General features: G+C 46.9%; 4 protein-coding genes and 1 pseudogene across 10 annotated transcripts in view; 3 read left to right on the forward strand and 2 right to left on the reverse strand.

Moving 5' to 3' along the window:
* RBP7 (retinol binding protein 7) overlaps window positions 1-8,303 on the reverse strand; it is a 17,675-nt gene extending 9,372 nt beyond the window's left edge. Inside the window, exon 1 of the mRNA XM_081218670.1 lies at window positions 8,176-8,303. Within this exon, the coding sequence (XP_081074796.1) occupies window positions 8,176-8,248 (73 nt within the window). The 5' untranslated portion in view covers window positions 8,249-8,303. The remainder of the gene's footprint in view (window positions 1-8,175) is intronic.
* A 7,358-nt stretch (window positions 8,304-15,661) lies between these two features.
* Window positions 15,662-42,095, reverse strand: NMNAT1 (nicotinamide nucleotide adenylyltransferase 1). 4 transcript variants are annotated; one of them, XM_081220906.1, is made up of 6 exons: window positions 42,015-42,062; window positions 41,267-41,395; window positions 23,175-23,345; window positions 20,928-21,111; window positions 19,499-19,644; window positions 15,662-18,774 (listed from the first exon to the last, which is right to left on the reverse strand). In XM_081220906.1, the coding sequence occupies exons 3-6, from the start codon at window positions 23,287-23,289 to the stop codon at window positions 18,374-18,376; spliced, it is 846 nt and encodes a 281-aa protein (XP_081077032.1). In that variant the 5' UTR covers window positions 23,290-23,345; window positions 41,267-41,395; window positions 42,015-42,062; the 3' UTR covers window positions 15,662-18,373. The 4 variants fall into 4 exon arrangements, with proteins under 4 accessions (XP_081077032.1, XP_081077033.1, XP_081077034.1 ...); XM_081220907.1 differs by having other exon boundaries at window positions 41,940-42,016; XM_081220908.1 differs by lacking the exon at window positions 41,267-41,395 and having other exon boundaries at window positions 42,015-42,095.
* On the forward strand, window positions 29,250-34,783 carry LOC308605649 (annotated as a pseudogene). The gene is made up of 6 exons: window positions 29,250-29,323; window positions 31,016-31,078; window positions 32,031-32,110; window positions 33,822-33,952; window positions 34,377-34,443; window positions 34,694-34,783. The product of its transcript is annotated as an uncharacterized misc_RNA (transcript).
* Window positions 42,096-42,829: 734 nt separating the features above from the next.
* LZIC (leucine zipper and CTNNBIP1 domain containing) lies at window positions 42,830-59,277 on the forward strand. The gene is made up of 7 exons (XM_081220943.1): window positions 42,830-42,959; window positions 46,758-46,866; window positions 47,938-48,073; window positions 48,642-48,740; window positions 50,401-50,496; window positions 50,671-50,752; window positions 51,250-59,277. Exons 2-7 carry the CDS (start codon window positions 46,766-46,768, stop codon window positions 51,306-51,308), a joined length of 573 nt encoding a protein of 190 aa, XP_081077069.1. The 5' UTR covers window positions 42,830-42,959; window positions 46,758-46,765; the 3' UTR covers window positions 51,309-59,277.
* An 8,787-nt stretch (window positions 59,278-68,064) lies between these two features.
* Window positions 68,065-121,159, forward strand: CTNNBIP1 (catenin beta interacting protein 1). 3 transcript variants are annotated; one of them, XM_081226074.1, is made up of 6 exons: window positions 68,065-68,222; window positions 69,484-69,576; window positions 91,594-91,678; window positions 102,113-102,231; window positions 102,799-102,907; window positions 118,696-121,159. In XM_081226074.1, exons 4-6 carry the CDS (start codon window positions 102,136-102,138, stop codon window positions 118,752-118,754), a joined length of 264 nt encoding a protein of 87 aa, XP_081082200.1. In that variant the 5' UTR covers window positions 68,065-68,222; window positions 69,484-69,576; window positions 91,594-91,678; window positions 102,113-102,135; the 3' UTR covers window positions 118,755-121,159. The 3 variants fall into 3 exon arrangements, with proteins under 3 accessions (XP_081082200.1, XP_081082199.1, XP_081082201.1); XM_081226073.1 differs by lacking the exon at window positions 69,484-69,576; XM_081226075.1 differs by lacking the exon at window positions 69,484-69,576 and having other exon boundaries at window positions 68,070-68,222; window positions 102,799-102,889.
* The last annotated feature ends 737 nt before the right edge of the window (window positions 121,160-121,896 follow it).

Consider the following 121,896-nt stretch of genomic DNA (forward strand, 5'->3'; position numbering starts at 1 on the left):
TATTTCAATAAAAACATTTTTTAAGTGTTTTTAACCTAGAACCCAAGTTTTTAGCATGAAATGCAAATGATCCAGTCTTTACTTGTTTTCAGCAATGTTTAAACATTGAGGCTAAACCCTTAAAATATTTATCTGATTATTAAAATGACCAATCCAAATTTAAAATAGGTATCACTGACTTTCCTTAAACCCTATTCTGTATGTGGAACAAAAACAAACAAGAGGGCTTCCCTGGTGGCACAGTGATTAGGAATCCTCCTGCCAATGCAGGGGACATGGGTTCGAGCCCTGGTCCGGGAAGATCCCCCATGCCGCAGAGCAACTAAGCCTGTGCGCCACAAGTACTGAGCCTGCGCTCTAGAGCCCGTGCTCCGCAACGAGAAGCCACTGCAATGAGAAGCCCGTGCACCTCAACAAAGAGTAGCCCCCACTCACTGCAACTAGAGAAAGCCTGTGTGCAGCAACGAAGATCCAACGCAGCCATAAATAAATAAATAAATAAATAAATTAATTAATTAATTAATTTAAAAAACCGGTGGACAGGGACTTCCCTGGTGGTCTAGTGGTTAAGAACCTGCCTTCCAATGCAGGGTACTCGGGTTTGATTCCTGGTTGGGGAAATAAGATCCCACATGCTGTGGGGCATCTAAGCCCCCCGCACCACAACCAGAGAGGAGCCCGCATGCCGCCACTAGAGAAGCCTGTGCCGCAACAAAAGATCCTGCATGCCGCAACTAAGACCCGACACAGCCAAATAAATAAATAAATAAACTTTAAAAAAGAAGAAATGGTGGACAAAAGAAGGCCTCCGTGCACAGGCCCCACTCGGTTTCACTACCACATTATAAGATTGTCACTTAACAGATATGCAGTTGCAAGGCTGGCCTTTTTAAAGATCAAAATTTAAATTAGCTTAAGTTCTGGTCATTTTCTGCCAGGTCTACACTTACCATGACCTCAGTGACCAAATGGCTTTAGTGCTCATAAGGCTTTTGTCCAGGTCAAACCATGCTTTTCCACACTATTAGATTTTTAAGTAGTAAATAAGACACTCCAGCAGGAGGAAGAAACAATCTAAACGATGCACATCCTATTACAAGGATGTGTGTGAGCATACACATTTTAGGGCAGGATCTCAAAGAGGCCAACACAAACATATACTTTTCTAAACCTCATCTATTCACATTAACCCTTCATCCCAAAGCCACTTCTAATCTTGAGGCAATGTGGGTCTTGGAGCCAAGAGATACCGGCTTTAAATCCAGTTTATGTGGTGACCTTGGACAAGCTGGTAACATCCCTGCCTTCTCATGTTCATGGGATTAAAGGGGAGTCCACACAAGATGGTCAAGCCCTTGCAGGCATTAGCACAGCATTCTTTCCTGCCTAGAGCTTCACACCTTGGGTCTTCCTTTGCTATTGTGGGGTCCACCAAGAACTCCCAAATCCAGAGCTAGCTCCTCCAGTCTTTAGAACCCAAACAAACTTTCTTCAATGTCCAAAGGACAAATTGCCTTTCTTCTCCCTGCAATTTGGCAGAAGCTAGGAAAGAGCAGTATCAGAGCCATGTTGGGGAGTTGCAGGATCAGCCCTAGTCAGAAAGGAGTAATTTTCCCCCTCAAAAGAGAGGCTGGGGGACTTCCCTGGTGGCGCAGTGGTTAAGAATCTGCCTGCCAATGCAGGGAACACGGGTTTGAGCCCTGGTCCGGGAAGATCCCACATGCCGCAGAGCAACTAAGCTCGTGTGCACCACAACTATTCATATCTAGAGTGAGCTTGCACTCTAGAGTTCTTGAGCCACAACTACTGAGCCCCCATGCCACAACCACTGAAGCCCGCGTGCCTAGAGCCCATGCTCCGCAACAAGAGAAGCCACTGCAATGAGAAGACTGCACACCACAACGAAGAGTAGCCTCCGCTCGCAGCAACTAGAGAAAGCCTGTGGGCAGCAACGAAGACCAAGTGCAGCCAAAAATAAATAAATAAATACATTTATAAAAGAAAAAAACATAAACATCTTTAAAGGGAGAATCATTTGGGGAGGGGGGTCAGAGTCTTTGCTATCTTCCACTGTGTGCAGGCTTTCAGGGTGGTGTTCTAGGAATCTTGTGCTCAGTCTGAAGTTACCATCCTCCACCTGGGTGGAGACCTTAGTTCCTTCATAAGAACTCAAAGGTATTGTTATGTATATTCCTTGAGGAGGAACAAGGACCCTGGCCCAAGGCTGCATTATTGTTTCTTGACTGCTCTTCCTTTGTTTCTGCATTCCCTACTTTCCCTGATAAGCAACTTGAATCTGATCTTTGGAACTCAGGGAAGGTCAAGGAAACTGAATGACTACTTCCTACAAATAAGAAAGGAGGGACACAGAAAGGATTTGTACCCATGAGGGCCCCACAGGATTCTACTCAGTTTCAGAATCACCTAAGAATCTGGTTGAATGCAGATTCTGATTCCATAGATCCAGGATCTGGGATGAGGCACAAGTGTCTGCATTCTAAGGAGTTCTGCTGTTCCTTGAGTAACAAGACCCTACAATCATCTGGATCTGAGCCCCTATTTTGCCCAGGAAAAATGCATTGGCCCTGGAGTCTATGTTTTTACATGTGGAAGGCAGAAGAGAGTGTTTGCCACACAAATAGCCATGTGTGCCAAATCATTTTCTTCCCAGGTTTTTGGCAACTGGCAATAGGTTTTAGGCTGATTTCAGCTATTGTATAAAATGCTAATGTAAGCAGATAGGTTAGGGGGTCCCCCAGAGAAAGAGAACCAGGCATGGCTTTCTCGACATAAGAGAAACCATTTTTGGCCTTGCCATTTTTATTTTTTTGGTGTCGCCTTTTATTTTTATTTTAGTTTAGTTTAGTTTAGTTTTTGGCCATGCTGTGTGGTATGTGGGGTCTTAGTTCCCCAGGGATTGAACCCACGCCCCCTGCATTGGAAGCACAGAGTCTTAATCACTGGACTGCCAGGGAAGTCCCATGGCCTAGGCATTTTGTGATCTAGGCCTAGCCATTTTGTGATCTAAGCCTGGCCATAATGAGTGCCCTTGAGCAGGTCTCAGTGATGCAGGAACAAAGGAAAAGTAGTCAAGAAAAAATACTTCAGCAATAAAACAGAGCCCTACTTCTGTAAGCAGCTTTTTTGCCCCTTTCCTGCTTGCCTATTTCTGTTCCCCTTAAACCTTAATTATGACAATGAGATCACTAGGTAACATTTAACCTAACTCCTGACTTATGTTCTACTAAATGTCCACAATGCCTTGCTTAACCTGTTGATTCTTTCCGTAGATTAAAAGAAGTAGGAATGAAGAATTAAGTAAAGAATGACTAGTTTTCTACCCCCAGCAACTCCCTGAGGAAATTTACAGGCAGACCACACAGGCAAAATAGCATCCAAAGGAAGATCAGGAGAAGTCAGCAGGTTTTCAAGCAATGGAAAAATGATGAAGAATTTGACCTCCTACCTTAATAATTAACCGAGATTCCCACCCCACCCCCTTTTTCCCTTTAAAAACTTTCATGGCTGAGCATAATCTTTGGAGTTGGTTTTGGGACATGAGTCCACCTTCTCCCCAGATTGCCAGCTTTTCTGATTAAAGCAACTTCCCTTTCTAACAACACTTGCCTCTTTAGTATTGGCTTTTGAGCAGGAGAAGCTAAACCTGAGTTTGGTAACAATTCCTCCTCAAGGAATATACAGAACAATCTGATACAGTCTTAGTTCCACAGGAACTAAGGCCCCCACCCAGGTGGAGGATATAATGATGGTGTTGACCCTCCTGAGTTGAATCAACTAAATCTTGGACTCTGCCCAATTCTATGCTGAATTCTCCTCTGCTCAAACCCCTTCACGAATATGCATATACCCTTGCTTAAAACTTCACCAATTTTGCTATTCAGGGAGACGCTGCTTTGGGAAAGATCCACAGTGTTGTCCTTACTTGCTGCAAGAAATAATAAATCCTTTCTTCTCCTGATCTTTGGCTTGGCTGTGTCTTTTGGCTGGACACCCACCAAGAGGTGAACCCAGATTTCAGGTAACACTAAGAGATCCCTTGGTTTGTATTTTAGACACTCTTTAGAATATCAAATCTGATCCAACCACCTCTAACAGATGGGGAATCTAAATGAACTCAGAGGTTATATGACTTTGATTCTATTACCAACAATCAACGGCTAGTTATCTGGGTTTCCAGCTTGGTGGTCTGTTATACTAACTAGCCTCTACTCCAGTATCCTTAGCACACTTATATTTCTTTTGGGAAACAGACTGCAAATAACAGTTCATGTGTTGTCTGGATCTAGTATCTTTCTAGAACCTGAACCAAATGTAAAAAAAGGAGTAGTGAGGCAGGATATTGACTCAATACTCTATGGCTTAATCCTTTGTGAAATGGGTTGGATGATAAATGAATATAGCTAATGTAAATAAATAGCCTCTGTTGGCCTCTAGGATCTAATATAGTGCCAGATAATTGATAAGCTTCTACTGAAATCACAAAAAAGAAAGTATCAAACAAGGGGTTATAGCAGAGTGTAAAGAAAAGCAAGACAGTATTGGGGACAGGTGAAGGATTCCATGAATACGCATTTGAAAAACACTAAATACAACACTCAGAAGGCTGCTCTGCGATACGTGACAGGCTTAACAACAGATGTCTTCGCACACTTGAAATGTTGACCCTGACTCCATTCCCTGTTTTCTTCTCTAAGAAATTTGCTCTAAAAGCCATGGAGGGCCTCCCCTGGTGGTCCAGGGGTAAAGAATCCACCTTCCAATGCTGGGGACATGGGTCATCCCTGGTCGGTGAACTAAGATCCCACGTGCCACAGGGCAACTAAGCCCACACGCTGCAACTACTGAGTTCGCGCGCCTCAGCGAGAGAGCCCCCCTGCTGCAAACTACAAAGCCCAGGCCCTCTGGAGCCTGTGCGCCACAACTAGAGAGAGAAAACCTGCAAGCCACAACTAGAGAGAAGCCTGTGTGCTGCAACGAAGAGCCCGCACCACAACAAAAGATCCCGCATGCTGCAACTGACCCAACACAGCCAAATAAATAAATAAATAAATGCCAGCCATGGAAATGGTTAAAGAGAAAGAGCATAGCAAGGCAAAATTCAAAGCCATCCCCTGATCTTTAGCACTTTATCCTCCATAAAGAAGCCAGATACTAGCCAGGAAAACCAGGGGAGAAAGCACTTATGGTCACATGTCGCCACTAATTTGGGGGTGAGGAGATAAGTACATTATCAGGATTTACTGCCTTTGGGAAAAGTCATCATTTATTCCTTCTTATGAATGGGAAAGAGAGGAAATGAGATTCAGGTGAAGGTAGAATATGCCACCCTCAAATGTGCCCCTTTGTCATACTGACTATTTTGAAATGAAGATGATTGGGAAGCAGATAGAAGAAAAGCTCTCTGCCCTTCCCCCAGAAGCAGGACATAATTGTGTAAATGTGTCTCCCCTCTCTCTGTACCAGGTCGGACAGAAGTTAGGGAGACAACACTAGATTCCTATCAGCCTAGAGATGGCATCAGAATTTACATAATAAACTTTACTAACTAGCTCTCATTTTCCATTAGTTCCTCCATGTATTTATCTTCCCACAATTTGCCACCCCTAGAAAGTCAAAGCCCTTTTCTTTGTCTTGCCACTTCTCTACGAAATTATTACTCTTTACTAAGATGCTACATAACCAAGTTCTAACCACTCTGAGATGCTCATCACTGAATGTTCCTGTGTGTATTCACCATGCATGTGCTAACAAACTTCTCTTTGTTCGTGTCTTGTTACTCTTTTTTAAAAAAATTAATTAATTTTTGGCTGCATTGGGTCTTCGTTGCAGTGCTCGTGCTTCTCATTGTGGTGGTTTCTCTTGTCGCAGAGCACGGGCTCTAGGCATTTGGGCTTCAGTAGTTGTGGCACCTGGGCTTCAGTAGTTGTGGCATGCGGGCTCTAGAGCGCAGGCTCAGTAGTTGTGGTGCACGGGGCTTAGCTGCTTCGCGGCTTGTGGGATCTTCCTGGACTAGGGCGCGCACCCATCTCCCCTGCAATGGCAGGCGGATTCTTAACCACTGGGCCACCAGGGAAGTCCCTACTCTGTCTTTTTTAGTCTAATTTACAGGGCTCCAGCCAATGAACCTAAGATGGGTAGAGAAAAAATACTTTTTCCTTGCCTATGAGGTTTTGTGTCAGTATGAATCAGATTTAGCTTGAGAAGTTCCAGACTTCCCTACTTAGTGTGAGAAAGGGAGGGGAGAATCTTACCACAGGCTGGGAGATCTTAAAAACACACGGGGGCTTCCCTGGTGGCGCAGTGGTTGAGAGTCCGCCTGCCGATGCAGGGGACACGGGTTCGTGCCCCGGTCTGGGAAGATCCCACATGCCGCAGAGCGGCTAGGCCCGTGAGCCATGGCTGCTGAGCCTGCGCATCCGGAGCCTGTGCTCTGCAAGGGGAGAGGCCACAACAGTGAGAGGCCCGCCTACCGCAAAAAAAAAAAAAAAAAAAAAAAAAACACACGGGAGGGGCTTCCCTGGTGGCGCAGTTGTTGAGAGTCCGCCTGCCGATGCAGGGGACACGGGTTCGTGCCCCGGTCCGGGAAGATCCCACATGCCACGGAGCGGCTGGGCCCGTGAGCCATGGCCACTGAGCCTGCGCATCCGGAGCCTGTGCTCCGCAACGGGAGAGGCCACAACAGTGAGAGGCCCGCGTACCGCAAAAAAACCCCAAAAAAACACAAGGGAGCCTCAGAACCGTACGTTTCAAAGTGGTTAAAATGGCCGATTTTATGTTATATTTATTTTAGCACAATTAAAAAAAAATGGACCCCGCTGCTCTCAGTTTACAGATGGAGAAACTGAGGCCCAGGTCAGATAATGAAGAGGCGGAGCCAGAGCAGCCCCCAGCCCCCTAGACTCCCAGCAACTCTGGCCCAACTGTCAATAGCGCCACTGATGGGTGTCATTTAGGCGAAAGTGCTTGGCACAGAGTAGGTGCTCAGAACCATCAAGTCTGAAGAATTAAACTAAGGGCAGGACGAACTAAGAATCGGCACGGAAGGGAGGCGTTCTACAGTCCCGGCAGGAAATAAACTCTTGAGGCCCTCTAGGAAGCAAGGCCATTGGACGGGGCCCCACCGCCCCCCTACGCACCCTGGAGGTCCCCGCGTTCCCTTCCCTCCGCGCCTAGAGCGCCGGAGCCCAAGCCGGGCAGGGGGCGGTGGAAGCGACCCCCCCCAGGCGGCCACCCACAGTCCTCCCGGCTGGAATTGGGCCCCGGGGTAGGGGGGGACGGGGTAGTGGCCTCTAAGGGGTCTGGGTTTCTTGACCCTCCTCAAGCCCTCGAGGGAAGGAGAAGCCAGAAAACTGAAGATTTCAAACGTAGCTCCCGAACTCCACCTGGCACCAGAGTCACCTGGGGGCGCGGGCGCGGCCGGAGACCGGCTGGGGAAGGTCCTCTGGGGCCCGGGAATCCGCGTCCCGGACCAGCTCCAGGCGATGCTGATGCGGCCGGCCGGGATCTCCCCGGGACGGCCACTGGGCGCGGGGAATCCCAGAGCCGCCGCCCGGAGCCTCGCGTTCAAGCGGCTGCGCAGCGAGGTTCTCCCGGGAGGGGCTTCGGGCCGGGGCGCCCCCTCACCCGGCTGGACCCCCATCGTGTCCCCGAGCCTCCCAGCGAGGTGGGCCCATGCCACCCGCGCCCCCGCCTGCTTGGAAGTCCGCGATAGGACAGGAGCCTCGGCCGCGGGGTAGAGACGCACGGGACACCGGCGGACACACGGAAGGACAGGCAGAGAGACTCGCGGACGGGGGAGAAAGAAGGACGGGGAACGGGTGGGCGGACGGGGGACAGGAGGAAGGACGGGAGGGACCGGGACATGGGCAGACGGGTGGCGGGGGAAGGGGATGGGGGAGACCGAAGGATGGGGGGACAGGCAGACCGACTGGAGGACTGGCAGACGGACGGGGGTGGGAGACCGACGGTCAGAAGGACGGACAGCGAGACGGAGGATGGACGGGGGTGGGGAAGCGGGGGGAACCGGCGGATCCTCAGGCAGACGGGGGGGACGGAAGGACGGACGGACGAGGGTGAGGGGAGACAGGGAGACTGACCCACAGGCCAGCCCGGCCGGAGCCCGAGGCCCCCGCACGCCCCCCACCCCGACCCTACCTAGGGCCAGCATGTAGCCCTCGAAGTTGTCGCTGCTGAGCAGGTTCCAGGTGCCGCTGAAGTCGGCGGGCATGGCGGGGCTCGGGGCGGCACTGGCGGTGGGCGGTGGGGACTCGGGAGGTAAATGTGCGGCCGGGGAGGCGGGACCGGGGCGGGACCGCGCCGGGAGGAGCTTTGCGGGGAGCACCGAGCACAGGCCTCCGGGAAGTCCTCCCCACTCGAAGCCTCCTTCGCCACGCGCTACTGGATTTCTGCTACCGCCCTTTTGGAGGTAGCTCAGTTTTCCTTCGGGCTTCCTCCTCTCTGCTTTAACTCCAAACCGTGATCACAGCCACCCTGTTTTCTCTGCCTACACGTTACTAACCAAGGGATCTCCTTCAAAGGCATGGCATTGATTACTGTGTCAGCTGCAAATAATATGCCAAAAAATCCAACTCTAGTGGTCTCAATAAATAGGGGGTTACTTTCCTTACCTGTCAAGCAGTCCTGGGATAAGCAGCTGCGGGTGATGATACGGCAGCTCCATTGTCACGGAAGTGGCACCTCTGATTCTCCTGGCTCTGTGATTCCTGCCGGTTACCTCACTGTGATGAGTTGGCTGCTGGGCTTCCAGCCGGAACATCCACATTCAAGGTGGGAAAGAAGGGGTAGGGCACCACCTGCCATTATCCCTTCATCAGATTTCTGTTTACCCTCATTGGCCCAAACTGTGTCTTATGCTAATTCTAACTACAAGGGAGCCTGGGGAATCTAGTATCTAGTCTTTAGCCTTGTCAGTACAGAAAGGCCAAAGCGTAAGGTGTTGGGAATGTGGGCTAACCTATAATAGCCTCAAACACCCTCTCTATAGGCTGGCTCCAAGACTTATCTGTCCATTTCTTTTCTTTTTTTTCTATTAAAAAATTTTTTTTTATTGGAGTATAGTTGATTTACAGTGTTGGGTTAGTTTCAGGTGTACAGCTTATCTGTCCATTTCTGATCTCTCCCGTGAGCTCCAGACTCAAGTATATTAATAGCCGACATTTATTGAGTGATTACTATGTGTATTATCATTTATCACAAAATCCTACCTCTCCAATAGTTACTTTAGTATCTCCATTTGACAGAGACAAAACCTGAGACACAGAGAGGTTAAGTAACTTGCCCATGTTCATACAGTTGGTGGAAGAGTCTGGATTCGATCTCAGGCAGACTGACTCCAGAGCTCATGTGTCACCTCTCACTGCTTAAGATGCCTCTCGGGACTTCCCTGGTGGCGCAGCGGTTAAGAATCTGCCTGCCAATGCAGGGGACACGGGTTCGATCCCTGGTCTGGGAAGATCCCACATGCCGCGGAGCAACTAAGCCCATGCACCACAACTACTGAGCCTGTGTTCCAGAGCCCGTGAGCCACAATTACTGAAGCCACACGCCTAGAGCCCGTGCTCCGCAATGAGAAGCCACCGCAATGAGAAGCCTGCATACCACAACGAAGAGTAGCCCCCGCTCTCTGCAACCAGAGAAAGCCCACGCAGCAACGAAGACCCAATGCAGGCAAAAATAAATAAATAAATAAATAAATTTATTTAAAAAAAAAGATGCCTCTCAATGTCTCCCCTTGGATGACTTAAAGGCATTCGAATGTAACATATACAAGGCAGAAAGCATAAAACAAAATTATTCCTTGGCTTTCCTCATCTCCATAAATTGTACCACTAGTCACCTGGTTGCTTAAGCCCAAAGCCCATTTAGACACTGGATTTCTCCCTTCTCTGCTCACCCATATCCAATCCATCAGCAAATCCTGTTGGTTCTTCCAACCTAACCCAAGCCACCATCCTGTCTTGCCTCTTCCTGGACTTGCTGCTTCAACTCCTGACCCCACCAAACCATTCTCCATCCTGCAGTCAGGCAAGCTTTTGAGAAATGTAATTCAGATCTTATCACTCTCAAGCTTAAAATGTTCAGTGTTCAGTGTTGTCCCATTTTTCGTAAGAGGAAACTGCACTCCCTCCCATGGTTCATAAAGCCATTTCTGATTTGGTTTCTGGAAACTTCTCCAACATCATTACACTCTGTCTCCCTTGACTCAGCAACTCCAATCATAACAGTTTTGTTGTGGTGGTGATTCTGTGCAGAGGTCAAACCCTTTCTTTCTTCACAGTCTTTGTACACAGTGTTCCCTCTTCCTGGGAGGTTCTTCCTCCTGGCTTTTGCATGGTTAGCTCCTCTGGCTTCCAGTTCAAAAGTCACCATTAGGGAAATAGTCATTTTTAACCATGCTCTTCATGGAGAAGAATTTTCCCTAAACACCGTGTTTTTTTTTTTTTTTCCAACCCTATTTCTTCCTCATGGAGGTGGAATGAGATACCTGGTTGGGGGAAACTAGGGTGACCACCCATTAAGGTTTCCCCAAGACTGAAGGAGTCCCAGGGCATGGAATTTTCATTACTAAAACTGGAAAAGTTCTAGGAAAACTGTAATGAGTTGCTTGCCCTACGGACAACAGCCATTGAAGAATTTTATCCACTAGGTAGGGTTAGTCTATCAAATATTGTAAACACAGGTATCTCAGTATTTTCTTCTCCCTTTTGACATGGACTTGAGGGTGTGTCTATTTTACAGACCTGAACTTTCTCTCAGATAGACTGCCTAGACTGGGGGAGTTAGTATATAATTTATTCTTGCCTCTCCCAACTCAATGGCTTAAAATAATACAAATCATTAACTGGCTCACAAATCTGCAATCTGGGGAGGGCTCACAGGACATGGCTCATCTCAGCTCCATGTGGCATTAGCTGGGGTAACTTGACTCCAGTTGGGAGGGCTAGAGAAGCCACTTCCCAAATGGATCCATCTCATGGCTATCTGTTGGCTGGGAGCCCAGCCAGGCCTGTGGGCTGGGGGCCAGGTTCCTTTCCATGTGGGCCTCTCCATGGGCTGCTTGGGCTCCCTCAAGCAGGGATAGCTGGGCTCTAAGAGGGAGCATCCCAAGAGAACCAGGAAGATGCTGTGCCATCTTGACCTAGTCTGAGAAGTCATATAACATCACTTCCACCAGAGTCCAAGGCCCACTCTGATTCAAAGGGAGGGAACATGGACCTTATCCCTCAATGTCACACTGTAAAAGGAGCACATGAGATGGGAGATTCTCATAATAGCCATCTTGGAAAACACCATCTGTCACAGTTACCAATCCCTCTTTTGACCCTCACACTAAGCTACAACTTCTAACCTGGACTTTATCAGTCATAAGGGTGCTATTTTGGGAATTCCCTGATGGTCCAGTGGTTAGGACTCAGCACTTTCACTGCCGGGGCCCTGGTTTGATCCCTGGTTGGGGAACTAAGATACCGCAAGCCTTGAGGTGTGGCAAAAAAAGGTGCTATTTTGGTTCTCCACTTATTGTTTCTTCTGTCTTATTTTTCCATTAGTTTAGAAGTTGAACAGAGAAATATTTGGATCTCTTCAAAAATCTGAGTCACCTTTTCAGAACAGCCTTCTGATAAACATTTACTCTGTATCACATCTCTACTTATATCCTTCATGATTATCATAATCCATAATTATCTTTTCTCGCTTTGTTTACTGACTACCTTTTTCATTAAAATGTCAAGGGCAGAGACCATGTTCATCTTATTTACCACCCCAGTGTCTAGTACAGTGCCTGGCAAGTGCTTAATAAATGTTTGTTGAATGAATGGCTATGACCTTTCCAAAGGAGAAATACCATTTTTATTGAGGAAACCATAGTGGCACTGCCTTGCCCAGATGAGGCTATTGATTCTCATAAGTATGAAACATTGATTCCTTTGGTGGAACATGACAGGATGATATCAAGTCCTGGGATTAAATATACTTTGCCACGTAAAGGGCACAGAACTAAGAACTCTGACCAGATTTCTGGAGCATGAAACCAGTTTAAATTCCAGATGACTAAAGGAACAGGACATGGAGAAATCACATTTCCTTCCTATCCTTAAAATCTGATTGTTCTAAATGTTGACGTGAAAATGAAAGTCACAGAAATAACTAATAATAGTTCTAGCAATTGTGCTGGTTGGTATGGCTTTTGGCCAGCTTGAGCAAGGGCCATCTATTAGGGAAAGGGTTGAATTTTAGTTGAAGTGGACATAGACTGGACTTGCCCATGGGAGGAGGAATCATTTTCTCCTCTGCAATTTCAAGATCTTTCTTCTAGACTAAGACCAAAGTTACCTCTCGAAAGGAAAGAGAAAGTTATCTGGCCAAATTTGAGCCCTTTCTTTCCTTCTATTTGATACTGGCAAAGTAAACCATAAAATTAGAGCCAAGATGAGGCCCTAATCCTGTGTACGAGCACCTCTTCTCCTAGACAGTAATGGGTGGGAATGATGAGGGAGACTTGATGGAGTCTGATACTGGTCCAGCGAAGAATGGTGTGGACAGTAGTAAACTTCACCCCATCCATCCCTCCCCTCCCTAACGCAAGGAGGCAACACCATCAGGGAGCTCGGTGCAGTTCCAGGGATAAGACCTGGATACACAGGGGTTCGTTATACTTTTATCACTAAACCTATGTTTGAAAATTTCCCTAATGTTTTAAAATGTAATTGTTGTCATGATACTCACTGGTTTGGAAAAACTTATCAGGCAGTTTAACTTGATTTGGGACACACTGTCTGCTGTATCATTCAGACTTGTAAGACGCTTGAGGCAGAGATGGATCAGAATCCCAGCACTGAAGTCCCCTCAGCAGGAGGAGGGCCATCGTCCTCAGGAGGAGCCACAACAGAGAATGGGAATCCCCACCACGTGCTGGCACCACTGCAGCAGGCCCGAAACCCTACCTGGACCCTTCCAAGCTCCCCTCCAATGAGCCGCCACATCCCACCCCACACGCCTGGCCTCGGTCAGGCTGGCTTCCTTGCTAAAAGCCCATGGTCACACGCCTGTTCTTCTCCATACCTCCTCTTAGGTCGTTCCTCCTGCCTAGTTGGAAAAAAAACAGACCAGAAACAGGACTCCTCAAATTTCAGATAAATGAGAAATAATTTGTAGTATAAGGAGTTCCACCTGGAACACCCTCTGTCCTGGTTTCCTGACTACAGGACCTCTGGGTACTCATTTTGAGGAAGCCTTCAGGAGCGGTTCTGCAGAGTTCCCTGCTGATGCTCCAAATGCAGCATTTCTCTGCCCGCCCTCCCTAACTGCAAGCAGCCTGGCAACAGAGGCTGGTGACAGGTGCTGAACGGTGCTCCCTTTAGCACCTCAAGTGATGAGTGTTCCAAGAACTACTTCCTGGTCATGCAGAAGGGTGGGGACAGGTGGCAGCTGAGAGTGGTGAGAAGCCAGTGTGAGTGGCAACTCTCCATCAGGGCTACAACATTTCAGAGCCGGAAGGGGCCTCAAAAATCATTGTTTTGGGGGCTTCCCTGGCGGTCCAGTGGTTAAGAATCCGTGCTTCCAATGCAGGGGACACAGGTTCGATCCCTGGTCCAGGAACTAGGATCCCAAAAGCCTTGCGGTGCGGCCAAAAAAACCCCAAAAACAAAAAACATCACTTTTGTTTACAGAAAGGGAATCTGAGAGACAAGTGACTGCCCCCATACGCTGACTGACATGCCTGGAGCTAGAAACCCGCCTCCCAGGCAGAAGCTTCTTCTGCTGACTCACAGGCAGCAGTGCTGCAGGGTGACGTTCTGGTACCAGCACGGGCAGCTGGGTGCCCTTCTTCCTCTTTTTGTTGGTTAAGAGTGAACTGCGGCTCATGCCCCTCCTTCCTCTGACTGGGCATTCACTGCCCCAGTTTCAAGGAAATGCTAACACTGGGCGAGTTCAACTTAGTCCATCTGTATGGACTGAACACATCAGACATCACCATCAGACTACCATACTGTTGAAAGATTTGTTTATTTTTATTTATCTACTTTGGGTGGATGCAAATTTCAAGATTTGGCTAAAACCTCATTCTTTGAAAAGTAATACATTACACAAGGAGTAAAGAGGTTAAGAGCACAGGTTCTGAAGACAAACTGCTCGTTCAAGCTTCAGTTTTGCCATTTACACCAGTCACCTAATTGTGCCCATTTCCCTTATCATATAAGGCACATGTTAGCACATGCCGGGCACAGTTATTAAGTGCTCAATAAGTGCTGACATTATTAAGTTCAAACAGCAGCACTGGTGAACTAGGTACAGATTTTAGAGATGGATACTGTCTATGCATTCTCATGGTTAGGTGGATGCTATGGTGAACATTTTAGATCAAGAGGCCTTTGGGAGCAACTATGAGAATGGTGGAGGAATGGATGTCCCGTGGCACCCAGAAATAAATGTCAAAGGAGCCCATTTCATAATACAGCAATTTCTGGGCTCCCAGAGAAGTGACTTGGAGAGGGTGGGGTAAGGACGACAGCAGCCCCACCACTGCTGTGCACGCTGACCCTGGGGGGATGCTTCCTTCCACCCTGTAGTGAGATACTCAAGGGGGCAGAAAACAAAAAGCATCGTTTGACGCAGGAGATGAAGCTAAATCACCCCCTTGGCTCAATCGCACTAGGCATTCAGTGCCCCAGTTCCAAGGAACTGCTAACAAGTGCTGTTCACACTTGTCCACTAACCAGGCAAACAACAACACAGATCTCCCCATATGCTGTATGCTCAACTGAATGAAGCTTCAGTAAAGGACTTCTACTGAACGTTCTTTTGCTGCTTCAAATTAGACAATGTAAGAGGTAAGGGAGTACAACACATAAAAAACACCAGCATCAAACAAAACACCAGCTCTACACATTTCCTAAACTCTTAAATTCACATTACAAGAGCCAAGTATGAAAAAGGTATGGTAGGGAACAAACAATGGCATTTTTTCCCTCTTCCTCAACAGAAGCCACAACAGTTACTGGTATTTATTCCCTTGTGAAATTCATTGTCTTATTTCATTATCCAAAGAGGAAGTTCTGTCCTTAAGGATACCCTAAACTACGTTATTACTTTGTGGCATTAGCGGCATCCTGGTACTGGGACAAAAAGGCCAGCAGCTCCTTCCATGTACAAAGTTGTTGATCCATAAATAGCACAACAACAGGATCATTTCACTGTTACCAGGTCTCCTGGGAGGGTCCCCAGTGGGCCCTGAGGTCAATATACTCACAGCTGAGCAGACTGTGGGCACTTCTAGGCAGGAAGGCAACAAAGTAGAAAAGAAGTTTCTAGCACTGGAAACTTCCTGCAGTTCACACGCAGTTCATATAAACTAAGTGTAGTTTTCCAGGAGAAGAAATCAAAGTTAAATTTTGAAAACTTCATCTGTTTCTAGATTGCTATTTTTCAGTACTGCTACAATTCTTAAACTCCAAAAAGCTGAGGAGCGGAAGAATGATCCTCATCTCTACAATCTGAGGTTATAACCTTTCATTCGTTCAGCAGATAAAAGACTGAAGCTGTTGGGTGCCAGGCTTTGCTCTCCTCCGTCTTTGAGAAGTCGGCCCGTTGACTTTAGAAGAATAAGCCACGAGCTGTAGAATTTACATTTGCCAAGTTTATTTAACATTTTCCTTTTTTAAGTGGTGGCTTCAGATCTGACTATCCAACTGCACAGGTATAAGTACTTTTTTTTCTTCTACAGAGGTATAAATCCTTTAGAGTGGTGTAGGTATGAAATGTAAATTATTAGATGTAGGTATGTAAAGGTAAATTATTCTACTTTCTTCTTTTAAAATTATTATTATTTTGGGGGGCTGTGTTGTGTCTTCGTTGCTATGCGCGGGCTTTCTCTAGTTGTGGCGAGTGGGGGCTACTCTTCACTGCTGTGCACGGGCTTCTCACTGTGGTGGCTTCTCTTGTTGCGGAGCACAGGCTCTAGGGCACACAGGCTTCAACAGTTGTGGCACGAGGGCTCAGTAGTTGTGGCGCACGGGCTTAGTTGCTCCACGGCATGTGGGATCTTCCCAGACCAGGGCTCGAACCCGTGTCCTCTGCACTGGCAGGCAGATTCTTAATCACTGTGCCACCAGGGAAGTCCTTATTCTATTTTCATTAGAAATTTAACTTTAGTCCTCTTTCTATCACAGAGTGATTTTCATGAACCATAAAACTATTCTAGAAAAAGCTATTTCTGGTCTTTTTGCTGTATTAATTGATAAAATTTCCACAAAATTTTAATCAGTAGCAAACCATATAACAAGTTTGTGTTTTTAACATAACGTTATGACTTCAATTATTATTTGGGTGTTCTACTTTGGGTAAAGTTCCTACAAACGGACAAGGAGAGAAAAAGTGTAAGAAAACAGACTCTTTTTCTGCTTAAATCCACAAATGGCAGGTTCACAGTGGGCTGGAATAGAAACAGCAGGGGTCTTCAGAAACTCGAGGGTTTTAGATTGAGATTTAGATTGAGTTTTAGATTGAGATTTCTTCCACAAGCCACTCATCAGGAACCAAAATTCTGAGCTAAAGGAACTGCTGGGGGGCTTTCCTGGTGGTGCAATGGTTGAGAATCTGCCTGCCAATGGAGGGTACATGGGTTTGAGCCCTGGTCCGGGAAGATCCTACATGCCACGGAGCAACTAAGCCCACGCAGCACAACTACTGAGCCGGTGCTCTAGAGCCTGTGTGCCGCAACTACTGAGCCTGCATGCCACAACTACTGAGCCCACGTACCACAACTACTGAAGCCTGAGTGGCTAGAGCCCGTGCTCCGCAACGAGAGAAGCCACCGCAGTGAGAAGCCCGCGCACCACAATGAAGAGTAGCCCCCGCTCGCTGCAACTACAGAAAGCCCGCGCACAGCAACGAAGACCCAATGCAGCCACAAAAAGAAAGAGGAACTGCTGGGCTGGTCCAGTGCGGCATTTCTCATGTCCTTTCACCATCTGATTAAGCTACCAGTAAAGGCTAAGAGCATTCACACCTCACAAAATCCTTGAGTGAGATCTCTCATTCTCTGTGGTTCTCTCTGTGTCAGGTAGCATGACATCCCTTCTATACAGAGATGGCAGATGGCCAGGGCTGGACCACGAGCCACAACAGGGCTGTGCTAAGAGAATCTGTGCATAACATGGTGAAGGCAGAGGCTCCCTGCCTCTCGTGGACATCAGAAACACCCGTGTACCTTTCTAAACATTCCAGGGCTCAGACCCCTCTCCCTGCCTCTACAGGTGGGGCTGCAGGCAAGCGTGCCTAGCAAAGCTTCACTGGCCTTCTGATGTATGCCGGAGAGAACCAAGCCCTGGCGTAGTTTCTGCCAGGACTTCACAGCCGGTATTTTGCACAGCTGGAGATGACTGATCAGTGATGCATTTTACAAGATCACTATTTTAAGAATTCTTTGGCCACCCTGAGTGAGGGCTGCCCAGGAAAAAAGGCATGCATAAAATGTTCGTTCCTTTCGTAACTAAAATTAGGATCTTAAATGGTCTCTTTACTTTTCACACTTTACTTCTCTTTCTGTGGTAAAGCCAGGATGTCTTTTTTGAATTCTTTTTGTAGTTAGTTTGATTGAATGTTCTTCCACAAGGTTCTTCTACAATTAGTTCTGCTACTAATCTCTTGTTTTAAAGATAAAGAGGGGACTACCCTGGTAGCGCAGTGGTTAAGAATCCGCCTACCAATGCAGGGGACAGGGGTTCGAGCCCTGGTCTGGGAAGATCCCACATGCCGCAGAGCAACTAAGCCCGTGTGCCACAACTACTGAAGCCTACGCTCTAGAGCGTGCGAGCCACAACTGCTGAAGCCCACGTGCCACAACTACTGAAGCCCACGCACCTAGAGCCCGTGCTCCACAACAAGAGAAGCCACCGCAATGAGACGCCCGCACACCGCAACGTAGAGTAGCCCCGGCTCGACGCAACTAGAGAAAGCCCGCGCAAAGCAACGAAGACCCAACGCAGCCAAAGATAAATAAATAAATTTATAAAAATAATAATAATAAAAAAATTAAGATAAAGGGATTTGTATATTGAATGTTCTTCTATAATGTTCTTCTACAATTAGCTCTGCTACTAATCTCTAGTTTTAAAGATAAAGGGATTTGTATATTCCTAAAAAAAAATTGAAATCATTCATCTTAGTAACTTCTGATAAAGATAAACCTGATCTTAAATTACTGATTTTTACCAACCTTTTAAACTTTACTTTATTAAAGAGGATCACAATTCCTTCCCCCATTTACTAACAAACACCCACACTGTTTCAAATTCCCAAAAGGGAAGTCCACAATACCATGCTGGAGAATTTCTTATGTGTCAGCTTCTGAAGTTTTTCTCTGCAAAGGAGCTAGGATCACCCCAACATTCCTCTCCTCACTCTCGGAGCTATACAAACTATGCTTCTCAATATATTCCTGGACAAGGTCTGGTACCAAGTAGCGAATGCTCTGGCCCCTTCTGAGGGCTCGCCGGATCTTTGTGGATGAGATGTCATTGGTGATCCATTCATTCACCAGGTGAATGTTGTTCTGGTGTTTCCACAGCACGTCGGATTCATAGATAAATTTCTGAGCATCACTTCCAGCCCGAGTAATACATATAAGCCCATAGTCTCCCACGATTTTGGTGATATCCTCACCCTTCCACAGACTGGGCACGCCAAAGGACTCCAAGAAATCTGCTCCACACAGCAACTTCACCTTTGGCACACCTGGGAAGAAGAAGAAAACAGAGCTTCAGGGTTTGCCTTTTTTTTTTTTTTAATATTTATTTATTTATTTGGTTGTGTCGGGTCTTAGTTGTGGCAGGTGGGCTTCTTTGCTGCAGCTTGCAGGCTCCTTAGTTGTGGCATCCAAACTCTTAGTTGCGGCATGCATCTGGGATCTAGTTCCTGGACCAGGGATCGAACCCAGGCCCCCTGCACTAGGAGTGTGGAGTCTTAACCACTACGCCACCAGGGAAGTCCCAGAGTTTGCCTTTTTAATAATGCCCTGCATCAAAATGAATGTGTACGTGGGTTCTTCTGGCTAGAGGGTTCATAGTTTCTATCAGATTCAGATTCTCTAAAAAGAGATCCAGGATCCCTCAAAAGTTAAGGTCGACCTCCTGCAGGATAAATAAGCTCAGGGTGCCTCTGACTCTCTCTTCCTTCCATCATAAAACTAACAAGGGGTGGGGAATTCCCTGGTGTCCTGGTGGTTAGGATTCCGGGCTTCCAATGCCATGGCCTGAGTTCAATCCCTGGTCGGTGAACTGAGATCCCTCAAGCTGTGCAGTGCAGCCAAAGGGGGGGGGGGAAAAAGAAAAGAAAACGAACAAGGGGCATTTTCCAGGCACCCACACATATTGCATATGAAAGTAAAATACAAAGGGGGCTTGCTCAGCTCTAGAGTCTTATCAGCTATCATTGGTAAGTCCTGGCAAAACATACAGACCTTTTGTTTTTGTTTGCTCTAGTGATTTCTTTTGACTAAAATCTTGTCTTTGTTCAACCCACTTCCTCTTCCGTCCAAGCCTTTCCAGTACAGGTGAGTCCTGCTGGTGATCACAGCTACTGGCCTCCAGCTTCTCTTGATGGTGTCTATAAAGCAACAAAGCAATAGAACATTCCTCTTTCTCACAATGCTCAGCTGAAACGTCATCCCTCTGGAGATGCCTAAGAGCCTCTGATGCAGTGTTAAAGGCTGGGAGCTGTTAAACACATTTAACCACAGGTACAATGCCAACTACTCAGAATGGGTGCCTTCGAATATATAGTACTGCTGGGTCAGAACGGATGCTGGCCAGGATATGGCAGCCCTGGGCTCTGGCTGTCAAGAATGGAAAGCAAGGAAAATCCTGGGAGCACAGCAAATGGTAGCTATTACTATTCTAAGCTGTATGTGTCTGTGTCATAAAAACAAGCATTAACATTGATTACAGAAAGTAAGTCCCCTAAATACCAATGAGGTCCATTCCGAGAGCATGTTCGTAAGTCCAACAAAGTTAGCTTAGGTACCCAACTAACACAATCGGCTATATAGTACTGTACTGTGATAGGTTTATAATACTTTTCACACAAATAATACATAAAAAACAAACAAGTATATACTGGACCCCGACAAGTAATCTCTTAGCATGTCAGTGTGGTGGCCAGACCCTATAGACTGGGACAGTTTAAGAGCAGCATCGTTGGCAGCAGAAGCAGGAACAGTTTCCTGAACTCCAACTGCAGCTAAGGAGGCATGACCTTGAAACAAGCCACCACTTCTACTCTTCCAGCCCTTCTTTTCAACATTTCTGCATGAGCACCTAAAATCCCTTTCTGCTTAAAATACTCAGAGTGGTTTCTATTTCCTATCGTAACCCTAACTGATATGGTTAGAACCAGAAGGTTCGGACTCTAAGAACAGACATTAGACAGGTTTTTCCAAAAGTCCTGGTGTTTTATACTCAAGAGAACATTCAGTAATCATTAGATGTTACTCACTCTGGTTTCTGAACGCTTAAACTGGAGCTGTTTCAGAGTTCTGAGTGCGGCGATTTGTGACAACCCCCATATGCTGTCAGGGAAGCAGCTCCCAAAACCAGCTCTCTCCGTGATCAAGCATCATGGCTTCTCTTCCTTAAATTACCTGCCTCTCTCTTTTATACTTAAGACGACTGACCACAGTAACATCATCTTACAACTTCACCTTTCTCACTTGGGGCACAGACAGGCCAGGTGTGCTTCCTCTATTCTTTAATAGGGATATACAGTTAACAAGTGTGCAAACATCTCAAAACACAGTGACAGCCATAAAGGCTGAGCACCACCCACGCCCTGTTACCGTGTGATAACCTCACACAGGAATGGCATGGCAAAGCTGACTGCACCACGGATACCTCAGCACCGTGGCAGTCTCTATCCAATCCTGTTGAAGACTTTCCCATGTATCAACTTCCAACCATTTTGAGTTCCTGGTGGCGAGTTCTGCCATGATAACTCGGTGATGGGCAGAGATGAGTCCTTTCTTCTTATATGCATCGCCGACAGGAGAAATTATGCCTTTGATAACTTCATATTTTCCTGGGTAAAGAATTAGATTTGATATGAGGTATTATAACAAATTAGATTTTATGCACAGGAAATATCAATATGGTTTCATAATCACAGATTTCCCCCCTCCTCCTTTTTTCACAGGGACCCAGGCTTATTTATTTATTTTTAATTGTGGTAAAATATACACAAACTTTACCATTTAAGCTATTTTAAGTGTACAGTACTGTGACATGTTGTACGACCATTACCACCGTCCATCTCCAGAACTCTTTCAACTTCCCCAAGTGAAATTTTTGTACCCACCAAACACTGACTCTCCATTCCTCAGCAGTTTAAATTTTGACTGATATTGCCAAACTGCCTCATAAAAAGCCTTAATCTATTTGTACACACAAGAGCCCATTCCTTCCCAACACCTGATATTTGACATTATCAAGTTTGAAAACTTGTGTCAATGTGATGGGCAGAGTATATCTCATTTTTTATTTTAGTTACCTGATTATTAGTGAGTTTGGACACCCATCCACCTATCAGCACACAGCATGATCACTTATGTAACAAAACAAAATAAATCTGTGTGTATGTAGGGGAGAAAAAGTTTTCCTCGACCCTCTTAGGGTCCCTGGCGGGGTGTGAAACTGACAAAGATAGATTAACAGGAGAAAAGCATACAAATTTACTTAATGTAAGATTTATGTGACACGGGAGCCTTCATAAGGAAATGAAGTCTCCAAGAAAGAGTTAAACCCAAGTACAGTAAGTCCCCTACATATGAACCTTCGAGTTGCAAACTTTCAAAGATGCGAACGTGTGTTTGCATGTCCAATCACATAAGTTAGTTAACATGTCTGGCGTACATTGTCACGTGCACTGCATCCTCTACAAGTGGTTGTGCTTTTGTGTACTTTACTGTACAGTACTGTAAGGGTACAGTAGTACAGTATCTTTATTTCTAGCTAGATTTGCAAGAGGACGACTTCACTGAACTCCTTGCTGTGCAACACGAGGAGCTTACTAATGAAGCTGTGATGGAATTGGAGGCCCAGAGAAAGGACAAAGAGAGAGGGGAGGAAGAAGTAACTGAAGAACTGAAGAGATTCACGACGCAGGAAATGGCAAGGGGATTTTCTTTATTTGAGGCGGCACTGTTAGTTATTGAGGCACAGGACCTGAACATAGAACGGTACATGAAGGTTGCGGCAGCCGTTCAGAATGCAATCCAGTACTACCAAGTCATCTATGATGAGAAAAAAAGAGCTACTACCCAGACATCACTGGATTGTTTTTTCAAGACGGTAGATGGAATTGAATCCAACAAGGAACCAAGGAACCAGAACCTGTGCCCTCAGCGTCAGGCGTGAGTGGCATTGAAGATTGCCCTCCATCTCCTGTTGCTGACGATCCTTCAGCTCTACCATCTCCCACCTCCTCTCCCTCCTCCAGTCAGTAACTCTTCTTGCCTGTTCACTCGATGCCAGCCCCTGTATGCCAGCTGTTGTACTGGACTACTGTACTTTTCAAGGTACTGTACTGTAAGATTAAAAATGTTTTATTTTTTGTGTTCGCTTGTTTTTTATGTATTATTTGTGTGAAAAGTATTATAAAACTATTACAGTACAGTACTATATAGCCAGTTGTGCTAGTTGGGTACCCAGGCTAACTCTGTTGAACTTACAAATTGGACTTATGAACTCACTCTTGGAATGGAACTTGTTCTATATAGAGGACTTACTGTATTTTTATGCTAGGTTGGATGAAGGGTAAACAGTCATGGCGAAATATGATAGGGCAAAGAGTACAAGGTAAGTGTAGAAAACTCAGGGGAATTTAGCAAAGAATGTTTGTTTGACTTCCCTTTGTCTTCAGAGATAAGGATGCTCCTTTTCTCTGGGTTTAGGGAGAGCACCTCTCACATGAACGTTTTACGATCTGCTTCAGGGAAGAGGGGTGGAGGGAGGAGGTCAGAGTGACCTTCCTGCTTCTGCTGTTTTATCAAAGTCCTTCCGTTTAAAATATCCAATATGCCAAAGTGCTGTATTGTAGGGTAGTGCATCCTGAACCCCATCACTGCTTTTGGCTACTATTCCTACCTGTTCCATTCATGTAGTCCTTGGCCAGCTCAAACAGCCTGAGGTGCATATTTGTGATAGGATTAAAGGAACCACAAGCAAGGAGAACCACTTCTGTCTTCTCTGAGTTTTCCATGCTGAGAATTTGAAGTTGTCGATCTAAATGGAAAACTCTGACACCTCTCTTACTGTCTACAAAGGAAAAAGAAAGTAAGTTCAGTTATAGGTCTTCTGATGTCTTTCCATGTTCTCATTCCAAATAGGTGGAATAAATAGTTGGCTTCAGTGACTATGCTGGGTGAATTGCAAAAATGGCCCCTTTTCTCCACCCTTCCTTTTCAATGTGAATTTGCAGCTCTTACGATAAAGGGATGGAATCTCCTTCGCACCCTTTGTGACTTGCTTTGGCCCAACAATGTGGCACATGGGAAAGTGTTCCCATTCTGAGCCTAGGCCTTCGAGGTGTTGTACACTCCCACTCTCTTTTGGACTCCTGCCCCTGACATGAAGACAAACCCAGGCTAGCCTGCTGGAGGACGACAGAACTTGCAGGAGAGAGCTCGTGCTCCTGCTGACAGACAGCTAACCGTCAGCTATGTGGCTGAGGCCATCCTAGACCATCCAAACCCCAGACAATCTGCTTAGATGCACGAGCAAGTCCAGGTGAGATTAGCTGAGCCTGGATCAGATCAGACAACCCACAAGCTGAGCCTAGACTCACGAGCAAAAATGAATGTTTGTTTTGCGACTGCACTACTGTGGCCGCGGTTAACAGATACAATGACATGATCATCCACCAAATATAACTCCCCAACAGCCCGTCCTTCAAAACCGTATTCTGCCTCTTAGTCAACATGGTCATGTTATAACTTTCAACTGAGTAACAGTTTACGATGGACAAACTCGTTTTCATATCAGTTATTCCATTTGATCCTTCCATAACCCTAATGAAGTAATGCAAGGCAACTGATTTTAAAATTTTATTTAAAAATTTTTATTAGGGCTTCCTTGGTGGCGCAGTGGTTAAGAATCCGCCTGCCAATGCAGGTTCGAGCCCTGGTCTAGGAAGATCCCACATGCCGCAGAGCAACTAAGCCAGTGCGTCACAACTACTGAGTCTGCGCTCTAGAGCCCGTGAGCCACAACTACCGAACCTGTGTGCCGCAACTACTGAAGTCCACGCGCCTAGAGCCCACGAGCCACAACTACTGAGCCTGCGTGCCGCAACTACTGAAGCCCACGCGCCTAGAGCCCGTGCTCTGCAAAAAGAGAAGCCACCACAATGAGAAGCCCGCGCATCGCAACGAAGAGTAGCCCCCGCTCACTGCAACTATAGAAAGCCCGTGGGCAGCAACAAAGACCCAACGCAGACAAAAAATAAATAAAATTTAAAAAATTTTTTAATTAAACGAATTCACATATATAGATATGAAATCATAGGGTGACAAAAGGCCCATAATGGAAGCAACAGTCATTGGCCATGTCTCACCCACCAACCCCTCCAACCAAATCCCTAAGAGGTGACCACTTTTAACTTTTTCAGCTATTTCTTCTGGTCGAATCTATCGTAATTCTATATTATGTGCTTATAATGTTATTTCTTAATTTATCCAAAGAGTGTCTATTTACTTTCTCTCATGATCGAAGAAGATCAGCTCATACACCCCCATTACACTCAGGCTATATATTTGGGAAGTTTGGGAGAGAGTTGTGAGGGTGTATGAGAGCTAATCCTCATAGATTATGTATGGGGGGGAGAGAGAGAAAGAGAGAATCTCTAGTCTATGTTGAAAGTCACCTTCTCCCACAATTCTGAGGCACTGCTTCTAGACTGCAGTGCTAACAGTGAGAAATCCAAAGTCACTTCCAGTAATTCTGATCCTTTTAATGTGGCTTATATTATTTCTCCCTTGACGCTTACGAGAACTCTGTCCCCAAATGTTCTGAAATTTTACAGTGATGTCCTCTAGTGTGGCTCTATTTTCATCTATTGTGCTGGGCCCTGAGCAGGCCCTTTCAATCTCAGAACTCATAACCTGCAGTTCTATAAAATGTCCTTGAGTTATTTCATGGATGATTTCCTACCTTCCATTTTCTCTGTTCTCTTTGGAATGCCTAAGAGTTAGAGCTGAAGCACCGGGACTGGTCTTCCAATTTTCTTATCCTTTCTCTTCTCTTTTCCATCTCTTACCTTCATGCTCTAATTTCTAAATATCCTCAAATTCATCCTCCAATCCACCTACTGAGGTTTTCATTTCTGCTATTATACCCAGTTTTTTTTTTTTTTTTTTTGGGCCATATCTCGAGGCTTTCAGTATCTTAGTTCCCCGACCAGGAATCGAACCTGGGCCCTTGGCAGTGAAAGTGCTGAGTCCTAACCACTGGACTGCCAGGGAATTCCCAAAACTCAATGTTTTAGATCTTTGTCCTCTGAATGTTCCTTTTTATGGTATTCTGTTCTTGTTTCACCAATGCATTACGCTCTCTAATTACTCTACCAATATTAATGATATATTTTAAATTTCCTTCAAAGAGCTGATAGGCAGTTCTAAGTGGGTAGGTAGGGCTTCTGCACAGTGGGCTTCACTGTATGGTAACTTGGCTGTATTACAGGTCTTTCTCCTAGGACTGGTCAGCGTCCACAAAAAAGTATCCTCCAACCTCCTGCCTATATAGCATAACAGTTACGAACACTTGCTCTGAAATCAGGCTGTCCAGGTTCAAACCACAGCTCCAATATTTACATGAGCTGGATGACCTTGGGCAACCTAACCCTAGCCTAACCTTCCTTTTGCCCCAGTTTTTCTGTCTTAAAACAGAGAAAATAATATTACCTACCTCATGATTATTGTGAGAAATAAATGAGACAATACACATATGCTACATAAAGATGCTTTTGGCAAGTAACGAACACACTATGAATATAGCAATTATTTATGTTGCATATCATGTTGCTGTAATTCAACTTTTTTTCAAAAAAATATTTATTTATTTATTTTTGGCTGCGTTGGGTCTTCATTGCTACACACGGGCTTTCTCTAGTTGCAGCAAGCGGGGGCTACTCTTTGTTGCAGTGCACGGGCTTCTCATTGCAGTGGCTTCTCTTGTTGCAGAGCACAGGCTCTAGGCGCAGAGGCTTCAATAGTTGTGGCTCTCCGGCTCTAGAGCACAGGCTCAGGAGTTGTGGCACACAGGCTTAGTTGCTCCGTGGCATATGGGATCTTCCTGGACCAGGGATTGAAGCCATGTCCCCTGCATTGGCAGGTGGATTCTTAGCCACTGCACCACCAGCAAAGTCCCTCAACTCTTTTGGATCTTCAAAAAAAATCAATTTCAAATGGTTCAGTCAACTGTTATTACTCTACTGAATCTGTTTTTTCATGGAGGCTTTTTTTCCGGAAATTCTTTCTCTAATCTGGGCTGGAAATCTCTCACCCACTGTGCATCTGTCCTTCTGAAATATGACATTTCATCTCTCTCCTAAGGGAGATCCCCTATTTCTTAGAACCATGTCATTGTCTTTCTTGTTTTACTTCCTAATTTTTCTGGAGCATATCCTCAAATAGCTTCATAATAAAGGGCAAATGGAAGATAAAATAAATCTGTCTTTATTCTTCCTTAACTGAGAGAATTCTAGGCTGGAATTTTCTTTTAAAATTATGAATGCATTCTTCATTGTTTTCTGGCACCGAACACTGCTGTTGAAAGTCTGGTGCTATTCTGATTCTTGTTCCTTTTCATGTAACCTGCTTTGTCTTTTTGGAAGATCTGAAGCATGTTCTTTTTATCCCCAATGCTCTGAAATGCCATAGTGATGTGTCATAGTGGGGGTCTTTTTCATTCATTGTGCTGGGACTCAGTGAACCTGTCTATCTCCAACTCAAAGCACTCAGTTCTAATTATTTCTTTAATAAACACTCCCTATTAACTATCAATAAATAGAATACTTTCAGGAGTTCCCTGGATGCCAAATTGCTCAAAGTGTTTTGGGAACTTTTAGGGAATCACCTATAGACCCTGAAGTATTTTTATGATTAAAGTTGAAACATAACGAATGACAATAAAGAAAACAACATTTGGGAATTCCCTGGCGGTCCAATGGTTAGGACTCTGAGCTCTCACTGCTGAGGGCATGGGTTCAATCCCTGGTCAGGGAACTATGATCCCACAAGCTGCATGGCACGGCCAAAAAAAAAAAAAAAAAAAAAGGAAACTAACATTTATATGATACTTTCTAACTTACAAACTACTTTTCATGCACATTATAATTTAATTCTCACCATAAAAGAACAAAAAATGGCCAAAGACATTTAGTTTGTTCCAAATAATAACCTATTGTTAGATATTTAGTTTTTCCAGTTAATCGTCTATCATTGGTCATTTAGATTTATCTAATTTTTCACTATTACAAACATCTCAAAGAAATAATAAGTTGAGAATGAGTTGGAAATTAAGGCTATAAAACATCTCACTGTGTACCTGTAAGTCTTGCCAACACTCAAAAGACCTGTATCAGGACCATTTATTTGTAGCCCAATTGTGTTCAGACCCAATTGTTAGTTTGACCAACTTACTTTTGCTCAGATTTTATGCTCGCATGAGACAAAGTTAGTGAGTAGCAGAACCAGGGCTAGAATTTAGGTTTCCTGACTCCTAGGTTCCCTCTCACCAAAAAGAAAAATTCGAGATAAATTGGAGCTGTGTAGATTGGAAATGAGCCCTTCTGGCTGAGGAGTTGCGGAATGTGAACTTCAGTTCCTTAGACAACAGGAAACTTTGAAGGTTTCTGAGCAATGGAGTGACAACAGGGTTCTAGAAAAACAATGCTCTAGAAAAATAAGGTGACATGAGTGTTTAAAATCCTTATATGGTTGTATGATCTTGACCTGATCACTTAATTCTGTGTCTTAAGTTTCCTCATCTGTAAAATAGAGATCATGATATGATACGGCAAAGTGCTTATGACAGTGCCTGGTGCAATGTTAAAATAAATGGTAGCCGTTATTTGTGAGGAAAGTGATAATACTGATGATGGTGATGCTATTGGATTAATTGGAAGGGGCAAAACGATAGGAAGGCCAGTTACAAAGTAATGAAAGCTTCAATTTAAGTACAGTCAGTGGGAATGGAAATTAGGAAACATTTATTCAATAAATACTTGAGGTCTAGTCCAAACAGTGGCAGGGATCACAGGGACACTGCTAATTGTTAATAGGAAATAAAGGAGAGGAGGGTCAATAATGCTCCACACAGCATTAAAAAAATGAGTTCACTGGTTAGAATGATTTAAATGTCCTACCTTTCAATTATCATCCCAAGGATGATACCAGGATTCACTTGGGGCTTGTTCCCCCCCACTCCTTATCTGCCCCCCCCAATTCCCATGCAAAGTACCTGTGGTATTATGGGGTGGCCCTGGGCCCACAGGGAAATCAGGGTATCTGGCCAGCTACTGAGCATGCTCTCAAGGACCATGGTGGAGGGGCTTGATTCAGCTGGAGTCCAGCGTCAGTTCCAGCCCCACCCATCTCAAGTTTCAGGTACCACTCCCCAGGGAGACTAAGCTGTGAGCTGGAAGAACAGTAAGCTTGAGAGCAGGAGGTGCAGATCCCCTGGGAGCTGCTGGCTGTGCAGGGAAGGATGGAACAAAGAGCCTGAAGCCCCTCCCTGACCTTGGGGGTGAGCTCAGGTTTCCAGGTCCTCCCCAGGGGAAGGGGTGGGGAAGGGGCTGGGGGAAGCTGATCTCTTGGCTTAAAGGAAGCTTTCTCTCTTTTCATTCATGACCTGTCTCAAATATCCAGCTCAGTTCTATTAATTCACTGTTAACACAGCCAGCTTTAGACTTTAGATCCTCAAAACCATAGAAGAATTAGGTTACAGCGAGCTTCTATCTATCATAGCTTAGAGTGGTTTTCAGAGAACAAGGATCTGCCCCTCTCCATTGGAGAGGACTTCCTCCGTATCCCCGAAGGGTTCCTGAGGAGGGAAAGGGGCCTCGGCAGGTGACGAATGAGTGTAGAAGAGGTTTGGAAGCTCTAAGGGGACTGTTCGGGGTCTTCCTTGCCTTGCTCCAGCTGCTCAAGGACCAGGGCCACCATGATTCACTTCTGTCTGGCTCACACAGCCTCCCACTTGCACTGCTGGCTGCCAAGATCTCATCAGCTCAGGCTGTAAGTGTCCCTCCCCAGCCCACTGTGGCAAAAAGTTCATTTCTTCCTGAGGCTGTCCTGAGGTTGAAGTAAAATTTATCTTCAACTTTAAAATCACTGACTTTAAGTTTCAAAAACATTGATGTGTAAACATTAATGAAACATTTTGTAAACATTGTCAGTTTTTAAAACATTAACTTAAAAAAACAAACTGTTTGGCTTTTCTTGTCACACTTCAGAATGCTCAATATAATTAAGTCTATTTTGACCGACTGTTAATGCAATTGACTTGACAACTTCTCAGATTTACACCTCTAAAGAGACACTATTCCTTTTAAAATAGTAACCTTCAACATGTAACCATATTCTAGTTCTAACAATGTGCCATTGCTTTAGTCTGGGTTTTTTTTTTTTTTTTTTTTTTGCGGTACGCGGGCCTCTCACTGTCGTGGCCTCTCCCGTTGCAGAGCACAGGCTCCGGACGCACAGGCTCAGCGGCCATGGCTCACGGGCCCAGCCGCTCCGCGGCATGTGGGATCCTCCCAGACCAGGGCACGAACCCGTGTCCCCTGCATTGGCAGGCGGACTCTCAACCACTGCGCCACCAGGGAAGCCCTGGGGGTATATTTTGAAATTGCTTTTTGTTTTGAGTACCTTCACTGGGGGTAAACCTTTGTCTTTGGAGGGGAGATTTAATTTCTACAAATACCCTCAAGTCGTTCAGTGCTAAATCCAATTAATAAAATAAATAATTAAGGTGAATAACCGTTTACAGTGAAGAGACAGAACTATTAGTTAAGGAAGATTTTCCTACATGTGTGGAAACTATGTACGTGTAATCTCAAAAGAATTTCAAAGTTGAGCGCTAACCACAGACCTCATGTGGTTGTGTAAGTTGTGGGAGGTATGTTAACTCACTCCATGTGAACCACCTGGCTGGGGGGAGAGCGAGCACAGTACACGGCCATAGGGTCCTAACCACGCTGTAGCTCACCTTCTGCTGTAGCTCTACTGCTCACTACTACTAGGTGTTTGTCCTCAGACTAGACATTTAATGTTTCTGAGCCTCAGTTTCCTCATTTATAAAATGGGAAACCACAGTCCCATTTCATAGGATTGTGTGCATATTAAGTGAGAAAGTAAATAAAAAATGTGACACATTTGTCTACTAATTATGAATATTAATAATTCTTACTATTGCTTGTGGGTTGTCTTATGGCATTAACTTACAGCCATGGTAAAGAAACAAAGGTTCTCAGGGACTTCTCTGGTGGTCCAGTGGCTAAGGCTCCATGCTCCCAGTGCAGGGTGCCCAGGTTCGATCTTGGTCAGGGAACTAGATCCCACATGCTGCAACTAAGAGTTCACATGCTGCAACTAAAGATCCCGCATGCCGCAACTAAGACCCAGCACAGCCACAATAACGAAATAAACAAATAAATAAGAAACCAAGGTTCTCAAGATTCCTTAGAGACCAGTAATCACAGATATCGTAGGAGCTCAATAAATGGTAACTATTATTCTTACTGAACTATTATTAGACATAATTTTGCTATAATGGGATGGATCTCAGTTCATCTTTGCTATATTTAAAACTTTTATTTCTGTGGTTTGATGTAACATTATCGTGAAACAGAACTTGAATTTGGTTTCTTGAAGGCATTTCATCACTAAAAAAGTAATGTATAATGTAACTCACTGTGTCCCATGCAGCCAAGTGACAGTGTTCCTGTTTGGGACCACCATTCTGACCCTCCAGTTCTAGGTTCTGCTGAGGTAAGTTCTTTCTCCAGCCAACCCCCTCCCCTGGCAGCTCAGCATGCACGTCTTACCTGTGGAGATGGTTCGGGTGCCCTCTGCCATTCCTGTTATGTGTTTAAGTGCAGTCTGCCCCATTGTTTTGCCCCTATTATCAATGGTAGTCACCCGTTTCACCTCTTTGAAGAGTCAAAAATCTCAGTACAGCGAGGAGAGCTGGGATTTGGGCAGATTGAGTTCAACTTTTAATCAACAGTTATTTCTTCTAGTATAAGAAGCCGTCAAATGAGAGCACCGACGTTTCAATTTATGAATTCCCTAGAGAGCAGTCCCAACAGCCCAGCATTAGCTAACTTTTGCAAGGCTGAGGGTGACACAGGCACACTCAACCAGATTATGACTTGATCTGTTATTTCAGATTCTATGTTGGATATTAGTTTTGGCTGAAAAAGTCAGTTAATACCTTTTTCAGGCAAACGAGGTAAATGCAATGTGATACATTCAAAATAAACTGCAGTTCTAAAAATCCTAAAAAAAATCTGAAAACTTAAGTGATGGGGAAGGAATGGAAACCGTGACACTCCTTGTAATTAGCCTAATTCAAACTTGCCAGCTTCTACTATAAGAGGTTTGTGCGTGGTAGGGCGTATTTCCTTACTCCAGAATTTCCACAAAATGTTTTTTCACCAAAATGTCAAATTAACATGAATTAGAAAAATGGTAAACATTCCTTGTCCACCAATTAAGATATTAATAACTCTTAATAATATTTTTATTAATGCTAGCATGAATTAATTTGCAGTCACAGTAAGGAACCAAGGTTCTTAAGAGGAGTGAGTTGCCTGGAGCCAAATGAACCTAGTGCCACAATTAGAATTCAAGGGTCAGTGCCTTCTGGTGTTACACTAACAGCGTGGATTTCTTCTAATAAGTAATCAATTAACGTATGACCCAGGGTATTGATTTTTAGGCCCAGATCGTCTCGATACTGCAGTCAACCTCTCCTCACCAACCTGGTTGGTAATATCATCTTTACTTTCTTCGCAATTGGTAAGTGTGCAGTCATTCTGTCAAGCACTTATTAAGTGTCTGCTATTTGCCAGACGCTACTAGAATAAAAACAGGTAAGAGAGGACTTCTTGCTCTTCAAGAGCTCAAAGACTGAAACCTAAGAAGAAATTCACATTTAGAATTCAGGTGAAGGGAATTCTTTTTTTTGGTTTTGGTTTTTGGCCATGCCGCACGGCATGCGGGATCTTAGTACCCCAACCAGGGATCGAACCCGTGCCCCACTGCAGTGGAAGTACAGAATCTTAACCACTGGACCGCCAGGGAAGTCCCTGAAGTGAATTCCTAAAAAGTTACTTAGTATCTCTTTTAGTCATCCTGCAACTTGAATATGAACCCAAATTAAATTAAATACTAATGTTTTGTTTTGTTTTGTTTTTTGCAGTACGCGGGCCTCTCACTGTTGTGGCCTCTCCCATTGCAGAGCACAGGCTCTGGACGCGCAGGCTCAGCGGCCATGGCTCACGGGCCCAGCCGCTCCACGGCATGTGGGATCTTCCCGGACCGGGGCACGAACCCGTGTCCCCTGCATCGGCAGGCGGATTCTTAACCACTGCGCCACCAGGGAAGCCCTAATGTTTTGTTTTGATGTTATAAAATTCTTTACAGTTATAAAAATATCAGATTTATCCACTCATTCAATAGTTACTAAGGAGATGATATAGGTAGAAAAACAGGGACCCCAACTAACTGAAGTCAAAAAATGATACAGAAGAGTTGGACTCTGAAATGTGCTGAAGTTTTAGGAATACCTTAAACTAGTATATTTTAGTTATATTTTCCTTTGTATGTACTTTTAAGAGTGATGTGCACTTTAAATTAAGACTATGTCTAATTTTTATAAAATGAAAAAAGTTATTGGGTGCCTTAACATGGTTCTAGAAAGAGTCTCCAGAGAATTCCCTGGTGGGAGGCCAGTTCAAACAGTCATCCCACAACAGCAGGAGCTACTTCTTCTCTCTGACCTTTCTTGCCCTCATTTCTAAAATGGAGATAAAAATACCTGCTTCACAGTTTTGCTGTAAGGTTTAAATGAAATAACGGGGGAATTAAAAAAAAAAACTGTCACAGTTATTATCACTAGCATTGCCGACAGTAAGCACATGACCTCGATCAAAGGAAAACCTTAGCCTGGCTAGGTTTTGAGCACTTTTGTTCCACAGTAGATACATGAGGAAACACCTTCTATTTAGGGTCTGCATTCTAGAATATATTTCTGAATGAAATAATGCCATTTTGCAGCAACATGGATGGACCTAGAGATTATCATACTAAGCAAGGTAAGGCAGAAAAAGAAAGACAAATACTATATGATATCACTTATATTTGGAATCTAAAATACGATACAAATGAGTATATCTACAAAACAGAAACAGGCTCAGACATACAGAACAGACTTGTGGTTGCCAAGGAGAAGGGCGAGTAGGGGAGGGAAAGATTGGGAGTTTGGGATTAGCAGATGCAAACTATTATATATAGGATGGATCAACAACAAGGAACTATAATCAATATCCTGTGATAAACCATAATGGAAAAGAATATGAAACACATATATGTATAACTGACTCACTTTGCTGTACAGTAGAAATTAACAAGACATTGTAAATCAACTATAGTTCAATAAAAAAAAAAAGGAATATATTTCTGAGATAATTCTACCCAGTAAACTGATGCTGTTCTGCTGTCCTTTTAGGTTTTACCATGCTGCTTACTCAGATGGAACCAGTCCCACAGGCACTAAAGAGGATGTTTTCTGTATTTGGTGTGGGGTCCTTCAGTGAAGGAGTCTGCACCGCAGTGTTAACATTTTTGGCAACCGACTGTGTACGTTTTTAAATACTGAATTTCCAAAGGCTCATCTTAACCTGAAAACTTGGCTGTATACAATGCACCATTAGTCTTCAACATTTATTGTCTACTTACACTAAGAAAAGAGATGGAGAGAAAGAACTCCTCAGTAGACACATCACAGTTAAAACATTTCAACAGGGAAAGTTTAAAAATTCCATGAGAGATTTTTCTTTTTGTAAGGTGAAGTCTGCTTTACTAGAATTAAAAAAAAAAAAGTTAAGACATTAATCAACAGTGGAAGGAACTGCTGGACGGGGTTGGCACATTAAGCAGGAAGCTTTCCACCTCCTGCTAAGTTGGTGCCTTTGTTTAAACCCTTTCAGCAAAAACATTTAAAATATGTATTGCAATTAAAAGACAAGTATTGCTAACAGTGCTTTCTTCCTCCCAAATATAGGAAAAAATGACTCCTGAACTTTACTACTTGTCTGTGATGCTTTCAGTAAGCAGCGTGGTTTCTACAGGTAAGCAAAAACTTCCCAAGTAACCCATACCTATTTAAAGGCTTACCAGTCCTTCAAGGGAAGTAAATGCTCAGCTAGGATTGTTACATTGCAAGGGGAACGTATAGCTCCTCTTAAAGGAGGAGCTCCAAGAAGCTACAGAGTTTTAAAAGCAGAGAAAAAGCAGAGAGGGTTAGAATGGGATATAAAAAGCCATCCTTCTCACATTATTTCCACTCCATTTAATTAGATCCCATTCTTTATCCTACAGTGCTTTGCTCAAGCCTGGGGCTGACTTGGCTGGCCAGTGTAACCTGTCCAAGGCCAGATGCTAAATCAACAGTCTGAAGCTGACATTTGAGCCCTGCTGGTCCCCTGCCTTAGACATATGTCTTGGCAGGTTGAGCCTTTTCCAGCAGCCCTGTCATCTGACTACCGCCAGCAAACATGTGACCGTCTCCACCCTGCTTCTCCTAGATGAAGAGGTCAGCTGAACATCAGAGCCATGACAACAAAAAGCACAGCAAAACCCGTCACTGGGAAGAAATCTGTCAGGGGACAACGTTAGTGAGCACTGACAATGGATAAAAAGGAATCGTTCAACCAAAATCACTGGGTCTACAGCACAACCAAATTCCGCCCCAGTAAGGATCTCCTGTTAGATACTCTCAAGGGCATTAGTGCTTTGGCTTTCTGAACCTCCTTTTCTGTTTCAGTGAGGTTAGTAGCATCAGCTGGATGGCCGCTATAAAAGTAAGTATTGAGAAGGAAAAAGAAAAATATAGATCTTAGTAATGAACAAAGGTCTAGTTTCAAAAGAACACAGTGATCCAGACTGTATATTTGAACAAGGTCAATCTATCACTTCTTTAAAAGTGCAGGGGGAGATTTTAGAGTAAAAATCATCACGATCTCCCCTACCTGGGCTACACAAATCTCTTGCATCATGACAGTCAACTGCTGTCTAGAGAAAACAGCCAACTGACCTGCATGATGCTGTGTCTTTTGACTTGTTCTGTGTGTATGCACAGATTCCGAGGGATTTTAAGTCGGAGCTAGATACCCACAGATGCTCTCAAAGTCTTTAGTAAGTGGAGATAATGCCACTTCTTGAGGGGAAGAACAGTATCTCTTGGCAGAAGGAACAAGTTTAACACAAACATCTCCCAACACATCTATGACAGACACAGATCTTCACAAATGGGAATGAGTGTTTTCCATCTGCTTCTCTGTTCAGGTGATACTTGCTGCAGGGCAAGTTACCCACCAACACACTATCCATCCACCACACTGACATTTTCTGAGCACCTTTCACATTCCAGACATAGCGCTAAAACTTAGGAGTTAGAAACGCGAGTAACTCATAGGTTAACAGTGAAATCCCCTGAAATAATTCTTTTACTATGGTTAACAGAAAATATTTAAAAGTAACACGGCCTTTTACATTCCCTAGAACTCATTAACCAAATATTAACATGTCAGATGAATGTCAACTTATCTCAAGATAGGATTTTTATCAGAAGTTTCTTTTTTACTGAACTATCTTGCCCCTCACCCCCAAACCTGATCTACTTGGAGATCTCAGCTGATGACATCCTTCCAGTTGCTACAGTCAAGTACCTCAAATCATCCTAAATGCATTGTTTTTCTTTTCCCACACCTCATCAGGAAGTCCTAATGGCTCCACCTTCAAAATACATACAGAATCCAACCATTTTTCGCTAGTTGGAAATTTTTAACTGACTCTTTCTAAATGCAAGAGGCTGCTTCTTAAGACCAAGGCTGCTTGGTACTTCTTTTTTTTTAAATTAATTTATTGATTTGGTTGCTCCGGGTCTTAGTTGCAGCAGGCAGGCTTGCGGGCTCCTTAGTTGCAGCACATGTGCTCCTTAGTTGTGGCTCCAGGGCTCCTTAGTTGTGGCACACAGGTCCCTTAGTTGTGGCATGTGAACTCTTAGTTGCAGTATGCATGTGGGACCTAGTTCCCTGACCAGGGATCGAACCCGGGCCCCCAGCAACGGGAGCGTGGAGTCTAACCCACTGCGTCACCAGGGAAGTCCCTGCTTGGTACTTCTGTGTCTTGAAATCATGCAACATTCTTAACATAACTCCAGAAAACGAAATTCTGTTTCTTAATTGATAAGCATAACTTGAAGCATAATTTAACCAGCACCTTAACCCATAACCTATAAAACTGAATTTTCATGACCTTTTATGCTTTTATCATTTCCTCCAAAACCAAGTCATCAGAGTTAATTTCATTAAGAAACATTTATTTTATGCTACCGATATTGTATGAAATACAAAGCATGCTCTTTCTCCACACAGGTGAAAAGTATAAAATTCTAAAACTGCTATTTTTTAGCCCCTCATAACTTAGACAGCCATGATCAGCAATCGTCCCTCACAGACTGACAACACTTTCTGCTATAACCCATGTTCGCCCCGAGTGGAAAACTTTTGCTGAGCAACTTCGTGGGGGATGCTTTGTTTCAGTGGTTCTCAATTTGGGACCTGGGTTTCAGAGGTACAAAGTCTCTGAATTTGTAAGCAAAATGTTGGGCATGTGCACCTATGAGCAACTTTCTGGGAGAATATCAAAGGAAGTTTGAGAAAATAAAAACATTAAGCATTACACTCATTAAATTTACTATAAGAAAAAAAATACTTGATGTTTGACATCCACTACTCTCCATTTAAAATTTAAAAAACAGGGCTTCCCTGGTGGCACAGCGGTTGAGAGTCCGCCTGCAGATGCAGGGGACACGGGTTCATGCCCCAGTCCGGGAAGGTCCCACATGCCGCGGAGCGGCTGGGCCCGTGAGCCATGGCCGCTAAGCCTGCGCGTCAGGAGCCTGTGCTCCGCAACGGGAGAGGCCACAACAGTGAGAGGCCCGCGTACCGCAAAAAAAAAAAAAAACAAATTTAAAAAACAAATTTAAAGTTAGTCTTCACACTACTTTTTCCACAGCTACTAAACCCTAGAAGTGAAAACTTTCTAATTACTAATTGAATTGAATTGAATATTGAATTTCTAAATGCTCCTCTAATCTGAAAGCTTGGGTATATTCAATATACCATTAGTCTTCAATATATATTTTCTACTTATATTAAAAATAAAGAGATGTAAAAATAGAATTCCTAATTAGACATATGTCATAGTTAAACATTTCACTGGAGAAGGGTCAAAAAATTCAACACAGAATTATCTTCCTTTTTCTACTTTACTATAATTTTTTCTAAGTTAATATGCAACTGTTGGAAGATTGTTTTAGGGTGTCCCCACGCTCAGAGTTTGGATTTTATCCTGTAGGGAATGGGGATGTTTTAGAGGGCTTAAATAGGGAGTAATATATCAGTGCACTTTAGAAATAATTCTCAGGACTTCCCTGGTGGCACAGTGGTTAAGAATCCGCCTGCCAAGGCAGGGGACGTGGGGTTGAGCCCTGGTCCGGGAAGATCCCACATGCCGCAAGCAATGAAGCCCATGCGCCACAACTACCGAGCCTGCGCTCTAGGGCCTGTGAGCCACAACTACTGAGCCCATGTGCCACAACTACTGAAGCCCACGTGCCTAGAGCCCGTGCTCCACAACAAGAGAAGCCACGGCTCACTGCAACTAGAGAAAGCCCACGTGCAGCAACGAAGACCCAACAGCCAAAAATAAAAACAAATAAATAAATAAATTTATTTAAAAAATGCATACGTATAATGGCATATTAAATAATGGGGCTATGAGTAAAACAAAGCAAGGCAAGAGGATAAGGAGTGTTGGAATTCTAAATAGGGTGGTCAGGAAAGGCCTCACCACGTGACATTTGAGCAAAGAATTAAAGGAGACAAGGGAGTGAGCCAAGCAGACACCTAAAGGAAAAATGTTCTAAGCAAAGGAAACAATGCAAAAGCCCTGAGGCAGAAGCATGCCTGCCCAGTTCCAGGATCTCCAGCGAGATCAGAAGGGCTGAGCAGGAGTTAACAGAGGGAAGGAGTATTGGTAGATGTCATCAGCGGTAAAAGGGAGCCACTGCAGGGTTTCTGAGCAGAGGAGTGACATGACCAAACATATTTTCAAAGGATCTCTCTGGCTGCTAAAACTGACAACAGAATGTAGGGGGAAATAGGGTGGAAGAAAGGAGACCAGATGGGAAGCTACTGCTGTAACCCGGGTGAGAGCTGATGTTGACATGGACCAGGGTGGTAGCAGCGGAAGTGGTGAGAAGTCATTCGATTCTAGATATATGATAAAGGTAGAGCCAATGTGATTTGCTGATGGATGGAATGTGTGCTGCGAGAGAAAGAGGAGTCAAGAATGACTCCAAAAATTTTTGGCTTAAGCAACTAAAAGGCTAGAGTTACCTTTAACTGAGAAGAGAAAGATGGCCATGGAATAGGTTTAGGGGAGAAGATCAGTAGTTCAGTTTATAAAGAAGTTAAGTTTGGGATATCTATTAAATATGCAAATAGTGGTGTTAAGTAGGTAACGCAGAACAGAGCCCAGTTCAAGGGAGAGGACGAGAGATTTACTAGATTTGGGGTTATCTGCATATAGATGGTATTTAAAGTCGTGAGACTGGATGACATTACCAAGAGAGTGAGTGAGACAGAATGCAACAGCAGTGTGGGCATCACCGGGGAACTGGTTAGAAATACACAACCACAGGCCCTACCCTAGGTCTACTGAATCAAAATCTGCATCTTAACAAGATCCCCAGGTGATGTGTATGCATCTTAAAGTTTGTAAAGCTCCACTGGTCCAGGTGAGAGATAATGAAGGGTAATAACAGGAGGGATGGTGTCAAGGGTTTACAAGTAGATGAGCTGAGTGAATGGAGGAGGGAAGGAGGTGAAGGGAGATTTCTGACTTAAGAGACCACTTAGATGGTGTGCCGAGAGTCAACAGAGAGTATCAGGGGAAGCACAGGTTGGGAGGTATGGAGGGAAAGCATAAAGAGAGACACTACAGTTTTAAAGGTGCTGCTGAACTTGAGGTATACACAGGACATCTGAGTAGGGAGATCTAGTAGGTAGACAAAAAGAGAGACTAGAACCTGGCAGTAAAACCCAGTGACACTAAAGACTACCTTCAAGGAGATATCATGGTTAAAAGAAGGCTGTTTATTTGATTTGAATTTGTTTTTGAAGAACAGAATTAGAATGTTGGTTGGTTGAGGGAAAAGCACAATTAGGAAGCCACAGAACCTGCAAGAAAGCTAATAATTGATGGAGAAAGGTCCTTAAGGAGGCCACAAAGAAAGGATTTTTTTTTTAAGAAAGGATTTTAGGTACAAATTAAGAGCATAGCTTAAAAATAATGGGGGGAAATGAAAACATATGTCTACACAAAGAATTGTATGGTTTGGCTTTATACGTAACAGCCAAAAGCTGGAAATAACTCAAATGTTAATCAAGAAATGAATGAATGAATGAAGTTTATTACTCTTATACTCAAATAATGGAATACTACTGAGCAATAAAAAGGAAGAAACTACTGATACAAATAACATGGATGAATCTCAGAGACATTATTTTGAGTGAAAGAAGCCAGATACAAAAAAGAACATGCTATATGATTCCAGTTATATGAAATTCTAGAAAAGAATTTAATCTATAATGACAGAAGACAGATCAGTGGTTGCCTGGGGCGGGGGAAACTGACAACAGAAGGGCAGAAAGCCTCAGGGTTCCTGCTATGGAATCATTTTTTCTCCTGTGCTCTTCACTGAATGGCAATACATTCACCCATTCTCTTTGTTTCTCATAAATAAATATCCAGTTATGCTAATGTAACTATAGTGATGGTGACAACTATAGCAGTAACATTCATTGAGTTCTTCCTGTGTGCCAAGCAATATACTAAGCACTCATGTGATCCTTACAACACTCCAGTGAAGTAGGTACTATTATTATCTCTCTTTTCCTAACACATGAGGAAACTTAAGCTGTAAGAGGTTGATTAACTTGCTCAAGATCTCAAAGCTTGTGTAACAACCTTGACTCTAAAAGTTCATGCTCTTAACCGTTACACAAGATTTACAATGGTACGTTATCTACCGGTAGACATTAAAGAGGTCCACGCGTTCAGAGCGCCTTTGGCTCATGGCGCTTCTTATTAGCCACTCAAGTTTCATCTGCCCCTGCATTTTCCCTACCTAGCTGGAGCAACTAGTGCTCTCTGGACTCCCATCCCAAGTCCAAGTTGAGGTGTCCTAAACCTTCCCAGCTGCCAAGGAGTATTTATCTGGTTTTCCAGTTATGACTCCCAGTTCTGAGGTTATCTTCCCCAACGCTCTCTCCTGTGACTACCTACCTAATATTCATTCCTCTTTTCCCAACATCTTCTCTTCCCTCCCTATTCCCCCTCCAGGCTAGTATTCTATTTTTGTTTGAGAACTGGAACCCAAACCAATTTCTCTTGTCTATGCACTAGGAATACTTTTTCATTGTCCATTAGCTCTAAACAGAACTCAAAGGTATGTAGGAATACTCTCAGCATAGAACCGCTGAATCAGGTTGTCACCGAGAAAGAGCACGCAGATACAATGCACGTATGGTGAGGCCTTTCCTCCACCACTTCTAAGACTGTACACACTAAAACCAACGTAAATGCCTAAATAGAACACCTTATTATCATCATCAAAATTAGGGGATGAACACAGTGAGAAAATGTTTATTCAGCAAATTCTTCCAATGATGAAAGAAGTATATTTTCCAGTTTCGTTTTGTGTGGCACTGGCCCTAACTATTTGTCATTGAGAGTTCGATATTACACAAAAACGTTGACACTTCCACACATATTCACATGTCAAAAATTAGAGCTAATTATATTAACATGACAGCCACTTACTTTTACAAAGCAAATTCTGTGAATCTGAAGCGTTTTGCAAGGTAGGATATTGGAACCATTCCAACTGGTGTGTCAACAGTCTTCTCTAAGTTGGACTTAGAACAGTGGTTTCACATGCAAATTGTAACTCTGAGAAACAATTCACGATGGTAAATTAAGAAATTCTATGATTGGACAAACAATTCATTCTGGTGGAGTTCTACGGTAATCTTGGAAGTTTGTCCTGGGCGGCTGAAATATAATTAACTTTAAAGACAACACATGAGAAACAATTTCGCCGTAAACCCTGATGTCGTCTTGTGGACTAATGACTTCAAGGAGATGGGCTGGGAACATCTGAAAATGGTTTCCACCTAATTTCTGAGTAACTTCTGGACTGTTGCCAACAGCTAGCAGTCTCCTTCTCAAGAGGAGGAGTGTCCCGCTTCCAGGAACATGGATGTAGTCTTTTATAGATTTGGAAATTAAGGATTTCAGAAAAATGAGAAGTGCCCCGCCAAGCCCAAGAAGCCTCTAGAAAAGGAATTTTTTTTTTCCAGGGTGAACTCACTTGTTCCAGAGGCAAATTTACCGAGGTTTTCGGTTCCACTGAGAGAAACAGAAACAATAAAGGGGCAAGACTCCCTGTTCCAAACTTGAATGTGACCTAGCTTCAGGGACAGTTGTACCTTACCCTCAAAGACTCTAAGCAGTCCTGAGTTGACTCCACCAGAGACAGGTTTTTCAAGAGCTCGGGGAGGTGACTTACCTCCGCCTCAGGGCGGACCGGCCCGAGCTCTCCGAGAGACGCTCCGCAGCCCGGACGCTAATGAGGGTAACACCAGCGGCCGCGCCCTCATTGGCTCCAGGAGGCTGGAAGTGCGTGCGTCTGACGGAAGTGCTCCTCTTGTACGCGTCCGCCGAGCGGGGCCCCTCAGGTAGGCGGGGCCCCTGGCTCCGAACTGTGGGACCGAGTGGTGGGTGGAGGCGGAGAAGGGACCCCGAGGGCCTAAGAAGGTGGTTCGGTTTCTGGTCGGGAAAAGCGGAAGAGTTTCGGGGGCAGCGGCTTCCCGGCGGCCTCTGGTGGCAGTCGGGCCTAGTCGAGCCGGCCGGCGCAGGACCCAAATGCGGGGGCTGCATGTTGCCCGGTGGGAGATGTGGTTTGGGGCTGTGATCGGGGCTGCTCCCTGACCGCGTCCGGATGGTTGAGGTCCAGACGCTGCTCATTTCCAGCCGGGAAAATGTATGCGCTCCTTTTCCGTGGTTTTGGATATGACAACTTCCTTCAAGGCAGATCCGGGTGCGGGGTTTTCCTGAGTAACACTCTCGGCCTCACTAGAAAAAAACCTCAGAAAGACTGCCACAGGCCCAGTCGAAAGAGAAAACGGGCTTCTCCCCCTCCTCCACACCCCCTCCCGCCCCTATGATGTCGTCCTAGAAAGAGAGGGCGTGTTTCAGTTGCAGGCTGCCCAAGTGGCAGTTATTGGGACTGCTTTAGGTATACGTTTATAAATAGTAAATAAAACCACTTGTTAATGGTTTCCCTTTCCCCAGCCAGCTCCACCCCCAGGTGGTTTGGACTTTGAGCCCCTTATAGTCCTGATGAACAGTTTCGCTTTCCTCAAGTTTAAGACACTTGGAACTTCAAGAATTGGAGGTTTATGCAATTTGAGACCGGTCAGCACTGAGCAGAGTTCAGAGGACTAAGAGACAGGTGAGCATGTATGAGTACCTTAATTCTCAAAAATTACAGTTTTTGAGAGTAATTTTGCAGTTTCGGTAAAAGGTGCATCACCTTTATTGAATTCTAGGTGGTGCCCGCGAGTTAATCTTTCTGGGATAAATCTCAAATAATGTAGCATGAGGGTAAAGTTTTTAAAGCGTCTTCATCTTCCCTAAAATTCATTTAGAATAGCTTTACCTCCTTACAGTACGTTGGGCCTTTATACAGTTCATTCAGTTATCGAATATGTGGTCTGTATTAAGTGCTGAAGAGGCTAAGAAAGGAATCAGACCCATTTTCTGCTCTCAGTTTACAGTCTGGAGAGGAAGACAGACAAATAAACAACAAGCGGGCTTCCCTGGTGGCGCAGTGGTTGAGAGTCCGCCTGCCAATGCAGGGGACGCGGGTTCGTGCCCCGGTCCGGGAAGATCCCACATGCCGTGGAGCGCCTGGGCCCGTGAGCCGTGGCCGCTGAGCCTGCGCGTCCGGAGCCTGTGCTCCGCAACGGGAGAGGCCACAACAGTGAGAGGCCCGCGTACCGCAAAAAAAAAAAAAATAAAAAAAAAATAAAAAAAAAATAAATAAACAACAAGCTATGATGAAATCACATATAATTAAAGGCAGACATAGTGTTAAATGGAGACTAAGACGTAGAATGCAGTGGAAAAAGCAATCAATTCTCATTATTCATTTACCAGTTATTTATTCAGTACCTTCTATCTGCCCAGCATTGTGCTAGACGCCGGTGTATAAAGAAAATGTAAAATCCCTACTCTCAAGTAACTCACAATGTAGTGATTGGGAGGGAACCAAGGAAGGCATTATGGAGAAGGTGAAACTTGACCATGAAGGATGGATGACTTGGCCTTGATAGGTAGAAGAAAATGCAGGCTCAAAAGAGAAGGATGAGGACTTCCCTGGTGGCACAGTGGTTAAGAATCCGCCTGCCACTGCAGGGGACACAGGTTCGATCCCTGGTCCAGAAGATCCCACGTGGCGCGGAGCAACCAAGCCTGTGCGCCTCAACTACTGAGCCTGCGCTCTAGAGCCTGCACGCCTAGAGCCCGTTATCCGCTCTAGAGCCTGCACGCGTAGAGCCCGTTATCCGCAACAAGAGAAGCCACCGCAGTGAGAAGCCCACGCACCGCAATGAAGAGTAGCCCCCGCTTGCCACAAGTAGAGTATGCCCGTGCACAGCAACAGAGACCCAATGCAGCAAAAAAAATAAGTAAAATTTTTTTAAAAATTAAAAAAAAGAAAAAAAACAGCCTCAGGAACACAGTTCTAGCCAGTCTTTAAAAAAAAAAAAAGAGAGAGAAGGATGAGCTTCTTCTCTGGTCCCTTTAATCTTGCCTCAGGTGGTTTCTTGGCTACTCCTCCCTTGATTAGCAACTGTTCGGAATCTGCCCTTTGGAACTCAGGGAAGGTCATGGAGGCTGGAGTCTTGCCTGTAAGAAATGGTGGACAGGGACTTCCCTGGTGGCACAGTGGTTAAGAACCTGCCTGCCAGTGCAGGGGACACGGGTTCGAGCCCTGGTCCGGGAAGATCTCACATGCCACGGAGCAGCTAAGCCCATGCGCCACAGCTACTGAAACCCGCGTGCCTAGAGCCCATGCTCCACAACAAGAAGCCACCGCAGCGAGAAGCCCATGCATCTCAACGAAGAGAAGCCCCAGCTCACCGCAGCTAGAGGAAGCCCGCGCTCACCGCAGCTAGAGGAAGCCCGCGCACACAACAACAAAGACCCAATGAAGCCAAAAACAAATAAATAAGTAAAAATTTTAAAAAAATTTCAATTGAATTTTTTTGGGAATTTGTCAAACTGATTCTTAAATTCATCTAGAAGGGAAAATGTACAAGAATAGTCAAGAATTTTGGGGAAAAAAAACAATAATAGAGCCAACTCCTTATCAGTCATCCGTATACACCAGCTCTAAAGCTATAATAATTAAAATAGTAAAGTAATGCCTTAGGGCCAGAATATTATCAATGAAACAGACTTGAGTCTGTTTCTATTGAGTCTCAATTAAAGGTAGCATAAATAAATACTAGTAAACAGTGTTGAGGCAGTTGGCTGTCCATTTGAAAGAAAATAAAAGTTAGATCCCTACTTCACAGCATTAACAAAAAAATAGTATATTTTTGGGAATTCCTTGGCAGTCCAGCGGTTAGGACTTGGTGCTCTCACTGCCGTGGGCCCGGGTTCAGTCCCTGGTCAGGGAACTAAGATCCCACAAGCCCCATGGTGCAGCCAAAAACAAAAACAAAGTAAAAAAAAAAAATATATATATATATATATATATATATATATATAATTTATTATTATTATTTTTTTTTGCGGTACGCGGGCTTCTCACTGTTGTGGCCTCTCCCGTTGCGGAGCGCAGGCTCAGCGGCCATGGTTCACGGGCCCAGCCGCTCCGCAGCATGTGGGATTTTCCCGAACCGGGACATGAACCCGTGTCCCCTGCATCGGCAGGCGGACTCTCAACCACTGCACCACCAGGGAAGCCCCAAAGTAATATATTTTAAAAAATCTTGAGGTGGTCAGGGCCTGCTTTCATGGGACACAAAACTAAGAAGACATAGAGGAGAACATAGGTTTGGCCATTAAAAATAATAATTTACCATAACAAAAAATGCCATAAATAAAATTTAAAGCCAGGAGACAAGAGATAATATTTGCAACATAATTGTAAAGACTTTATATCCATGTTATATAAATCAGTAAGAGAAAGATAATCCAGTAGAAAAATGGGCACATTTCCAAAGAAGAAATTCATATCATAAATTGTTCATGCCCACAAGTCATTAGGTAAATGCACATAAAGACCACTAAGATAATACTAGGACTATTCTGAGTCCTGGAGTGTACTTATTAAGAATGAAAAAGAATGTTAACATAAATCTTGTAGGGCTTCTCTGGTGGCGCAGTGGTTGAGAGTCCGCCTGCCAATACAGGGGACACGGGTTCGTGCCCCGGTCCGGGAAGATCCCACATGCCGCGGAGCGGCTGGGTCCGTGAGCCATGGCCGCTGGGCCTGCACGTCCGGAGCCTGTGCTCCGCAACGGGAGAGGCCACAGCAGTGAGAGGCCCGTGTACCGAAAAAAAAAAAATGAATCTTGTAAAGCAGAGTCACGCCTGATCTGTTTCTTTATAAATCTGTATTTTCATCTATCAAATATGTTTAAAGTAAGATAGACTAATAGTTAAGACTTCTAATTCATTTGTCAATTCAATTAAGAAGACTCCCAGGTTGGGGCTTCCCTGGTGGCGCAGTGGTTGAGAGTCCGCCTGCCGATGCAGGGGACACGGGTTCGTGCCCTGGTCTGGGAAGATCCCACATGCCGCGGAGCGGCTGGGCCCGTGAGCCATGGCCGTTGGGCCTGCGCGTCCGGAGCCTATGCTCCGCAACGGGAAAGGCCACAACAGTGAGAGGCCCACGTACCGCAAAAAAAAAAAAAAAAAAAAAAAGAAGACTCCCAGGCATTTTTGTGGGGTGTTACTACTATATGTGTTTCAACTTTTATATATAAATTGAGATTTTTTTTTTTTGCACAACTATCTTCCCCACCCCTGTAGCTCAGAAAGAGTATAGCCAGTTTTTTTTTTTTGGCTGTGCCACGCCGCATGCGTGATGTTAGTTCCTAGACCAAGGATCGAACCAGCGCCCCCTGCAGGGTAAGCGCAGAGTCTTAACTACTGTACTGCCAGGGAAGTCCCCACCACTTTTTGGGGGTTTTTTTTGAGTATAGCCTACTTTAAATTGCTTTATCGTTCTACTTAGAGAGTAAAATGGCTTCCAGAGGAAAGACAGAGACAAGCAAATTAAAGCAGAACTTAGAAGAACAGTTGGATAGACTAATGCAGCAATTACAGGACCTGGAGGAATGCAGGTAATAGTATAATTGTGTGCTGCTATGCTGTAAAATGGCCTTTTTTTCCTGCAGCTAGATTATAAGCTCCATGTGTGCAGGCCCATGTGTGATTTTGGTTTCCCCTGTAGTGTTCTTCACAGTGCTTTGTCTACTGCAGAAATAAACTCAGTACTGGCTTTGGAGTTAAAAAGGCTGGGATATGAAAGTATTTAGATTAATTTCAAAGTGAGTGTGAACTTGGGCTAAATATTTAACCACCTTAAGTTTCCATTTCCTTGAGTGTGAAATGGAAATAATAACACCCATCTTGTCTTCAGTATTTGAAGTAGCCCTGCCTGGTATCAAGCTGAGAAGGTACTGCTTGAACTTCTGGTGTGTCTTCAGCCTTAACTGCTCAAAGAACTAAGACTGCTCATTGCCTTTTTAACAACCTTGAAAGACTATTGTAAATATTGCAGATGAAGGGAACAACACAATGCTTGGCCCAAAGCAGGCACTCGATAAATGGGAGCTGTTTTGTAGTAAATGTTTAATAAATGGCTTGTTTGGAGTACTCAGATGGCAAGTACTGCATTGCTGTTGTATTTCAAGGTGCATAAAATTTTACCTACCATTAATGATAATGATGGTAATAATAACAGCTATTTGTTAAGTACCTATTATATGCCAAGTACTTTCCATATTTCATTTAATGCTCATAGCAACCCTATAAAGTAGGTACTATCCTTATCTACAGCTTATACAATAGATAAAAAAACTGAGACTTGGCTAGTCAAATATCTTGCCCAAGGTTATACTATTGATTCAGAGACTGCTTAAAAGGAAGTTATTATGTGGTTTGTTTGTTAAGTATGTCTCATTTCGGTTTAAAAAAAAAAAAAGTTTAATTGTCAGAATTGCAGGAAAACACCCACACTAATGTCTGAACACATCCATCATTAGTATTTTGGTATTTCCTTTCAGTCTTTTTCCCCCAGGATATTTTTTGTATATATATATATGTATCTGAAGTCTTAGTGTATAAATACTAAGAATGTTTTTTTCTTTTGGAACTCTATATTTTTCTATATTATGTTCATTGTACTTCAGAGAGGAACTTGATACAGATGAATATGAAGAAACCAAAAAAGAAACTCTGGAGCAACTAAGTGAATTTAATGATTCACTAAAGAAAATTATGTCCGGAAATATGACTTTGGTTGATGAACTAAGTGGAATGCAACTGGTAAGCATAATTTACTTACATTGGTGACACAGTTTGGTTTTTGTTGTTGTTTTTTTCCAGTAAGTATATTTAAGATAGAAAATGTACCCTTTTTGGGGTTTAACTTCTGGAGGAATATCTACTTATGGATAAAACAGCATTTGCTTCCTGATCTTCATCTAGTTATATATTTGACTCCAGTGACATGCATAGAAATAGCAAATGGGGGGCTTCCCTGGTGGCGCAGTGGTTGAGAGTCCGCCTGCTGATTCAGGGGACACGGGATCGTGCCCCGGTCTGGGAGGATCCCACATGCCGCAGAGCAGCTAGGCCCGTGAGCCATGGCCACTGAGCCTGCGCATCTGGAGCCTGTGCTCTGCAACGGGAGAGGCCACAGCAGTGAGAGGCCCGCGTACCACAAGAAAGAAAAAAAAAAAAGAAAGAAAGAAATAGCAAATGGATACTAAAGTTGTAACACTGTTTGATGAACAAAGAAGACCTATTAAGAATTGAAGACCTATCAATCAAATATTGTAATATCTGATTTGTTGGACTATTTTGGTTAGCTTTCACCTTCTTGTATTTCTAGGCTATCCAGGCAGCTATCAGCCAGGCCTTTAAAACCCCAGAGGTCATCAGATTGTTTGCAAAGAAACAACCTGGTCAGCTTCGGACAAGGTTAGCAGAGGTAAAGTTTCTTTAAATTGATCCAGTCCTTGTATGTATTTCTTTTCTCAGCCCAAGAATTTGCTCATTATGTTATTCTAAAGTTTAAAAATTGGTCATTTGAAAATGTACAACACCAAGAGTGAACCCTAGGGCCTTCCCTGGCGGTCCAGTGGTTAGTACTCTGCGCTCCCAGTGCAGGGGGCCCGGGTTCGATCCCTGATCAGGAAACTAGATCCTGCGTGCCGCAACTAAAAGAGCCAACACGCCGCAACAAAGACCTGGCGGAGCCAAATAAATAAATTAATTAATTAAAAAAATAAATTAATTAAATTGAATTAAAAAAAAAAAAGAGTGAACCCTAATGTAAAGTATGGACTTTGGGTGATAATGATGTATCAGTGTAGGTTCATCAGTTGGAACAAATGTACCACTCTGGTGGGGATGTTTATAATGGAGATACTATGCATGAGTGAGGACAAGGGGTGTATGAGGAATCTCTGTACCATTTGCTCAATTTACTGTGAACCTAAAACTGCTCTAAAAAATAGTCTATTTCAAAAAACTGGTCAGTTGACTTTGGAGCCACAACCCACAACTAGGTTTCTGACAAAATTAGTCCTTTGAGCAGTTGTTGTTGATAACAAATGTAGAGGTTTAACCAGCATATGGCAGTTTAAATTGCTACTGACTGCTTCTGCTACGACTCCACATTTAAAGTTTTACTATTTATTTCTGGAGCTCTGAATTGAAATCCCATCTAGCATTCATTAGCAGCCATGCTTTATGCACGTGCGGCCTTTCCCATCTAAGAATTTCAAACATCTTTATAAACCTGACACTTGAGGAAGTCTGTTTATAGACTTGAATATAGTTAAGACATTAATAAGTTATTTGCAACCATTGGTAATTTAATAGCATAGTGGTTAAGAGCATGGATTTGGATCAAACTGTTTGGATTTGTACCCCTGTTCTACTGTGGATGTATGTGACGTTGGGGGAGTTATTTTCTTCAACCTCTTTTTTTTTCTTCTTCTTCTTTTTTCTTTCTTTGGCCGCACCACGCGGCATGTGGGATCTTAGTTCCCCGACCAAGGATCGAACCCGGGTCCCCTGCATTGGAAGGCAGATTCTTTACTACTGGACCACCAGGGAAGTCCTTCTTCAACCTCTTTTTGTGCCTGTTTCCCCATTTGTAAAAAGGCAATAATGATAGTCCCTACCTCTTATTGGTTGTTACGAGGTTTACATGGAGTAAAATGTGTAAAGCACATAGAATAGTACCAAAGCATAGTACATGCTATCAATGTTTCTGGTGGTAGAGGTGATATTTAACCAAAGTTCCAGGAGATCTGTTACCAGTTGTCTCATTCAGGCCTTTAGACCACACTTCAGTTTAATGAAATAGAGTTCTTAGAGGATAGCTCCTCTTTAAAGAAGCTATTGACCTACTAATTCCTCAGTAGAGTTTATAACTAAGACAATGGTTATGATTAGTATCAAGATTTATTAGAACTGTGTAATAACATTTCTATCATGTTTGCCTTGAGTTGTTTCTATAGTTCTTTATAATATTAATTGGTAGAGGACCTTTTCTTAAAAAAGTACATCTGAAAAGCTTGATTTTATGCAAAGAATGCTTTTAACTTAAATACCATATGCTTTGCATTCATCTATTACAGATGGATAGAGATCTCATGGTAGGAAAGCTGGAAAGAGACCTGTATACTCAGCAGAAAGTGGAGATACTAACAGCTCTCAGGAAACTTGGAGAGAAGGTACTTGTATTTAATTTAATATATTAGGTATAAAGAAAAAGTGTGAAGTATTTGGTATAGAACTTCTTGATCTGTGATTTAGTTTGTGGTCCTAAGACATTCTTAACAGGGATTCCTAGAGCCACTTTGTTCACATTTGAACTCAGTCCTTTGGGCTTTGTTCTGTTTGTTTAGCTGACTGCAGATGACGAGGCCTTCTTGTCAGCAAACGCAGGTGCTATACTCAGCCAGTTTGAGAAAGTCTCTACAGACCTTGGTGAGTACCCTCGTATTTCTGAAAGCTGGACATGAATTACTGCTCTAGATTGACAGATGGCACGGGTGAGATAAAATGATGGCCTTTTCTTGAGTTTAGAGGTGAAACCAGAATTGTTTTCTTTATAAACCTCTTTTTAATGGGTTTATTTTCCAATACTATTTAATTAAAAATAATCAAATTAATATAGCCTAATGCTTTAAAAATATTTGTCAGCTAAATGTAAATATAAAAGTAAACTAAAATGTTACATGTTCTATTTCATACCTGAATTAAAGTAAGTATTTGTAACCAATAAATTGCCCTATGTGGCTGAGTTGTTTGTGCAGGGAAGGAAATTGTCATGGCAGTGGGGAGGGTCAGGGATAATGTGCTGATAATAAAAACTCGTTTCATTTTCTGTTTTATCATCTATGTGATAGATTTTCCTCTCTTTACCTGGAACTATAAATGCATTTGAAATGACATTTCTGTTTATTATGTGTCTTTCTTCTTAGGCTCTGGCGACAAAGTTCTTGCTTTGGCAAGTTTTGAGGTTGAAAAAACAAAAAAATGACGTGGTGTGAAAACTTAGGACATTGATCGCATTCTTGTTGTAAATGGCATTTTTCTTCCGGGGATTTTGAGTCATGGCAAAGAAGTCAAGAGATTCATGAAATGTATTAATAACCTAAGAAAAGGTGACAGAAAAACATACTTAAGGCTTTTGTTTATGCCCTTCATCATTGTGCTTTATGTAGGGATACCCACTTCCGTGATCCTGGACTTGTTGGGATGGAGGGGCTCACTGGACCTTATTCATTATGGTTTGTCTGTTTAAGAGAAAACAAAATAGTGTCTCTGCCTGTCTTTATTGAGCCTCCTTGTTTTTAAGTGCTGGTAGTAAATGAAAAGATGTGAACTGATGATTCTTTTCTGCTCATGATTATCCCCACTTGGAGTAAATAATGTAGCAACATCAACAGACCTCATATGTGTTCACAGAACTTTAGAGTTCTAAGTGATCTTAAAATCCTTTTCATTTTACAAACAAGGAAAGTAAGGCTCAGCAAGAGCAAGTGACTTTCTTAAAGTCACATTAGAGACAGAGCTGGGGATAAGACTTGGGTGTCCTGTCAGTTTAATGTCCACTGAGTTTTATTTCTTTATTTTGTGCTGCTTTAAAAAAAATAATTCACACATATCGGTGCAAGTCCGTATTTATGAAAATTCAGTGTCCCCAAAAAAGTTGTCACTGAGTGACCATTCCCCAGCCCGTAAGCTCTCAGTATGAATGGTGCCCATTGTATCTCTGAGTTTTGAGCTTGGAACAATGGGAGCCCTGTTGAGAGTCTCCTGAAGTAACTTAACCTCCTGCGTTGTTTCACCAGGGAAGCAATTGGAAGTGGCAGCTCGAGGCCCTCCCTGTGTGTGACCTCTTTGCTGAAACCCAGAGGGTGGTAACTGTAAACTACTATTTACTCTTCAGTTTTGGGAGAAACACAAAATAAGTTATGAGAAGAAGTCAGTTTCTCTCCTGAGTGTTTACATCTCTCTGCACACTCAGATATATAGATTTTCCCCATATGCATGTACGTCAGCTTATTTCCTAGGCTCTGGCCACTTTATATTCTTTCACATTTTTCTCAGTATTCTTTTTCTTTAGACTTCATACCAATTAAAAACATTTTTAAAGCTTCTTGTGTACCGTAACCTCTACTAGGTGCTCTGCCAACTGGACGAATGAGGGGACCTCAGCTACATTAATGCCTTATTTGGAACTTGTAATGGGTAATTTTTTATATATTGGTTTATGATGGTCACAAACTCATGAAATTGTGACAAACTAAGAAAAAGCAAATTACCTGTTATTCATCTAGGGCTTTATGGTCAATCACCATTATTTCATTATTCTGTGTGTTTTTTTAACCAAAGTGAAATTCACATGGCCATTTAAAATTCATCATTTTAAAGTGTGCAATTCAGTGGCATTCAGTACATTCACAGTGTTGTGCAATGACCACCATTATCTAGTTGCAAAACATTTTCATCCCCCGCAAAGGAGACCCCATACTTACTAAGCAGTCATTCCCTCCTCCTTCCAGTCCTCTAGCGACCACTAATCTGCTCTCTGTCTCTATGGATTTACCTATTCAGGACATTTCGTATAAATGGAATCATATAGTATGTGACCTCTTGTGTCTGGCTTCTTTCACTCAGCGTAATATTTTTTAGTTTAATCCACATTGTAGTGTGTATTAGTACTTCGTTCGTTTTAATGGCTGAAAACATTCCCTTGCATGGATACCACTTTGTGTTTATCCATTTATCTCTTGATGAACATTTGGTGTTTTTCCACTTTTTGGCTATTGTGAATAGTGTTGCCATTATGAACGTTTGTGCCTAAGTATTTGTTTAAATATCCCTTTTCAATTCTTTTGGGTATATACCTAGGAACAGAATTGCTGTTTGGGTTTTGTTTCATTTTGTTTTAATTCATAGCAAGATTCCCTTCCAGTAGTAGTAAGACAAGGAAAATTAGGAATATTTTATATTTGAAAGAGGCCTAAATGAATCTGGAGTCCTTAACTTTGGTTTCCCTTAAACTTTCTGTAAGACTAACCTCAGTGAAATATTTTGTCATTAATCACATTAATATATTCATTTTGTAAGTGATGACTAGTACTTAATTTAAAATTAACCTTCATTTCAAAGTGACCAAGTTTGCAGTGCCTAGCAAGACACTGTCAGTCATGGCCGTGTGACCTTTGGTAGGTGACTATATATATATATATATATATATATATATATATATATATATATTTATTTATTTATTTATTTTTTATTTTATTTTTTTTTTTTGGTGACAGTATTTTTGAGCCTCATTTTCCTCATCTGTTCAGTGGGGATCATAGGAGCTAACTACTACATAGGATTACTGTGCATTCCCCTCTCTTTCTTAATGTAGAAAGCTTTACATTGGGGTTAATCCACCATTTAATAGTTTTTTCAAGGGCCATAATATGATATATTTTTCACAAATTTGGTAATTTAGAAAAATAATTTGAGAAGTCTATACAACTATAGTTATTAAATGACTTGTAAACTATGTTTATGTTCATATTTTGCTATATTTAATGTTCTAGTTTTTTAGATGTCTTGGGAGGTCTCAAACTGCAATAACTAATGCTAAGGCAGCTTTTTGACATCCTTGGGTCAAGCTAATATTTTAATGGAAAGATTTCTGCATTTTTCAAAGAACTGGGGTTGCCGCAGAAATAAATTCCAATGATCAAGTGTCCAACCTGGCTGTTTAATGAAATCTAATAATTTAAAACAATTTCTCTTTCAGTATTTTGCTTTGTTTTTATCCTGTGAGTGTTAAGTTAGGTAGAGGAAGAAATCAAGCAATAGAATGAGTTGTTCCCAGGAACGAGTTGGAGTTGGGACAGATGGGTTGTTAACTTTGGTCGATAGGCCTTTTATTGAAGACACTCAGCCAAAGAATGGTCATCTTAGGCAAAATAAAAGACTGTGCAAATCCACCATTGGAATAGTATCTTATTACAGTGACCGGTGGATAGTTTGAAATTATTACAGAAAAAATAAACCCAGACCATTTTGCCTAGAGCTTTTCAATCACTTTCCTGTCCACTTTTTTTTCTTGTCTTTTCATTACTAAGACCAAAGAACACTCTTCTTTGCCTCTCAAATTGTTTTTCAGCATTAATATGTAAATTAAAACTGTCAGCACTCCCACAGACCCCCGTGAACAAGCTGTAATTGCTTCCAGTCTGTGTGGCCCTGGAATTGAAAAGATTTAGAAACTGGGGAAACTAGTACTTAATATTTTCATTAAGTTGCAAAAAACAGGTTAGAAATATGGCTCTACTAGATATCACCCTAGAATATGGCCTTTTGACATCCTCACTCATTTTCTTTTTGAAAGCCCCTCTCCCTGCTCACACTAATAGCAAGGTGGAAAGACTGTAATGCTGAAAGGGCCTCAAACACAAGGGGTTAGTGACATTCTTAAGAGCTTACAATGCAAAGTCCATGCTGTTCCAAGCAGAGGACCAGGAAAGTTGAGCGGTTTGAGGCTGTCAGTTGGTAGCTTCCTAATGCTTGGTTGTTTTCCTCTGAGAGCATCACATTCCTTACAGCCTCAGACAGTGGACTACAATTAAAAATAAAGAAGTAAAAAATATTTTCTATAAAGGAGGTCAAGGAGAGCCACCAATTTTCTTTTGAGTTAAGAAAGAGGAAGACAGGGACTTCCCTAGTGGCGCAGTGGTTAAGAATCCACCTGTCAATGCAGGGGACATGGGTTTGAGCCCTGGTCCAGGAAGATCCCACATGCGGAGCAACTAAGCCCGTGCGCCACAACTGCTGAGCCTGCGCTCTAGAGCCCACGAGCCACAACTACTGAGCCCGCATGACACAACTACTGAAGCCCATGCGCTTAGAGCCTGTGCTCTGCAACAAGAGAAGCCACTGCAATGGGAAGCCCGCACACCACAAAGAAGAGTAGCCCCTGCTTGCTGCAACTAGAGAAAGCCTGTGTGCAGCAATGGAGACCCAACACAGCCAAAAATTAATTAATTAAAAAACAAAAGGAGGAAGATAATGCTAGTAAGAGTCCTTTCTAAGATTATGCATCAGTCACAGGTAGGTCCTCTGCCCTCAGCTTCTGGCAACTGTGACTGAACTTCTGAAGCCTTCCCACAAGAACCTCTGATTTTGTGTTTCATTCATAATTTCAATACATGGTTTAAGAGTTTAAGTTATCGTAATTATGTCTGTTCATTCTAAAATGTCTTAAGTAGTTCAAGTACTATTTTTTTGTTGCTGCTAAATTGTCATATATATAAGAAGAGTTCAATGATTTTTTTGGCTTGTATGAAAACCTGATTCTTTTAGGCCTGGCCTTATTCCTGCAATACTCGTAAACCAGGCCAAGTTGAAAACTGAGGCAGTGACCCTCGATGATAATTTAAAAAATAGGTAATTTAGGTAAAAGTAAATATTTGGCCTGGATTAGGTTGTGATTGTCTTAATCCTATGGTTAACCATGTTCTTAGAAAATGTGTTTATTCATCTTAAAAAAAAATTTTTTTTTTTTCGGCCACACCACTCGGCATGCAGGATCTTAGTTCCCTGTCCAGGGATCAAACCCGTTCCCCACTGCAGTGGAAGTGCCGAGTCCTAACCACTGGACCACCATGGAAGTCCCTTAAAAAAAATTTTTTTTAACTTTGTTAGCACTCAAGTTTTACATCAAGTTTGTTCTAGGTCTTGGTAAATTATACCTTAGGTTTGGTTTTTAAAGCTCTGAGCTTGTAAATTAACTATACTTCAATAAAAATAAATAAAGTTATAAAAAAAGTTAGCAGCCTGTAGGAGGCAATAAATCTGGCACCCTATATCAATGCTTGGAAGAGAGTCACCCACCAATCAGGAGAGTCCACTTTAAACTCATAGAAGCAAGAAATAAACTTCCATTGCGTTTGAACCACCAAAACAAACAAGACCTCTGAGCTTATACTCATTTATTTAAATATTTTGTTTCATATTTACTCAGGAGAGGAGCATTTGTAATTTTCAAGCAAACAGGCAAAATCTCAGCCCCTTAGCCTCAGCCTCGTGGCATTTCTTTTCATCCTGTCTTCCAGAACCATGAGTGGTTTATTCCTCTGCAAGAAAATACCAGGAGCAAGAGTCCAAATAAAAGAGTACGTGAGACATACCTAAATCTACTTTCCATTCTCAGGAAGGAAAATGTGAACTCTGTCTTTAACTTGTGGGCCTGGAGCAGAAATGAGGGATGTGAGTGTGCTCATTCATGTGTGTGCCTCTCTTCTGGGAACCTGACTGCTCCCACAGTACTCTTACGACCTCCCACGGTGCTGCTCTTGCCAGAGAGGGAGGTTGATTGTGCCAGGTTAATTTTGTTACAATGAACGCACTGGACAAATTGTGTACACTAGACCCTTTTACTTTGAAAAACTCAAAATGTACTTTCTCTGGTGGGGATTAGGTCTTGAAAGTGAAGAGAATGGATTTTAGAAAATCTTAACAACAATTACTATGTGGAAGCAAGGAAAGCTTCTATCTGCTACCTCTTCTGATTGTGATGTCATTTATTCTTTCATCAGGCATTTATTGAGTGCTGAGATATGCCCGACACATTACTTGGCTCTTTTTGGTTAAATTTTCTAAAATGGATATTGAATAGAGTCCTTTTATTAAAAAAATAAGACTTTTAAGTGTTTATATGGTTAATAGAAGTTTAGATATCTGGCTGCATCACCAAGAGGTTTATTTCACAATGATAAAATTGTGTTTTAAATAGACCTACCCCTCTTTCCAAATCTGTCACTCCATCATAGTTAGCTGGATCCTTAGAAACATTATTTCAGATGTGTATTCATATATTATAAGGAAGAGTACACTTGGAAATAATTCTGATCTGTACAATTTGATCTAAATGATCTCTTTCGTCTATAATTTTTTACCTCATTTTAAAATCAATCTTGTAGGAAATTCCCTGGCAGTCCATTGGTTAGGACTTGGCACTTTCACTGCTGTGGGTCTGGGTTCAATCTCTGGTCGGGGAACTAAGATCCTTCAAGCCACGCAAAGTGGCAAAAAAATAAAAAATCAATAAAATCAATATTGTAAAATGCATATCTCACTAAAATACACTTGACCCTTGAACAACACGGGGGTTGGGGGTGCCCACCCTCTGCGCAGTTGAAAATCCATGTACAATTTGACAGCCCTCGGTATCTGCGGTTCCACATCCGTGGATCCAAACAACCACAGGTTGTGTAGTACTGTAGTATGTATTTAGTGAAAGAAATCTGGGTATAAATTGACCCACACATGCAAACCCATGTTGTTCAAGAGTCATCTGTGTTTATATTATTAAGTCATTTTGGAGAATATTAAATGGAAAGAAAGTGGGAATACTCCTGTAGGGGAGGAAAGATATCTTTCCTCTTTTTGCGTTCTTAACTGGGACCCCTATAACAGAGGCAGATTAACAAGAGAAAAGCACACACATTTATTTACTGTAAGTGTTATGTGACATGGGAACCTTCATAAGGAAATGAAGACCCAGAGAAACTGTTAAATCTGAGTGCTTGTATGCTAGATTTGATGAAGGGTGGAAAGTTGTGGGAAAATGAGATAGAACAAAGGTGAGCTAAGTGTAAGAAACTGAGGGAAACTTAGCCAGATCTGTTTGTTCCCATTCCTCTCTGTCTCTTCTTTGAAGGTAAAGATGTTCCTTCCTTCCAGATATTGGACAGGGCACCTCTCACATGAGGGTTTTATGACCTGCTTCAAGGGAAGGTCAAAAGTCCTTACTACTCATGCCATTTCTCAAGTTCCATCAGCTTAAAATAGTCAATATGCCAAGGTGCCATATCGTGGGGTGGTGTGTCCCCTGAACCCTGTCACTACATTTCTAATCCTAATTGTGTCACTCTTTTATACTTAATTTTGGTCTCATTTTGTCAAGTCACCTTCCAAATATTCATGTAGATATTTTGTGAAGAATAGTTATTAAATGGTTAAATGGCTTTGAAACTACAGTGTAAGGAACTGTATAAAATTAAATAATGCCACTTTCATTAAAATATTTAAAATCTTAAAATATACATTTTAAGAATACTAAATAAAATGGAGGCATTGTGTTTGGTTTGACAAAGGGAAGCTTGTGTTCATATCTAGATATTTGAAATAACAGGAAATTAAGATCATAAAATATATTAACTAGGAGTACCTAATGTGGGGAAAAGCCTACAATTCTGTTTCTCCTGTCTTTTCATTTCCTGGATGTGAGATTAATTTACTTTTAAATTTCCTTTAATGACATAACTTGTGCTAAAGAGATCTTATAATAACCCAAGACATCCTAGTGAAAGGATGTTATTGGGTTTGTGGGAATTTGTGTGTTAATATTATAGTCTGTCTCAGCAGGGTGTCATTAGCAGCAGAAATGGAAGGCAAATTAAAACTAGTCCCTTTATCTTTTCCAGACACTGCAGCCCCTTTAGCATGCTGTTTCTATACATCTTCTCTGAAAAGAAATTAAATGGAAATTGCCTGCTCAAAGTTGTTTTAAAGTCACAAGTGTCACCTGTATGCTTGCTTAAGGACTCCCTGCCTCCTCTTCTCTGTGAGCATGTCTTCTGCTTTCCTGAGAAAGCTTTTCTACTTATTAGTAAAATAAGTGTCCCTTTCTGTTCTGTCTGTACTTAGCCACCAATTAGTAAGATGAGCAGAAATGCTCCCATGCTGAGCATCCTGCTGGGGGCATGGAAGAGGCTGACACTACTTCATGATGTGAGCTATATGAGCGCCTTTTTATCTCCCAGGAGAGGTTCTCAATAGATTTGGTCTGCCCCCTGGAGCCTGTAGCTATTTTAGTCTAACTACTCATTAAAGTCAATCTAAGATATTGCTAAAGCCTTTGGATTCTTCAAGTGCATTGCCTCCACTCGAATTCAGCTAAAAATAGTTCACTTTCACTCCCCAGGGCTGCTTCCAAGTTACATGAACTCTCCCCTCAGCCTCACACCCCACCAAAAATATTGATGTCCACAGCAAGACTAGCTTCTTATTAAAGACCCAGGACTATGGCTGTGAATGCATTCCTAACTGCAAGAATGGAAGAAAAGAATGAATCCCAGTTAAAGCTAAGCCCAAGAATGTGAGATAAATCAGGACTTTGGGGGGGGGAAACAGATTTGTTTTCATCCCAAATAATAATTTTTTTAAAAAAGAAAAGAAAAATAAATGCAAAAAACCCCCACCCCCCAAAACAATAAATTAAATCTAAAAATTGATGAGTACTTAGCACTGTGCCAGACTCATCCGTCATAAATTGAATGCCTACTGTGCCATTCTAAGCCGATAATTCTAAGCTGATAATATTATACAGTTTTATATTCTATCCAGTAAAGGCTTTGGGAAAATTAAAGCAATTGTTTGGGGGCTAAAGCAAGGTGGATTAGGACGAAGAAAGCAACAGACTACCATGTATTTATTCTCCATCAAGAATGGAAAATGCCTTGATGATAGCTGCTTTGATATATTGGAGTATTACCTAACAATTATTTATTCAGACCTTCCTCCCTTGAGGTGGAACATACTTCCTTATCCCGCTGTTTTGGGCCTGGCAATTAGACTGCATTTGACAAATGGGATGTTTATGGATATGATTCCTGGAGAGGTCTTCAGTGTGCTTCCCCAGTTGGTCTTGGTGCTCTTGCTCTTCTGCCATTCATCATAAGAGGAATGTGCCCTTTGTGGCCTCTGGTTCAAGGAGAATGAGGACACGTGGAGCAGACTTAATCCCAATCTACAGCTAAACCCTGTTGATCCCGGCCTAACCCAACAGAGTCACAGTCGGCCCACAGCCTGAAGTATACCCACACCAGGCAATTTGCAGACCCCTGAACAAAAGCCACAAATGCTTGTTAAGCCACTGAGTTTCGAGGTGGTTTTTTTTATGCAGCAATCACTTGCTGATACACCGTTCTTATCCCACTTTAGTCCATTCTCCTTGCAAAAGCCATAGTCACCTATTTAAGTACACATCCAACGATGTCATGTCCTTGTTTAAACCTTTTGGTGGTTCTCATTACTTTGGGGGATACATACTGAATGCTTAGCGTAACCTATGAAGTCCTGTATGATAGGGGCCTGACCTCTTTCCCCATCACTCTGCACTCTAGCCACCCGGCCTTCTCTCTCAGTAGTTTGATCTCACCATCCTCCCTTTCTTCCTCGTGGCCTTTTTATGGGCCGGTCCCACTGTGTGCTATCCTCTTCTCCCCACTCTTTGCTTAGTTAACTCCTACTTATACCTCAAGTGTGAGCTTTTATATTATTTTCCCAGGGAAACTCTCCCTGACCCTAATGCAAGGTTAGGTTCCCAATTATATGGTCTCAGAGCCCATTGTGTTTCAGCTTTTAGCACTTAACTATAATTGCAATGAATTATTCAGGTGTATAATTCATTGGTGTATGTCTTATCCATCATGAGGGCAAGGACAGTATGTGTCTGATTTGCGGCTTTATCCCCTGCCTTACACAATGACATGCGATTGGCTAAAGAGACTATGCTTGAACAAAAGCCAGGGGATACATAATAGTTCACGTGTGAAACGTTGATGAAGTTCTGAATCAGTTCAAGTGAAAGGTCCCCTAAGAACTTAGAGGAAGGTAGTGTGAATATTGGAACAAGGTCAGAAAAAGACACCTGCAAAGAAAACACAGTCTCTTGTTAGTCACAGAACCAGGTTAGTTACAGTAATAATGAGCGTTAGATCTCTAAATGTTATTGAATTAGAAATGAAAACTCCAATTGTAAGAGGAAATGTCATTAGCTGCCAGGGGATTGACAATTTGGAAAGGTTGCACTGTAGAACTGCCAATTAGTTTCAAACAAGTGGAGATGGTCCAAGAATTTAAAAGTAAGATCAAACTGTGCCTTTTTTGAGCTCTTAACTTTTTAAAATAGTGTCACAGCTTATGTAACAGGAAGAAACCGTTCGAGGTATCCTGATATATACAAAGAAAAAGTAAAACCTACCAGGAATGATATGACGTTTGTAATTTGAAGTGAAAATCTCACGAAGGTTTTAGTACAAAGCACAAAGAAAAGAAAATCAAGGTGGATGGAGCTTCAAGCATTAAACTTCCAGTGCCCTTAGTGTGTATGAGCAAGAAAGATGCATCTCAAGGGGAGACTTGGGAGTCACAACCTCAGGGTTCACTGGAGCCTACGAAGACCTGGCTGAGCCTCGTCCTGTCACTCCCTGGCCTGCACTTGCCGTCACAGAGGGCAGCCTGTGGAAGCCATTTCATTTTCATATTCCAGTTTTTCAGCAATGTATACAAATGTAGCCTAAGTTGCCTTTTTTCTTTTTAAGGGAAAAAAGTGGTAGAGGATTTTAAAAAATTCTTTAGCTGTTAAGTATCTTGGTCTATTTCCCTTGGCTCTATAACTTGTGCGAATTAAAATGATTTCAACAGAGGATTCTAGAGTGCAGCTTCTTTTATTTTCCTTTTGCCACCTGTGTGGGCTCTCATGTTCTTTGCTTAAATAATTAATAATCATTAGTATCTGTTATGCAGCGTGTGGGAGAAGAGTGGATAATCTGGGATCCCAGGACATTTACACTATGCTTGTCCCCTTTGCATACGCTTTCATGTGACGCTCTTCATTAGCTGGCACCAGGGTGTAGATTTGCTGCCCTCAGCCTTTAGTGTTTATTAACTATAAAAAAAGAGCCCCATCTGATTCACAACCAGCTGGGGGCAAGTACTGCTGATGGGAAGTAATTTCCTAGAAGAGCAGTAATGAAGAAAGTGAGGGGAGCAGTGTGTGCAGAAAACAAAGCCACAAAGTTCATTTAGATTGACCAACCTCTGCTGGACCAAAATGCAGACTCTAAGTGTCTGTCACATTACTGCAAAGCCCGACCTCGGTCTTACAAATAGCAAATAGCTAAACATATAAATGTGGAACAGGAGAGTTTATACTCTCAGGTAGGTTTGAAAATTTCTACTCTTAGAACAGTGAAGGGTAGGAGCAAAGCTACAAATATTTAATAAGAGGCCCCACTACTAGTTAGCAACGGTAACCTGGTGGGCAGTCTGTCCATCAGTAGGGTGAGGAAGGAATTGCTTGTCAGGAGTGGTCTTTTCAGTCTCACCTAAATACACTGGTAACATTTCCATATCTACAGATATGAAATGCATTGGTTTGTGCAGGGGGGAAAGATAGCTGTTGTCATTTATTCCCAGAGAGTAGAGGTTCTTTGCTTTTAAGGATGGTAATTTTTTATGCTTAATTAGACGATAACCAGCCGGGAAAAAAAAGGTGATAAACAGACTACTGTGCTTAAAGACTAATAGGCTGAATCTTTGGATCCAAATTGAGGCCTTATGTTGGTTTGAGGCTGAACATTTGAGGCTCACAAAGTACACTTATTAGGCATGTTGGTTGGGCTTCCCTGGTGGCGCAGTGGTTAAGAATCCACCTGCCAAGGCAGGGGACACGGGGTTCGAGCCCTGGTCTGGGAAGATCCCACATGCTGCGGAACAACTAAACCCGTGCACCACAACTACTGAGCCTGCGCTCTAGAGCCTGCGAGCCACAACTCCTGAAGCCCACGCGCCTAGAGCCTGTGCTCCGCAATAAGACAAGCCACCACAATGAGAAGCCCGCGCACTGCAATGAAGAGTAGCCCCCGCTCGCTGCAACTAGAGAAAGCCTGCACACAGCAATGAAGACCCAACGCAGCCAAAAATAAATTAAAAAAAAAAAAAAAGACGTGTTGGTCTGTCAAAACACTCAGCAAAAGAAATGAATAATTATTTCTTTATATTGTTCCCAAGCACAGTACAAACAAGGTTCTGTGATGTAGGGAGCATGTACGTATCAGATGCTGCAGAAACCAACACTCTAGGGACAGGTTGGCGGCGAGCCAGATGTTCAAAGCTGCACATACCCCACTCATGACACAAAATATGTATATCCACTGCTCTACAAAATGCTTTCATCACTGTGTTGAATAATTCCTTATTATCTCCAAAGTAAACTTAAGTGACAAGTCACTTGCCAAGGTGAAAGAGGAGAATGGCACACGACCGCGGCATGCTTTGTCTGCCGCGCGCTTAGCTTCTGTGTCACTCACTGTCTATCCTCAGAGAAGTTAGAGTTGTATCACATGTAAACAGGATGACAAACATAGGGACCAATGCAAAAGACAATTTTTCGAACTTTCTATATGATTGGAAGTTATTACTGTTTAAAATTTGGTTTTCAAAACACAAAAAGAATTGGTTCTTATTTTCTTTACTAAAAAAAAAATCTCTTCTTTATTCAGTACAAAGTCTTTTCCCTTCTCTCCCATTCTCACCTTGTACCTGCTCAACTTGTAGGCAGGAGGCCCTCTTACAGGGTAAAATTTGAGGACCACTGTTGCCATAACTACTTCAAAATAGCTTTCCTTCCCTGCAGCCTGCTGTGGCTCCACTGTTGTTTCATACTTGGCCTGAATATTTTACTGTTAGAGTTATCCCTTTGATACAGAGGATAGAGATTTTTTTTCCTCCAGAAAGCAACTATTTAAAGATACATATATGTCTGGGAGCACAGAGAGGCCCTCCCCAAAGCTGAAAGGGTAAAATGTAGAATCATAAATTTATTGAGTGAAGCGTGAAAAGAGGGTTGGTAGCATTGGAGTTGCGGGTGGAGATGGGGAAATAGGAGTGACTATCAATGGGAGGGAAAGTCCTGGTTCAGACTTCGCACATTTATTTATTCATGCAGTATTTGTTGAGCATCTACACTGCCAGCTACTATGCTAGGTGGAAGTGGTTCACAGTGACCTCCTTGCCGTCCTGGAATTTATGGCCATGTTGGGACTGGGGCTGGCCTAGCATAGGTAAAGAAAAGTCTCCTTGGGCTTCCCTGGTGGCGCAGTGGTTGAGTGTCCACCTGCCGATGCAGGGGACACGGGTTCGTGCCCTGGTCCGGGAAGATCCCACATGCCGCGGAGCGGCTGGGCCCGTGAGCCATGGCCGCTGAGCCTGCGCGTCCGGAGCCTGTGCTCTGCAATGGGAGAGGCCACAGCAGTGAGAGGCCCGCGTACCACAAAAAATAAATAAATAAAATAAAAAAGAAAAGTCTCCTTGAGTTTGGGATTAGCAGATACAAACTACTATATATAAAATAGATAAACAACAAGGTCCTACTGTATAGCACAGGGAACTATATTCAGTATGCTGTAATAAACCATAAAAGAAAAGAATATGAAAAAGAATATGTATATATATGTTAAACTGAATCATTGTGCTGTACACCAGAAACTAACACAACATTGTAAATCAACTACACTTCAGTAAAAGGAAGAGAAATGGTACTCATATGTACCAAGGCACAAAGAAGTATCCTGCGATCAAGGAATAGGGAGAGGGCCTGTGTGTGGTGGAAGCTCAGTTGGCAAAGGTAGTTCAAGGTCAGGCTGGAGCCAGGTCATGCAAGGCCTTGTAGCCATGCTAAAGATTCTGAACTTCATCAGGAAAACAAAGAGAAGTCGTTGAATAACAGAGGTGTGACAAGATCAGTACATTTTAAGAAGATCCCTCTAGCTGCTGTGTGGGCAATGGATTGACGGTGGTAGGGAAAGCCTGAATGAGAGCACACTTGGGAGTTAGTGCTGGAGTCATGGTGAGGGCTGATGATGGGTTAAACTGGAGCAGAATAGTGGAGAGGGTGGGAATTGGGGAGATTCAGGGTATGGTCTGAGGGTGGAAACAACATGGACTGAACGTGACGGATAAAGGAGAGCATGGTGTCAAGGATACTCTTTTAAGTTTCTGGTATAAGCAACTTGGTGGAGTGGTGCCAGCTGTTGACAGAGGAAAGGCAGATTTGGGGACCTATTAAGTGTGAGATGGTTTGTGCAGAACTGGTGCAAGGTCTACTGAAACCATGGAACACACCATGATAGGTTCTCTCCCTTTCACTTTCCTTCCCTCCAAATCTTGGTCTCTGTGTCTGTCTACTAACGTTGCCTCATTCCTTCAGAATTTTCCATGGGATGGGTGGAGGATGATGCTAGCATTTTTGAGGTCACATCCTTACAGCTCTTGATCCAACAGGAAAGAAAGAGCTTCCCTTCATTTCCAATTCAGAAAGTTTCAGAGAAGGACTCCAATTGGCTCCGCTCAAGTCACATCCTCTTCTTAGCCAATGGTCAAGAGAACGCAGCACTTAAATTGATCAAGCTTGGGTTCATGTCTCCCCTGTTTGCTTTTTTTTTGTTGAGGGGAAAGGGTAGAATACTATAGTTGGTAACCTCATCAGCGCCTCTGGTGGGTAGACAGTGGGGAGGAGCAGTTCCCCAAAGGGCAGAGGCAGTGCTGGGCTGTCAGAACTAACAGATGTTTCCTGCCTCCTAAGCCTTCAGTGTTTCATCCTGTGTTAATCCTGCAGTAATACTGCTATCTAGAAATGCAGAATTTTCCAACTCTGAGCTGATGGGGTAGTTAAGGGCCCGGCTATGTTGATGAACTTATTGTAATTTTGAACTATAGAAACAATTTATTTATGTAAATTTTGAAAAAAGGAAAAGCATCCACTATTTCACACTGACACCTTGTCATTTTGTGCATTCCTTTCCCACATTTATCCTTAAGCATATACCTTTCTTTTTTCCCTCCTTGCATGTGGGAATCTCAGTTCCCTGGTCTCAGTTCCCCAACCAGGGATCAAACCCGTGCCCCCTGCAATGAAAGCGTGGAGTCTTAACCACTGGACCACCAGGGAAGTCCCTTAATTCATTTGTTTATTATTATTATTATTATTTTTTTTTTATTATTTTTTATTTTTTTTTTTTGCTGTACGCGGGCCTCTCACTGCTGTGGCCTCTCCCGTTGCGGAGCACAGGCTCCGGACACACAGGCTCCGCGGCCATGGCTCGCGGGCCCAGCCGCTGCGCGGCACGTGGGATCCTCCGGGATAGGGGCACGAACCCCTGTCCCCTGCATCGGCAGGCGGACTCTCAACCACTGCGCCACCAGGGAAGCCCTGTTTATTATTTTTAAAAATATTTATTTATTTATTTTGGTTGCACTGAGTCTTAGTTGTGGCAGGCAGGCGCCTTAGTTGCGACTTTCCGGCTCCCTAGCTGTGGCATGCGAACTTTTAGTTGCGGCATGCATGTGGGATCTAGCTCCCCGACCAGGGATGGAACCTCTGGCCCCCTGCACTGGGAGCTCGGAGTCCCAACCACTCTGCCACCAGGGAAGTCCCAATTCATTTGTTTAAACATCAATATTTACATGAAAATAACTTGAATATGTAAGTTTGTTGTATTGGTATGCGGTAGAAAACTTGAGAGACAAGCTAGTAACTGTATTGGGAAATATTGCTTGAGCTCTTGTTATGGGCATGGTAGTCTGGAAGCTGATGGAAATACAGACATCATTAAAATCTATTTCTGGCCTTTAAAAGTTCATAATCTCATGACTTTTGATAAAATTAAAGTATTCCTCAATTGTAACTAAAAACAGTTATTAAATCAAAAGAGCAATATGGACATTGGAGGATATAAATACAGTAAAAAAAAAAAAAAGTATCTTGTATCCTTGCATAGGGAAGGGAAAGAAAAGTGAGGGGAGTGGAAGAGGACGGGACAGAAAAGGAGTGAAAAGGCTGGGGAAAGCGGGGCAGTAAGGCCTCTAAACTGTGGTTGATGTCACCCCATGCAGTTGTTAAGTTAAATGTTGAAAGTGAGACCACACTTGAAGACACGCGTCCCTTTAAAAGGGAAGGTGGGTGTTCAGAGCAATTCTCACTTTGCCTAAAAGGGGCTGTTTCTCTCTATACTCTCTCCAGACAGAGCCAGATTAGCAGACATAGTCAGACTTTCTATAGAAACATTTTAATCAAGGGCACCCTTCTCCCCAGAAAAATGCACTCACTACCAATACAAACGGTATTCTAAGTTTAACCCACAGAGGACCATCCCTGGGCTCTCTGGGCTCGGTGGATCCAGGTTAGACAGGCCCCCAGTTCAAGAGTGGGCCTAACTGCTTAGCAATACTCCCAGCTCCAAGACGCAGGAAGACCACGCCTCTAAATGTTTTGCAACCTCGTCCATTTCAGATTTTTCAGGGGTCCTGGGTAAATCGGTCTCACCAAGGATTCCGCCCTATCTGGCTGCTCCCATTTTTAAACACAGACCCGTGCGTGGGAGAGGCCATTATTTTTACGGGATCACTGTGCTTCTGGAGCAGCTAGGGACAGGCAGAGTTGCTTTACCGCAACGCCGGGTCCATCCTTAGCCCGGGCTCCGCCCTCAGGCCGCCTCCTCATCCGAGCCCCCGCCCCTCCTCCCCTGCCAACCCCCGACCCGCTCCACCCCTTTGCTCTGAGAGCCGCTCGGCCACTACCCGCGACCGGGTTCCACCTGCCTATCTCGTGGCTCCGCCCCGGGGTCACTGGTCCCGCCCCCTTCCGAGGGGCCCAATGAGCGTGCCCGAGCCCTCCGCAGCCCCCCCACTCAACTGGAATCCCCGCCCTCTGGTCGATATAACCAATGAGAGCCACAGGGTGTTCCTGGCCACGCCCACACATCATCAGGTCACGCCCCCGGCGCCCGGCCCCCCGGGGCGTTGCCGTGGCCGCGCCTCCGCCGCCAGAGCGGAGCCAGATGCCGCCCCCTCCGCCGGTCCCTCCCCCGGCGGCCTGGCGCCTCCCTCCCTCCCCGCCGCGGTGACTCACTGAACGGGAGGCGGAGGCTGAGGCGGTTGCTCCCGCTGCTGCTGCTGCTGCTGCTGCTGCTGCTGCTGCTGCTGCCGCCGCCGCGGCTGCTCGGGCTGTGCGCGCCCCGGAACAGGCCGCCGCGCGCCGCTCTCGGACCCGCAGCCCCCGCCCGCCCGGCCGGGTCGGGCGGCCCAGGTAAGCGCCGAGGCCGGCCCTCGCTCTCAGCGCCTGGGCCCGCGCCGCGCCGGGGCTCGGGGGAGCCGCCGGCCCTTTGTCTCTCGGGGAGGGGCCGTGGAGGGCGCCCCCGACCCCGCTCGGACCCACCGGCCGGACCCCCGGCACGGCGCCCTGGTCTGGGCCGGGCCTCCTGCCCCACCTGGCCCCCGCTGCTCCTGCCGCTCGCCGCCCCCGCCCCCGCGGCAGACCACCATCCAGCGGTCCTCAACCCCCCTTACCCCGGGGGTCGCCTCCACAGGTGTCCGAGCCATCCACTCTGTCGCTCACCCCACCGCGCTGGCGGGGTTGTCACCGTCTGTCGGCACTCCAGGTCCCGTGCCCTCTTGTCTCTTCCCTCACCTGCGCCCTGCTCTCAGCATCCTGACCCTCTGTATAGAGCCCTCCCATATTTTCCCAAACTAAATGCTGCCAAAGTCTGGTCACTGGGCCACGTTTCCTCTCCCTAGTCTGGTTGAACTGTCGTGTCCCCATCCCACCTCTCCTAGTGAGTGTTCCTAGACGGTGCACATTGTAGGCATACGTCTCACCTGTATGGCAGGCGTGTGTATGTGAACCTGCAAGATTAACCACTCAGAGCCCCAGACTGCACTTCTCGCCTCCTTTCCATCATCCCCACCCCGACCACTTTCCTTTTTCTTGAACCTGGTAACCGAGACACTTAGGTCTGATACCCAACCTCTGTTAGGCCCCGCATGCCTGCCTCTCTCGTGTGTGCTGAACTTGTCTGAGCAGTACCTGCTGTCAGGTTAGCCCCGGGAAGGCCCAGGAGGCCTGTGTTGGCCGCAGATGAAGAGTTTTATGAATAATGAGATGTGAGGCTGGCAGCACCTCCTATCTGAGAATCTAAGTACACTATAGCTGTTAATTACTTTGTCTCCTGTCACCCACACTACTTAGGGAAGTGTGCCTGGCCGACGGCTGGGTAAATTGAGGCACAGGGTGTGTGGGCAAGGGACCTGGAGACAAGTCAGAGTTTGTCCCGAGGTTCTGCTCCCAAGAATCTTGGCTCTTAGCTCCCTGCTACAACTACTGGGCTCTAGTTCCTGGCTTTAGACTCTAAGTGATACTGATCTCTTGGGCCATTAAAGTGTCCAGAGAGACCAAGTTTCCTTTGATTTAAAGCAGGACTTTGAATTATAAATAAAGGTGCTGGCTGTTAAATGCCAGTGTGTCATTCATGGTTTCCTGGTGGAGTGAGTGGTCCTTGTGTATGTGTCAGGCAGCCTTCCAAGCACCGGGGGCTACAGTGGTGAAGAGAGACACAGCCCCTGCCCTCCTGTAGGTGACCTTCTGAAGAGGAGGGATTAAACAAGTAAGTGGACAAAATAATTTTAGTCATGGTAAGTGCTGTGAAGGTGGGAAGAGCCAGTTTGGATTTTATTCCAAGCGCAGTTAGAAACCACAGGAGGATTTTAAGTAAAGAGGTGAGAAGATCTGATTTGTTCTCAGAGATCATTCTGGCTGCTCTATTGAGACTGGATTGTAAGGAGCAGGGATGCTAATTGGGAGACAGACTGTTGCCGCTTCCGGGCAAAGGGATGATGGTGGCTTGGACCAGAGTAGGGGTAGCAGAAGTGAATAGGTAAAACCAGTCTGCTCCCCCTGAGAGAGGCTCAGAGCTTTAAAGCAAAACTTCAGGGAACACCGACTTCGAGTTATACTTCTGGCAGAGAATTTGTAGACCTGACCATGCTCAGGTTTAGCTCGGCACACCTTACTCAGCACCTGCTGTGGGCCAGGTACTGTGCTAAACTCTAGAGATACTGCTGTGAACAGGGTGAATGGGGAGCAGTCTCCACGTTCTAACAAGGTTCTCACAGAAGCGTCACCCACCCCCTCCTTGAGGGAAGAGGCTTTGTAGGCTTAAAAATCAGTTCGAGGGCTTCCCTGGTGGTGCAGTGGTTGAGAGTCCGCCTGCCGATGCAGGGGACACGGGTTCGTGCCCCGGTCTGGGAGGATCCCACATGCCGCGGAGCGGCTGGGCCCGTGGGCCATGGCCGCTGAGCCCGCGCGTCCGGAGCTTGTGCTCCGCAACGGGCGAGGCCACAACAGTGAGAGGCCCGTGTACCGCAAAAAAAAAAAAAAAAAAAATCAGTTCGAGGTGGAGGGCAGAACACACTGGGCTTCATTCCCACATCCGGCTGCATTATTTAAATGAGAGCGTTATTGCCTTGCCTCTGCTCTAAGATGTTGCCCAGAGATACTGGGACTGATCTCATGGTGGGTGGGAGAGCAGCTCAGTGGCCATGAACTTGAACCATTAACCAGAATAAAACTTGACCTCCACGTCGCTCCAAGTCTGTGCTGTCAGAACACACCCGAGCTAAAGGACCGTGGGGCCGGGCCCCTCTTACGGTTGGACACCTGTGGTCCCTAGAGAGTGAGTAACTCTTTGGAAATCCCGTAGCACTTTGTACATTTGCTGATGGCACCCGTCACTGTCTACCTCTCTTTCAGCTTCGTATGCACTTGCATGACCCTAAGCTTTCTGAGGCCAGGGTCTCCATTGGATTCAGCTTTTCCATCCCTCACAGCATCTAGATCCTGCCCCAAAAGTACACTCATCAAGTACCGGTTGACTTGCCTGGTGTCTCACAGCACCTAAAACTAGAGCCCAGGAATCCTGACCCTGTCCATGTCTTTTCATTAGATTCCTCCTCAATCAGAGTGCACCACGGGGGTCAACCCGGCAGACTCCATGTCACCGAGCTCACAGCCCTTCCTTGATGGGTCTGCTCTCTCTCCAGCTCTGCCTACAAGGAACAGCTGCTGAGGGTGCTGACCAAGTAGTGACTCGACACTCGGCAGATAGGAAGCATAGCTCTTAATCAGAGCATGGACTTCGTAACAAGACTATCTGGGTTTGGATCTTGGTTCTGCCATCATGAGCTCCGTGACCTTCAGCAAGTAACTTAACCTCTCTGTGCCTCAGTTTCCCCATCTATAAAATATTAATACTTCCTTCATGGAGTTGTTGGGAGGCTTAAATTAAGTAATACCTATTAGATGCTTAGAACAGCATTGAGCACCTTGGTATGGCTTGGTTGAAGTAGTAGCTGTTATTTCACCATTATTTATTTATCTGCTTTTTATCTCTCTTCAGAATTTAAGCTCTCTTAGGGCAGAGATTTTGTCTTTTTTTTTTGGTCTACAGCTAGACTTTGTAGGCACTCAATAAATATTTCTTAAATTGAATGGCTTATTGAACACCTACTGTGTGCCAGGCACTGTCGTAGATGCTGGGGATACAGCCAAGAACAAGATCACAGAGTTACGTGATCTAATGAAGTTTACATTCTAGTGGGAGAGACAGACGGTAAACAAGCATACAAGTGAACAAAATAATGTAGGATGGTGAAAAGAGATGCACGGAGAATAAAACAGGGCAATGAGATGGAGAGTGCCTGGGTCATAACTTTAGCGAGCTCTGAGGAGGTAACTTTGAATGGAGACCCAGCTGATGGGCAGAGAGGACAGTAGAAGCAAGAAGCCTATGGCGGCTGGAGTGTTCTGAGTGAGGAGGTGGCAGGAGTTGGGTCTGTGGCCACGGTGAGGAGTTTGGATTTTACTCTTCAGTTCTGAACAGTGGGAGGTCACTGCACAGGAACCTTTCCTGGGGGTCCATCCTAGGAGAAAGACCCGGACACTTGGAAGAGCAGTGAGCAGGCTCTCCTTGTCCTGGGAAGGCTTTTGGAGGCCTGCAGTGTTACATTTATTCCCCTCAGGTTTCTCGTGTCTCTGACCTAGGTACCCAGGAGATATGGGATCCATCAGCTAGCTTAAGGAAGGTCCAGGTGTGTGTGTCTGTGTGTCCTGCAGATTCCATCAAGCCATCTTTCCCCCCTGAGTATGTAGGTAATCGGTCAATGTTTCTTGAGTTGAATGAATGAGCATCGCCAGCTCTTAGCATCTTGTCCTGTACAACGGCTTGTCCTATGTTCTCTGCATAAGGAAAAGCTTCTTGTCATGGTAGTGACTCTGGCATAACCTTGGAGTTTTGCTGCTGTTCTTATGTGCATCAAGGACCCCCACATACCTGTATGTCACAGTGTCTTCACAGTGTTTTGTTTTGTTTTGTTTTTTCGGCTGCACTGCTCGGCTTGCAGGATCTTAGTTCCCTGGCCAGGGATTGAACCAGGCCCCCGGCAGTGAGAGCACGGGAGTCCTAACCGCTGGACCGCCGGGGAATTCCCTGTCACAGTGTCTTTGTTGGAAGTGTACCAAGATTGACTGGGCAGCACCCCCCCCCCCGACCCCATCCCCGTTTCTCTTCCAGTCCCCTGCTGAGTACCACCAGGCCACACTGTCACCTCTGGACACCTCCTGTATCATTACCGGATCTACACTCCTGCACATCACTTGATCCAAGTATGGTGGTACCTAGAAAGCATTGGCTGTCTCTAGTCTGGGTTGAGTGGAGTTGGAAGCTCAGCAGAAATGGAGTTTCAAACCCAGGAGTTCAACTCACCAGGAATCCAAAGTTGGCCTCTTCAGACTGAGGGCAGTTGGCCAGCCTTTCAAATCCTCACTCAGGCATCCCCTTGTCTGTCAGTGTCCGTGATGCCAACCTGCTCTGCTGACCTTGAGAGGCCGGTGAGAGTTGGTAGGAGTCAAATAGGACTTTTGTGCTGCAAGTCACTCTCAGGGTTCTGGCGTGTTTCAGTGGCCAAATCGGAAATGCTTGTTAGTCACGTGTCGCCTGTCTCCTTGTAAAAACTAAACCCGGAGTGGGTGCAACCTTTTTCTCTTGTTACTGTTGTTCTTTTTTTTGTTTTTGTCTTTTTTGTGTGTGTGTGTGTGTGTGGTACGCGGGCCTCTCGCTGTTGTGGCCTCTCCCGTTGCGGAGCACAGGCTCCAGACGCGCAGGCTCAGCGGCCATGGCTCACGGGCCCAGCCGCTCCACGGCATGTGGGACCTTCCCGGACCGGGGCACGAACCCGCGTCCCCTGCATCGGCAGGCGGACTCTCAACCACTGCGCCACCAGGGAAGCCCTGTTTTTGTCTTTTTAATTATGAGAGTGATATGAACTCATTTAGAAAATGAGAAAACGAATGATGACATTTTCTGTACATTTTCTCATTTAGTCTTCACTGTAGTTTCTGAGATAAGTAGCATTATTACCATTTTGCATACTCAGAAGCTGAGGCCTGGAAAGGTTAAGTACAATAAGCTGTTTGAAGTGAAGATAGTTGGGAACAAAGTCAAGATTCAGACCCAGTCGGTGGGACTCCTGTGTGTGAGTTCTGGGCACCATATTAGATGCTGCCTTTCAGCAGAAACAACAGAGAAGAAAAGACATCTCCCTTAAGCCCAGCGTGGGTGACACTGTGAGGGTGGCCAGAGTTAGCGCACTGGCTGCTGCAAAGAGTTTGAATCCTATGCCTTTTCCCTGTCTCATCTGACCTTGGGCAAACTAAGTAACCTCCCTTTGCCTTACTTTCCTCAGTTGTAAATGGGGATAATGATCCTTGTGCCTTAATAGCTCCCAGGGGCATTGTGATGTTTGGGCCAAAGTGCTTTTGAATTTCTTTTATGAAAGGGCATTGAGCCCCAACTGCTGTTATACTCTGTTATTAAAGACCGATTATATCCTGATCCTCCACAGAGCCTTGTTAAAGGGGGAAGACAGCAGTCCCCAGAGGGAAAGGTGTCCTTCTGTGGTGGGCATAGCTAGAACAAACATCGTTTTCCTCCTTCCGAAGTTTCTTAAGGATTGAAGGTCATGAAGGTTTCTCCATTTTTCATGTTCGTGTTGTTCTGTAGAAGCTTCTGGAAGCAGGCATGTAAACTGTGCATCATAACAGGTTCGAGGACCATTGATGGCAGGGCAGAGAAGGGGGTTATAGGGCTTGGTTTCTAATCCCGGCTGTGATGTCTTTGTAATATAAACCAAGAACATAGAGATAACAAGAAGTGATGACTATCTTCCATTCATCCTTCCTTTCCTCCTTCCTTCTAATGACACACTGATTCAAGTAATAAATATTTACTGAACTTTTATTACGATCTGGGCCCCATGGTAGGCCCTGGGAATACTCTGGTGAGCAGGGTAGAATTAGTTCTTATCATACAAAACTTAGAGTCCAGGGCCAAGAGGCTTATTATCTAGTTGGAGTCGTGTGAATAAAGCAAGAACGTGTTGGTGAGTGTTTTGAACTCTCAGGAGGAGAGTCAGGATATAATTTCCAGATGTCCACATCAGCCGCACGGGTACCTGCCCTGGACGGACGTTACGGTGAAGGGGTGTGTTTGGCTTCCCAGAAGAGCAGGGGAAGAGTCAGTAGATTAGAGCCCTTGTGTGTCACACTTAACAAAAGCTGTGCTAGTGTGGGCATCTGTAGAAGCAATTAGCACCTTGGCAGTCCCAGTTAGTAAGAACTACGTTTCCACTTAAAGGCTTATTAACCCTTTGTTACCTGAGTTCAAGTCAGGGAAGAATGATCATGGCCTTGAGCTCTTTCCACAGTTGTTTTTTTTTTCAAATAAATTTTATTTATTTATTTATTTATTTATTTATTTATTTATGGCTCTGTGGGGTCTTCGTTGCTGCGCGCGGGCTTTCTCTCGTTGTGGCAAGCGGGGGCTGCTCTTTGTTGAGGTGCGTGGGCTTCTCATTGCGGTGGCTTCTCTTGTTGTGGAGCACTGGCTCTAGGCATGCGGGCTTCAGTAGTTGTGGCACGTGCGCTCTGTAGTTGTGGCGCACAGGCTTAGTTGCTCTGCAGCATGTGGGATCTTCCCAGACCAGGGCTCGAACCTGTGTCCCCTGCACTGACAGGCGGATTCTTAACCACTGCGCCACCAGGGAAGTCCCCACAGCTTTCTGAAGTTATGCCATCAATCCAGTGCCTTTCTTATGAGAAGACCATCAGTGCTTTGTCTCTCCGGAATTCCCTGCCAGCCTGACAGGTCTCCCTTGGCCAACTTTGGAAAGCAGGCATACGGAGGCAGGCAGGCCGTGGGGCTGGCTGCATCGGTGCTCTCGGCATGATGCCAGGGCACCTGTGTCTGTGAGCCCCCGTTGGGGTCAGTTTATGCAGAGTGCGGGGGCGGGCTCTTTCTTCCCCAGGTCTGTCCAGCCACAGGCCTCAGGGTCCCTCCAAAGAGCGCGGTCAGGGAGGCCCAGCAGTTTCTGCAAAAGCATCCAGTGTTCTTCCACTCGCCCTCAGGCCAGAGCTGGGGTGGAGAGGGCACAGGGCTGGCAGAGGTGCCTGCCCACATCCAGAGTGAGAGGAAGGTGCCAGGACAGGGCTCCGCTCCCGGGCAATGTTACTTTCACCAGCCCCTGCAGTGTCACTGCCTTCCTGGTGCTGACCAGCTGCCCTTTCAGTCTGGAAGGCCTCAGAACCATCCAGCATCTGATCAGGAGGAAAAGGCCGGCCTGGCGAGGAGACCAGGTCACTCAGTGTCCCTGGACTTGTTCATGTGTGGTCGGAGCCCACGGTGATGCCGGTTCAGCTGGGAGAATGTGACCCACTTCCATCTCCTCTCCCACGTGGAGAGCTGGGTGGGAGGCTTTTGAAGACCAGCTCCAATTAAGGCTTTTTCAGCCTGAGTATCTCCTGAGTATCCAACCCACATGTTTCCTGCTGCTGGAATCCTGTGGTCCGTGTCCCTGAACTGAATAACAACTCCAAAACAGATGAAGTTACCGCCTTGTCGTTCTGCAGTTCGGGCTTCCGCAAGCGGGGCTTCCTTCGGAGGTCAGGGTCCCTTTTGGATTCAGATATCTTTCACAGTGTGGGCCCCACTCTTGTTCTTCCAGCTAAATCACCTGGCAAACCAGGGGCCCAGTTTCCAAAGAGATGAGTTAGCCTTGACCTCCCTGCCCAGACCAAGGCCTCCCCGCCCCCTGCCCCAGGCAGCCCTGGCTTCCAACAGACCGATCCATCCTGACCCTTGTCCTCACAGTATGTCCTTCTGCTGCAGGAATATGAACTAAAGTGTGTTTCGGACCCTCTAGGTTTCTTGCATTCTCTCCAGGTAGAGGGCATTGGAATGATTTTCCATTTATAATTTTATGTTTCTCATGCGGCGGGGCTGGTGGGAGCGGGGGGTGGAGGAAGACAGTTTAAACACACGAAGCTGTGGGTGCTGCCGAGATGATCTGGCGATTTTAAATGGTAAGGGTGTAGTTCTGAGCCCCTGAATAACGCAGTCTTACTTACTAAGGAAGGAACAGAGGTGATAGAGAAACTGCCGAGGTCAGGTCCACTAAGCTGTGATCTCAGACCTCTGTGAGCGCCGTTTCCCACCATGTGCTCCACAGCCGATTGCTGGAGTTGCAGGAAGGTGGGGTGCTGGTGATTTTTAGGGGGAGCACGGTGGGGCCTACAGGCTGGTAAGCTGGCTTACGGGGGTCTCTCCAGGGCCCTGGCTCTACTTTCCTACACAGAGCAGCCTTCCGGAGCTTACGGTGGGACGTGGTGGGGCAGAGGCAGCCAGCACAGGGGCGGAGTCCTTCATCCCTACCCCAGGGAAGCTGCTGCTGACACCCGAGAGCCATCACTTCACGTCTGCCCCGGGGCGCTGGCTGTCCACCCTCACTTCCCGTCTCCGAGGAGGAGAAGGGCTCTCGCAGGCCTGTGAGCGACGGCGGCAGAGCTTGGATGCTCGACGCCAGCCACGGCAACCAGCCGCCAAAGTGGAGGAGATCTTTTATTCTCCTCTTCTGACCCCGTTCCACGTCCTTTAAAAAATACACCGTTGGGATTTTTTGGAGTAGGTAATGTATACATAGTACAGAACTCAGAAGGCTAATTGGTGAAAACTAAGTCTTCCTCCCTCCCTGAAAGAGACGCCTCGAAAAAGACGTCTGTTAGTGGATGTCTTGTGCATCTTAACCAGGGACCTCCTACACACGTACAAGTGCATCAGGTACGCGCTGACTGCACACGTGCCCGACATGCACTATTTTTTTTCCACACTGTAATACACACTGTTGTGCACCTTACTTTTTTCACTTCACGGTAAATACTGGAACTCATTCTGTTCCACCATCATCATCGTCGTCATCATTTGGCTAACACCGCTTTACTTCCCCTGTGCTGGGTATTGTTAAAAGTGCTTTGCTTATGTTAATGTGTTTATTCCTCACAACAAACCTGTGAACTAAGGACTGTTATTGTCCACAGTTTGCAGATGAGCAAACTGAGACCCAGAGCCATTAAGTTAATGTCTGAGGTCATTTACAGCTACGCCACTCCTTTTAGTGGTTCCCTGGCATTCTTTTGATTGGTTATACTCATACTGAGCGATTTGAAAGCAAGTTAATGGGCTTCCCTGGTGGTGCAGTGGTTAAGAATCCGCCTGCCAATGCAGGGGACACGGGTTTGAGCCCTGGTCTGGGAAGATCCCACATGCCACGGAGCAACTAAGCCCATGTGCCACAACTACTGAGCCTGTGCTCTAGAGCCGCGAGCCACAACTACTGAACCTGCGTGCCACAACTACTGAAGCCCGTGCTCCTAGAGCCCGTGCTCCGCAACAAGAGAAGCCACCGCAATGAGAAGCCCGCGCACCGCAACAAAGAGTAGCCCCCGCTTGCCGCAACTAGAGAAAGCCCACGCACAGCAACGAGGACCCAATGCAGCCAAAAATAAATTTATTAAAAAAAAAAAAGAAAGCTGAAGAGCTGCCCTTATTTAAAAGAAAAAAAGCAAGCTGCAGGTATCAGATACTTTGCACCTCCTAAGGCCACGCTCCGACATTATCCCAATACTATTTTCAGCCCCAAGGAATTTACTATTGACCCAGCAGTGTTCTCTGATGTACAGCCCACATCCAACTTTCCCAAACACGCCCCTCACTTTGGCCTGCACCAGTTTTTAATCTGGGATCCAACTGAAGATCTCAACTTCACTAGGTTCCCAAGCTCTTTCCTCTCCCTTAGCCTAGAGTGTTCACTAGCTTTTCTTTGTCTATCACGACATTAACGTAGTTTTAGAGTCCAGGACCGTTGACTATTAGTCTGGTTTTCCTTAGAATTGGAGTAAGGGTAAACATTTTGGTGAGAAATGATTGTAGCTGACGTTGTCCACGTCCCACTGGAGACACACAATGCCAACCTGCCCCGCTTCTGGTGAGGCTGGGTTTGTGGATCACTCAGTTATGGAGCAAAGTTTTAAAAGTACAAAATAATAAGTATATTAAAAGAAAACAGTGGGACAAGGAAATAATATGAAATGAAATCTGTAAGTTATAAAATAAAAGATGTTAAAATCTGATTACATAAAAATCAAAACTCTACATGGATAAAACCATATAATCGAGAGAACAATGACAAATTGGGGAAATACGTGTAACAAATATCACAGCCATAGGACAAACTGCCTTAATATATAAAGAACACTTGTAGATCAACAAGAAGAAGACCGCCAACCCAAGAAAGAAATGGGCAAACAACATAACAGATTGCTCTCAATGATCTGAAATGATGCTCTATTTCCTCATCAGGAAATGCAAATTAAAACTATAATGATATACCACTTCCCACCTATCAGATTAGCAACAAATCAACTTCTGCCAACGTATGGGGGAAAACAGGTGTTCTTGCACAATTTTGGTGGGCACATAAAAGGTCACCATGTCCATGGAGGGCAACTAGGCAAAATACTAAACATTTAAACACATGCACCCTTTGCTGTAGCAACTAAGACTGTAGGGATTTATCCTATAGACAGACAAAAGCATAAAGATGTAGGAAAATACAGCTTCTTAATAGCGATGAAAGAGAGGGAGTTCCCTGGTGCTCTAGTGGTTAAGATTCGGCACTTTCGGGACTTCCCTGGCAGTTCAGTGGCTAAGACTCCATGCTCCCAATGCAGGGAGCCTGAGTTCGATTCCTGGTCAGAGAACTAAGATCCTGCATGCATGCCACAACTAAAGAGCCCACGTGCCACAACTAAGACCTAGAGCAGCCAAATAAAAAAAAAAAAAGATGCGGCACTTTCACTGCTATGGCCCAGGTTCAATCCCTGGTCGGGGAACTGAGTTCCTGCAGCCAAAAGAAAAAAAAAAATTGGGCTTCCTTGGTGGTGCAGTGGTTAAGAATCTTTCTGCTAATGCAGGGGACATGGGTTCGAGCCCTGGTCCAGGAAGATCCCACATGCCGTGGAGCAACTAAGCCCATGCACCACAACTACTGAGCCCACATGCCACAACTACTGAAGCCCATGCTCCACAGCAAGAGAAGTCACCAGAATGAGAAGCCCGCGCACCACAACGAAGAGTAGTCCCCACTCACCACAACTGGAGAAAGCCCATGCACAGCAACAAAGACCCAGCGCAGCCAAAAATAAATAAATAAAATAAAATAAAATTTAAAAAATATTCAAAAACAATAACAGTAATAAAAGACAGAAAATTTAAATGCTCAGCAACTGGTTAAAAGAATTCTTTTTTTTTTTTTGGTTGCATTGGGTCTTTGTTGCTGCGCACAAGTTTTCTCTAGTTTTGGTGAGCAGGAGCTACTTTGTTGCGGTCCACAGGCTTCTCATTGCGGTGGCGTCTCTTGCTGCGGAGCACGGGCTCTAGGCGCCCAGGCTTCAGTAGTTGTGGCACATGGGCTCAGTAGTTGTGGCTCGTGGGCTCTAGAGTGCAGGCTCGGTAGTTGTGGCACACGGGCTTAGTTGCTCCGCGGCATGTGGGATCTTCCGGACCAGATCGAACCCATGTCCCCTGCCTTGGCAGGCGGATTCTTAACCACTGTGCCACCAGGGAGGTCCCGGAACTTCTTTTTTGGGTGAATTATTCTATTTGGGACTTGGAAGTCATCACTGAGTATCTTTCTGGCAGAGTTACATGACTTTTCTAGAAGCAGGTAAGAAGCAGTGTGCATTGGTGCCTATATTTTCTGTTTTTGTTTTGTTTTAACATTGTGTCATGTGCTCCGGTAAATTTGCAAGGAAGTTTAGTTCTCTGAGACTTAAAGTCTTAATCCTCAGGACTACCATCAAACTAATGTGTAGTGTAACTAACCTCTCTCTCTCCCGAACCTCCATATAAGCTTTTTCCTCTCAGCTGAGAGTTTTTGCAAGAGGTCAGATTTTGCTTGCATTTTTGTGGATATGGGCTTGTGAAAGGTCCTGGGTTTCATTTTATGAAATTTGACAGTCTGAGGTGAATAGCTGGCCTGTAAAACCAGGAGTCTTTTTGCCAGGGGAGCGCTTGCAGGCCAGTTTTGCTGGGAGCTTCTTCTCCCTCTCTGTGACTTGGTGACTAATGGTTTCGTGGCTTTGGGGGTGGAGGATGTCATTACGAATGGATGATGGGGCTTTGGCTTCTGAACTGGATTATCTGGGCATGCTGAGTGGGTGGGGAGCAGAATATGCCATCCCAAAATATACCACTTTGGCATATTGATTATTTTGAATTATAGTTTCCTGAGAAACAGCCAGTGAAAGAAGGGCCCTCTGACCCTCCTTTATCCCCCTGAAAGCAGGAAATAAATCTCCCCTGTGAAAGGTACCTTCCCTGTACCAGGGGGTAGAAGGCATCCTTATCACCAGAGCCAGGGGATTCAAGGCTGAGAAGGCTGTATAAACAAACCTTGTTACTTCCTCACTAATTTACTACCCCAAGCCCAAGCTGCTTTGTCTTGTCAATTCTTCACAAATTTACCGTTTCTTTGTCTAAAAGATATAAAAGATGCCTGCTCTGGTCACCACTTCAAGCCACATATCTTTGGGGCTCCCATATGTACGAAATTAAATTTGTTTTTCTCTTGTTAATGTCTCCTGTCAATTTAATTATTAGACCAACCAAAGACCTTAAAGGGAAGAAGGGAGAAGTTTTCCTCCCCTACACTGGTCTGGGTGTTTGTGTGCAGCCCATTGGAACTGGGGGTAGTTTCTTTCTTAGAGCTTTCACACAGGCCCCTAAGGCCTCCCATCCATTTCTGCCCACTCTCCTGAGCTCTTCCACAGTGGCCCTGGCCCTGAGCAGGTGACTGTGGGTGGGTTCCTGCTGTTTGGGGCACTGTGTTTTCCCATCTCCTCAGAGCCTGTGCATTTTCCCTGATCCTCCCTCCCTTCCCCTCCAGCCTCCAGCGTCATTGTCTCCAGACTGGATGAGTTTTGTGACCCGTCAGAAGTTCTCATCTTCATGCTACTTCCCCAGCAAGTTAATGGAATGAACACATGTAGATTCTGAAGTTGCCTCTGTTTAAAATCTTTTTTATTTTGATTATTAGCTTGTTAAACATTTAGGGAGGAAGGAAACTGTGTGTTCAGCAGCCTCTTAGGGGGAGGTTTCCTTCTTCCTTGGATTATTTTTTGTTCTGAGGTGGCTGGAGGGGAAGGAGAGGGAAGGTCACGGCCTGTGTCACGGAGCAGAAGCAGTTATCAAAACAAACAAACAGTGTGGCTTATGTGACATGAGGGTGTAATGAACGCTTGCAGTGTATTGCAATAGTATGGATATGTTTTCGAGGTAAACAAACGTAGCTTTATTTTTATGCACATTAGCACATACCTGTATACTGAAAGCCTATAGGAAAGAGAGGGCAGTAATCCTAAAACTTATGTTCTTAAGAGTTTACAAAAAGTTTCACCCAGGAGGCCAGGCCTGGGGCCTCTCAGCTGGGTCCTGAGGACAGCCATCCCCGGAGCTGGGCAGTGAGGAGGGGGCTGGCTCTGGAGGCCACCCCAGGGAGACTGAGCCCTCGCCCTGCGAGCAGCCCAATTGGTTTCATGACCTAATTCTCGCAACAGGAAGCTGGAGGCCTTTCTGGCCCCATTCTGAGGGGATGCAGTGAGCCTGGTCCGGGAAACTTATTTATTTGAACCAATTATGGGAGACTTCAGCGGAGGGAAGGGATGGAGGGAGAGTGGGGGCAGAGCTGGAGAGGGCGGTGGTCCTTGAGCAACCCACCTGCTGGCAGGCATCGGAAGACCTGGGCCGCCTTGTCTGGGCCTGCCCCTGAGAACAAGGCTTGTCCCCTTCGGCAGGAGGCTGGTGTGAACGAGCCCACGTGGCTCTGAGTGAAGGGACCTTATGTAGCTCCTGATAAATAAACAGCACTGTGTCAGTTTTCCCCCTTCCTCTTTAAAAAAAAAACAGCCCCGCCACCAAAAAACAACAACTTTTAAATTTCCCAATTTAATTAACGTTTTAAATGGTGCCCCTGCAAGAGTTGGCATAGCTGTGGGCAGTGGGGTTGATGGAGCTTCCGTGGGTTAAAACTTCCATTCTGGCCTCTTTCTCTGGAGGTGACCCAAGGTCTGTGAAACGTGGCCAGGCTCCCTCCCTGGGATTATTAGGCTTGGAACTGGTCCTTCCGGCCCAAATTTGACTTCAGCCCAATCCCTAAGAAGGCTGACCAGCAATGCAGATTGAGTTTTCCCTTTGGGGGGGTGGGGCGTGGTGGGTTGTCAGCACGCTGGGGGCATCTCGATGTTGATCTAGGTCACAGGAGAGAAAAAGTGTCCTTCTGCCACCAGCCTGCACAGGTGAGCTTTTGACACCGCCAGGTGCTGCTCAGCCCGCGGTGAAGATCGTCCAGCTTGAGAGAGCCTGCCCAGGAGTGGGAGTGCCTGCCCTTACATCCACTCATAAATAGACAAGGGCTCTGGAGTCTGCATTACCCACCCCCTTGGAACCTGCAAGAGGCCAAAGGTCAGACTGAATCAGAGGAAAATCCGGAGCCGGATTTGGTAGGCGCGCTGGTTCCTGATTTCAGGTCTCAGGCTCCGGCTTGGCCAGGTTCCAGGGCTCCAGCTGTTCTCTGTGAAGGAAAAAAGAATCTCTTTTTAAATTAGGTCAGAAGATGCCTTTCTTTCCTCCTGTCCTTGTCCCCCTACGGTGCAGGGATAAAACCACCACCTGCACGTCCCTCGGTCAGAACTACAGAGCTTAAGGACTTCGCCCGGGGTCCGAGTGTCCCAGTGCAGCCGAGGAAACTTCCCCTGGCTCCGCGTCCCCTTCCTGTTTGCACTGTGCTGGCTGAGCCCAGAGCCTGCCAGGTACTCTTGCTTAGCTGTAAAAAGGACTTGAAGAGACAGTGAGCTCTGGGTAACCTTTTCTACCAATCAGGCCAAAATCACAGGATAAAAATTTTTTTTTAACCAGAAGTTTTTGTGTTTATTATCATTATTATTATTATTGGCCACGCTGCATGTGGGATCTTAGTTCCCTGACCCCGGATCGAACACAGGCCCCCCTGCAGTGGAAGCGCAGAGTCTTAACCACTGGACCACCAGGGAAGTCCCCAGAAGTTTTAAACAGACGCCTTTTACCAATCCAGTTACATCAACATTTATAGTCTGTACATGCAGGCTCCTTCAGTTCCTTGATGTCTTAGGTTCTCTGAGGTGAGGACATTCTGAGGCTGGGGCCTTCCTTCGTGGTTCCCAGGTGAATCTGAAATCTGTTCATTCACTTAACTGTGCGTGGGACTCCAGATGTGACTGACAGCAGCAGGAACCCACCAGATTCCTCAGCACAGAGCCTACAGTCTTCAAGCTTTTCGAGGGTCCACAAAAAAATACTGGAGACCTGAAAAGAAAAAGTATCTGCTCCCTCTACTCATAGGAGTTATATGAGAATTCTATTTAATGAGAGATATGGGTCCATTTTATTTATTAATTAATTATTTATTTATTTGGCTGCACCGGGTCTTAGTTGCGGCATGCAGGATCTAGTTCCCTGACCAGGGACCGCACCCGGGCTCCCTGCATTGGGAGCACGGAGTCTTAACCACTGGACCGCCAGGGAGGTCCCTGGGTCCATTTTAATATGTCTGTGAGAATAAGGCTGCCTGGGCCCACGAAGGACTTAAACCACCCTGTGGCCTGCCCTCAGAGAGCTTCCAGTTTGGAGGTGGAAATAGAGGCACAGACACCCAGGTGCAGTGCTTGTGCAGTGCTTTGAGTACAGGAAATTTGGGTGAGTGTGCAAACACAGGCTTCAAAAAGGTAACGATCGAACAGTGAACAGTAAATAGGGAGGAACATTCTAGGCTGAGGGTACAGCAGATGTGAAGGCCGGAGATGCTGAATGAGCCTGGTGCAAGTGGCAATGAAGGTGGCCACCCAGCAGGGCTTCTCATCCTCGGCACTATGGGCGTGGGGCTGGGGGGACGGGGCGCGTCCTGTGCACTGTAGGTGGTTCTTCCCAGGAGCAGCCTCCCAGTTGCGACAATCAAAAATCCTCCTTTCTCCAGACATTGCCAAGTGCCCCTATCTGAGAACCAGCGCCAAGCAGGGACCGTGGTGGGTGCCCAGGGGCTGCCTGCCTGCCCCTGCCCGAGGGTGCAGTGGAGGGAGCCCCTTCCTATCTGGTGTGCAGGTCTGTGTCTGCCCCCGTGTCCTCTGGTTTGTGTGACGCTCCGTGTGCAAGAGTGGCTGGCAGGCTCTCTCCGAGGGGAGTCAGGCCACGGAAAGGAGAGTGCACCCCGAAGCCCCCTTCCCAGGCTGACTGTGGTTCTCTGTGTGGATGCCTTTCCCCCTGTTGTCTGGGCAGCCAGGCAGGGTGGCTGCGCTCTGGATGTTGGGCTGTTTTGAATGATGTCATGTGGATTTGACTTTCACGCTTCGAGAAGTTCACCGAAGGGCTTTCATCAGAGCGGCTCACACCTGGAAGAGAAAGTGCCCTGTTGCTGTGAAGGGGCAGGTGGCAGCTCTGAGGTAGGAGGTGTTGGGAGGGTGGGTGTTGAGACTGAGAGTTCCAGAATCTCCTGTGCAGCAGACCTGCGGCCGGGGAGGAGGGCCTGTTGGTGTCTGGGCTTCCCAGCTGCTCCCCCGCGGATGAGGGGCCGCCCTGGGGCCTCCAGAGCACCTGCAGCCTCTCCTGCTGCGACCCCACTTCCCAGGGGCTTTTTTTTTTTTTTTTTTTTTTTTTGCGGTATGTGGGCCTCTCACTGTTGTGGCCTCTCCCGTTGCGGAGCACAGGCTCCGGACGCACAGGCCCAGCGGCCATGGCTCACGGGCCCAGCCGCTCCGCGGCATGTGGGATCCTCCCGGACCGGGGCACGAACCCGTGTCCCCTGCATCGGCAGGCGGACTCTCAACCACTGCGCCACCAGGGAAGCCCCCCAGGGGCTTTTTAACGTTTTCCTGACCTTTAATTTTGATTTCAAATCTACAGGAAACTTGGAATAGTGCAGTGAACACACCTGTGCCCTTTACCTGGATTCACCAGTGTTAACCTTTGCCGTATTTGCTCACGCACTGTGACTCTGTTCATACTCACACTCACACATACTCACACACATTTCCGCATACACACAAACACACACACACACTAACACAAACACATGCATATACACGTACACGCTCACACACACATACAAACACACACACGTACACACTAACAAACACATGCATATACACAGACACAAACATGCACATATACACATAAACACACACACACATACACACGCACACTCATACGCATATACATATACACAGTAGCACAAACACATGCATATACACATACACGCTCACATACACGCATAAACACTCACATACACATATACACATACTAACATAAACACATACATATACAGACATGTACACACTCACGCACATACACATACACACACGCACATACACATACACACATGCATAAACACACATACACACACATACACATACACATACACAATAACATACATATACACATACACGCTCACACACATATACACACATACACATATATACACATGCACACTAATACAAACACACACATATATACACATACACACATATATACATACAGCACTCACACATACACACTGACATACACACACACACTCACATATACATGCTTGCATATATACACATACACATACTCACACACATGCATACATATACACACACACTCATGCACACACTTTTTTTCCAGAACCATTTCAGAGTAAGTTGCAAGCACTGAGACATTTCACCCTTAAATACTCAGCCTGTATCTCTCAAGAACCAGGTTATTTTCCAACATAACCACAATATATTCATCACATTCAACACATAAAACGTTAATACAATACTAATATCTAATAAATAGTCACTATTAAATTTTCTCCAGTTGCCCAATAGCAGCCTATGACTCCCTCACCTCTCCCCTCCCTGGATTCCATCAAGAACCATTCCCTGTATTTATTTCTTATACTGCCTTATTTCATTTTCTGATTAGCAGTTATTTTGGGCTCTGGCTTGCCTTTTCCCTGTAAAGTGGGTTTTCATTTCAATTTCAGTTAAAATGGCTAATGGGACTTCCCTGGCGGTCCAGTGGTTAGGACTCCGTGCTTCCAGTACAGGGGGCACAGGTTCGATCCCTGGTTGGGGAACTAAGATCCCACATGCCATGGGGCGTGGCCAAAAAAATAAAATAAAATGGCTAATGTTTCTATCAGCTTCTGAACTGGATGGGGCTGATAGGATGGAGAGAAAGCGTGGATTTTCAAATCCAGGCTTGTCACCTGTTAGCTCCATGGCCTTGAGCAGGTTACTTACCTTCTCTGAGCCTTGGTTGTCTCGTCTATAAAATGGGAATAATTCCTGCCTTGCAGGCTTGTTGTGAGGAGCCCATGTGCTGAACAGGCCTGACATTGTGCCTGGCCCTTAGGAATGCTCTAGCAACCACAGTAATTATCACTGTTGTTCTGCAGCTTCACCTGGCTTCACAGAGCAGGAAGGAGCTTTGGGGCAGGTTGGAATTTGGGTTGGTGACCCCAGGACAAATTCCTTATCCCAAGCTCATCGCCTAGGAATGGTGCTGCGTCCTGCAAACTGCCTGAGCAGCAGAGCCGTCATTACACCTGTTTTGCTCCTGCTGGTGGAGTGAGCTTCAAGAACGCCGAGCCTGGGTCTAGGTGGAGGAGGCCGAAATGTGGAATTTATTAATTAAGGTGGTTGCTCACGAGGCCTTAGAGTCTGGGAGGTTGCGGTTTAATTACTGAGAGTGGAGCTTGTGGAAGTTCTCTCTGGTGCCCCAGCTTTGATGTCGCTGGGGGACCTGAGGTGCCGCCCCAAGTGGGAGTCACAGCCCGGGCTGCAGATGAGGCTCAGGGCTGCCTCCCTCTGCTGAGCGCGTTTCTGTCCACTTACGTGTTTACTGGAGAGCAGTGTAGCATGGGGGGGAGCCTGGACGTTGGGTTTGAATCCTGCCCCAGAACAGACTAGGACGGGCTAGCTGGGTGAGCATAGACTAGTGCCTGCATTTGTAAAACCTTATAGGGATGCTTGCTGCAAAGACTGAATGATTCATATACGTGGAGGGTTCAGAACAGCGCCTGGCCAACAGCAAGCCAGCATATATGTCAGCTGTTTCTTTAAAGCAGTGTTCTCACCTGGGGGGGATTTTACCCCCCAGGGAGCACGTGGCAAAGTCTGGAGACATGCTTGGTCACAACCAAGGGGGAGGTGCTTGTGGCTGGTAGAGCCCAGGGATGCTGCTAAATAACCTCCCATGGGTGGCACAGTCCCCGCAACAGAGAACTATCCAGTCCAGAATGTCACTAGTGCTGAGGTTGAGAAACCAAGCATTCCGGGCAGCACGTGGAATGTGGAAGGAGGTCCTGTTCCGCACCACCCCCACCCTTATCCCTCCTTTGATCCGCTCCCCTCCCCCTCCTCCCCTCGCTGGTGTCCCTCCCGCTGCGCCCAGGGCCCCAGTCCAGCTCCCCCAGGCTTCCCCTGGCTCACCCGCTCACCTGACCACTGACACCTCCTTTTCCTCTCAGCCAGCTCGGTTTTTTTATCGGAGTACCTATCTCCTTCCTCCTCACTGGGTTATTTACCCACTGATTACTTCTTGTTTATTTCGTTTTGTCTGTTCTCCCTTCTCCCTAGAATGTACATAGGGACTTTTGCCTGTTTTTGCACTGCTGTATCCCAGTCCCAGTAAGTGCTCAGAACGTCTGTTGATTGCATGAATGAATGCGTTCCCCAAGGCCACACGGCTGGTACGTGACATGCCAGGATGTCAGTTCTTCGCTGTCACCCATGTTGCTCCTTCTTCCCAAAGTGCCCCCCCAGCCCCCCGCCCCATCCAGCGCAGCGTCTCCTAGAAGTGCCCCAGATGTTTCCCGGATCTGGTCAGTCACCACGTCCTGACTCCGTCTCCAGAACACTTTGTGGATGTGCACGGTGGTACCGACTTCATCTGAAGGACAAGCCTGCTCTGTTTCCACCCAGGGGCTTCTCCGTGGCCCTGGGAGCCCAGCCCCAGCTGTTGGCCTGTCCTCAGGGCCGTCACCAGCAGACCGGCAGCTGGCACGTCACACCCACACCCCCTCCCGCAACCGCAGTGCAGTCCAGGCTCCGACACTGCTCCTGTCCCGCAGTTCCACCTGCCGAAGTGTCCCAAGCCCTCCCATCCTCACCGTCCCTTCTCCGTCACCCCGCAGCCCAAGCCCCGGCCCTCACCTGGCCCAGCAGGGACCTCCCCTCCAGCTTCTCCCCATCTCTCCTCACACCGCAGCCCTCACGCCACAGCCACAGGGGTCTCAGGCTTTACCCGACTCTCCCGCTTGAACCTCTCCTCACCCCCCCCGAGACCCATGTGGTCCAGCACCTTGAGCCCCTCACCTGCCTCCCCGGCCTCAGCTACACCTTCTTCCTCCAGTTTTCCCAAAGGCCCAGTCTCTTCCTGTTTGAGGACCTTTACACGTGTGTGTGCGTGTGTGTGTGTGTGTGTGTGTGTGTGTCCCAACCCAGCTCCTCCTGACCTGGGTAACAGCTCAGAAGTCACCTCCAAGGGTGCCTGCCCCCAGGGTGAGGTCAGATTCCCAGCTGCGTGTCCTAGGGCACCTTGCACTTACCACCCCCGACCCCCGACCCCCATCATTTATCACCATCTGAGGCTCCGTTTACCAGGATGTGACTTGATTCATGCCTGTCTCCCCTGCTCACTGGGAGCCATCATCACAAGCATGCTCGCCTGTGTGTCCTCAATGCCCAGCACAGGGCGTGGCATATAATAAACAGATGCTCAGTAATTGTTTGTTCAAAGAATGTCTGTTCCCTCTGCCTGCAACGCCCTTCCCCATCTTCTCTACCAGCAAACTCCTGCTATTCATCCTTCAAGACCCAGTTTCAGGGTCTTCTGCTGGGAGCTGGTCCCTCCCCTTCCTCTGTGTTGTCACAGAGCTTTGCACGTCCCCTTACTCTGCCACTTTAACTACATTGGGTCGAGGCCCTGGGTTTTTTCCTCTCACCTCTGAGCTGCTCAGGGGGAGGTGCTGGGCACGGCACGTTACATGCAGTTGGCACTCTTGGAAGTGTTTGTGTTTTTAACCTGACCTATCTTTTTGGTTCATTGTTACGTATTATTTGTGTTGTTTTCCATTTGCCTTGTGCAGTGTGGTTTCCTCAGCCATTCTGGTAGCTCCTGGAAGGCAGGCTTAGTGTCACAGCCCCACCTTTGTATCTCCTGCTCCCTGAGCCTGACACAGGGCTGTGTTCACCTAGAGAGGTTTTATTCTAGTAAATCTTTCCTGAGTCCATGTCATGTCTACTTAAGGTTACGGGCCCCTTGGCAGTTGAGAGCGCTTGACATCCTTTCCCTCATTCTGGACTGGCTAGATAGTTTGTGGCACCCGATGCAGGACCCCTTGTTAAAAAATTATTCAGAATTGTAAGACGGCAACAGGAGAGCCTTAAACCAAGAGTAGGGCCCTTATGAGTGCTCGGACCTGTGCTGGTGCCCAGGCCTCATGCTCATGAAGCCAGCCCTCATCTCCTTGCATCCTCCGAGGGAGGACACGGTAGAGGTCCTGATTTCCTTTTGATCAGTGGCAGACTGGAGGGCTCAGAGGGCAGTGACTGACCTCAGGTTGCACAGCTGACCATCGACAGAGTAGAACCGGAAACAGAGTCTGGCTCCGGGAGCGTGCTCACCGTCTCCACCGGCTCTGGGGCCCCAGGAGCTTTGGTCCTCGGTTTCCTCCTCTGTAAATTGGGAACATTGGCCTGATCATCGGGTGGCAAATGGAACAGCTGGTGTGAGTCCCCAGATGGTCCCATCAGGAGCCACCACATCCCATAGGCGCCCTCTCCTTCAAGTCGTGAAGCCAAGGTTCCTCTCTGCTTCTTGGACAGTCCGAGCCCTGTAGACAGTAGGAGGCTAATTGGCTGTTGTGATAGTTGGAGAAATTAAAGCCCCTCAGAAGTGGGAGAAGGTTGTCTCTTTTCATCTCTTTTTGAAGGAATGTGGGGACTTGGGTAGAAGGTTCCCCAGGGATCCTTGGTATTTCAGTGCTTTGATGTCTAGAGGAATAAAAGAGCAATTAATCGCTGTAAATATCTTTCCTGTAGGGTAGGCTGAGGGTGTGGGGGGGTTGGCAGTGGCGGGTGACTGCTCTTCCATCCCAGGGCCATCACTGGTCAAAGGGCTCTGCAGACCAGAGACCCAGGGTCAGAGCAGCATCCCCCTGTAGGGGAGGCTTCTAAATCTCACTTCCTCTGGAAAGCACATTTTCCTCAGCCTCTTGGGTGAGTGAGTAGCAGAGATTGCTGAAGACAGATGGGTTGCAGAGCTCCCCTTGGTCCCCTAGAATAGGTTTCTCAATTATCCAAAGACATCTGTCCTCACCGCAGGGCTGAGAGCCAGGAGTCCACCTTTAAACCAAGTGCTCCGAGGCCCACGCGCCTCAGCGGAGGGGTGGCCGGGCTGCTGCAGGCAGGCGAGACTCCAGCCCCTGCCGCCTGCACCTCCACCCACCATTAGCAGCCTCCCTCCTGCCCGGTCAACCTGCAGAGGACCCAGACGGTGAGGGTGTGTGTGGAAGGCCAAAGAAGAGAAGAGGATGTTCTCTGATTCCTAGAAGGGGTGTTTGGGGCAAGCAGACCTGTGGCCAGACTAGGAGGTTGTAAATTATCTGCATCTGTGGTGTGTGTGTGTGTGTGTGTGTGTGTGTGTGTGTAAACTTATGTTTCCATATACAACTACAGATGTTCCCCAAGCACACAAACACCATGCAAGTCTGAGCACAAAGTGGGCGGAGTGCCGAGGTAGCTGTGCCTGGCTCATTGTGTTGTTTGGTGGGTGGGACGCCTTCTCGGGCAGGTGCGGGACTTGCCCATCAGCTGCCTGGGAGTGATTCACTCTGGTCCTCGACATCTCCCAGCACGGCTCTCAATCGGCCTCGGTGACTAACCCGAGGGGAGGAGGGTGTGTGGTGACCTGCTTTGGCTGGAAATGACAGTGCATAGCTGCAGTCAGCACCTTATCCCGGGGTGCTGGTGCAAGTTCCTGGGCTGGCCAGACATACAGAGATTTCTGGACCGTGCAGGGCCCTTGGCCACAAGCTTCCTGCCATCCGCCTGTATCCCACAGCACCGGCCGTGGGCTCCTCCTGGCTCCTCCCGTGACCTGGGTTCTGTGTTTCCACAGGGCTGCACCTTCCTCCTTCTCCCTGGCCACAACCTGCCCGTCACAGTTGAGCACCTGTTTTCCTGAAGGCGATTTCCGGAAGCAGGTAAGGACCCCAGGGGAAGGACGTCTGGTAGAGTGGCCATAGAACGGCGTTGAGGAGAGGGCCTTGGGTACCGGCTCTAGGGCTGACCGTGAAGCTGGCACATCTCATATCTTTTCTTCATCGTCCCTGATAATGCTCATTGCTTCAGCTGTGTGGGTTCTTAACAGTGAGCGTTGTGGTTCTGCTGATGTCTTTTAGGCCGTTAAGATGTGTAAGGTCTGAATTAATATTTTATATAAGCTCTGTGAATCACACAGTTATATGGCATTGTATTTTCATGCAATGTAAACATTGTACAGATGAAAATGTACATTTTAAAACATGAACATTTAAAATATATCACTTTTTTTTTTAACGGACAAAAGCCAAGTGCTGGGACCCATGGGGGAGAGGTGGCTTGTGTACCTATAGGCCCCCCCCCGTTGTCTGGCCAAGCCTGAGGTCAGGCAGCATTTACAAGCAGGTGGTAGACCACCCTGGGTATAAATGTATATTCCAATTTACATAAGTGTGGGTGTTAAACAGCATTAGCTTTAAGTTTATAAATAAAAAGGAGTGCAGGTGGCTGTGTTTGTAGTTGGGCGCCCACCCCCAGCCCCCCGCCTGTCAAAGGGAGGCCAGCTTTCAAAGTCGTTTGTCAGAATGGGTCTGACTTCTGCATGTCCTGCTCTCTGGGTCTTTCCTGCACTACCTCCCAATTCTTCCAAACTGAGATCAGCTGTTTCCAAGCTGGAACTCATGTGCATAGAGATTAGGTCCCTCTAATCTCCGGGCAGGAACGTGGTATTTTACGGACGACCTCGATGCCTCCCAGAAAATGCGGTGCGGCCTCCCAGGCCACGAGCCACATTTGTCACTTTGTATGCGTCCTTCCCAGTGCTTGGGAACCCCTTCCTGACTGTCTTTTACCTACCAACCTTCCTTCAACAGAGATGCAGGCTCAGAACCAACAGAAGTGTGTGGAAGGAGTGTGTGTGGGGGGGGTGAACGCATCTGTGTGTCTGCAGTGAATGTATGGACCTCCACTTCTCCGAAGTGCATTTGTCCCAATCAGGTGTAATTTTCTGGAATCACGCCCACTTTCGCATAAGCCGTGGATATCTGTGGCACAACATCCACTTAGCCACGAGTCTCTCCCCTCGCCTTTCGTTTGCATAGTTGATAGTTGCCTGTTCCTTTCCGTTTTCTGTTTTTTGGCTCATGTATGCCTCTCCCTGTTTAGCTTGCAGAATGTTATATCTTAAGAGAGGGAGCAGGTCTGTCTCTGACTTGGGCAGTTAACACTGAGGGATTTTCTTAGGATTTAGGATGGAAGCTCCACCATCTTAGGCAGTGGTGTGTTTATGGGGTCGCCAGGAGACCATAACTGGGAAGCAACGTTACCTTACCTTCGGCTCTCACAGGTGAGGACTGAATGAATAATTATTGTGTCCAAATTCTTTGCGGTTTGGACTTAGGTAATTTGACACATTTTAGTGGAGACCAGTTCTTGATCCCTACAGGGAAGAATAAGAATTCTCAAGTGAAGTTAATCTGATGTGTGTCAAAACTGTGACGAAAACTTAACCACATGTTCGCTTGTATAGGCACCAAACTCAAACACACTGTAATACACTTGCAGCATACCAGCGACTGAAAGGTCGTTGTTGTTTGGGTTGATTGTGATTTATTCTCTTCAATTATTTCCTTCACACTGGCACCCTTGATGCAGCTTCTGTTTAGGACGGAATTATGTAAACAGGTCCCAAGGTTCTCGTCCATCAGGATTGGAGTGTGGAGGGCAGGAACACGTGTTCACGCCGCAGTCGGCCCTGACCCATCCCTGGGTGTTCTGTCTGTCAGGCAGCAGGGTGGAGTCAGCTCACACTAGAGCTCGAAGAATCCTAGAAGACCAGAATTTTGGGGAATGGCAGGAGTCCTCCCAATGCAAGGAGAAACAATTTAAGAACTGGTCTCTGCCAGGGAAGTGTGAACAGGGAGTGACCTGGCCCCAAAGACCCATTCAGGGACCAACGACACCCCAGGCCCACGGCTGGGTGTGTGAGGCGCCCTGGTAATCACACTGTGAGTGTGGTGGGTCCCCGGGGATAGTGGAGCTACGGTGCAACAGCACCGGTCTGTACAGGACGCCAAGGGTAGGATTGTTGGGAGGAGCAAAGTACTGTGAAATAGACCCCGTGCAAAATGATTGACACGGGCACCCACACACACTTACTCCTGTGGGTTCTGAGCCCTCATACCCCTGTTGGAGGAAGCTTGGCTGGTCAGGAGAGGACAGTGAGGAAGGGGCTCTCAACCTCTGTGAAGCCAGCGTCCCGAGGTCCTGGGACGCACAGCAAAACCAGAGACATACCCTTGCCTGGGTAGAGCTGACCCCTAAATGGGGGGATAGAGCTTGCTCTGGGACCCAGGGCTGGGGGTGGTTTGTGACAGTAGGACCACTATGAAGCCTTGGACCAGAAGGGCCTTTGGGGGGCATGTGTTGGGGGCCGAGGGGGTGGGGGTGAGGGGGCAGTGGCACGGGGGTAAGGGGACGGGTGGGTGTGGCCCTGGAGCTCTGGTTCTTTTGTGTGTGGCGACACCTAGTGGCCAGTCCCTTGTCTTCCACAAGGAGAGGGCCAACTGACCATTAGCCCTTGGACACGAGACAGAATCAGAAGACTTTTACCCCTGGAAGCCCTAATTCCCAATTTGAAGGCTTCATGGAGCATTTCAGATGACCTCGGAGAACACGACAGCCCAAGGCACACAAAATACTCAGGAACGAGAGTCTTTGGAAAAGTTAAATTTGGTTATGGAGACTGGATTAGGGAGTTGCATTTGACCGTAAGTGAGGTGGAGATGGTAGGGGGTGGAAGTCCAGACCCCACAGGCTGTCTGGGTTCTCTCTTCAGCCAACTGGGCCAGGGCTGCGGCCAGACGGGGCAAGCGAAGCAGCCATGGCCCCGGCCCCGGCCCTCCAGCAGGTGCAGGAAGACAGTGAGCGAGCACCCCGGCAGGTGCTCTAGGAAGCGGACGAGGGACTTCCCTGGTGGTCCAGTGGTTAAGATTCCATGCTCCCAATGCAGGGGGCACGGGTTCAGTCCCTGGTCGGGGAACGAAGATCCGCGTGCCGCATGGTGCGGCCTAAAAAAAACCAAAAGAAAAAGAAACTGGGATGTGATGGGACCGTGTGTCCAAGAGGGCCTGGGTGGGGCACATGACCTGCTTCGGTCATGCAGTCAGGAAAGGCTCACCAGGATGGCATCTAAGCGAGCGGAAAAGAAGCCAGTTCCAGCCTGGGGACCCCAGTGCAAAGGCTGCTGGGGAGGAGCTTGTTGGCAGGTCCTAGAAACAGACGAAGGGCCAGCGAGACAGAGGGGAGGAGTGGGAGCAAGAGGCAGGGCTGGCCATGTGGGATCCTGGCAAGGGCGTGAAGCGTATCCTGGAGTAGTTTGGAGTGGGGAGAAATGTCATCCGTCTGGCTTTTAAAAAGATCATTGCGGTTAGGTAGCCTCATCCACCAGAGGGCAGACAGCAGAAGCAAGAAGAACTACAATCCTGCAGCCTGTGGAACAAAAACCACATTCACAGAAAGACAAGATGAAAAGGCAGAGGGCTATGTACCAGATGAAGAAACAAGATAAAACCCCAGAAAAACAACTTAATGAAGTGGAGATAGGCAACCTTCCAGAAAAAGAATTCAGAATAATGATAGTGAAGATGATCCAGGACCTCGGAAAAAGAATGGAGGCAAAGATCGAGAAGATGCAAGAAATGTTTAACAAAGACCTAGAAGAATTAAAGAACAAATAAACAGAGATGAACAATACAGTAACTGAAATGAAAACTACACTAGAAGGAATCAATAACAGAATAACTGAGGCAGAAGAGTGGATAAGTGACCTGGAGGACAGAATGGTGGAATTCACTGCTGCGGAACAGAATAAAGAAAGAAGAATGAAAAGAAATGAAGACAACCTAAGAGACCTCTGGCACAACACTAAAAGCAACAACATTCGCATTATAGGGGTCCCAGAAGGAGAAGACAGAGAGAAAGGACCAGAGAAAATATTTCAAGAGATTATAGTCAAAAACTTCCCTAACATGGGAAAGGAAATAGCCACCCAAGTCCAGGAAGCGCAACGAGTCCCATACAGGATAAACCCAAGGAGAAACACGCTGAGGCACATAGTAATCAAATTGTCAAAAATTAAAGACAAAGAAAAACTACTGAAAGCAGCAAGGGAAAAACGACAAATAACATACAAGGGAACTCCCATAAGGTTAACAGCTGACTTCTCAGCAGAAACTCTACAAGCCAGAAGGGGGTGTCATGATATACTTAAAGTGACGAAAGGGAAGAACCTACAACCAAGATTACTCTACCCGGCAAGGATCTCATTCAGTTTCAATGGAGAAATCAAAAGCTTTACAGACAAGCAAAAGCTGAGAGAATTCAGCACCACCAAACCAGCTCTACAACAAATGCTAAAAGGAACTTCTCTAAGTGGGAAACACAAGAGAAGAAAAGGACCTACAAAAACAGACCCAAAACAATTAAGACAGTGGTCATAGGAACATACATATCAATAATTACCTTAAACGTGAATGGATTAAATGCTCCAACCAAAAGACAGAGGCTTGCTGAATGGATACAAAAACAAGACCCATCTATATGCTGCCGACAAGAGACCCACTTCAGACCTAGGGACACATACAGACTGAAAGTGAGGGGATGGAAAAAGATATTCCATGCACATGGAAATCCAAAGAAAGCTGGAGTAGCAATACTCATATCAGATAAAATAGACTTTAAAATAAAGAATCTTACAAGAGACAAGGAAGGACACTACATGATGATCAAGGGATCAATCCAAGAAGAAGATATAACAATTGTAAATATATATGCACCCAACATAGGAGCACCTCAATACATAAGGCAACTGCTAACAGCTATAAAAGAGAAAATCAACAGTAACACAATAATAGTGGGGGACTTTAACACCTCACTTACACCAATGTACAGATCATCCAAAATGAAAATAAATAAGGAAACAGAAGCTTCAAATGACACAATACACCAGATAGATTTAATTGATATTTATAGGACATTCCATCCAAAAACATCAGATTACACTTTCTTCTCAAGTGCGCATAGAACATTCTCCAGGATAGATCACATCTTGGGTCACAAATCAAGCCTCAGTAAATTTAAGAAAATTGAAATCATATCAAGCATCTTTTCTGACCACAATGCTATGAGATTAGAAATGAATTACAGGGAAAAAATTACAAACACATGGAGGCTAAACAATACGTTACTAAATAACCAAGAGATCACTGAAGAAATCAAAGAGGAAATCAAAAAATACCTAGACACAAATGACAATGAAAACACGATGATCCAAAACCTATGGGATGCAGCAAAAGCAGTTCTAAGAGGGAAGTTTATAGCTATACAAGCCTACCTCAAGAAACAAGAAAAATCTCAAGTCTAACCTTACACCTAAAGGAACTAGAGAAAGAAGAACAAACAAAACCCAAAGTTAGCAGAAGGAAAGAAATCATAAAGATCAGAGCAGAAATAAATGAAATAGAAACAAAGAAAACAATAGCAAAGATCAATAAAACTAAAAGCTGGTTCTTTGAGAAGATAAACAAAATTGACAAAACTATTAGCCAGACTCATCAAGAAAAATAGGGGGCTTCCCTGGGGCTTCCCTGGTGGCGCAGTGGTTAAGAATCTGCCAGCCAGTGCAGGGGACACAGGTTTGTGCCCTGCTCCGGGAAGATCCCACATGCTGCAGAGCAACTAAGTCCGTGTGCCACAACTACTGAGCCTGCGCTCTAGAGCCCACGAGCCACAACTACTGAGCCTGCATGCCACAACTACTGAAACCCGGGCACCTAGAGCCCGTGCTCCGCAACGAGAGAAGCCACTGCAATGAGAAACCTGCGCACCACAGCAAAGAGTAGCCCCCGCTCGCCACAACTAGAGAAAGCCTGCGCGCAGCAACGAAGACCCAACATAGCCAAAAATAAATAAATAAAATAAATAAGTTTATTTTAAAAAAAAGAAAAAGAGGGAGAGGACTCAAATCAATAAAATTAGAAATAGAAAAGGAGAAGTTACAACAGACACCGCAGAAATACAAAGCATCCTAAGAGACTACTACAAGCAACTCTATGCCAATAAATTGGACAACCTGGAAGAAACAGACAAATTCTTGGAAAGGTATAACTGTCCAAGACTGAACCAGGAAGAAACAGAAAATATGAACAGACCAATCACAAGTAATGAAATTGAAAGTGTGATTAAAAATCTTTCAACAAAAAGAAGTCCAGGGCCAGATGGCTTCACAGGTGAATTCTATCAAACATTTAGAGAAGAGCTAACACCCATCCTTCTCAAACTCTTCCAAAAAGTTGCAGAGGAAGGAGCACTCCCAAACTCATTCTATGAGGCCACCATCACCCTGATACCAAAACCAGACAAAGATACTACAAACAAAGAAAATTACAGACCAATATCACTGATGAATACAGATGCAAAAATCCTCAACAAAATACTAGCAAACAGAATCCAACAACACATAAAAAGGATCATACACCATGATCAAGTGGGATTTATCCCAGGGATGCAAGGATTCTTCAATATACGCAAATCAATCAATGTGATACACCATATTAACAAATTGAAGAATAAAAACCATATGATCGTTTCAATAGATGCAGAAAAAGCTTTTGACAAAATTCAACACCCATTTATGATAAAAACTCTCCTGAAAGTAGGCATAGAGGGAACCTACCTCAACATAATAAAGGCCATGTATGACAAACCCACAGCAAACATTGTTCTCAATGGTGAATACTGAAAGCATTTCCTCTAAGATCAGGAACAAGACAAGGATGTCCACTCTCACCACTATTATTCAACATAGTTTTGGAAGTCCTAGCCACGGCAATCAGAGAAGAAAAAGAAATAAAAGGAATACAAATTGGAAAACAAGAAGTAAAACTGTCACTGTTTGCAGATGACATGATACTATACATAGAGAATCCTAAAAATGCCACCAGAAAACTACTAGAGCTAATCAATGAATTTGGTAAAGTTGCAGGATACAAAATTAATGCACAGAAATCTCTTGCATTCCTATGCACTATGATGAAAAATCTGAAAGAGAAATTAAGGATACACTCCCATTTACCATTGCAACAAAAAGAATAAAATACCTAGGAATAAACCTACCTAGGGAGACAAAAGACCTGTATGCAGAAAACTGTAAGACACTGATGAAATAAATTAAAGATGATAGCAACAGATGGAGAGATATACCATGTTCTTGGATTGGAAGAATCAACATTGTGAAAATGACTATACTACCCAAAGCAATCTACAGATTCAGTGCAATCCCTATCAAACTACCAATGGCATTTTTTCGGAACTAGAACAAAAAATCTTAAAATTTGTATGGAGACACAAAAGACCCTGAATAGCCAAAGCAGTCTTCAGGGAAAAAAAAGGAGCTGGAGGGATCAGACTCCCTGACTTCAGACTATAGTACAAAGCTACAGTAATCAAGACAATATGCTACTGGCACAAAAACAGAAATATAGATCAATGGAACAAGATAGAAAGCCCAGAGATAAACCCACGCACCTATGGTCAACTAATCTATGACAAAGGAGGCAAGGATATATATACCATGGAGAAAAGACAGTCACTTCAATAAGTGGTGCTGGGAAAGCTGGACAGGTACATGTAAAAGAATGAAATTAGAACACTCCCTAACGCCATACACAAAAATAAACTCAAAATGGATTAGAGACCTAAATGTAAGACTGGACACTATAAAACTCTTAGAGGAAAACATAGGAAGAACACTCCTTGACATAAATTACAGCAAGATCTTTTTTGGTCCACCTCCTAGAGTAATGGAAATAAAAGCAAAAATAAACAAATGGGAACTAACGAAACTTCAAAGCTTTTGCACAGCAAAGGAAACCATAAACAAGACGAAAAGACAACCCTCAGAATGGGAGAAAATATTTGCAGACGAATCAGTGGACAAAGGATTAATCTCCAAAATATATAAACAGCTCATGCAGCTCAGTATTAAAGAAATAACCCAATCCAAAAATGGGCAGAAGACCTAAATAGACATTTCTCCAAAGAAGACATACAGATGGCCAAGAAACACATGAAAAGCTGCTCAACATCACTAATTATTAGAGAAATGCAAATCAAGACTACAGTGAGGTATCACCTCACACCAGTTGGGATGGGCGTCATCAGAAAATCTACAAACAACAAATGCTGGAGAGAGTGTGGAGAAAAGGGAACCCTCTTGCACTGTTGGTGGGAATGTAAATTGATACAGCCACTATGGAGAACAGTATGAAGGTTCCTTAAAAAACTAAAAATAGAATTACCATATGAGCCAGCAATCCCACTACTGGGCATATATCCAGAGAAAACCGTAATTCAAAAAGACACATGCACCCCAATGTTCACTGCAGCACTATTTACAATAGCCAGGTCATGGAAGCAACCTAAATGCCCATCGACAGACGAATGGATAAAGAAGATGTGGTACATATATACAATGGAATATTACTCAGCAATAAAAAGGAACGAAATTGAGTCATTTGTTGAGACGTGGATGAATCTAGAGACTGTCAAACAGAGTGAAGTAAGTCAGAAAGAGAAAAACAAATATCGTATATTAACTCATGTATGTGGAACCTAGAAAAATGGTACAAATGAACCGGTTTGCAGGGCAGAAGTTGAGACACAGATGTAGAGAACAAACATACGGACACCAAGGGGGGGAAGCCGCAGGGGGGTGGGGATGGTGGTGTGCTGAATGGGGCGATTGGGATTGACATGTATACACTGATGTGTATAAAATTGATGACTAATAAGAACCTGCTGTATAAAAAAGTAAATAAAATTCAAAAAATAAAAAAAATACAAACAACTTATAAAAAAAATTTAAAAAAATAAAAAGATCATTCCGGCTACTTGCACTGGGTGGTGGAGTGGAAGGAAATGAGCGGGGTGGACAGGAGGAGGAGTGATCCCCCAGAACCGAGCCTCCCCACTCAGCTGTGCTGGGAACTGAGGGCTGTCTGCTGTGCTCGTGCACCTGGCCCCAGGGGACGGCTGGCTGCCTCTCACCAGAGGTCATTCTTCAGGCAGCTCACCCCTCCTTCCTGGTTACCAGTGGTTAATTAGACCCTTTTCTGGACCAGGAGGAGGTGACAGGGTAGCAGACAGTAGAAGCGGGAGCCTGGGCTTTGGTGGTGGAAAGGAAGTCCCTGTAAGGAGACGGCACTGCATTGAGTACACAGCTGCGTTGCTACGCAATACACATTTTGCCCTATTGTGCAGGCTTTTAGGGCCGGAGCCCCTGTCAGCTTCTGGGGACTGAGCGGTTGACAGGAGCCTCCAGGGAGGCTGCTGCCCAGGGCTCTGGCGCCTTTCTGAGTCGGCCCTTCACCAGCGAGAGCCTGCTGGTCCAAGGCTTGCTGGCCCCTGAGGGATGGACGGTGTGAGGAGTGTCCTTGGCCCGCAAGCCCGGCTCCCTTGGTCCTCCAAGCGCAGCTCCTTGGCACCAGGGCTGCCAGGGCTCCACCCCCACCAGCTGCTGCGTTATTTCTGACTCATCCAGGAGTTACAAGTGTGTAACCCAAACCCCTCCACGCCCGGCTTCCTCCCCCCCAGCTCCTCCTGGAGGGAGGAAACCCTGGGACTTCTCTCCTGGGACCTTTCTGCAGGTCGGGTCCCTGCTGCACCTGGACTCAGCTGCCGCGTGCAAGAGCCACCCTGTGACAGGTGGGTGGGCTTGTGAGGGTGGCGGCAGCGAGCCCGGACGGGTGAGTGTGCCCGCAGCCCCGGGCTCGCCGTCCCCATCGAGGGACTCCTTGGAGCCCAGCCCAGGAGGCAGCCTCTTGAGCTCGTCAGGGACTTTTGCAGAGGGAGCTGTCTTGGTGTTTGGGGGCTGGGTACTGATCCCATGGCTTCTCCAGCTACAGGCCCCAGCCGGCTGCCTCTGATCACGTCACTTTGCTCCTCATGGAAGTTGCTGGCTTTGAAAGACGGGGACACTTTGGGTTTCATGCAGCACATCTCCTGGGCTCATAGCAGGAGCCTTGCTGAGGGGTGGCTGGAAGGTAGAGCTGGCCAGAAGTCTGGGTCAGTTCAGCCACCTGGGCCTGACAGCTCCACACACAGAGGGGGCTGGCCACCAGCGCCTGCTCCGGGGAGATCCCTGCTCAGTCTGGCTGTCGGGCCAGCAGGCATGAGGGAGGAACGGGCAACTCGCCACCTGCTCTGGGCTCTCAGAAACGAGCCCCTGATGCAGCATGGGCGGCCTGACAACTCGTGCCGGTATGCGGGTATGTGTCGTCCTGTCACCGCCCCACCCCATGCTTCTCCTCACTCTGCAGGAGTCCCTAGAGCTGGCCAGGGGATGAACCGCGAGGGGGCCCCCGGGAAGAGTCCGGAGGAGATGTACATTCAGCAGAAGGTCCGAGTGCTGCTTATGCTGAGGAAGATGGGCTCCAACGTGAGTGCCTTCGGGGCGTCGAGCAGCAGTCCCCCCAGGGAGGGCGCCTGATGCAGGCGGGCAGAGGGGCTGTAACCACCTTCTATAGCAGCTGTGGTCTGGGGAAGGGGATGCCAGGCCTCTGGCTTGACTGTGGCTAATTCAGGCTCCCTCCCGGGCATAGGCACCAGCATGTCCAGTTCGGCAGGCCCTGCTGGGGTAGTCTTCCCACCCCCTGTGCCAAGTTTGGGCCAAGTGGGTGAGGATCCTAAAGGCCCTCACCTTCCTTTCCTCCCCTTTCCTGGGAGTCTTTTCTTCCAGGGGTGACCAGGGGTCAGGACAGCCACTGAGAGGGCAGCAGATGTGCAGTGGCCCTTCTCAACAGGAGAGGGAGGGGCTCCCCAAGCAGGGCCTGCCCTACGCTGGAATCCCCGTCCCCAGTCTGATCCCGGTGCCAAGGCCTGTGGGTCCCATGGACCAAGTTTCAGGGGTGGGAGCAGAGGGGAGAACTAAAAGGTCAGTTCTCAACAGCAGAGGCCCAGGGAGCGGGTGCGGGCCACCCTTCACCCAGCCCTCTCGCCCTTGCAGCTGACGGCCAGCGAGGAGGAGTTCCTGCGCACCTACGCGGGGGTGGTCAACAGCCAGCTCAGCCAGCTGCCCCCGCACTCCATCGACCAGGGTGAGTCCATCGACCAGGGTGAGTCGAGGGCCCGCATGGCCAGCGACAGCAAGTTGTGGTTCCTTTAGAAAGCGTAGCTCCAGCCCTTCCAGATGGGTGGTCCATGAGAGAGAGATTTCGGGGCTGCAGCTCCCTCACCCACAGAGCTGAGCCCCGGGTGGCGGCAGCTTCTAGACGTGGAGCCTGCAGAGCCTCCAGGGCCTCCAGGCTGGTCTCTTCTCCTTCCCCAGCTGGGAGCCAAGGACCCAATCAGGTAATGGCGGTGGGGGGGGATCCCTTTCTAGGCCTGGGGGAGGAAGAGGAAGAAACGGAGGTGTCTGGGGGCCCCGTAGCTGCAGAGGCTCTGGTGGTTGTATTTCTTCAGCCTTTGCCTGCCCCCTGCACCCCCCCTCCCCCAGTACCCTGTTCAGGGACAAGGAAACCACCCTTGTGTGCAAGGGCCTGCTCTAGGTGCGGGCTGCACGGTGGCTGCTGTGTTCCTGGCTGTGCCCAGGAAGGTGGCCCCAGTGGCCCTGGAGGTCTCCGTTTGCCCAAGGGATTCCGAGTGTTTATCGTCTAGCAGGCTCGAGCTGCCAGCTGTATTACTTCTACTTAGCAGGCAAGGAAACGGGGGTTCAGAAGCAATAAGCCACTGCAGCCAGTTGCTGGGGGGCCCAGGATGCAAACCTGCAGCCCGATTGCAGAGCTGCGTTTGTCTCTTGTCTGTCCTGGAGCCACAGGAAGCTGCTGGGCACTTAATGGGCTCTCCCTTTCTGGAAGCCTTATCCTGACCCTGTAGCCCAGGACCCTGACCACCAATTTCCAATTGCTTGGAATTCTTGGCCATTGAATCATGCAGCCGGTGGCCTGTCTGGTGTGAGTGGGCTCCCAGGAGCAGAGTGCTGATGGGTGTGTTTGCTGATCCCTGAGGCCAGGGAGGTGAGCAGACCTGGCACACGGGACCGCTTTTCCTGAGGCCGCCCTTGTTCTCCTGGATGTCACACGCAGGGCTCTGCCCTGGCGCAGGGCCCGGTTCCCGAGCTCTGACGCTGGGTGTGACCCAGCCTGTGCGCCCAAGTCAGCAGAAATGTACAGGGTGTTCCCGTGGCCCCAGCAGCTCCCGGGGACAGCCACTCGCCCGGGCCACCCTCGTGCCGCAGCCTGTCTGCGCCAGCTGTGCTGTCAGCCACCGCTGGGGAGGAGGAGATACAGACAGGGTGGGGAGTCTGCCCCCGAACCCCGTCCTGGGATATTTCTTCCGGGAGAGGTCTTTTCTCCTCCAGGGCTGATCTGGGTTTTAGCGTGGGTCCCTCTCCCCTGCTCCCCAACCGCATTCACTTGAAACCCTCAGGCTTCTGAGTCCCTGGGGCATCACCTTTTCTCCCAGCCTGGTCTTGGGTCACTGGGTTAACCTGAATTTGAGCTGCAGGGGTAAGAATGCCTCTAAGTAGAAAGCTGTTAATGGGACAAACATCAAAAGAAGCTATAGAACTGTATGTCAGTATAGAAAACACCACCACATACACTGCCCACCCCCCACCCATATACACACACGCACGGATGTATGTGTATAGAGCAAAAGAAGCTGGAAGAATATTTACCAGGTTGTTTATAGAAAATTTTGATAGAGGGTGGAACCACATAAGGGACTTTGACTTTCCAAGTCACACATTTTTTTGTAAAACTAATTTTTTTAACATTACGCATATATTTCTTTTACAATAAGGGAAGGTTTTTTTTTTAGATTCTGAATGGGTTTTTTGATTTCCTGTTTTTCTTTTTCTTTTTTTAAATTGAAGTATAGTTGATTTACAATGTTGTGTTAACTTCTACTGTACAGCAAAGTGATTTAGTTTTACCCATATATACATTCTTTTTTTAAATATCCTTTTCCATTATGGTTTTTCATAGGATATTGAATATAGTTCTCTGTGCTATACTGTAAGACCTTGTTGTTTAAAGGGGAAGTTTTAAGAAGTGTTTTTAAGAGAACTCTTTTTGTCTTGCTCAGCTAAACCAACAACTGAAAATAAAAATGAGCTCTGCTGAGTTCTTTAAGGCGGTCACGGTGACCTCACCTGGCCTGAAACTGCTGAGCAGTCAGGAGTGAGCCGTGGGCATGTGGTTGTGATTTCGTGGCCCTGGAATCCAGGCCCTCCTGGGTGTGGGGCGTCCACAGACAGACAGGCTGGCCTTGGGTACTTGTCTCCGGGAAGCAGGCTCCTGGGAGTGAACCTGGAGCCGGGTGAGAGCCTCTGGGGAGATGGGTCTCTGCTGCTGGGCCGCCCTTCAGCCTGCCCCTCGCCCCACAGTCACCTCCAGCGACAAGCCTCACAGGCTTACTGTATTTTCTTTGTGCCAACGAAACAGCAAGCAGTCCAGTCTCTCCCACTATGGAGGTTCAAGCCTGAGAGCAGGACCCTACATTTCTGCCCACGCTGTGGGGCCAAATGGGGCTTTGATAAAATTCTAGCCTGCCCACCTTCCCCGTTGGCAGAGCCGACCTCAGCTGATGCCACAGGGCATGTTGCTGTCAGAGTCTCAGGTGCCACCCAGGTGGCAAGAGCCCTGGATCATTGCTTCCAGTGCTCAGGACCCCAGCATGAAAAAGGCCCAGAAAGGCCTAGGAGCATTCGGGGTGATGGGTGGGACCGTCCCATAGAAGCCTGGTGTGAGCGCCTCCTGCCACTAGGCGGCACTGCCTCTCAGCAAATGCCTGTGCGCTGCTCCGCCGGCTCCCGCAACTCTGACCTATGCTGTTCCAGCTGCCCTCAGTAGAGGGCCTGAGGCCGCCCCACCAATGGGTCAGTGCTTGGCCATCCGTCCCGGGGTCCTGCCCACCACCTTGGACCCGCACACGCTTCCCCTCTGGGGCTGGAGGGGTCTGGTACCGGGAGCCCTGCTTGCCCTCCCCAGACCCAGGTAGGAGAGCGGCAGGCTGGGCATCCCTCAGCCCACGCCTCCCGGCCGCCCCCCATCCCATTCTTCCCTCGGTGAACACGTGTTCAGTATCTGCTGGGACCAGGTAGGTGCTGGAGACCCTGGTGCACGGGCCTGCACCATAGGGCCTCACCAGATGGTTCCAGGAGAGGGCCCCAGAGGCCCCCCAGTACTGCACTGGACAGTGGGTAGACCTGCCTGGCCTGTGCTGTTCCAAGACCACCCTCGAAAGCCTCCTTCTGGAAGCCCTCCTTTCCCTCCCTTGTCTTCCATGAGACCCCCCTCCCCCTCCCCCATTTTCTGCCTCTCTCTGCTCACTGCCTCCCCCCCCCCAGCACCTCCTTTCTCCTCACCATGGTCATGCTGGTGTTCTCCATATTCTATCCTCTCCTCAGTGTCACACGCTCTCCCTGGGAGGTCACATACACTCCCATGACTCCAGCAGAGCTCTGGTCGACGCCTTCCAAATACACCCCCTCAGCCCAGACCTGCTGCTGACCCCCAGATTGATGCGCGCTCTCTACTGGCCGTCTGGCCGCACACGCCCCACATTCAGCAGGTCCAGGGTCGTAACCTCTCCCCGCCCCGGGATCTGTGCTCCTGCCTGCATTCTCTGTCGTGAGGATGTGCCACCCATGAACCCAGTGTCCTGGGGACCAACCACTGACTCCTGTCTTCCCCAGGTATCTAGGAGGTTACCAAGTCCCCTTGATTCTCCCGCCTTAATGCTCCTCATGTCTGCTTTGTCTTCTCCATCTTGGTTTGAACCCCCATTTTGGTCTGAGCCCGTGTTAATTCTTGTCTCGATCACCACAAACAGCCCCTAACTGGCACCTTGACTTCTCATCTTGCCCTCTCCGTGCACTTTCTACCCTGTACCCAGAGTGAGTATCGAAGGCTACATCAGTGGGTCTCTTCCCGACTTAAAATCTTTCAGTGGCTCTCTACTGCCTTGAGGATAAAATCCAAACCCCTTAGCGTGATGAGCAGGACCCCTGCCCACCCGACACCAGGACCTCATGCTCCACAAACAGCCACAGTGAATGGCTTTCACCTCCCATCTCAGGCCTCGTGCGTTCACGCCTTTCCGTCCCTGCATTTGCCTCTCGGCTGCCAGGAGCCCAGCCCTGAGCCCACCCCCTCCCCTGCCTCCCACAGGCAGGGCCAGGCCTTCCTGTGATCCCCACCACACACGTGTACCTCGGCCCTGCTACTCCCCACACTGTCTCCTGGTCCATCTCTTGACCAACTCTGAGCCCCTTGTGGCTTCCCTCTTTGTATTTGTGGGGCTGGGCCCCCCAGGGCGCCAGCATATTCTTGGGTGAATGAATGGACCAGGCTCTGGGTCTGGGAGCCCATAGTCCCCCCCGAAAGGCAGGAACATGGAGCGCTTGTCTCCTGGTCCCCAGGGTGGCCGAGCAGACCCGACATCCTCGCTGGACTGACTTTGAACCAAAGGCAGTCATTGCTTCTCTGAGAAGGTCGCCTTGCTGAGAAGCCCCAGCTGTAGGCTCGGGGGCGGAGAGCTGTAGCTTCCAAAGCAGGCTCAACAGAATGCTGAGTTCGTGCCTTTCTTGTTGTCAGTGCTATTCTCTCCATAACATATGTCGATCGTTTTTCCTGGCTATAAAAGAATGCATAGTCATTGTGGAAAGTCATTGGGAAAGACAAACAGCAGAAAAGCTTAGAGGATTGACTCCTATCATGTAGCTAGAATCACTATTCCCTTGCATTAATTTCCCAGCAGATTTTTTTTTAAATGCATGTATTTTCATTACAGAGTTGAGACCATACAGTGTAAACGTAATATCCATTTTAACATCCATTTTTTTACTTATGATAAATTTACCATGTCCTCAAACGATTTTCAAGAAAACATTTTAGCAGTCGCATGATATGCAGCCATGTGGCTGTGCTATCATTTTTTGACCGATCCTTTACCTTTTTTTTTTCTTGTGGCTGCGCCGGGTCTTAGTTGCAGCACGCGGGATCTTTAGTTGCGGCGCACGAACTCTTAGTTGCGGCATGCCCGTGGGATCTAGTTCCCCAACCAGGGATCGAACCCAGGCCCCCTGCATTGGGAGTGAGGAGTCTTACCCACTGCACCACCAGGGAAGTCCCCTGATCCTTTCCTACTCGATATTTGTTTTTCATTTTTGCTATTAATTATAATTAATTTAATTTATTGAGCTCCTCCTGTGTGCCAGGTTCCGCGTCAAGTAGCATATAAAGTTATCCCAGAGAATCCTCATGACAGCCCTGTGAGGCAGCCACTGTCACAGGCCCACTTTCACGATGAGAAAACAGGCCCTGAGAGGTTGAGTAAGATGCTCAAGGTCATAGAACGGGTCATGTGGGTCCAGGGTGTGGTAAACAAAGACCGTCTAGGAGTGGCTTACAGGCCATGTGCATTTTTAAGCAGGACAGTGTTTTACCAGAGGAGCAGGTGTGCTGTAGGCAGTTAGCATGGTATTCCAGGAGGGCCTGAGAAAATTGGAAGGGTTTCCTGCTGCCTTCTTTTTCTGGGCCTTTCACCTCCAGGTGCCTTTGAACGTGCTGGTTCTGTTTGAGCTCCAGGTCTCTCCCTGCCCCAGCACCACACCCGGGACGGATGCAGCGAGTGCCAGTTCCAGGCCCCTGGTGCACTTGGCAAAGGCCTCCTCGTGGTCAGTCGCCTGCAGAACTACCATCCTCGAGTCATGCTTCATATAGACCCTTGTCCAGCTGTCCCACGGCTGGAGGGACCCTGTCTTGATGTGGCCCATTTTGTTAAGGAAGCCCTCGTCCTTTCTCTTCCCCTCTTCCTGGCCCTGGAGCTGCGGTGCTGGCACGCTGGCTCCCCAGGCCTGTTCCAGCCTCCGTCTGATCACACTCTTTCTCGAAGAGACTTTCCAGGGAAGGTCCCCAGCCTGAGCCAGCTGGGCGGTCCCAGGGCTCTTCCGGCTTTCCCCTGCGGAAGCCAAGGCTGCGGGCTCAGGGTCCGCTGCCAGCAAGCCTAAAATAGGTCATTTGGTCTCAGGGTTACACTGAGAACCTTGTTAAAATAGCTGTGGTCATGGGCAACGCAGCAGGGAGCCAGCGGCCCAAGGGGAGGGCCCACCCAGTGCACGGCTCTTCCAGGGGCCAAGCAAGCTCACCCCTCTGCTCATCACCCCACTTGAGCCTCTCAGCGGCCCTCGAGTCGGGTGCTGGCACAATCTCCATTTTACAGCCAGCATTCTTCCTGGAATCCTTGCCCACACCATCTGGCCTCTGCTCTTTCACTTCCTCTGCCGCCCTCTCTGCCCTTCCAGCGTCGGCCCGCTTTCCTCCTCTGACTCCTGAGCTGCCTGTGGCGCTTTCCTTCCCTGTAGCGGTTATCACGTCAAGTCAGGAGCCCCAAGGGGCCAGGGCCCGTGCTGTGCTCGCAGTCTCACGTTTCCCCGTGGTCCAGCTCTGGCACAGAGTGGGGTCTGTCAGATTCCTGTGTAGACCGAGGCTCCCCCTCTGTGCGGACCAGCTGCCGGTGTCCCGGGACCCCCATCTGCTCACGTGAGGCTCTGAGGCTTCTCTCCCAGAGGCTCCAGCTGATAACCAACTCTGGACTGAAATTAACTGTCAGGCCCCGGGAGAATTCCAGTCAGTGGGATGGGAAGCTAATCTTTTTAAACTTTAATCAACACTTTCCTGAGAATTACCTGTAACCTACTAATAATAAAATTGAACCCAAAAATCTCATATACATTGAATCCGACTGAAAAATCAACCAGAAGACTTGGTACGTGATAACTTGTGTCACAGAAAAAGAAAAAAAAATACCCCGTGTCGAGGGGGATGAATTGGGAGATTGGGATATACACTACTGCTACCATATATGCCACTATATATACACTATTGATACCATGTATTAAATAGGTAACTAATGAGAACCTGCTGTACAGCACAGAGAACTCTACTCAATACTCTTCGGTGACCTAAATGGGAAGGAAATCCAGAAAAGAGGGGAGATATGTATACGTAGGGCTGATTCACTTTGCTGTACAGCAGAAACCAACACAACATTGTAAAGCAACTATACTCCAATAAAAATGAATTTAAAAAAATAACCCCAAGAAAGGGAAAGAGCTGAAGAGCAGGGCCGGTTGCTCAGTTCAGCCTCTGGTTCCGGCCGGTAAAGGGCCGCCTTGACCCTCCTTCACCAGCGTGATGGGTTCTACTGTGTAGAGCTAACAGCAGGGGCCTCCAAGCCCTTGTGCACCTCCGCCCCCACCTCCTGACACCCAGAAGAGGCAGACCTCTGTCCCGGAGAAAAGCATCAAGGGCCAGTTGGGCCAGCGATGGCACAGTCCCGCTCACAGTAGCCCATTGATCTGGATGCCAGGCGACGGTCCCCAGCCTCGAGCTGCCAGCCCAGCAGGGCAGACACGTAAAGAATTTTGGGTGCAGGTCTCAGTATGACTGACCCTGAGGGAAGGGAACCCCCCTAGAAAGCCCCAGAGGTAGGATGTGTGTGCTGGGCTCAGTGGGGTATGGGGGGGTGAGGTGGGTTTGGGGCACGTGGGACTAGAGCGGAGCAGGTGTACTAGAACCCTGAGGGGTGACCCCACAAGATGCTGTTTGTGATGCTTTATGCTGTGGACATTATCCAGGTCAGTCAGATGGGCAGGATACGTGTGTTCTGCAGGTGAGGAAACGGAGGTGGATGTGCAGGGACTTGCCCAGTGTCGCACGGGTAGGCAGGGGTCAGACCCAGGCCCAGGTACCACGATCCACCAAGGGAGCCCAAGCCTGGGGAGGCCTTCGTTGGTCTGTCAGGAGGCCCAGGACCTCTGCCAGGAGCCGCCTCACACCTGGGCCCAGTAGGTGCCACCAAGCCTGGAGCCTGCCTTGGCTGCTGAGACCTTGGTGGATCCGGGGTGCTGTCCCCATGGCGACCAGTGTCTGTCTCTGGGTAAATGCCATCCTCTGGGAACTTTGGGCGGCAGAGCTGAGCTGTATAGCACCCCTGGGCTCCTAGGCCACGGCTGCTAAAAGCAGCACATGCCGCCAAGCAGGTTTGGGCTGGTCTGGGGGGAGACCTAGTCCAGGTTGGTGCCCGAGTCTCACCCCCGGGGAGACTTTTGCCCTTGCAGGACTGTCTGGGACCTGTTTTTCCGGGAGCCTCGCTGCCTGGCTCATCTCTCCAGAGCCAGTAGCTGAGCCGTGCAGTTTTCGGGTAGGTGGGTAGCCGAGTAGCAGATGCTGGTTGGTATGCACAGCAAGATAGTGAGCTCAGGGGGCAAAGAGGAAGTACCAAAGCCTAAAATCATGTGGTCAGACAAAGGGCAGACGTCGGGAATGGGAATCACCCTGGACGCTTTGGTGCGTGTGGCCGTGTTTCCTCTTCAGCCGGTCAGCCGTGTGCATGGTGGATAACCCGGGCTTGGCAGGTCGGGTTCCCTGGACGGTTCTGAAGAACTTTTGCCAAAGTTAACTCCCTATGCAAAGGTAACTTTGCCAGAGTTAACTTCCAGAGATAACCTCCAGCAGGAATTGGGAGACTCTGGGGTGTCAGGGTCATATTTCGGAGTTTTCCAGGCCCCAGTCATTTGCCCTCACTGGAAGGTGTTAGGCCCATTAGGAGGTCAGGAGGTCATGAGATCCCCGAGTCCAGAATGGAGTAGTCCTGCTCAGCTCCGGCCAGGGGTGGGCGTGAGGCTTTCAGAGAGGCTGGGGGGCTGCCGCCCTTGGAGGAGCCCATGACCCTGAATCGGGTGACGTGGGTGTCCCCACCTGTGGCTGATGCTGGTGCTGGGAGTCCCCCCCTTTTCTCTGGTGACATCTGTACCGGGCTGTGTCCTGAACTGTGGGGCGCTGGGGCTGGCAGGCTTTGGAAGCTGGCCCAGGCTTTTGTACCTTGTGCTGGTTTCTTGGGGAGGGTCTACTCTCAGGGCTGTTGCCTCTCTCCAGCCACCTGTGAGCATCCTCCTCCCGGCTGGACTTTGCAGGAACTGGAAGAGCTCTCCGCAGCCTGTCCCTCCACAGCCAGGCGCTTTGCTGGGCTGTAGGCTGGACCAGCACGGTTAGCACATCCCTGCTGCCCGAGGAGGCCTCATCCCTTCCTTCCGCTGCCTGGTCTCTCTCTCCGCAGGGTCCCTCCTGGAGAGGGCGTGGTGGTGGTGTCTGGAGTGGTCCTCGTCCACCCTGGAACCGGGCCCAGCTCCCTGTGAGCTCCAGGGTCTGTGCCTTTCCTGGAAAAGGGCAAAGGGCTCCACTAGGATGTCCCCGGCCAGGTCTGAGAAATAGAGGCTGGGCGTCCCCCTACTCCGTCCATCACCTTAGGGCTGCAGCCATCTCCCTGTTCCTCTTTCCTGTTCTTTCTCATTCCTGGGCCTTTCTCCAAACCATACTGCTCCCTTGCCCCCTGTGCCCCAGCACCCTGTAGTGAGCTGGCTTCCCGATGGCAGCATGCTGGTTCCCTTCGGTGAGCGGGACGTGGGCTGAGGGTGGTGCTGGTGTGTGGAGCCTGGGCTGGGCTTGTGATTCTGCTGGTGTGAATTCATCCTGAGCTTGCAAACAGACCAGTGACCCCATTGTCTGTCTCCCGCCCCCAGCTAGGGGCCAGCCTCCCTTTTCTAAGCTCCTGAATATTTGTCATTTTTCTCTCCCCAGTCACTTGACTGGACTCCATTAAAGGGGCAGAGCTGGCACGGGCCGTGGGGTGGGATGGCCCCCTCGGTGCCCTGCCCTGGTTCAGAGAGCTGTGCCCTCGCCAGCGCCTTGGCCCTGCTCCCCGTGGCAGGGGAGCCATGGGACTAGGGGGGCACCTGGCAGAACAGTAGGTGGGGGCAGGGGGTGGGTGTCTGGGCTCCTCCCAGGTGGGCCTTCTGGATTCCATGTTGAATTTTCTCCAAGATACCCCAGGGCTGCTCTGGTGTTGCTTTATAAATCCTGGGTCTTGGTTCCATTCTGATGGGAGCAGATGGATTACTGCAGTCTCTGCCAGGAGGCCTGAGCAGCCTCAGTGCTCAGGGTAACTGGAGCAGGACCCTTACTTCCTTTTCCTAATAGAAAATGACAGAACGTGTAGTGTAGCCTGGTCTTCGGAGCCTGCGTCGGGCCCTCCCTCTGCCTCTGATTCACCGAGTCGCTTCATCTCTCTGAGCTTCAGGCTCCTCATCTATAGCGATTCATCCTGTATCACTATGTTAGACACTGTGGTCAGGGAGGGCCTGGGGAGGTGATTTTACACAGACTGGCATGAAGTGTGAGAGCCGTGAGATGGACTTGGGGGGAAGAGCATTGAGGCAAAGGAAACCGCAGGTGCAAAGGTCCTGGGTTGCACGTTCCTGTGCCCGAAGGACAGCCAGGAGCCCATGCGGCTGGAGCGGAGTGAGGGGTGGGACGAGGCATATAAAAAGGGGTGAAAAGCCAGTGAGAGGCCAGATCGTGGTGGGTCTTGAAGCCACGGTGTAGAGTTTGGAGTTTCCCTTGAGTATGATGAGAAATCTTAGAATAAACCACCTTTGGAGAGTTTTGAGCAAAGGAGTGGCAGGATCTGACTCCTTTTTTTTTTTTTTGCGGTACGCGGGCCTCTCACTGCTGTGGTCCCTCCCATTGCGGAGCACAGGCTCCGGACGCGCAGGCTCAGCGGCCATGGCTCTCGGGCCCAGCTGCTCCGCGGCATGTGGGATCTTCCCAGACCGGGGCACGAACCCGTGTCCCCTGCATCGGCAGGCGGACTCTCAACCACTGCGCCACCAGGGAAGCCCCCTGACTCATACTTTTAAGAACTTCCTTCTGACTGCTATGTGGAGAATGGACCCTTGGGGTCCAGAGAGGGGAGATCCAGGAAAAGAGGGTACAGGAGGCTAGTGAGAGGGGTAGTGGTGGCTTGGACCAGGGTGGTATTAGGGGAAATGGTCATGTATTCAGGATACATTTTAAAAGTATAGTCAGCAGGATTTGCTGATGTGTTATACGTAGAGTGTGTGTGTGAGAGAGGGAATCAGGAAGACCCCAGGGTTTTTGACCTGAGCAACCAGGGGATGGAGGTGCCATCGGCTGAGATGGGGAAGGCTGCAGATGGAGCAGGCTTGGGGCTGCACCATTTGACATTCCACCAGCAAAGTCTGAGGGTTCAAATTTCTCCACATCCTTGCTAATGCTTGTTATTGTCTGTCTTTCTGATTCCAGCTGTCCATTAGGTATGAAGTGGTGTCTCAGTGTGGTTTTGATTTGCATTTCCATAATGACTGATGATGTTGAGCGTCTTTGCATGCCCTTGTTGACCATTCATGTATCTTTTCTGGAGAAATGTCTATTCGAGTTCTTTGCCCATTTGAAAAATCGAGTTGTTTGACTTTTTATTATTATTGAGTTGTGTTATTTATATATTCTAGATAGGAGTCCCTTACCAGATGTATGATTTGCAGATATTTCTCCCATTCTGTAGGTTGTCTTTTCAATTTTTTTGATAGTGTTTTTTTAGGCATAAAAGCTTTTAACTTTGGGGGCTTCCCTGGCAGTCCAGTGGTTAAGACTCCGTGCTTCCAATTAAGGGGGTGCGGGTTTGATCCCTGGTCGGGGAACTAAGATCCCACATGTGGTGTGGCCAAATTGGGAAAAAAAGAAAAAAGCCTTTTAACTTTGATAAAGCCCAATTTATTTCTTTTTTTCTTTTGTTGATGGTGCTTTGGGTGTCATATCTAAGAAACCATTTCCTAACCCAAGACTATGAAGATTTACTCCTGTGTTTTCTTCTAAGAGTTTCATAACTTAAGCTCTTATATTTAGGTCATTCCTCCATTTTGAGTTAATTTTTGTATATGGTGCAAGGTAAGGGTTCAATTTCATCTTTTACATGTGAGTATATCTAGTTGTCCCAGCACCATTTGTTCAGTTCTTTCCCATTGAACCCTCGGCACCTTTGTCAAAACTTAATTGACCATAAATGGGAGGGTTTATTTCCAGCTTCTCAATTCTATTCCACTGATCTATGCCAATTCCACCCAAACTTGTTTACTACAGCTTTGTAGTAAGTTTTGAAATTCAGAAGCGTGGGTCTTTTTTCTTGTTCTTTTTTCTCAAGATTGTTTTGGCTATTCTGGATCCTTTGCGTTTCCATATGAATTTTAGGAGCAGGTTGTCAATTTCTGCAAGAAAGGCAGCGGGGATTTGAAAGAAATTGTTGAATTTTGTTCAGCGATGTTTTAGACATTGATGTTTCGTTCTTTTTAGAGTACAAATTTCATACTTCATTTGTTAAATTTATTCCTAAGTATTTTATTATTTTTGCTGCTACTGTAAATGAAATTGTTTTCTTAGTGTCATTTTCAGATTATTCATTTCTAGTTTATAGAAATACAAATGATTTTTGTACATTGACCTTATATCCTGCAACTTTAACTTGTTTATTGGTTCTAAAAGTCTTTTAGTGGCTTCCTTAGGATTTTCTATATGTAAGATCCATGTCATCTACAAATACAGTTTTATCAATACTTCTTTCCAATTTGGATGCCTTTTATTTCTTTTTCTTGCCAAATTGCCCTGGATAGAACCTTCAACACAGTATTGAATAGAAATGGTGAGAGTGGACCTTGTTTTCTTGTTCCTAATCTTGAACGGGGAGAGCTTTCAATCTTTCACCATTAAGTATGATAATAACTGTGGGTTTTTAGTAAATGCCCTTTATCAGATGGAGGAAGTTCCCTTTTATTCCTAGTGTGTTGGGTGTTTTTATCATGAAGGGGTATTGAATTTTGCCAGATGTGTTTTCTATGTCTATTCAGATGATTATATGGTTTTTGTCCTTTTTTCTATTGATAGGATATATTACATTAACTGATTTTTGGATATTAAGCCAACCTTGCATTCCTGGGATAAATGTCACTTGATCAGAGTATATAATCCTTTTTATATGTTGATGTATTCCGTTTGCTAGTATTTTGTGAGTATTTTTGCATATCACAGGTATTATGAATATCTATATTCATAAGAGACACTGGTCTGTAGTTCTCTTTCCTTGCGATGTCTTCATCCGGTTTGGGCTTTCTTTATCTTTTAATGGGTCAGAGAGTGTGGAACAGGAGAGACTGATCATCTTCCCCCCTGTGCTCACGGCATCTGGTGGGAAAGGACAAACAGAAAGGACAAACTCTGAACCCAAGTCCAGACAGCGTCAGCAGAGGTACCAGTGGGGTGGACCAGCCTTGTCGGTGAAACGGGATAGTAAACCTAGCTGACGGCGCAGAGGCAGTGGGCTCGGCCTGCTGGCTTCCTGGTAGCATCTTCCTGTTGTGAGCCCTGCGTTTCCAGGACAGTGAGAGCATCTGAGGGAGCCCCCACATCCTAGCCTTTAAGGGAGAAGGAGGGACCATGAGGGTTAACCTTGGAGACCCCTCCTGGCTCTCAAGCTCTAAGAGCTTGAATCTTAATAACTAACTAAGCAGCTCACCCTCCCTGTTAGGTAAGTGGCCCAAGTTCCGTGGAAAAGAGGAAAGGGAAGGGCAGCATCCTCGCCGGGAGGCCTGTGGGGCTCTGGTCAGGCCCTTGTTGAGTGATGAGTACCAGGCCAGCCAGTGATAAGGACAGGTCAGACAATGCTCTGGAAGAGCCTGCCCCCCTCTTGGGCCCCAGAGGAAAGCAGATCCCTGGTGGTGAGGCCTGGGAAACAGCAAGTCCTTTAGGAACAGAACAGAGTACGGATGGGCAGCAGCTCTGTGGGCCCTTTCCGCACCCAGCTAGCAGCAGAGTGGGAGGCTCTATAAATGGGAGCTGCAGATTCCTAGCCTTCCCCACCCCAGCCAGGGATGGGGGCCACCAGCTGGTGTTGCAGCACTGCCTCAGGTATCTTGCTAAATAGTTGTTGGCGTCCCTGCATGACCTTGAGGAGGTGACTTCTTTCTCCACCTCTCAGGGTGTAGCCCAGCTACAGGCACTGGGCAGCCCCTGAGTCTGGGCTCCTCCAAGGAGCCAGTGGCCATTCCCTCTGCAGACTCACTCTTCCCTCCTGGGGCAGCCGGTGCTATTTCTGTGCCTGCAGCTCAGCACAGAGGCCCAAGGTCCCTTTGAGAAAGCCCACAAGACAGGCAAGGAAAGAAGTGAGTGGGCTGTCCGTGTTCATTGCATCTTTTGCTCACAAGTCCCCTTTCGTGGTCTCTCTCCAGCCCCCTCCTGCTCAGCGAGCTGGAGAGGCGGAACTCGGGAAAAGCCGGCATCTGTTAGGTAACCAGCTCAGCTGCCGTGCAGGGTATGATGTAACCTTGGATTCTGTGGTTGCTAGGAAAATTCTGCCTGCAGTGATACTGCGTGGTCCGAGGACTGAGGCGAGAACAGAATGTTCCCGGGACGACAGGGGAAGGATTGGTAGGGCTTCCCAAGCAAAGGAGCCCAATCCCGAGAGTCGGACGATTTGAGGTCCTTTCTGGAAGCTCGTCCCCCTTTGCAGGAGTAGAGGTTGTGCTGGTAACAGCAGAACCCCATCAAGGCAGATGGGGCATGTGTGGCAGGGTTACTCCCCTGGGTAGCACCTTGGCCCTCTGCTGCCAAACCGAAGGACGCGTCTGTAATGTTACATCCTTGTGGACGGGCCCTCCTTCTACAGCACCCGTGGCTGCATGCCTCCTCCATGTGGCAGGGCAGTTAGGAAGGAGGTCAGGACGAGGCTGCCAGTGGGAAGGGGTGACTCCCTGTAGCGTGGACGGAGGTGGCCGACCCCACGCCCCGGGGTGGGGGCCGGCCGTGGTGGAATCCTGCCCTCTCCCTGACTCCGTTTCACATGTCAGCAGCTCCACCACGCCCGGCTGCCTGCGCCCCCCTCAGTGGCCTTTCCTGTTTCTGCTGCTCTGATCCTCCCCTCCCCGGGAAGAATTCCTCCAGCAGAACAGAAGAGAAGTTTGTCTAAAAGGCCATGGGCAACTGACTGTTACTTCACGTTCAGGGTGCCACCAAGAACCATCCTTTAGAAAAAGGGGAGAGTGGGACTTCCCTGGTGGTCCAGTGGTTAAGACTCTGCGTTTCCACTGCAGGGGGCACGGGTTTGATCCCTGGTCGGGGAACTAAGATCCCACATGCTGTGCAGCCAAAAAAAAAAGGGGGGGGGGAGGGGAGAAAGTGGCTGGGCCCAGGCAGGGTCTGGGCCCAGGAGGTGGGGTGGGACCTGCAGGTCACCTCACCTGCCCTGCAGGGTCTGCCACTCAGTCCTTCCTGCCCAGCAGCTTCAGGTGGGGGAGGCAGGTCAGCATTTCAGGCTCTTTCCCTCCTCCTTCCTGCCTTTTCTGGCTGCATGTCAGAGCCTGTCTTATGGAAAACAAGACAAAGGAAGTGATTTCATGAGTGCCTGGACCAGAATCCTCAAATCCACCATTAAGAATAACAACAAAAAGATTATGGCCATTATCTGTCCATGGGAGCCGGGCCGACCACGGGCTGGAAATGGGCCTGGCTGCGCTCCCCTGAGCAGGTGTTGGATTTGGGCAAAGAGGACTGCCTGTTAGGAATTATGAGCAAGATCCTCCAAAGGGATCAAAACAGGAGTCTTAAGAAGGAAGAGAGAGGTTCCCAAGGGCCCCCAGCTTTAGTGACATTGGAGCAAGGGTCACAAGCAGAGCCCTGCTCCAGGACAGCAGCCTGTGTTCTCGGCATGCTCACCTCTTCACCGTGTAGCCTTGAGCAAGCCTCTGAGCCTCACCCCTGCAGCCTGCAGCCCACAGCCGTGCAGCAGGGTTGCTGGCCTACCCTGGCCGGCTGTAGGGGAGGCCCAGGCCCAGAGGGGAGGTGGGCTTCCCCAGAAGCACTTTGTTCTCGGAAAGCACCCCGCTACAGTGGACTGACACTGCATCGGGGGCCGCAGCCTCCTCGCCTTGTCCCAGGTTGCAGCCCAGGGCCAGAGGACCATCCAGCAGCAATTCTTTCGCCCTGGTCTGCAGGTGCAGAGGATGTGGTGATGGCGTTTTCCAGGTCGGAGACGGAGGACCGGAGGCAGTAGCTGCAACCCCCTTGGAATACCCTGGAGGCTGGCAAAGGCCAGGAGATCTGTGTGGACCTCACCGGCCGAGTGGCAGAGGGTCACCTTCCCTATCCCGACCCCCCCACCCCATCCCGCCCCGCCCCGCCCCACGGCCACTCAGAATCCTCGAGGGAGACACCAGTGGTGCAGTTACGATTGGCTTAAAGGGACGGACTCATGATTGGCTGCGGGAAGAAACCTTTTTATTTTTAAATCTCGACCAACGCAAACCTTTTTATTTTTATTTCTGACTCTTCCTTTTTTTTTTTTTTTTTTTAATTGCGCCTCGGTGTATGGCTTCTCAGGAAGCTCTCCGAGCTCTGGTGCTTTATTTCGGTCACTTTTTAGGAACGTGAAGAGGTCCGATTGGCTGCTTAAACTGGAAAAGGATTTTGATTGGCTGGCTAATGGGAAACGGTTTTTTTTCTTTGATTGGCTGCAGGTGTTCTGCTGATGGCAACAGCTCCTCTCTTTTGAATGTTGAAAACAGGGTTTGGGACGTTGGTTGTTATATTTGACTTGAAAAAAGAAAGAAAGAAAGAAAGAAACCAAGTGCGCTTTGCAATATTTATTACACAAAGAGCTTGCTGCTGCTGCTTTGACGTGTTTTTGTTTGTGTTTGCATTTGATTGGCTTTCGATATGTGTGTTTGGTTTCCCATTGGCTCACCCATGACTCCTGTTGCCATGGGCTGCCCACCCCCCTGCTGCGTGCAGGCCCTCTCCAGCCCGGGGGTCCACCTAGAGAGTGCTTTTGCTTTAATGACCACACCAGGCTCCATTAGCAAGGGGACCCCTAGGACGCCAAGCAGGGCCCACAGCTGGAAAACAGGGCCCCAAGGAGGTTTGTGTTGTCCTGAACGAGCAGCCCAGAGCTTAGAGGTGACCATTAGCCAGGATTTACACACATCACTTCATGAGTTGGCAACCAGCCAGCATCCCTTGGTGAGAATGGAATCGCTCACACGCGTCATCCGGGCCTCTCCAGCCTGCCCGCGCTGAGCCATTCCCTCCATATTCTACTTCCTGAGGCCTCATCGGGAGGCCTCCTCTTGTAAGGGGCAGGAGCTGCTCCCAGCTCAGAGACCCCAAAACATAGCAGAGATCTCTGCCCGAGAGCCCAGAACCCACACAAAGGCCCCAGCTTGGCTCACAAGGGCCAGGAGGCCTTTGGCGCGAAACGCACCCTCCCACCTCCCCCAGCCTCCTCCCGAGGTGTGTGCTGCCAGCGCAGTGGGTCCTGACCAGCCCTGGGAGCTCTCTCATCCGAGGCTGTGCCCTTCACCGCACTGCCTTCAGAAGGGTCTCTCTCCACGGCAGCCTGGAAGGGACAGTGTCATTATTTATGAAGTGCCCACTGGGACCGCTGGCTGGGTCTTCAATGAGCGGGTCCCACCAGGCTGGCCCTCAACCCCGCCCTCAGAAAGACATTGCAGAGCAGTGGTCTTTGAAGGGCTGCAGGAGCCCCAAGTCTTCCCACCTGCCCTCCTCCCCCTGGAGGCGGCCTGTCCTACTCCCTGCATCTCTCGCAGGAGTGGAATCTGGGTGGGGAGTTGGAGGAAGATGCGGGCTTGGGGAGGGGAAGCCTCCCCATGCCCCCACCGCGACCTCCCACCCCCATCCTGGAGGTAGTAGATGGCTGAGGCCTCCTTCTCACCCCAGGTACCCAGAGCCAGGAGAAGACGCTCAGAGCCAAACTTCCCCCTTCTCAGGGCTTGGGACTGTCGTGGAGCAAGGGAGCTGAACGCCAGCGTGTCCCGGGCCCCAGCCCCCGGGAGCCCCATGGCCCCGTGGCCGTTCACACTGTGCTCTGAGCTTCCTCTGAGCCTTGCCCCAGCGGAGGACTTGACACGACCTGGACACCCCATCCTCCTACACACACGGGCCCCCGCCCTGGTTAGCTGGCCATTAGTCTGAAAAGGCCGTTGATCCCCAGGGGACGAGGACTGTGTGGCCCCCAGCAGGGGCCTGAGAACATCTTCCTCCAGGAGGGGCAGTGCATGTACGCACACATGTGTGTCTGTACTCGTTCCCAGCTCAGTGGCCTGCAGCTCCAGCTGAGCCCCTGGGGAAAGGTGAGTTTTGTTCAGTCTCTCCCCACCACCCAGGTTGTAACATCTGTGATCAGCTGTCATTGCCAGTGTTGCCGGCTGGCGCCTCTCCTTGTACCTGTAGCTCCCGTCAAGGGTCCGCGTCCTGGCTGATGGTGTGTTCCTGCCCCGGTCTGTCCTTGTCAGGGTCATGGGCCTCCCTCTTGTAACTGCGATGGCCCTGGTCTGTCTCATCTTCTGCAGAAGAAAAGTGGAAATGTTGCTGTGGCTTCGTATTTCAACTAAAAATATTTCTGTTGAAGAAAATAATTAACAATAAAGATTTTTAATAGTTTGGCTCGTGAGCTGATTTCCCCGCATCACGTGACTCTGCTGCTGGGGCCCACCCTCCCCAACGAGGGGCGAAAACACCATGTTTGCTAGTTGAATTGTCTATGACCTGGAGTGGAGCTGGGGGTTTGAGAGAATTCCCAGATCTACCCACCCCAGCTGACACGTCTGTAGGAAGGGTGAGCCCCCTTTGTGACCTGGAGGTTCCCAGTATTGTCCTAGTTGGGCTGAGGTCAGTAATCCTCAGAGGTGGCCTCCCCTCTCCATGCTCTTAAGCAGGCACTGAGCACCCCATCTATCCTAGACACCCCAACATCCTGTATGATGGCAGTGGTCTTAGAATGCTTGTAACAAAAGTCCAAACAGAGTATCCGTCCCATCCATTGTCCCAGAAACAGAAGATCCGTTGCTGTTCGGCTGTATATTCAGGTTCGGAAGCTAAAGTCATTTCTGCTTGAGGAATTTGCTTTGGAAGCATTTTCTAGAATTTTTCATTTCCACCCTTCATCGTCCCATTTTAGGTCTTTATTATTTTTTTCTGCTTACATGGACTCAATGCTTCTATTTCCTTTGCAAAGAGTTTCACTGGGTGCTGAGTGCTATGAGGTTTATAGAACATGGGGACTGATGACACAATGGACAAAATTAAATCTTAGGGTTGGGAGAGGTGTTGGAGGTTGTCTGGCAGCCCATGTAGTAGCCAGATGTGTGAGTCCCCTCTGAAACATCTCAGAAAGGGCT

The sequence above is a fragment of the Mesoplodon bidens genome, assembly GCF_964165515.1.
Source record: "Mesoplodon bidens genome assembly, chromosome: 2".
Lineage (NCBI taxonomy): Eukaryota > Metazoa > Chordata > Mammalia > Artiodactyla > Ziphiidae > Mesoplodon > Mesoplodon bidens.

Bases quoted from the DNA above. Each gene is read 5' to 3' on its own strand.
- NMNAT1 (XM_081220908.1), bottom strand. From the start codon at position 23,289: ATGGAAAACTCAGAGAAGACAGAAGTGGTTCTCCTTGCTTGTGGTTCC. The intron at 21,112-23,174 runs GTAGGAATAGTA...TTCTTTACCCAG, and splicing joins GGACTACATGAATGGAACAG to GAAAATATGAAGTTATCAAA. The intron at 18,775-19,498 runs GTCTGTATGTTT...TCTTCTTCCCAG, and splicing joins AGAGCAAACAAAAACAAAAG to GTGTGCCAAAGGTGAAGTTG.
- CTNNBIP1 (XM_081226074.1), top strand. From the start codon at position 102,136: ATGAACCGCGAGGGGGCCCCCGGGAAGAGTCCGGAGGAGATGTACATT. The intron at 102,232-102,798 runs GTGAGTGCCTTC...TCGCCCTTGCAG, and splicing joins TGAGGAAGATGGGCTCCAAC to CTGACGGCCAGCGAGGAGGA. The intron at 102,908-118,695 runs GTGAGTCGAGGG...CCTGGTCTGCAG, and splicing joins GGGTGAGTCCATCGACCAGG to GTGCAGAGGATGTGGTGATG.
- LZIC (XM_081220943.1), top strand. From the start codon at position 46,766: ATGGCTTCCAGAGGAAAGACAGAGACAAGCAAATTAAAGCAGAACTTA. The intron at 46,867-47,937 runs GTAATAGTATAA...ATTGTACTTCAG, and splicing joins CAGGACCTGGAGGAATGCAG to AGAGGAACTTGATACAGATG. The intron at 48,741-50,400 runs GTAAAGTTTCTT...CATCTATTACAG, and splicing joins TTCGGACAAGGTTAGCAGAG to ATGGATAGAGATCTCATGGT.